Genomic DNA, 140,386 nt, shown 5'->3' with positions numbered 1-140,386 from the left:
TGGCCTGGCAGCCCCTCCCCTTGCTGGCCTGCAGGTGACCGCGGGAAGAGGCAGCGTTTGAAGATCCAGGGCTCGCCCAAGAGCTGGGGGCTGGGCCATTTCTCGCGTCTGACTCGGCCCGGGCCGGCGCCCCGTCTGTGTGTGCAGGCCTGCGCAGAGCACCCACGGCCCCCGGGCATCCGTGGAAGGGCGAATGCCGGGCCCGTCGTAGCGCTGAGCCTCGGCGTCCTCACCCCGTCTCGCCTGCCGGTGCTGGGCGGGAGGGGCCCATGCAGCGCGCTGCGGGGGCGGGGATCAGGCAGCGCCTGGGGAGGGAGCCGGGGGGTGACACGAGGCAGCCAGCGCTGTGACTCCCATGGGAAGGGTCAGCGCTGCGGGGGCGGGGATCAGGCAGCGCCTGGGAAGGGAGCCGGGGGGTGACACGAGGCAGCCAGCGCTGTGACTCCCATGGGAAGGGTCAGCGCTGCGGGGGCGGGGATCAGGCAGCGCCTGGGAAGGGAGCCGGGGGGTGACACGAGGCAGCCAGCGCTGTGACTCCCATGGGAAGGGTCAGCGCTGCGGGGGCGGGGATCAGGCAGCGCCTGGGGAGGGAGCCGGGGGGTGACACGAGGCAGCCAGCGCTGTGACTCCCATGGGAAGGGTCAGCGCTGCGGGGGCGGGGATCAGGCAGCGCCTGGGGAGGGAGCCGGGGGGTGACACGAGGCAGCCAGCGCTGTGACTCCCATGGGAAGGGTCAGCGCTGCGGGGGCGGGGATCAGGCAGCGCCTGGGGAGGGAGCCGGGGGGTGACACGAGGCAGCCAGCGCTGTGACTCCCATGGGAAGGGTCAGCGCTGCGGGGGCGGGGATCAGGCAGCGCCTGGGAAGGGAGCCGGGGGGTGACACGAGGCAGCCAGCGCTGTGACTCCCATGGGAAGGGTCAGCGCTGCGGGGGCGGGGATCAGGCAGCGCCTGGGAAGGGAGCCGGGGGGTGACACAAGGCAGCCAGCGCTGTGACTCCCATGGGAAGGGTCAGCGCTGCGGGCTGGTGCCGCCACGTGTGACCTGCTCCCTGGGCCACGACCAGCTTTGGGCCCCGAGCTGCTCTCAGGGGAAACAGCCCCTCTATGTGCCCCCCCCAGTGCTCAGAGCCAGGCCCAAGTGGGAGCGGGGGAGCTGTACTCTGCACAAACTGCCCCAGAAGGGTCTATCTGGTCGGGGAGCCCGGCGTGAGCCCCGGGGAGTCACAGAAACCGCTGGCAGGGCGATGCCTGTGCCTCCCTTCAAAAAACACATTCCCAGTCCCTGATACAGGCAGCTAGTGAAGGGGAAGCCGAGCTCCCAGCGTGCTCATTAGCAGCCTGACTGTAAATCCCCAGCGGTCTCCTGTTGTAGCCTGGGGGGGCCAGACAGCTGCTGGTTTGGAGCGAGTGTGCACCGGGTGCGGTGTCGTGTGTGTGCACATTAGGGCACAAAGGCAAGGCTTGCGATGCAGGTGGAGTTAATGCCTGGCACAAACACACAGCAAGGGAAAGTTCAGCCACTTACAGAGTACTCTCTGTTCCTTAACCCCTCAGTGTGCACCTTTCCATAATCAGTGTACATCACACCCTTAACTCTGCCCGGTACAGTCTGTACTCTCTGATCCTTAACCCCTCAGCGTGCACCTTGCCATAATCAGTGAACATCACACCCTTAACTCTGCCCGGTACAGTCTGTACTCTCTGATCCTTAACCCCTCAGCGTGCACCTTTCCATAATCAGTGAACATCACACCCTTAACTCTGCCCCGATACAGTCTGTACTCTCTGATCCTTAACCCCTCAGCGTGCACCTTTCCATAATCAGTGAACATCACACCCTTAACTCTGCCCGGTACAGTCTGTACTCTCTGTTCCTTAACCCATCAGCGTGCACCTTGCCATTATCAGTGTACATCAGACCCTTAACTCTGCCCGATACAGTCTGTACTCTCTGATCCTTAACCCATCAGTGTGCACCTTGCCATTATCAGTGAACATCACACCCTTAACTCTGCCCGATACAGTCTGTACTCTCTGATCCTTAACCCATCAGCGTGCACCTTTCCATTATCAGTGAACATCACACCCTTAACTCTGCCCGGTACAGTCTGTACTCTCTGATCCTTAACCCATCAGCGGGCACCTTGCCATTATCAGTGTACATCACACCCTTAACTCTGCCCGATACAGTCTGTACTCTCTGTTCCTTAACCCCTCAGTGTGCACCTTTCCATAATCAGTGAACATCACACCCTTAACTCTGCCCGGTACAGTCTGTACTCTCTGATCCTTAACCCCTCAGCGTGCACCTTGCCATAATCAGTGAACATCACACCCTTAACTCTGCCCGATACAGTCTGTACTCTCTGATCCTTAACCCCTCAGCGTGCACCTTTCCATAATCAGTGAACATCACACCCTTAACTCTGCCCCGATACAGTCTGTACTCTCTGATCCTTAACCCCTCAGCGTGCACCTTTCCATAATCAGTGAACATCACACCCTTAACTCTGCCCGGTACAGTCTGTACTCTCTGTTCCTTAACCCATCAGCGTGCACCTTGCCATTATCAGTGTACATCAGACCCTTAACTCTGCCCGATACAGTCTGTACTCTCTGATCCTTAACCCATCAGTGTGCACCTTGCCATTATCAGTGAACATCACACCCTTAACTCTGCCCGGTACAGTCTGTACTCTCTGATCCTTAACCCATCAGCGTGCACCTTGCCATTATCAGTGAACATCACACCCTTAACTCTGCCCGGTACAGTCTGTACTCTCTGATCCTTAACCCATCAGCGGGCACCTTGCCATTATCAGTGTACATCACACCCTTAACTCTGCCCGATACAGTCTGTACTCTCTGTTCCTTAACCCCTCAGTGTGCACCTTTCCATAATCAGTGAACATCACACCCTTAACTCTGCCCGGTACAGTCTGTACTCTCTGATCCTTAACCCCTCAGCGTGCACCTTGCCATAATCAGTGAACATCACACCCTTAACTCTGCCCGATACAGTCTGTACTCTCTGATCCTTAACCCCTCAGCGTGCACCTTTCCATAATCAGTGAACATCACACCCTTAACTCTGCCCCGATACAGTCTGTACTCTCTGATCCTTAACCCCTCAGCGTGCACCTTTCCATAATCAGTGAACATCACACCCTTAACTCTGCCCGGTACAGTCTGTACTCTCTGATCCTTAACCCATCAGCGTGCACCTTTCCATTATCAGTGAACATCACACCCTTAACTCTGCCCGGTACAGTCTGTACTCTCTGATCCTTAACCCCTCAGCGTGCACCTTTCCATTATCAGTGAACATCACACCCTTAACTCTGCCCGATACAGTATGTACTCTCTGTTCCTTAACCCATCAGTGTGCACCTTGCCATTATCAGTGAACATCAGACCCTTAACTCTGCCCGATACAGTCTGTACTCTCTGATCCTTAACCCATCAGTGTGCACCTTTCCATTATCAGTGAACATCACACCCTTAACTCTGCCCGATACAGTCTGTACTCTCTGATCCTTAACCCATCAGCGTGCACCTTGCCATTATCAGTGTACATCATACCCTTAACTCTGCCCGATACAGTCTGTACTCTCTGATCCTTAACCCATCAGCGTGCACCTTGCCATTATCAGTGTACATCAGACCCTTAACTCTGCCCGATACAGTCTGTACTCTCTTATCCTTAACCCATCAGCGGGCACCTTGCCATTATCAGTGTACATCAGACCCTTAACTCTGCCCGATACAGTCTGTACTCTCTGATCCTTAACCCATCAGCGTGCACCTTGCCATTATCAGTGTACATCACACCCTTAACTCTGCCCTGGCTCTTACTTCCCCTCCTCCCAATGCTCGCAGGTGTGTGGTGGGGTAGGTTTGTTTGGGAAAGTAGCTTGCTGCGGGGCTGGGCACAGTGTTTACAGCGGGCGCTGGAGGCCAGCGTGAGGGCAGGGTGCCAGGGTGCTGGAGGTGAAGCACCCTACGTCACAGTGGGGGTTGGGGCTTTGCTTCCCGAGGGTATTTAGAGCTACACTGAAGGTGGGACTTGGAGGAGGGGAGGGGTGAGCACGAAGGGGTGAGGCCACTTTCTATCAGCGGCTGCGCGTGGGCCAGTCTCGACGGGGGCGAGGCGTTGTCAGAACCGGGCGGAGCCAGGCCGAGGGCCAGACGTACCCTTGCCCCTTCCCCCAATCCCCTGCCCCTTCCCCTTCCCCCAACCGCCAATCGACACGGAACGTGCTGCCCGCCCCCGGCACTGCGGCGAGCCCAGGACAGGACCTTTCCGTTCCAACGTGACTGAGTAACGGTGAACCGCGGCCCCCCCGCCAGCCCCTCCCTCCGGTGTCCCCGTTTGGCCCTGGGGCAGCTCGGCCCGCTTTCTGCAACAGGGCCAGGTCGCGAGGAGCCAGGGCCCGCACTGGCAGGTGGCTTGTTCCACACACGCTGCGAGATCACACAAAACCGCCCCGGGAGAGCCAAGGGGCGCGCACTGAGGCCGTACGCGTCTCACGGGCCGCCTGCTCGTAGGCACAGCACACGAGCTCCGGCACGGCGTGTCCGAGTGTGCTCCCCACTGGGGGGATGCTGGCGGGCACAGCCTGGTGAGAACGGTCCCAGGCACCTCGGGCCTCGCACGTCAGTCTTGGCGTGGGGACGGAGCAGGCGCAGAGCCGGCCCTCGCTGGAACGCGCCGCAGGCGCAGAGCAATGGGGCGGAGGCCAAAGGCTGCTCACAGCCTCTCTGCCCTGCCAGTCAGGGCAGGACGCGTCTGTGCTGCGGGGTCTTGCAGGAGCCGACAGCGACTCCTCGGCTGCTGCAGGACTTTGTGCCAAGAAGCAAGAGGTCAAATCGGCAAACGTGCGTGTGTCTGTCTCTGAACCCCCTGTTGGTGGGGGCCTCAGGGCAGCACGCTGGCATGCGCCTGCTGCTGGGGGGCATTTGGGCAGGGCGGCAGACACAGCTGCTCTCCCAGCAGGCCTGGTGCCATTGTGCCCTGCACTGGCAAGAGGCCGTGCTGAGCATAGCGGGCAGCTGGCCCCAAGGTGCCCGGCTGTATGAAATTTGGTGGTGCCCAGAACGGGTCCAAGTCCCCCCCGCCCCCACCTTGCACACGGATACAGGTTTGCTTCAGCTGGACACGGTGAACGTCCAGCAGTTCTCCTGGATTGCGCACGGTGCAGGGGCGGGTTTCCTCGCGCTGCAGCCCGTCTCCTAGAAGAACCGTATGGAAATTTCCCTCCTCAGGGAAATAAATTATGCATATTAGCCGATGAAGTGAACGCAGTATGTTAATTAATTCCACAGCTCCACTGTTCCGTCCCATCGCACCCACCCACAGAGGCTGTGCCGGAACGAGCTCGCTCGCGGGAACGTTCCCTTGCAGCTTAGGAGCCAGTTGGACCAACCTGTGCCCGGCGGACCTGGCGCTGGCGTCTGCCATTTGCAAACAGCGACGGCCCGACCCGGCCCCAGCTCAGGGCGCGACACACAGTCTGTACAGCTGTTCCCAGAGGTGAACGCAACTCCCAGAGCAAACTCCTGCTCCATGTCCCTGGGGCCGGGTGAGCTCCGAGCCCTCCAGCCCTGTGCGGGCAGGAACCTCTGCCCTCGAAGCGCTGAGAGGCCAGCCCGCGCGGGGCAATTGGAAAGCAATGCTACCTGCCAACGGTGCCCAACACACTGGCTGCATCACAAGACAGCAAAGCCCCGAGCAGCCCAGAATAAGGCCTGGGGGCCCAGGAGCAGCTGGGGCAGGGTGGCAGGAGAAAGGGCAAGTTGCCTGGCTCCAGGCTGAAAGCAGCCGTGACCCCAGAGTCTGTGAAGCAAGGGGGCTGTGCCGTAGTGGGGGTACCTTGCTGGTTGCTATGCTGGGGCTGTGGGTGACCCCCACTGGCTGCTGTCTGGAGCACGGCCCAGCAGGACAGGGGATGAGCCACTAGGCCAGGGTCTCTCAACCTGTCCGACCAGCTACCCCCAGGGAGAGGAACAAAGGAAGGTGGATGCTGCCCTGGCTGGGGGGCAGGGCTGGGAGAGAGTTTTAGTTTCTGTCTGGCATCATGGAGGAAGCAGCCTAGGCAATGGGCTGGGATTTAGGGGCCCAATCTCCCCATCTCAAGGGGGGCTGAGGCATCCTAGGCCTGCCCTGGAACCAGATTCCATCTGTGCTGGGCTGTATCCGGGAGAAGCAATAAACCACCTCTGTTCTACTGGCTGGGGGAGTCTGTTCGTGCCATTCCGGGGGTGCAGGAGGCAGGAAAACCCCAAACACGTCATCACAGGTAGGGAGTCTGGAGCCAAATCCACATGACCTGGGCACACTGGAGGAATGGGCTGAAGTGCACAGCCTGGCATTCACCCAGGACACATGCAAAGTGCCCCATTCGGAAGGGTTCACACACAGAATGGGCAGTGACTGCCCAGGAAGGGGTCCTGTGGGAAACAGTCTGGGGGTCAGAGTGGACCACAGCAGCAAAAAAGCCAACCCGATTCTAGTGGGCGTTAGCAGGGGCATCGTGAGCGAGACAGGAGGCTCGTTCTTCTGCTTCACTCTGCGCTGGCTAGGCCTCACGTGGAGCGTGGTGGCCAGTTCTGGGCCCCACATGTCAGGAAGGGTGAGGAGAAACTGGGCAGAGGGGAACAAAAGTCCAGGGAGGAGCAGCAAGAACGACGCAAGGCCGAGAGAACAGGAGCCGTGAGGGCTGGGCGGACGGGGCTGAGAGGGGGCAGGAGAGCAGCTTGCAAGCAAGTTATCACGAGGGGGAGGGAGAAGAATTGTCGCCTTGGCCCCTGGGGGCAGGACAAGCAGCAAGGGGCTGAGACGGCAGCCAGGGAGGTTGAGGAAACACGTCCCGCCTGCCGGGGGTGAGACACTGGGATGAGCTGCCTGGGGGCTGTGGAATCCCCATCCCTGGAGCTATGGAAGAGCAGGTCGGGGACACGCCTGCCAGGGATGGGCTAGACCCCGGCTGGGCAAAATACGGCCCCGGAGCCGGCCCGCGGTTCTCCCTCGGGCACACACAGCGGCTCCGGTTTAAAGCCCAGTCCCTGGGGCTCTCTGCTCTGCAATCTCCCCGCCCCCAGCCCAATCCTGGGCCCCTATTGGCCAGAAACAACCAGCCAATAAGAACTGACCTCAGCCAATCTCCCAGCTCCAATTGGCTAGAAACAGCCAGCAAATCGGAGCTGAGAGATTGGCCTGGGAGACTGGGGCAGGTAGAGGGAGCAGCCGGTATTGTCCAGCAGGCTGGGGCTGCCGGCCAGGAGATGCTCAGATAAACCCCTCCTGCTCCCCGCCCCCTCCCCTCCCGGCCAGCGCCTGCCTCTGGCACCCCACCCCCTCCTGCACCCCGCCCCCTCCCGCACCCCGCCGCCTCCCCTCCCACACCCCGCCCCCTCCCCTCCCGGCCAGCGCCTGCCTCTGGCACCCCGCCCCCTCCCCTCCCGGCCAGCGCCTGCCTCTGGCACCCCACCCCCTCCCGCACCCCGCCCCCTCCCCTCCCGGCCAGCGCCTGCCTCTGGCACCCTACCCCCTCCTGCACCCCTGTGACGTAGTGGGGGTACTTGCTGGGCTGTGGTGACCTCTGCTGTCTGGAGCAAGACCCAGCAGGGAAAACCTCGCTAGGCAGAGGTAATGCCAAACTTGTCGATCCAGTGGCCAGACACCCCCCATGGAGAGGAACAAAGGAAGGTGAATGCTGCCCTGGACTGGGGGGCAGGGCTGCAAGGGAATTTAGTTGTTACTGTGGGAGAGCATGGAGAAGAGCCTAGGGAGAGGAGCTGGAGTTTAGGGGCCCAGTCTCCCCCCAACTCAAGGGGGCCTGAGGCATCCTAGCCCAGTTCTGTGACCAGACTACATCTGTGCTATGCTGTATCCTGGAGAGGCAATAAACTTCCTCTATTCCACCGGCTGGTGCAGTCTGTTTGTGCCATTTCGGGGTGCAGGAGACGGGGAACCCCCAACGCGCCGTCACAACCCCGCCCCCTCCCCTCCCGGCCAGCTCCTGCCTCTGGCACCCCGCCCCCTCCTGCACCCCTCCCCCTTCCCTCCTGCACCCGCCCCCTCCCACACCCTGCTGCCTCCCCTCCTGCACCCCGTCCCCTCCCCTCCTGCACCCCACCCCCTCCCCTCCTGCACCCCAACTTCCTCCCCCAGATCACCATCTGCATCCCCTGCCCCAGGGGACAGCTCCCTCCCAGACCCTGCTGGCCAGAATCCTCTCCTGCACCCACACCCCCTCCCAGACCCTGCACCCCTCCTGCCAGCCAGGATCCTCTCCTGCACCCACATCCCCTCCCAGACCCTGCACCCCTCCTGCCAGCCAGGATCCTCTCCTGCACCCACACCCCCTCCCAGACCCTGCACCCCTCCTGCCAGCCAGGATCCTCTCCTGCACCCACACCCCCTCCCAGACCCTGCACCCCTCCTGCCAGCCAGGATCCTCTCCTGCACCCACATCCCCTCCCAGACCCTGCACCCCAATCCCCTGACCCAGGTCACAACCCCTCCTCCACCCACCCTCTCTCTCCGACCTCACGCTGTCTCCTGCACCCCAGTCCCTTGCCCCGGGCGCCCTGCTACACCAGCCTCCATCCTAGGCCCCGCATCCCCGCCACAGGACAGTGCGGCCCTTGGCCACTTTCCAAAACCTTGGAATGGCCCCCCACCAAAAATTATTGCCCACCCCTGCTCTAGATGGTGCTGGGTCCTGCCGCGAGTGCAGGGAAGTGGCCTGGATCACCTCTCGAGGTCCCTGCCAATCCTGTGATTGTACGATTCTCTTTTTACGGAGGACACCTTAATTCTGGATTTTCTGGTTCCTGTTCAGGGCATATTAAGATCTCGAGCTTAGCTCAGCTAAATGCTGCAGCTTTTGCATTTACCATCTTAGAACTAAATGCAGCGACCTGCTGGCTTGGGAGCACTTCTGCTAAAATGTACAAAGACAGACGGAAACCGGGTGGCGTGCGCCGTTCCCTTCCTGACTGGTGCGAACAGACACAAGCCCTAATAGAATGGGATGGGCCGGCAGCTGGTTGGGTTTCCACTGCCTCAGTCCGCTGGCTGATTGCAGCTTGCCAGTCTGGCAGGCACATTTCAGACCCCAGGCTTGTGATTTCATTAAACAGCTCTGGAAAACTAGCGCCGCTAATTCGTCACCGTCTCCGGGCCTGGAGAGCTGGCCCAGCCACAGGTGATGGGCAAAGCCCTTCTCAGCTGGACTTTCCCGCCGGTGAGCTCTGCCGGACGGCGTGACCTGGAAGGGGGCCAAGGGCCGAGCAGCCAAGCAGTCACGAGCTGTCTGCTCCAGGCGGCCCGTGCTCCATGGTGCCAGCATCCAAGATGAAGAAATTGCTGCCGTTGGCTCAGGAGGTGCAGCACATTCTAGAGAAAGCAAACGTCTCCTCGCCGGCCTGGCTGAGCCACACAGGCTGGGCATCGGCCCTGTCAGCCCAGGGTCTGCGTGGAAAGCGGCCGGCGGCCCCGGACCGTTTCCATCCCGCCCCCGGCAATGCTTGGTCTCCGTCAGAGATGGGAGAGGGAGAGACGGGCACCAGCCCGGCCTGGTAGCCTGCGTCACCCACCCCAGTGTGGGGCCTTCACCTCGGGCCTGCCCTTTGAGGCGAGGGCAGCAGATGTCCCTGGGTCTGAGCAGTGGAGCCTGTTGCCAAGGAACTGAGGGCTGGAGCCTTGGCTACGGAGCGGCGTGTGCCTGGCCAGGCGTGTCGTGGGGACGGGGGAAAGGCTCGCCGAGCCGTGGCTACCCTGAGAGAGCCCCACTGCACCTCCCAGCCCGCTCGGGAGGCCCTTGAGTCCAGACCAGGGCATTCTCTGGGACGGGGCCCCAGCGCAGCCCAGCTACGTTGACCTTGAGGACACTCTGCAAGACCTACAGAGCCCCCCGCCTTCTCGCCCCGGCCTTCCTTGGGGGGCTGCGTGGCACAGGGCAGGGAGGGGCGCTATGGACTGGGCCAAGTGTTGTATGTGGTTTAGGGCCGGGGGCAGGGCGGCGGGGCTGAGGGGCCTGGCTGAAGGGCAGGGACAGGGCCGAGGGCAGGACGGGGGGGCTGAGGAGCAGGGCTGGGGGCAGGGCGGGGGGGCTGAGGGGCCTGGCTGAGGGGCAGGGCCGGGGGCAGGGCGGGGGGGCTGAGGGGCCTGGCTGAGGGGCAGGACCGGGGGGCTGAGGGGCCTGGCTGAGGGGCAGGGCCGGGGGGCTGAGGGGCCTGGCTGAGGGGCAGGGCCGGGGGCAGAGCGGGGGGGCTGAGGGGCAGGGCTGGGGGGCTGAGGGGCCTGGCTGAGGGGCAGGGCCGGGGGCAGGGCGGGGGGGCTGAGGGGCAGGGCTGGGGGCAGGGCGGGGGGGCTGAGGGGCCTGGCTGAGGGGCAGGGCCGGGGGCAGGGCGGGGGGGCTGAGGGGCCTGGCTGAGGGGCAGGGGCAGGGCCGGGGGTAGGATGGGGGGGCTGAGGGGCAGGGCCGGGGGCAGGGCCGGGGGCAGGGCGGGGGGGCTGAGGGGCAGGGCCGGGGGCGTTCTGCTGGGACATGTGGATTGCAGACGAGCAGAAATGCCTCTAGCTTCCCCGGGAGCGCGCGTAACTGGGTGGGGCCAGTGAGCAGGACTGGAAGCTGCTCCCTGGAATGCGGCTCGGAGGCCGGAGCCGTCGGCTCGGTGCCCATCGGCAGGGCCTCAGGCCGGGTGGAAGCCTGGCCCTGCCGGAACCGGCGTGAGGAGGATGGAGGGACCCAGAACCAACACTGCTGAGCCTGCTTGGCCACAGCGACGCTCCCTGCCCCGTGCTCCCAGGCCCCCGCAGCCGGCGGCCCAGGCAGCTCTTGGTGTCTAGGGACTGAGCTGAGTGCCCAGCTCGGCGCCCACTGCAGGGGGCTGGGCTGGCTGCTGCCAGTGGCAGACCAGAGCGCGCTGGGCCCTTGGAGAGGGAAGAGAGGGGAAGAGGCACTTGCCTGGGATGCACCGTGCTCACCTTGTGCCCTGCAGCGAGGGGGGGCTGTGGCCGGCCTGGGGGCTGCACCGGGGCTGTGGTCTGTTCACGGAGGAGGCCACCTCGGGCCCGGCCTGCGCTGCCGTGGTAGTGGAATGGAGCCCGAGGCAGGGTGAGAACCCTTTTGCACACAGGGTTTGTGCTGGCAGCACCACGGCTCCAAAGCAAAACCGGGACAGCGGCGCTCAGGAGCCACCCTGGGGTGTCCACAGCCGGGAGAGTAAAGGATCATGGAATTCCAGGGCCGGCAGAGCCCTCGGGAGTCACCGAGTCCAGCCCCCTGCCTAAATAGGGTTGCCAGGTGTCCGGTATTGACCCAGACAGTCTGGTATTTTCACTTCCTGTCTGGTAAAAAAAATCAGAAAATATCAGCCACCTAAAATGTCCAGTATTTTCTGATTTTTTCCCCCCTGCCAGGAGGTGAAAATACCAGACACCTGGCAACCCTACACCACGCGGCAACCAGGACCTCTCCCCCGGACCTCTCCCCTGAGCCCCCCAGATCTCCCGTTTACCTGGTTCCACAGAGAAGCTGTCCTCTGGCTTGATCAGAAAAACAAGATGGCCTCCTGCAAAAAGTTTCAAAGGCTATTTTTAAAGGGGCCATGCTGTTTAAGTTTTTTTATTTTTTATTTTTTTTGCTTAACTCTTGGGGGCTGTTTAGACTGCATCCCTTTTCCGTAAAAGGGATGCAAATTAGACACATTGCAATTGCAAATGAAGTGGGGATTTAAATCCCCCCCGCTTCATTTGCATAAACATGGCTGCCGCTTTTTTCCGGCTCGGAGCTTTGCCGGAAAAAAGCGCCAGTCTAGACGCGGATCTTTCGGAAAATAAAGCCTTTTCCGAAAGATCCCTTATTCCTTATTTTAAGAGGAACACCTCTAGCTATGGAGAGTCCACCCCCTCCCTGGGGAAATAGTTTTTCCTGACATGCACCCTAGATCTCCCCCACTGTAACTTGAGCCCATTGCTCCTTGTTCTGCCACCTGCCCCCACTGAGAACAGCCTCTCTCCAGCCTCTCTGGACCCCCCTTCAGGGCGTTGCAGGCTGCTATCAAATCCCCCCTCACTCTTCTCTTCTGCAGACTAAACAGACCCAAGTCCCTCGGCCGCTCCTCGCAGGTCATGCGCTCCAGCCCCCGAATCATTCTGGTTGCCCCCTGCTGGACCCTCCCCACCCTTTGTGTGATGGGGAGGGGCCCAGAACTGGACACCACACTCCAGAGAGCTGGAGCAGGGGAGCTGGGCGGGCCCCACTCAGAGCTGCTGTTCGCTGTCCCACAGCGAGCAGGCACGGGGGAGAGGGCAGCCGGCCGAGAGGGAATAGAACCGGCTGAGGCCAGGCAGGAGGAGGCGCCCTAGGTGTGGGCAGGGCCCAGTGCTGAGGCTCAGCGCAAGCGAGGAGCCAGATCTGCGGCATCCACACTCCCCTGGGGGACTAGCATCACCAGGGGGCTTGTCTCTCAGCACAGGGAATCCAGGAAGCCTGACCAGGGGCGTGGAGGGAATAGTGCAACATTCTTCCACCACTATCCCGCTGGCTGGGGGGCCCAGTGCCATGGCCCCGGGGAGCGCTCGTGCTGTGAACCTGTGCACCACTGAGTGTGATCGGCCACAATGGTCCCGCCGGGTGAATTTCAGAGCCCTGTGCATGAGTTCAAAATTCACACGGCCAAGAGCTTGTGCAAGTGCAAGGGCTCTGCTCGGCGCTGAGAGGGAGGTGACCCCTCCTCCGACCGACCCTGCTAAGCGCACAGAACTAAATTTGAATATTTATGAGCACAAAGCAAAACATGGAAAATATTCCCTGGAGATGAAGTCCCAGAGATCCCCGGAGAGAGAGGGGCTAACTGTGCCACACGATGCATTCTGTCTCGTCAGCGTCTCCGGGGGAGGTGTGGCCCCCGCAGTGACCCAGAACCCTCACGCGCTTTGTTCTCTGGCCCTTTCCACGGGACACGCACGAGCTGTTTCTCATTACTCGGCGTTGACGCCCTGCTGCGGGGGGCGTGCAGGGGCCCGAGGCCTGGTCCCTGCGAGCAGGCGGCTGGGTGGTGCGGGGGGCCAGAGGAGTCACTGGGCTCCCTTATGCAGGGGCGGTGGGTACCAGTGTTGGGGCGGCTCTGTGGCTTGTAGCCACTCAGGAACGGTGCTTCGGTGCGTGGCGGGAAGCCTGTTTTACACAGCAGGCCCTGCCTGGGACACAAGGCACAGGGAGAGAAACGCACTTACTGCAGGAGCCACCGTTTTGCACCAGCCCTGCATGCTACCAGCCAGGCGTCTGCTCCGTGGGCTGCAGAGACAGCGCACCCGGAGAACGGTCCCCCTGGGCCCGGCGCTTAAGAAGATAAGAACGGCCGTACTGGGTCAGACCAAAGGTCCATCTAGCCCAGTAGCCTGTCTGCCGACAGTGGCCAGCACCAGGTGCCCCAGAGAGGGGGGACCAAAGACAATGACCAAGCAATTTGTCTCCTGCCATCCCTCTCCAGTCTCTGTCAAACAGAGGCCAGGGACACCATTTCTATCCCCTGACTAATAGCCTTTTATGGACCTAACCTCCGTGAAATTATCTAGCTTCTCTTTAAACTCTGTTATAGTCCTAGCCTTCTCAGCCTCCTCTGGCAAGGAGTTCCACAGGTTGACTACACGCTGTGTGAAGAAGAACTTTCTTTTATTAGTTTTAAACCTGCTACCCATTAATTTCATTTGGTGTCCTCTAGTTCTTCTATTATGGGAACTAATAAATAACTTTTATCGGCCCTCTCCACACCACTCATGATTTTATAGACCTCTATCATATCCCCCCTCAGTCTCCTCTTTTCTAAACTGAGAAGTCCCAGTCGCTTTAACCTCTCCTCATATGGGACCCGTTCCAAACCCCTAATCATTTTAGTTGCCCTTTTCTGAACCCTTTCCAAGGCCAAAATATCTTTTTTGAGGTGAGGAGACCACATCTGTACACAGTATTCAAGATGTGGGCGTACCATAGTTTTATACAGGGGCAGTAAGATATTCTGGGTCTTATTTTCTATCCCTTTCCTAATAATTCCTAGCATCCTATTTGCCTTTTTGACCGCCCCTGCACACTGCGGGGAAGTTCTCAGAGAACTGTCCACGATAACTCCAAGATCTTTCCTGATTTGTCGTAGCCAAAGGAGCCCCCGTCATACTGTACGTATAGTTGGGGTTATTTTTCCCGATGTGCATTACTTTACACTTAGCCACATTCCATTGCATTTGCCATTGTGTTGCCCAACGCTCCGTTTGCTGAGTCACTGCTCCGCCTAGTTAACACAAAGGACTGCCTGCTCCCAGCATCTCCGCCGGCCACGCGTGGGCTGGCTCTGGCCTGCGCACGGTTCAACATCTGCCCGGCGGGATCCGGCCCCCTGTGTAACCGGGCCAATAGTCCGGGCTTGGCCTCTTGCCAGGACGAGCAGGGTCGGGCTCAGGGCCGCGGAAGCGGGGTGCGGCTCCTCTGCATGGCCCCGCCACCCGGAGCCAGCGGCCCGCTTACCCCGAGAGAGCTGGAGCAGGGCCCTGAGTTCAAAGGCCGAGCCCTCCCTCCCGTGGGCGGTTGTGGGCAGGGAAGGTCTCTGTGCCACCCTGGTGTCACGGGGCACGGGGCTCGTCCCACCAGGGCAAACCCGGGCTCAACAGGAAGCCTTGGCTCAGGTTCTTCCCTGCGCTCCAGCCCCGCGGCCGCCCTCCACGGGGAGCAACGGGCCCGGAGGCCTGGGGACGGGCAGGGGTGGCGGAGGGAGCAGGTGTCCAAAGGCCCAGGCGGCAGCTCGCTCCGCACTGCCCCACGGGTGCCTGGCCAGCCTCCCCGGGCCCAGCCAAACCTGCCCAGGCGCTGGAGACCGTGCGCCACGTGCCGGCCCGCGGTGGCCGAGAGCGAGCAGGCGCAGCGCCCCTGGGGTCCCAGGCGCAAACCCGGGCTGCTCGGAACGTCCCTGGCAAGGCTCCAAAGTCCCAGCTGAGCCGCGCGTGTCTCCCCCGGGCAGCCGAGCAGCACTGGGAGCAGCCACCTGCCTCCCCGGGAGCCGGGCGGGCGCCGGGCGCCACCGCGGAGGGGCCGTTTCTGGGGAGGTGCCTGGCGCTTCCCACGGCCTCTAACCACTGTCCCCGCGCACGTTCTGTCCCAAGGCTCCGTGCGGGACTACGGACCCCGCTTGGCCTTTGGGGACACGAATCTGCTCCGCGTCCGTGGTGCCGGGCCCCCAGAGGAGGACTGCTACCCGGCCTGGGAAGCTGCCCAGCCTGCCCCGAACCAGCCCGGCTCGGCCTAGCGCCTGGCGCCCGCTGCGCACAGCAGACAGCCCAGGCGGCGTAAACACAGTCCCTCTGAATTTGTGACCCCTGAGTCCGTTAGCAAGGAGGTAGCAAATTGAGAGATTTTTCTACCAAAAAACACAGTCCCTCTGAATTTGCAACCAGCCAGCAAAGGTAGCAATTCCTGAGCAGTTATACCGAATGTCATGTTTGTTTGACAGAAACTGTGACCGTCACAAAAACGGAGCGGTTTCACTTTTTGCCTATACACCTGCTGAGTGCGACGTGCCGCTGGCGGGAGGCTACGAGCGGCGCGCTGAGGCTGCAGGGGCAGCAGTGTCACCGGGAGGCGCTGCCAATGCCCGGGCAGGGCAGCGAAGGGAGGTCCGCGAGCCGAGAGTTTCACGCTTTCCCGGGAGCTGCGTCGCTCCTTCCTGCCGAAAGCTCCCGCTCCAGGCAGCGGCTCCGTGCGGTATTGCGGCCGCCCGCACGGCTCTCCGCAGAGAACCGCACGAGGCAGGCCCGGGCACCAGGGGCCCTTTCCGGGGCGGGGCAGCAGCCGCGGTCCTGAGGAGGCTTCGTGCAGAGGGAGCCGGGGCGCCTTGTGGTGAATACTGGGCGTGACTACGGCCCCAGAGTCTTGGTCACCAGCCGTTCGGCTCTGGCCAGACCTTGCAGGCCCGGGCCGTGGCGGTTCCAAGGCCGGCTGCCCTGTGCGCCCAGTCGGCGGGGAGCAGCGGCGAAGCCGGGGGCTGGCCAGCGAGCTCTGGGGCTGCGTCTCTGGCGCCACGAGGCAGCCCCAAGGCTGGCAGCTCAGATCCTCACCCTGCTCGGGGCCATGCGCGGGGGGTGCCTCCCGGGCCGGGCCGAGGAGCTGGCTGGGCCCGTGTGCCCAGGCTCCAGGAATATTCCGGGCCCAGGGACCTGGCTCCAGCGACGTCCCCGTGTGCCACCCCGAGCAGCCCCCCCCCCCCATTAACTCGTTAGGGTGAAACTCTCAGTCACAAAACGTCGTTCCAAGGGCCGGGCTACGGGGCAGCGCGCTCGCCTGAGACGGGAGCGGCTCCGGGTCCGCTGCGCTGGTCGGGACTTTCTCGGTGTCCGGCGAGAGGGGAGCCGCTTTCCAAACAGCAGACTCCGCGTCGGAGGGCTCTGGGTGCGCATAAGTATTCGGGCCTTGTGTGGTAAACACCCCCGCGCTAGTGGTGCCTAATGGGGCCTGTAATTGGTGTCTAAAGTTATTTAAAAATAAATTTACTAGGAAATAATTAGCAATGTTCTAGTTCGCTACGTCCTGCTGTTGATAAAAACGCGGCGGGTTCCTGGGCTGCGGCGCCGCGCACCGGGGTGACGCGCTTCCTCCCGGCTGCGCGTGGACCCAGAGCCGCAGTTTTCTCCTTTCTCGCGCTCCTGGCAGCCAGCCCGGCGCTGCTCGGGGCCCTGGGGGGAGCGGGGAGCGGGGAGCCTCGCCCTCGCCGCGGGCGCAGGGCCCGTGTCCTGGCTGGGAGCAACGCGCCTCTCCTTAGCGAGCCTGGGGATGCTCCGCGCACCCTGAGCCCGTTCCGCTCCCGGAGCTGCGACGGCCGCGCCAGCCAGTGGAGAGCACCGCTTGCCCGGCGGCTGTTGGCTGGGCCGCGGAGCCCGGCTGCTTCACACCGCTCCGCTGCCTCCGGCCGACACCCAGGCGCGGGGAGCCCTGCCCGACTTGCTGCCAGGCCTGGGCACCACTGGCCCTGAGCGCAGCGGGGGCGGGGCCTGGCCGGGGCCCCATGGGACGTCCCGCCTGCTTTTGCGTTGGGTCCCCAGGGCCCCGGGGAAGGGCTGGGAGCAGCAGAGCCGGGGCCGGCGTGGCCCCTCCCGCCAGACCGTCCCTTTGCGAGAGCCTGGCCCCTGCCTGGCGCTGGGCAGGGCGACGTGGGCTCGTCTGGTACCGGCTGGGGCGGCTGCTCTTCCAACCGGCAGGAGCTCGGCCCCGTGGCGGCGGGGATCAGAGGCAGGAGGCAGAGTCTCCCCGCCCTGCCAGCCCGGCCCCTCCAGCGCAGCTGAGACCCCACCAGCCCCGCTGAGACCCCCCCCAGCCCCGCTGAGACCCTCCCAGCCCCGCTGAGACCACCAGTCCCGCTGAGACCCCCCCAGCCCCGCTGAGACCACCAGTCCCGCTGAGACCCCCCAGCCCTGCTGAGACCCCCCCAGCCCCGCTGAGACCCCACCAGCCCCGCTGAGACCCCCCCAGCCCCGCTGAGACCACCAGTCCCGCTGAGACCCCCAGCCCTGCTGAGACCCCACGAGCCCTGCTGAGACCACCAGCCCCGCTGAGACCCCCAGCCCCGCTGAGACCCCCCCAGCCCCGCTGAGACCCCACCAGCCCGGCTGAGACCCCCAGCCCCGCTGAGACCCCACCAGCCCTGCTGAGACCCCACGAGCCCCGCTGAGACCCCACCAGCCCCGCTGAGACCCCCCCAGCCCCGCTGAGACTCCACCAGCCCCGCTGAGACCCCCAGCCCCGCTGAGACCCCACCAGCCCTGCTGAGACCCCACCAGCCCCGCTGAGACCCCCCCAGTCCCGCTGAGACCCCCAGCCCCGCTGAGACCCCACCAGCCCCGCTGAGACCCCCAGCCCTGCTGAGACCCCACCAGCCCCACTGAGACGCTGAGACCCCCAGCCCCACTGAGACTCCACCAGCCCCGCTGAGACCCCCAGCCCCGCTGAGAACCCCAGCCCCGCTGAGACCCCACCAGCCCCGCTGAGACCCCCAGCCCTGCTGAGACCCCACCAGCCCCGCTGAGACGCTGAGACCCCCAGCCCCACTGAGACTCCACCAGCCCCGCTGAGACCCCACCAGCCCCGCTGAGACGTTCCGCCGCGCCCCGGCACATCGTGCTGGCGGGGACTTGCCCCGGGAGTTGCTCTCGTGGTGACCGGTTCCGTCGGAATCCGTCCAGCCGCAGCCCTTGGCGTTGCCAAGTCCCCGCTGTCCCGGCCGGTCAGACTGGCTCGGCTCCGCCCTTCGCGTTCTCCTGGCGAACCCGGGCAGCGGAGCGGCTGGAGCCGGCCCTGCTCGGGCGCAGCCTAGAGCCGAAGCAGGGCGGCCCTGACCCACGCCGAGCACCTCGCTGCTTTTCTGGTCCTTCCCCCATTCCCCCGGCTCTCCTCCGAGCCCGTCCTGCCTCGCGGCACCGGGGCTCCAGGCCAGGTTCCAGCAGGGCCGCCCCTGGGCCAAGCCCAGAGGGAAAATCACCTTCCACTGCCCCGGATTGCTCTTTGTGCAGCCCCGACTCGCCTATGCCACCGCTTGGCCAGCAGCAACCCCGAGTGCTTGTCAGAGCCCCTGTTCTCCGGGACAGGATCCCTCCTTCTGGGTTCACACGTGCACGCTGCCGTGTCGCTGGGTTCACACGTGCACGCTGCCGTGTCGCTCGGTTCACACGTGCACGCTGCCGGGTCACTGGGTTCACACATGCACACTGCCGTGTCGCTGTGTTTACATGTGCACACTGCCGTGTCATTGGGTTCACACGGGCACACTGCTGTGTCGCTGGGTTCACACATGCACGCTACCGTGTCACTGGGTTCACACATGCACGCTGCCGTGTTGCTGGGTTCACACGTGCATGCTGCCGTGTCACTGGGTTCACACATGCACGCTGCCGTGTCGCTGGGTTCACACATGCATGCTGGCGTGTCACTGGGTTCACACATGCACGCTGCCGTGTTGCTGGGTTCACACGTGCATGCTGCCGTGTCGCTGGGTTCACACGTGCACGCTGCCGTGTCGCTGGGTTCACACATGCATGCTGGCGTGTCACTGGGTTCACACGTGCACGCTGCCGTGTCGCTCGGTTCACACGTGCACGCTGCCGGGTCACTGGGTTCACACGTGCACACTGCCGTGTCGCTGTGTTTACATGTGCACACTGCCGTGTCATTGGGTTCACACGGGCACACTGCTGTGTCGCTGGGTTCACACATGCACGCTACCGTGTCACTGGGTTCACACATGCACGCTGCCGTGTTGCTGGGTTCACACGTGCATGCTGCCGTGTCACTGGGTTCACATGTTCACACTGCTGTGTTGCTGGGTTCACATGTGCAGGCTGCCCTGTGGCCAGGTTCACACATGCACGGTGCTGTATCACCAGGTTCACACATGCACTCTGCTGTGTTGCCGGGTTCACACATTCATGGTGCCGTGTTGCTGGGTTCACATGTGCAGGCTGCCCTGTGGCCAGGTTCACACATGCACAGTGCTGTATCACCAGGTTCACACATGCACTCTGCTGTGTTGCTGGGCTCACACGTGCATGCTGCTGTGTTGCTGGACTCACACGTGCATGCTGCTGTGTTGCCGGGTTCACACGTGCATGCTGCTGTGTTGCTGGGCTCACACGTGCACACTGCTGTGTTGCCGGGTTCACACATTCATGCTGCCATGTCACCGGGTTCACACATGCCTGGTGCCGTGTCACCGGGTTGAGATGCAGATTGTCGGCTTGTACCCACTTACCAAGCAACCCCGATTACTCTGTATCGGCCTCCTGATGAATGGGGTTTGCAATTCACAGGCAGCTGTTGTTTGCAGGGATGGTCATAGGAGGGGCGAGCGAGGGGCCCAGTGTGGGGCCTTGGATGCGGTGCTGCTCCACCCCAGACACCCAAGCAGGGCCCAGAGCCCCCGACTGGCCCAGCAGGTTGTCTGCCTAGGAGCAGCCGCATGGATTGTTCTCTTCCTGCGCCCAGGTACTGTGGGATCTGCTTTGCGCTCACCGGCATGGGAAGCCAGGAGGGAAATACGTCTCCCCCAGCCTGCATGCCAAGTGGCGGACTGGGCCAGGCTCCCCCACGGTGTGGACCTGTCCCCGCTGTATCCGGCAGATTCAGCTACAACTACTCCAGAGAGAGGTCTTGGGGTCACTGTGGAGAGTTCTCTGCAAACAGCCACTCAGGCGCAGCGGCCCTCAGAAAAGCAAAGAGGATGCTGGGAGTCATTCCAAAAGGGATGGAGAATAAGATGAAGAATATCTCACTGCCTCTGTATAAATCCATGATACGCCCACGTCTTGAATCCTGCGGACACATGTGGCTGCCTCCTCTCAGAAAAGATCTCTTGGCATTGGAAAAGGGCAACAAAAAATGCTGAGGGGTTTGGAACGGGTCCCATGTGACCGGAGATTAAAAAGACGGGGACTTTTCAGCTTATAAAAGAAGTGAGTAAGGGGATATGACAGAGGTCTGTGACGGGCTGGACTAGGCCCCAATGCCCCCTACAGGAGGCCAGCGGTCTTGCCGCAACCCCATCCCAGCAGGAGGAGCGGAGAAGAGGTCCTCCAGGCACTATGGAGTGGCTGTCTCTGCGGCAGCCAATCAGGACCCAGCAGAGGGGTATAAAAGAAGCTGCAGGGCTGGGCTCTGCCAGTTCCCTTCAGGAGCTCCACCCAGGCAGGTCTAGACCCTGACTGGGGGGAATCAGCACTATGGCCAGCTCCCAGTGTGAGCTGAGCCTAGATCTGGTCTGAAGCTCAGCCACAAGCAGAGACTTGCTAGTACCATGGCCAGGGCTAGTCAGGCCCTGGTTTCAGGACTTTGAGGGCAACCAGGCACAGATCCTGCACAGTGCCGCTTGGCCGCAGCAGGGTGCTCACCAGCAGGTGGACCGGTTACAAGGTCTATAAAATCATGAGTGGTGTGGAAAAAGTGAATAAGGAAAAGTTATTTACTTCTTTCTGTTATATAAGAACTAGGGACCACCAAATGAAATTAATAGGTAGCAGGTGTTAAAAGGAAGTTTTCCTTTACACAATGCACAGCCAACCTGTGGAACTCCTTGCCAGAGGATGCTGTGAAGACTAGGTCTATGACAGGGTTCAAAAAAGAGCTAGCTAGATTCATGGAGGTTAGGTCCATCAATGGCTATTAGCCAGGATGGGTAGGAACGGTGTCCCCGGCCTCTGTCTAGAAATGGGTGACAGGGGAGGGATCACGTGAGGATTACGTGTTGTGATCCCCCCCTCTGGGGCCTCTGGCCTTGGCCACTGTGGGCCGACAGGACGCTGGGCTGGACGGCCGTTGGTCTGACCCGGCCTGGCTGTTCTGCTGTTATGTTGATTACTTGGTTAGTGCAGAGAATGCTCCTCAGCCTGGCCACTCCCGCTGCTTTGGGATGTACCTGGGCAGCGGCAGAGACAGGAGCAGCGGCGCCGAGAAACGCAGCTGCCACAACGTTTTCTTGGGGCGCGCTGTTGGGTCCCAGTTTTCCGAGGCGCGCGCTGTTCAGCACAGGCTGGTGCAGACAGGCGTGCCTGGGAGGCGGCGCCAGCACAGCAGTTTGGTTTCAGAAGGACGAATTCTCCATTCTCGTTTCTGAACCATTAAGTACCAGCTTTTCCATAACAATGAATCATCCAGTCGCTGTGTATAAAATTAAATATAATTTATGCTTTGCTAATGGAAATCAAATACAAAATCCAATCTCCTGGGTGGGGTGTGCTGACATTTCAATAGTAAAAAAAAAAAGTTATTACCCAGCTGCCTCCTAGCAGGTGCCCCTCTCGCGGGGGATGCGCCCGCCTCGGACACGAGCCCACTGCAGAGGCTTGTTGCGGCCAGGCGGGAGGCAGGGACATGGGAATGGCCATCGTGCCCAAGCCCACAAAGCCAGGTCGCCGGCTGTGCAAGGCCTCCCCTCCCAAACAGCAGCATGTGCGGGGCTATGAACGGCCCCCCAGCCCCGGCACGAGGGTCTCTCCTGGCTCTTTGCCTTGTCGGCAGGGCAGGCCACGAATGGTCTCCGGCAGCCTAGCCAGCAGCACAGCCCTTTGCTTGCCAGGGCAGTGACCCATGTCAAAATACACCTCTCCAAATGTGGCAAGACGACTGGGCCAGGGGACACCCGTGGGGCTGCCTGCCATGGGCACGGCCGGCCAGAGAGCTCTGGTAGCGGCCGCATGGGCCCTGCCTCCCCACACGCCGTTTGCCGCGTGAGCGCCTGGGCGGGACGGGGCTGCCGTGGCCAGGCTCTGCGGGGGAGCCGGGGCAGCGTCATGGGGCTGCTGTGGGAACAGAGCGGCAGGGCAGGGGGTGTATCTGGGAGCAGGGCAGGGGGTGTATCTGGGAGCAGGCAGGATTAAGCTACGTCTCCAGCCCCGCTATGGGTCAAAGGGCTTTACCCCCGGCAGAACAGCACGGTCAGTGCGCAGGCAGGCTCGGCGCCCGGGCACGGGCCTGGGGAAGGAGCAGGCGGGCGCGAAACCGGCCCAAGGACACATGTAGCGCGAGCCACTGGCGGCTGCCCCCCCCCCCCGATCCCCACCGGCACCGCAGGGAGGAGCACGACGCCCCGGCTCAGCAGGGTCTCACATGCGCAAGGACCAGTTTGGAGGCGGGATGGGGCCTCTGCTCTGGGAGGGGGGGGCCAACAGCAGCTTGGGTTCACCCTGCAATTGTCTGGACTGCTCAGGGGCTGCCCTCTGCAACCCGGAAGGGCTGGATCCTGCCAGCCGCTGAGGGCCCTCGGCTCCAATGTCTTCCCAGGGCTCACGGGCAAGCTTGTCTCTCCAGCCGGGACTCGGCCTCCAGCAGGAGTGAGGCCAAATCGAGTTCAGGGCTTGTGAGGCCTGCGAAATAGAAAGCGGCCGAGGGTGTCTGCGGAGCCGGGCCCCAGTGACGGGAGAGTTTACATCTGAAACCAGGAGTCGATGGGCTTTGAACGGCACAACAAGCCGGGGTTCATGCCACAGAAGCAATGACGCCCTAATGACATCCGAAACAACCGAACGCCCCCCCCCCCAGCGCCTGCACGCTGCGCTCTGGTTTGCTGGCGGGGAGCGCGCTTTATGTCAGCCGCTGGTTTCAAACCTAATCAGGCTAATACGCACTGACATTTACTTCGGCGGGAACCATGTGACGGTCCCCAAACCTGGCCCCGGCGAAATCTGACAAATGAATTTAGCTCCTTTTATACAATCCAGAGCAAGCGCTCCGCTTTCTTGGGTAATGAAGCACATGACAGGCCCTGAAACCCAACGCAGGTTCAGCTTGTTACATAGCTTAACGGTGTGTTAGTGACATTTCCTTTGGTTAGTCGGATCAACAAGGATTTCTTGCCACCTTAATCAAAACCGAGCCCTGGTCTTGCTCAGGAATACATAAGCTGCTTTCTTAAAGCACCATCTCAAAGGAGCACTGAGGCTTGATACAAAGAAAACTCTTCCCCCCCGCCTCCCGCCCATCCCTCCGCCCCAGCAGGCCGCACTGCTGCTCTTGGAAACACTAAATAAAAGGAAAAGAAAAGCAACCCAGACAGCAAGGAATCCGCCCCAGGAAGGCCAGGTTCCTGGCAGGCAGCACGGTGTTGTCCTTTGTGCGCACTGTCCCTGAATTCCTCTCCGGCGTGGGGCCAAACCCGCTGCCCCGCTCCCGGCGGCGCTTGGGCTCTGCCGAGGTTCTAGCAGTGGCAGGCGCTTGGCTCGCCTTGGCCAATTGGGCTGGCCAGAGCCCCCGGTCCGTTCCGGGGGGCGCCGGCTGGGGAATGACCTTTTCTCCTCTGCGGATTTCGAAGCAAAGGTGACGACGGTGTCGCGGGTTTGCAAACCAGCTCCCTTGCGTTTAGCAGCCGAGTCCCGATTTTCACAGGGGTGGGGCACCCGCCATCCCACCGACCAGCACCCGCAGTCCAGGGCGTTTGTGCTGCTCAGTATTTCTGACCATCAGGCCCGTGGCTGGGTTTGTGCAGCACCCTGGGCGCTGGGACACGGTTCTCCTAGCTAAAGAACTAAAAAGCCCCCTGCCACCTGCTGGGAGGGGGCACAGCCCTTCTGCGAGGAGGCCAAGTGCTCTGCTGGCTCCGCCTGGCTCCCTGGGGTGCCCGTGCGGGACAGGGGCTTGGAGCGCGCTCAGCTGAAGGGGCCTAGCAGGGATCCGAGGGAAAACCCGGGCTCTGGTCTCCCTGCCCACAGAGGAACCCGGCAGCCGCTCTGGTCAGACATGGGACTTCGGCCCCAAAGCGAGGAAAGACTCGGGCCCGGCACTTGGTAAGTGGGGGCTAGTGCAAGGGGTCACCAGTGTGCAAGTATCTGTGACTAGTGCGTGCGTGTGCGTGTCTGCGTGTGGGGGTCACCTGACTGCCCGGAAGGCAAAACTAAAGTAGTGCAGACGAGGGCGAATGTGTCAGCGTGCCTGGTGGCTGCATCCCTCAGGCGCTGCGGCTGCGGGCAGGGCTCTGAGCGTGACAGAACTAGGTGCTAGGGCCAGGTAGCCTCCCCAGCCATCCCTGCAATACAAGAGAGTGGGAGAGCTCGGAGCACCCCCATGCAACCGGCACTGGCGGGGACACGAAGGCGGCGGAGCTGGCAATGCCGTCCGCTCCACGGTGCCCGTCCCCCGCTCACAGGACCCAGGCCTTCGCCCTCTGCGCGTCTCTGGCAATGATTCGCCTGCAGCAAGCCGAGCTCGTCCCTGCCCTGGGCTTCACTCCTCCCTTTCCTCCTGCTCCCACTGGAAATCTTGGCCCGTCATTTGGTAAAACATGGCATTGAAGGGCTTGTAGAACTTGCGCAGTCTGTGGATAACGTCGGGGTCTATCTGGGGGTGAGTCCGGCCCTTGGACTTGCCCAGGCACCGGGGGGCACCGCTGTCCTCTGGCTTCTTCAGACACGGGAACCCCTTGGTTTTATTGAAATAAAAGTGCTTCTCGGTCACGACCCGCTTGAGGCCCAGGAAGTCCTGCACCTTGCCCATCTCCCCCGCGGGGTCAACGATCAGGCGCTCGCCGCTGACAAAGAGGATCTGGGAGAGGGGGAAGTACTGGAGCCAGCTCTCCAGGTGCAGCGCGTAGATCCCGATGCGGATGGCGCTCCAGGAGGCGTCGATCAGCCCCAGGGTGCGGTTCTTGAAGGCCAGCACTTCGAAGGTGGGGATCTCGGGCTTCTTGGAGAGCGTCTGCGTGTAGTCCGAGATGGCCCGGGTGACGGGGTCCCGCACCACCACGATCAGCTTGGTGTCCTTGGCCATGGAGTGGATGCGCTTCGGGGCCTCGTTGGTCACAAAGTAGCTGGGCGTCTTCTCCATCGTGATTTGCCCCTCCAGAGTCTTGGGCATCACGCTCCTGCGGGGAAGGAAGAGGAGAGAGGAAGAGGGTTAGTTCTGCAGCCGGAGCCCAGCCCCCAAGGGATCTCAGCCCTGTGGGCTCCCTGCCGGCCACGGGGACAGGCCACCCCTGGGCAAGCAGCCCTGGCTGCCCCGGGGCTCCTGGAGGGCTAGCGCCGAGGAGCGGCCTTAGGCGCTGGAGCCCGGGGAGGGTGAGCCCCGTGCGTGCGGAAGGCGGTCTCAGGGACACACTCAGCAGGCAATTTGCCACAGGCAGATGTAGACAAAAGTTAATTGACAATAAACCTGCACAATACCTGTCTCTACAGCACACCATCTGCTACCACTTGCTCAATTAAGTCTATTCACTTCAGAGCCTTGTACCAAAGTGGTGCATTCAGGATTACACAAGACCTTTTTGTTAGGATGACATGCTTTTAAATGTCTCCGCTAATAAAACTTAATACCGAATAAGATCCCTTGCTTCTAGTACAATAATTAAATTTATTTACTATCTTGCGTGTGAGGAAGAATGACTTTTCTTTTATCTCTAATTCACATGCGCTGTCAATAATTAATTGCTGCTGGGTTTTGAGCTTCCTGTGCAGCACTTTTATTAGCCAAAAGGAATTTGCCTCTGGATAGATTAACATGTAGTGAGCCTTTCCTGGGTCGCGTATTATCATAGTGTAAATGCAGCTGCGTCCTGATAGCTTTCAGAGCTACGAAGGTGGAGAAGAAAATGCCTGGCCCGTATGGCCAAGCCGCGGATGAAAGCCGCAAGCCAGAATGGTTTAAAGTATGGACCAGCCCTGAGCATCTTTTCTCCCTGAACGGCTGGGTAGCAGGCTGGCCTCCGGTTCGCACACAGGCTGCGCGCTCCCAGGAACAAGAACAGAACCTGGGTCTCCTCCCACCCGGTCCCTTGTGGCTCCTGGCTTGAGAACCATTATTCACCCGCAGGGACATTTACCCTCGGCTATGGAAAGGGCAGCGGCGCGGCGGCCTGCGTCCCCCCTTCTGCCTGGCTGCAGCCTTCTGCTTTGTGTCGTGATGTGCACCCGTGCAGCGCGTGAACCACCTCCCAGCCAAAAGGTGCCATTCGCCCCCTGATCTGGGCAGGAGTGTAAGGGGAGGAAGGCACGAGGCAGCCAGGAAGCAGGTTCCCAGGGCCCAGTGTTCCTCCCCGGGGCGGTGCCAAGCGCCAAAGCAAAGATCCTCATTTCAGCATTTGCAACAGGCACAAACATCTGTGTTCGGGGCTTAACATAAAACCCACGTGCTCCGCCGCTGGACCCTGACAGCCGGGCTCAGGGGAGTCGATGGCGACTGTGTGGCTTGAGGGGCAATTAGTGGGGAAGGGGCAGTCTTCCAGCAGGACCACGGCGCGACACGCACGGCACTGAGCGTCCCCTGGGAGGAGCTCCTGCATTGCACACGTCTCCTAGTAGCTCTGATGCAAGGTGAGGCAGCTCAACGCCCTGCAGCATCGGGCCCTTTCCATGGGAAGCTGATTTCTGTGCAAACATATGGTGAGAAAATAATGGGTCTAGGCTTGAAACGGTCCTTAGCAGCGCCGCGGGCTCCCAGCTGCCGCGATGCGGATGGCAAACAGCAGCGCACAAGCAGACACCCCCAGATGGGAGCCGTGAGCCGAGATGCGCTGTACTGTGCCGAGTGGTGGCGAGAGGGGAATAGACCTGAGAAATCTCGTTAGCTCCTCTTCCAGCCCGGCCTGTGGAAGGGAACAGGGAGAAAACAAGAGGGTTCCATACACAGTACTTCACAGCCCTCCAGCACTTCACACACATTTGTAGCGACGCGTAGCTTCTCCATTAAAATCTGCCAGGTGTCCCCCAAAGAGCTAGGGTTTCTAATGCCGTCTGAGAAGTAATGCTTCCACTCCATGGCCTTCCGCTGACATGGCCTCAGCTGGAGTCTTGTGTCCAGTTCTGGGCGCCACGTTCAGCACAGATGCGGACAAACTGGAGAAAGTTCAGAGAAGAGCAACAAAAGTGGTGAGTGGTCTAGAGAACATGCCCTGTGAGGGCAGACTGAAAGAACTGGAAAAGCGACGAAGAGTCCTGTGGCACCTTATAGACTAACTGAAGTGTAGGAGCATAAGCTTTCGTGGGCAAAGACCCACTTCGTCAGATGCATGCATCTGACGAAGTGGGTCTTTGCCCACGAAAGCTTATGCTCCTACACTTCAGTTAGTCTATAAGGTGCCACAGGACTCTTCGTCGCTTTTGCAGATTCAGACTAACACGGCTACCCCTCTGATGAAAGAACTGGGTTTGTTTAGTCCAGAGAAGAGAAGGCGGAGGGGACATTGTAACAGTTTTCAAGAAAATGTCGTGCCCATCTGTAAAAAGAGGAAGAAGGACGATCCAGGGAACTACAGACCAGTCGGCCTCACCTCAGTCCCTGGAAAAATCATGGAGGGATCCTCAAGGAATCCATTTTGAAGCACTTGGAAGAGGGGAAAATGATCAGGAATAGTCAGCATGGATTCACCAAAGGCAAGTCGCGACTGATCAGCCTGATTGCCTTCTATGATGAGGTAACTGGCTCAGTAGATATGGGGACGTCAGTGGATGTGATCTACCTTGACTTTAGCAAAGCTTTTGATACGTCTCCCACAATATTCTTGCCAGCAAGTGGAGGAAGTACGGATTGGATATATGGATTGTAAGGTGGATAGAAAGCTGGCTAGATTGTCGGGCACAACGGGCAGTGATTAACGGCTCGATGTTGGGTTGGCAGTCGGTTTCTAGCGGAGTGCCCCAAGGATCAGTTCTAAGGCTGGTTTTGTTCAACAGCTTTATTGATGGCCTCGATGAGGGGATGGATTGCACCCTCAGCAAGTTTGCCAATGATACTAAACTGGTGAGAGAGGTAAATACGTTGGAGGATAGGGAGAAGGTCTAGATTAACGAAAAAAATTGGAGGATTGGGCCAAAAGAAATCTGATGAGATTCTGAAGAATCCCAAGCATTGTTACAGGCTGAGGACTGACTGGCTAAGAAGCAGCTCAGCAGAAATGGACCTGGGGATGAGAAGCTGGATACGAGTCAACAGTGTCCCTTGTAGCCATGAGCAGAGAGCGAATGACGGACACGTTGCAGACCGACATGGGGAGACTCCAGCTCTGAGTGTGGCTGTGGCCACTGCCTGCCACAGAGACTGGGGTGGGACCTGCCCACGGTCCATGGAGTGCATGAGCCAAGCGATTGCCCCCAGCGTGCTAAGCTCACTGACCCCAATGTGATTCACGAGTGGGCCCCTGTGACGTAGTGGGGGGTACCTTGCTGGTTGCTATGCTAGGCAGTGGGTTGTGGGTGACCTCCGTTGGCTGCTGTCTGTAGCACGGCCCAGCAGGGCAGGGGATGAGTCATTATGCAAGGGGGCTTCGAACCAGTCCGACCAGTTATCTCCCAGGGAGCGGAACAATGGGAAGAAGGGGAGTGGAGCCCTGGCTGGGGGCAGGGCTGGAAGTGAGGGAGTTAGGTTTCTGGCTGGTATCATGGAGGAAGCAGCCTAGGGAAAGGGGCTGGGATTTAGGGGCCCAGGCTCCCCCATCTCAAGGGGGCTGAGGCATCCTAGGCCTGCCCTGGAACCAGATTCCATCTGTGCTGTGCTGTATCCTGAAGAAGCAATAAACTCCCTCTGTTCTACTGGCTGGTGGAGTCTGTCCATGCCATTACGGGGGTGCAGGAAATGGGAAAACCCCAACGCGCCGTCACAGCCCCCTGCAGCCCTGAGTGCCGTGCTGAGCAGGCGGGTAGTGCTGCCCCGCAAGCGGCGTGGAGAATGGTCACATATGATAGCGAACGAAGAGCGGGTGAGCAAGAACTTGTGTTTAGGAAAACTCTCTTTTCTTCTCCTCCACGCCTCTCCAGCGAGCAGGGGGCTCTGAGTGCACTCAGCCTCATTCCAGCGGGTTCGATCTCTGGAGCACTGCGTTAGCTGCATTGAATGATGGCCGAGAGACACACCGCAAAAGGGAGATTGCTGGCGGCTGCTTCCCCCTCAGATTCTGCCATGTCCCCCTCTCCTCGGCGCAGCTGTTGTACTCCATCTCCCCGCGATGCGGGCGGGATCCAGCCCTCTCCCCTGGTCTGAAGTGGCACCGTGCTTGTGTGCGTGTCTCCGACACAGCCCGGGGAGGCAGGGCCGGGGCGAACGTCCCACAGGCCCCAGGAGCCCAGGGGAAGGGAGGTCCCAGGCAAGATGTTCAAAGGGGAAGTGTGACGGCGCGTTGGGGGTTCCCCGTCTCCTGCACCCCGAAATGGCACAAACAGACTGCACCAGCCGGTGGAATAGAGGAAGTTTATTGCCTCTGCAGGATACAGCACAGCACAGATGTAGTCTGGCCACAGAGCTGGGCTAGGATGCCTCAGGCCCCCTTGAGATGGGGAGACTGGGCCCCTAAACTCCAGTCCCTTCTTCTAGGCCCTCCTCCATGCTCTCCCACAGTCTAACTAAATTCCCTTGCAGCCCTGCCCCCCAGTCAGGGCCGCATTCCACCTTCCTTTGTTCCTCTCCATGGGGGGTGTCTGGCCACTGGTTCAACAAGTTTGGCATTACCTCTGCCTAGCGAGGTTTTCCCTGCTGGGTCTTGCTCCAGACAGCAGGGGTCACCACAGCCCAGCAATTACCCCCACTACGTCACAGGAAGGGACACTAAGTGGACTGGGGCTGACGTCTTGGCACGCAGCGGATAACAAGGGACAGAGGGAGGCCAGGGCTGGCAGCCAGAGGAGCAGACTCCAGGGTTTGTGGCTGGGGAGGGTTTGGGAAGGAGCTGTAAGCAGGCAAAGAGGAAGCGAGCAGGGCGTGGGGCGAGAGGCAGGGCGCCAGGGTGCTCCAGAGGCGGTGGGGCAGAGTCAGGAGGAGTCTGGAGCAAAGCCCAGCTCCGCTCCAGGCCTTGTGCAGCATCGCCAGCCCCAAATGTTCACAAGTTGTGAGTCAGGCTCCTCAGAATCGTGAAATTGGCTTTCAAATCTTGAGATCATGTAAGAAAATCAATAGACTCCAGTTCTTTTTATCTGACGTCGGCTTGTTAAGCCTTTAGGGGCCATTGGGGGCGCCTTTCGAAACCTTCCCCACGGCCACACGGCAGGAACCGCCTTGTTCTGCAAGAGCAAAGGCTGAGATCAGCCCCCGGCCGCCGGGAGCTGGGCTTGAAGGGAACAATGATCGTAATGCCCCGCCTGTCTGCAGACCTGCTGACGCACACGGGCAAGGTCTCAGGCAGGGCCACTCTGCTCAAGCCGGCTTCCCTAGGAACCGAGAAGGGATTTCGGCCGGCCGCTTGACTACCGACATAGGCGTGAGGGCCCTGTCGCTGGCGCTGCCAAGCAGCCGCTGTTCTGTCCTTCGCAGCCGCCACTCTGCACCTGGCCTCCGGGACTGACATGGCCACGAGTCCACGGGAGCGGGGCCGGAGTGTGCTGCTCCTCGGGCGCAGGGCCGGGTGCCGGTGCCACGGCAGGAGCGCTCGTCGGGCAGGGAAGCCCTGCCTCTCTGGCAGCCCCGCCTGCGCTGGGTTGCTGGCGCTGGCTGCGCGCCGAGCAGAGCAATGCCTCTGCCAATCCGGGGGTGGGCGCTGGCTCACAGCGCTTCCCGGCAACAGGCTTTGTTCCTGTTCGGATGTGGCTGCGGGGGCCGTGGCGACTGTGCGGCACAGACGGGCTGCAGGCAGCCTGTCTCCTGGAGCCAGTGCCCCGGGCCTGCGGGCTTGGAACCAGTCTCCACTGCGTGCCGCGAAGGACATCCGGGCCCTGGGCAGTCCGCAGCGCAGGCCTCGCTCCCTGGCTGGAGAATCCGACCTGCCCCTCCCACGCCAGGCGTGCCCAGCTGGGTCCCTGTGTGTGCTGGTGTGGCGGCACGTCGGGGTCCCCTGCCTCCTGCACCCCCGTAGTGGCACGGACAGACTCCCCCAGCCGGTAGAACAGAGAGTTTATTGCTTCTCCAGGATACAGCACAGCACAGATGGAATCTGGTTCCAGGGCAGGCCTAGGATACCTCAGCCCCCTTGATATGGGGGAGCCTGGGGCCCTAAATCCCAGCCCCCTTGCTTAGGCTGCTTCCTCCATGATGCCAGACAGAAACTAAAAAACTCTCTCCCAGCCCTGCCCCCAGCCAGGGGCTGGCCTCCACCCTCCTCCCTTTGTCTCTCCCTGTGGGGCTGAGCCTGGGTGTCTGGTTAATCCACATTTGGGAGAGTCAGTGAGAATCTCCCATCCCAGCGCAGGGGGCCCCGGGTCACAGAGCAGACAGCCCCCCGCATGGCACAGCGCAGGGGGCTCTGGGTCACAGAGCAGACAGCCCCCCCCACGGCACAGCGCAGGGGGCTCTGGGTCACAGAGCAGACAGCCCCCCCCCACGGCACAGCGCAGGGGGCCCTGGGTCACAGAGCAGACAGCCCCCCCCCATGGCACAGCGCAGGGGGCCCTGGGTCACAGAGCAGACAGCCCCCCCCATGGCACAGCGCAGGGGGCCCCGGGTCACAGAGCAGACAGCCCCCCCCACGGCACAGCGCAGGGGGACCTGGGTCACAGAGCAGACAGCCCCCCCCACAGCACAGCGCAGGGGGCCCCAGGTCACAGAGCAGACAGCCCCCCCCCCGGCACAGCGCAGGGGGCCCCGGGTCACAGAGCAGACAGGCCCCCCCCCACGGCACAGCGCAGGGGGCCCCGGGTCACAGAGCAGACAGCCCCCCCCATGGCACAGCGCAGGGGCCCCGGGTCACAGAGCAGACAGCCCCCCCCATGGCACAGCGCAGGGGGCCCTGGGTCACAGAGCAGACAGCCCCCCCCACGGCACAGCGCAGGGGGCCCTGGATCACAGAGCAGACAGCCCCCCCCACGGCACAGCGCAGGGGGCTCTGGGTCACAGAGCAGACAGCCCCCCCCACGGCACAGCGCAGGGGGCTCTGGGTCACAGAGCAGACAGCCCCCCCCATGGCACAGCGCAGGGGGCCCTGGGTCACAGAGCAGACAGCCCCCCCCACGGCACAGCGCAGGGGGCCCTGGATCACAGAGCAGACAGCCCCCCCCATGGCACAGCGCAGGGGGCCCCGGGTCACAGAGCAGACAGCCCCCCCCCCCACGGCACAGCTCGCTCCTGTACGGCCTGGCACTTTCCAGCCCTTGTCTCCTGATTGGCTCCCGCCGGAGCGCTCCCCCTTTGTCCGTGGGCTGGGGACCAGGGCGTTCCTCCTTCCAGCGGGGTCCGTGGCCAGGCTGCAGATCGCAATGCACTGCCTGCCCGAGCAAGGCCCGTGGCCCCGGGCGGCTGGGAGAAACTCACTGTGGAGCAGGGGAAGGGCCCCACGTCCAGTGCCGTGCTCGGCCTTTCCCCCGGGCCTGGCCTGCCTGCCCCTGCCGCGGGGACGTGCTCTACCAGCGCGAGCGAGCTGTGCTTTGTAGGTCAGGGCACCACTCCCTGAGGTCACAAGGAGATTGGGGAAAACTATTCCCCTAGGCGGGTGGGCAGGGGCGGATATAGGGCAGGGCGAACGGGGCGGCCGCCCCGGGCCCCGCGCTTCAGAAAGCCCCGCACATGCTCCATGGCAACGGGGGGCCCCGTGAAATTATGCTGCCCGGGGCCCCGCAAAGCGGTCATCTGCCCCTGCGGGTGGGAAGCGCTGGGCTGGTTCCTGAGGGAGGGGGGAGTCTCCATCCCTAGAGGTGTTTATGTCCCGGCTTGACCAAGCCCTGGCCGGGATGTCTGAGCTGGATTGGTCCTGCCTTGGGCAGGGGCTGGACCGGATGGCTCCTGAGGTCTCTGCCGGCCCTGGGATTCTCCGATAAGCCACCTGCTCTGGCGGAGCGGGCGCCTGGCTGCCGGACACAAGAGCCCAGGGTGCACCGGGGTGGGTGGCGCAGCTCATCTGAGGGCACAAGGGGGCGGTGGATGCGGCTCCAGCCGGGGGCCGGGCTGCAGTCCAGAAACGGCTGTGGCAGCAGGAAAGTCTCTGCCGCGCCCCTGCCTCGCCACGCGCCGCTCCCGGGCTGCAGGGCGGTGCCGGGCTGCATGTGGTGCAGGGGAGCGGCCCACTCGCCTGCACTCGGAATTGCCTCCTGCTGCAGCTCCCACGGCGCCTGGGCAGCCCAGCCGCTCAGCACTGGGGCTCAAGGGACCCTCTGAGCAGCTGGCCAGTCCTGCGGGTCAGAGAGCCAAAGCCAGGAGCCGCAGCTGTGCACCCTTGGCCTGGCCAGCCACGTTCAGAGGCCTCAGCCCTGGAGCAGGCGTGGCCAGAGGCCACATCTCTATGAAAACACCTCTGCTTGAAAAATGCTGCTTTGCCCACAGGAAATGCTGGGCCCGACGTTCATCTCCGCTCTGCAGTCTGGACTCGGAGCTCGTTTCCTCCGGGTTCTGCTTTCCAGCGGCAGACACCTGCGGGAGCGGCCCTGGCCGGAGCCTTCCCACACCACTGCCTGGAGCTGCACAGCTGGCCGGGCTTTGAGCTCGGGCTGGGACGGCTGAGTCACCCACGTCCCAGGCCAGACTCCCCAGGGCCTAGCCCAGGCCACCCAGGCCAAAATATTACACATTCTAGGTGCTGATCAGGCGGGGGTGCAGAACACCCAGCGCTCAGCTCCCTACGTAGCCCGGCCCTTGCGTTGCAAATTTGGGCCTCAAATTCCGTTGGCAAAATGGGAGGAAGCCTTCCCCAGCACCTCCCAGGGCTGGAGGAGGATGGCCAAGCACATGGGTAATTAACATATTTTTTAGTAATAGTAGGAGTTCAGAACATTAGGCCCTGTCTACACGGGCATGTTTTGTCAAGGGGGCAGGGACTGTGTGGGGTGTGGGCAAGGGCTGCATGGGGCAGGGACTGTGTGGGGCAGGGAAGACAGTCCCACCCCCCAGAAGAGGCACAGCCATGCACAGCGGATCAGCTGAGACAGCAGGGGCCTGCCCGCAACCAAGCAGCAGCAGCAGCACATAAGTGTCCTCCGGGCCTGGGAGCTGGGCTGGAACGCCGGGCGACAGCAAAGAGCCGCTGATCCTGGGGATTCAATTACCCGGCCACCGGCGCGGCAGTGACACTTGTTTACAATTTCCCAGACACGGGAGGCTCTTTCCTGTGCAAGTCTCCGAGCAAACGGCAGGCTCGGGTGGGTGGAAGTGGCTGGCTGATGCTAATCGGAGGCAGCGCTGGCGACAGCAGGTGCTGGCAGCGGGGTGCTGGGCCGGGAGACGGGCGGACGGCACAACGGAACAGCACAAAGCCAGGGACCCGGCGAGCTCCTGGCCTGGCCAAGCCTGTGGCTGCGGGCGGGGGCACCAGGAAGCAGGTGAGCAGACGGCTCCCTGCTCCCGTGGGTGCCCAGCGCCTCGGCAGCTGGCTGGAGGACACTGGCGCTGCCCAGCCCTGGAGCCGGAGGCGACCGTTGTTCTTGTGTGGGTCACGTGGGCAGTCTTACGGGCCGCCATTTTCCAGGGGCCACGACAGAGCCGGCCCGACCTCCCGAATCCTCCCCCCAGGTTTCCCTGGTTACTCCCCGACCTTTTTCTTGACAAATAATTGTCCCGTATTTTTTTGAAACCATCGGGCAACGCTATGGGCGAGCCGGCAGTCGCCCGGGGCCACCACTGGGTTAGGACCGGCCCTGTGCGTGGGACCCCTGGGGAGCAGCCGGCTGCCGGCTGTGCTGGCTGGCGATGCAGCCCCAGGCGAGACAAAGCAGACTGCGGCTGGGCGGCTGCGCTACCTGCCCACGCCCGGCTGGGAGCTCTCCCGCCCACCTGGACCTGGGCTGACTCGTTTCACGCAGGCTCCCGAGCAGCGTCCAGCGCTACCGGCTCCCAGCCAGGCCAGCCCTGCTGACGCAGTGGGAGTCACGCGGCCGCCCGCCCTCTCCACACGCTGCTGCCACCAGCCACATGCAGGCCCGGGGCTGGCGGTGGAGAGTCCCAGTGGCCGAGTTTCATGTGCAAACTGCTGGGCCAGTCCCCCGGGGTCTCACCCCAGGTGACGCCGCACAGGCTGTGGGCTCCCCGGTGCCAAGCTGCGCATCACCCCGAGGTGGGCAGGGCCGCGGGCAGCCTCTCCTGGGGGACAGCAGCTTTCATAAGGAGCTGGGGGGCAGGGTCTCTGACCATGGGTGGCTGCCTGGGAATGGCCTGGCCTGACCCCTTCCTGCCCACTCCCAAGACGAGCCTGCGGGCGCGCTCCACGGGCAGCCGCGCTGGGCCCCCAAGCAAGGTGGGGCGGCCTCTGGGACCAGGGCTGGGAGGGCGGGGCTGGGGCGAGGCAGCCCTTAGTACTGCGCGGCGCCCGTCGCTCGCTCCACTCAAAGGGCCGAGGCTCTGGCGGCAGCAGTGGCCGGACCCTTTGGTATCGCTGGGCCCTGGGGCAATCGCCCCATTGCCCCCCCCCCTCATTGGCAGGCCAGTCAATGGGGGCCCTGCACCAGTTTAATCCCTCCCCCCAGTGGCCATGCCAAACCGTGTTCTCCCTCCAGCTGCACAGAGCTGGGATAGGCGCTGACAGCTTTATTACTCATAAGCCTTTTCCCATAGCGCCCAGCAACGTTCCATTGAATTTTTTCCATCCCTGTGCAGAATAAATGTTGCCCTGGGCACCGAGGCAGGCACGGATGTGCACCACCTCTGGAGACATGCTGCCAGCGGGGGGCACTGTGGACGAACCAGCTGGGTGGCTTTTGTCTCCCTCCAGGGCCGCCCAAGCGCTGAGCTTACAGGGAACGCTGTGCCCAGCCCTCCAACTATGCGTCTAGGCACTGCCCCAAGCCTCCTGCAGCCCCTCCCCCGTTCCCTGAGCGCCCGGCAGGGCTGGGCTCCGGAACACAGGGGCTTGCTGCTGCCTGGGCGGGCCCTGGCGCCCATGACTGTGGAGGTGCCTCTGATCTATGCCCCTGAGGCTGATGGGATGAAAATGAACCCAAATGCAGTAGGAAATAGGGCCTCCCTGGCCCGCCCTTCCTGCAGACAGCATCTGCCAGCTGGGACCTCGGCTGCAGGATCTGCCAGAGGCTTGGCGCCCTCTGAGACGGACGCTGGGTCTCTGGCCAGGCGCCCTGGTGACAAGGCCCAGGGGGCACCCGCATGGATGCCCCCTGCCCCTCCCCAGCCAGGCAAGGGGCGTGCCGGTGCCCAGTGCACTCAGTGCGGCTCCAGCAGAGCGGGAGAAATCAACTGCTGTGCAAACACCTGTCTGCGCTCGCCGGCCCGATGGGGATGCGCCTGCCGGGAGCTCGCTCCATTGGCAGATGTTCAAATCCAAAGCAAACAAACGGGGGATTCACGGCAGAGCCACTGACAAGCTCTTAATTGCAGGAGCCCTTCAGGTGAGCCAGTCGCAAGAGCCAGGGGGCGAGGAATTAAAATCGAGAGCTAATTGCCGGGGAGCCCCTCTTGCTGCAGGGCTGGGCACCTGGAGCCTCGTGCAAAGCAAGCCTGGCATGTGGGGCGCCAGAGGCACGGGGATTTCGCTCTGCTTCCCGCTGAGCTCCTGCACACAGCTCTGACAGCTTGCCCGCAATGGGCCCCGCTTGCAGGCGAGCCAGGGTGGAGGGAAACGCCTGGCTCGGAAGGACACAGCAACCAAAGGCTCCCGTCAGTCCATGGGGAGGGCTGGCGCCTGTAAGCTCCACTGATGGAGTGGAGGGAGAGGGGGGGCTGCTCAGGGATTTCTGCCCCTCTCCAAGACCTACTGAGCTGTGCAGGAGCCGCGGGGCAGAGAGCGTCATTCCTGCAGAGAGCCAGGCCTGGCAGGGCAGCTCCTGTGGGATGATACTCCAGACCTAGCCACTGGAGGGGAGAGCTGCCTGGAGGCAGGCCGGTGGGTTTCTACCCCAGGGCAGCCAGTGGCTGTCAGTGTGCTGCGTGCAGTAACGTTCTCGTGTCCGCACCCAGCCCGTCCAGAGCAGCTGGGCAGGGAATCCAAGGCAGCACCTCCAGGACGAAGGGCTCGCGGGGCCACGAGTGGGCTGCACATCGGTTCTCCCCCCTTTCTGAGTCTGACGGATTCCCTGCAGGGGCAAAGCCCGCTCTAGCCAGCCTCACGGCACGTTTGGTTTCATGGCAGCGCTCGTTACCACCTGCCGGGCCGTGTCCAGCACTCTGCCAGGAGAGCTCTGCCGGGCTGTGTCCAGCACTCTGCCGGGAGCGCTCTGCCGGGCCGTGTCCAGCACTCTGCCGGGAGCGCTCTGCCGGGCCGTGTCCAGCACTCTGCCAGGAGAGCTCTGCCGGGCCGTGTCCAGCACTCTGCCGGGAGCGCTCTGCCGGGCCGTGTCCAGGAGCACTCTGCCAGGAGCGCTCTGCCGGGCCGTGTCCAGCACTCTGCCAGGAGAGCTCTGCCGCGCCGTGTCCAGCACTCTGCCAGGAGCGCTCTGCCGGGCCGTGTCCAGCACTCTGTCGGGAGTGCTCTGCCGGGCCGTGTCCAGGAGCACTCTGCCGGGAGAGCTCTGCCGCGCCGTGTCCAGCACTCTGCCAGGAGAGCTCTGCCGGGCCGTGTCCAGCACTCTGCCGGGAGCGCTCTGCCGGGCCGTGTCCAGGAGCACTCTGCCAGGAGAGCTCTGCCGGGCCGTGTCCAGCACTCTGCCGGGAGCGCTCTGCCGCGCCGTGTCCAGGAGCACTCTGCCAGGAGAGCTCTGCCGGGCCGTGTCCAGCACTCTGCCGGGAGCGCTCTGCCGTGCCGTGTCCAGCACTCTGCCAGGAGAGCTCTGCCGGGCCGTGTCCAGCACTCTGCCGGGAGCGCTCTGCCGGGCCGTGTCCAGCACTCTGCCAGGAGCGCTCTGCCAGGAGCGCTCTGCTGGGAGCGCTCTGCCGTGCCGTGCTGAGGAGCACTCTGCCAGGAGCGCTCTGCCGTGCCGAGGAGCTCTCTGCCGGGAGCACTCTGCCATGCTGTGCCGTGCCGAGGAGCACTCTGCCGTGCCGTGCCGTGCCATGCCGTGCCAAGGAGCTCTCTGCCGGGAGCACTCTGCCATGCCGTGCCATGCCGAGGAGCTCTCTGCCGTGCTGTGCCGTGCTGAGGAGCTCTCTGCCGGGAGCACTCTGCCATGCCGTGCCATGCCGTGCCGAGGAGCACTCTGCCGTGCCGTGCTGTGCTGTGCCGTGCCGAGGAGCTCTCTGCCGGGAGCACTCTGCCATGCCATGCTGTGCTGAGGAGCACTCTGTCAGCAGTGCTCTGCCATGCCTGCCGAGGAGCACTCTGCCGTGAGCGCTCTGCCGTGCTGTGCCGAGGAGCTCTCTGCTGGGAGCACTCTGCCATGCCGTGCCATGCCGAGGAGCACTCTGCCGTGCCGTGCTGTGCCGTGCTGAGGAGCTCTCTGCCGGGAGCACTCTGCCGTGCCGTGCCGTGCCGTGCCGAGGAGCTCTCTGCCGTGCTGTGCCGTGCTGAGGAGCTCTCTGCCGGGAGCACTCTGCCATGCCGTGCCGTGCTGAGGAGCACTCTGTCGGGAGTGCTCTGCCATGCCGTGCCGAGGAGCACTCTGCCGTGCCGTGCCGTGCCGTGCTGTGCCGTGCCGAGGAGCACTCTGCCGTGCCGTGCCATGCCGTGCCGAGGAGCACTCTGCCGTGCTGTGCCGTGCCGTGCTGTGCCGTGCCGAGGAGCACTCTGCCGTGCCGTGCCGTGCCGTGCCGTGCCGAGGAGCACTCTGCCGTGCTGTGCCGTGCCGTGCTGTGCCGAGGAGCACTCTGCCGTGCCGTGCCGTGCTGTGCCGTGCCAAGGAGCACTCTGCCGTGCCATGCTGTGCCGTGCCGAGGAGCACTCTGCCGTGCTGTGCCGTGCCGAGGAGCACTCTGCCGGGAGTGAAACCACCTGCTGCTAGTTGACGCCTGCCAGCTGCTGGGAGTTGATTTGAACATTGGCTCTGCCAGCACAGCCTCTCCAGTGCTCAGCAGGTTCCCTTCCCGCCCTCCCCCCCCTTTCCAGCAGCAGGATTGTGACGAGGTCGGGCCTGGGCCCAGCGTTTCTTGGAAGCCGAGCGCTCGGGCAGCCGCCCAGGAGAGATTCAGGTGCCGCCCAGCTGGTTAGTCTCACGCTCATCGGTGCCGGTGTCAGACTGAAGCGTTCACTGCCGGCCCGAGGCTGGGGCCAGGGACTGCCCGGCACTCCTGGCAGAGCTGTATTATTTGGGCACTGGCGCGGCTCTTGGCATTCCCCTCCCTTTGTATTCATCCCGCAGCACAGCCGCACGGACGCTGCAGCAAACCACAGCCTGCTCTGCATCCCGCCTTGGCCCTCCGCTCCAGGCCCCACACGCCAGCGGAGACTCGCTGGGCTCGGTCTGACCAGCGCTGCTAATTCGGCAGCTGTCTCTGCTGCGCAGGGCCTGCCGGTAACCGCGTCTCCCCTTCTCGCGCCGGCTCTAAACCCGCACTGAGGGCTGCGCCTCACTTACTGTTCTTAGCTGCTGGTTCAAACAAGCTCTTAATTTTCAAAGGACACATTTTATACATTTGCGAATTTACATGTTGCCAAACCCCTCTTGTGGCTTATTTAAATCCAGATTATCCTGTTTATTTCTTCAGTCACAGCTGTCATGTCTATCTGTGGAGGCAGCTTGTTCATTATGTCGTAGGGTGCCTGCAATCCCACTCCAAAGGCGCCTTTGTGAACTGGATTTTTATGCCTCCGCCATAAAGAGAAAAGTTTGTACAGCGACTCCCACGGCTCAGGATCACAGAGGCAGGACCTTAATATGCACAAGACAAAAAGCTGCAGCATTCAGCTGCCTTGACTGTGTCTCCTGTGAAGGGAGACAGTCGCTCCCCGTCTCTCGAATGTGGTGCAAACATCTGTTTCTGTCTTTCCACCAGACAAACACAGAGTCATTTTCCCGTTGTATTATTAACACGTTCTGGTATAATTGCTTGGGCTCTCGACTGTGACGGTGGTAATTCAGTCAGCCATGGAATTTTCAAGGGGAATACAGCGCTGCCGTTGAAGAATGCAATATGCATTTAAAATAAAATCTACTGTTGTAAGCCCCCAAGTCAAATCTCTTGTTGAATTTGTTCAAACATAAATTTATAGCTGAATTTCCATAGATTGAATGTTTTATAATCGTTTTGGTCCGTGAATCTATATTCAAGACTGAGTGCATTAGCTTAGAAATACTGTGCTTAATGCTCAAAATAATTTTAATCTCTCCAAAGTCCAATCCTTTGCACATCACTAAAGCACAGAATCCAATCCGGTCTAATCAGGGACACAAAACCTGCAGCTGCTGCTGCCTAATAGATGCATATTAGTCTAATTCAGATGGCTCGCACATATGCTTTAAAAAACATTAAACACAAGTGATAAAGAGCTTTGGAAGGAAACTTTGTGGTTACTCATCTGTTTTCCTTTGCATGTGGCTTGGACTTGGGCTAAACTGAACATATGGCCCCAGGAAGACTCGTTTGGGAACAGTTCACAGTGGCGGGGCCCTGCTCGTGGTGGCGAAGGTGAGCAGGAGAAATGGACACACGTTACAGCTGCGCTGCTGCGGGCTGACCTTACGCCTGGGAAACCTCTCCCCTCCTAGGAAGGCTGCTCCGGCTGTACGCGCTGGGCCAGCTGGGCTGTGGGGGGGGGGGGCTGTCTGCTCTGTGACCAGGGCCCCCTGGGCTGGGAGGGGAGATTCTCACGGACTCTCCCACATGCGGATTAACCCAGACACCCAGGCTCAGTCCCACAGGGAGAGACAAAGGGAGGGGGGCGGAGACCAGCACCTGGCTGGGGGGCAGGGCTGGGAGAGTTTTTAGTTTCGGTCTGGAATCATGGGGGAAGCAGCCTAAGCAAGGGGGCTGGGATTTAGGGGCCCAGTCTCCCCCATCTCAAGGGGGGCTGAGGCATCCTAGGCCTGCCCTGGAACCAGATTCCATCTGTGCTGGGCTGTATCCTGGAGAAGCAATAAACTCTCTGTTCTACTGGCTGGCGGAGTCTCCGTGCCATTCCGGGGGTGCAGGAGTTGGGGGAACCCCGACGAGCTGCCACACCAGCAAAGCCCTCTCTGCCCCTGGCCAGTGGCCCTCCAGACAGCAGCTCCCATGCATGAGGCATGTGTAGGAACCACAGCTCGCACAGGCCTGCCGCTGCCACGTGCGCAGAGCGGCCCGGATGCACGTCTTCCTTGCTGGCCATAGCACTCACGGGCTAAGCAGCACTGTGGACAGACGATGGAGGGAGCTGGGCTCGGGCGCCTCTCCGACATCTACCCTGGTGCCTGCGTGAGGAAGTGAAATCCCTTGTCACACCCTCCCAGGCCAGCCATGGCTGCTCTCAGGGCACTGTCCGTGGTTTGCTCCCTGGGCGCTGGCCCAAAGCCCCACAGACACAAAACTCCTGGGGCTCCTGCCCAGCCTGTCTCTGGCTCAGCCTCCTGCCCCCTCCTGGGCTCAACGGCTCGGACCAGGGGCTTGTGCACTGGGGACCAGTCCCACCCGCAGCTCTGGCCGCCAGCCCCAGGCCCTGCCGGTCTGCGCCTTGCTGGGCTCGTTTTCCCTGGGCCGCTTCCTACCTCTCTTCTCCAGTCCCTGCTGGGCCTTCCAGCCCTCCACACCCAGTTCAGTCAGGGTCTGCCAGGCCTGCCATCCTCACTCCGCCTGGCCCCTACCCTGGAGCTTCTTCCCCCCTGCAGTCTCACTGCCGTCGTCCCTCTGCCCCCGCCTCGGGAACGGCCCGATTCCCCTGTGTGGGGCTAAGTCTGGGAGCAGGGCGCTCAGCCCCGGGCCAGGACCCTGCCTGGGGACGGAGCCAGAGCAGCACCACGGAACGGCGATTGCAGCAAAGCCACAGCGTGGAGGCCAAGAGCCTTCCCGGGAACTGACGCACATGCCACGGGCCTGGGGAGCACCCCGGAGTCTGTCCCGCAGGGCCCCAGAGCCCCGCGGGGGGCCGGGCACGCTTGTTCAAGGTGCAAGTTCTGCAGCCCCGAGCTGGAGAGCGACAGGGCAGAGCGCCTTTGGGCAGGGCCGCTTGGCACCGAGACCCTGCACCGGCTCCGCTTCCCACGCAGCAGCCAGCGCCAGCCTGGGCCAGCTCTGCCCGTCCTGCCCGGGCGGAGGGCGAGGCGAGTGCGCTGGGCACAGGCCCCTCCGGCTGGCCCGTGCTCGCCCGGCGCCCGCGAGGCTGGAGGAGGTAGCAGGTCGAAGGGCGGGTTGATCCATTTCCCTGGCCCCGCCGGCGCTGGCGAGGTGCCCCAGCACGGGGGCAGATAGACGCCAGCAAAGCTCTGCGCCCCCCGGCGCCAGCCCCCAGAGTGCGGTGCCCCCCCGCCAGGCCGGCCCCTCCACAGCAGCCTGGGCGAGAGCGGGCCTTGTCGCCATAGCAACCGAGGGGCTAGCAGCCCTTCCCGACTGGAAACCGATGGGATCGGAGCGCCGCGGTATCGCGTTGCCATGGCAACCGCAATGCTGACTTGGAAATGGTGTCGCCAGGCGGGTTCGCGGGGAGGGGGACATGCAGAGCCGGTCTGGGGCAGACACCCACGGCTGGCCCCCCCCCCCCCTAGGGTCTCCGCTCCTGCCAAGCCCCTCGCCTCGGACCTGGCCCCGCGGCGCGGACGGGGGTGCCGGGTACTTTGCATTTCAGAGGCGGTAGCGCTACCTCCCCAGGACAGGGCAGGGTGCCCTCACCGGCCGCCAGGCGGGCTCCTTCCTCCGGCCCCTGCCCCATGAGCAGCACAGCGATGGGCTCAACCGGGGCAGGGAACGTGCAGCCCTCCATGTGCTGGGAACGCTCTGCCCTCGGTGGGCAGCCAAGCGACGGGCTCTCCGGCGGGGCAGGGAACGTGCAGCCCTCCATGTGCTGGGAACGCTCTGCCCTCGGTGGGCAGCCAAGCGACAGGCTCTCCGGCGGGGCAGGGAACGTGCAGCCCTCCATGTGCTGGGAACGCTCTGCCCTCGGTGGGCAGCCAAGCGACGGGCTCTCCGGCGGGGCAGGGAACGTGCAGCTCTCCATGTGCTGGGAACGCTCTGCCCTCGGTGGGCAGCCAAGCGACGGGCTCTCCGGCGGGGCAGCGCTACAAGTACCTGCAGTTACTCGGGTCTTCCCAGGACTCACCTTATTGCTCCTGTCGGATCCCGCTAGCACCACGTCACTGCCACGTTTCCTGCATGATTCGGTCTCTTGTCCCTGGGAGTGGATCTGTCTGTAACCAGATCCTGCCCCACAGCTGGCAGCCCTGCCCGGCTCTCCCCGCTCTGTGCGGGCCTGCACCGTGCCAGGAAGCCCAAGGTCCATAGCATCTCTCGCAGGATGGGGAGGCTCGGGGGATGTGCAGCATGACAGCTCGTGGGACCGTGCCCTGGAGGCAGCATTCGGGGCCCAGAAGGGCCAGGGGCGTCTGCGCTTTGTCACGGGCATACAAGAAGTCTCGTCTCTGAGTGGGCCGAGGCAGAACGGGCGTTGCGTGCTTGAGGGATGGCGTGGCTCACGGGGCCACGTACATGGAGCCACCAGACACACACGGAGTGCCGAGACCTGGCAGACAACAGCAGGCTACTGATCCCCACAGAAGGGGGCTGCCCCCTGACTCATCTCACACCCAGTTTGCCCGCTTCCCAGTGCAACACGGCCCCACGCAACCACCCTTGAACGGGAACCGTCACGTCACCATTTCAGCCCCTGGAGACCCATGTGGGGCTGCAGGAGGAAGGACACCAGGCAGCTGGGTGCTGATGGAGCCTCACAAACAGCCACGCTGGACAGCAGCCCATCCAGCCGGCTTAGTGAACGTGTCCTGGGATTGCCGTTCTGTTCCCAGCACACACACAACCCACGAGCCACGGCCGGCGTGTCTCCTTCCCGCTTGCACACGCTGGTTTGACACTGGGGCTGCTGCCGACACACGGCAGTAACTCCTGATGGGCGCCAGCAGGGACCCAATGAACCCAGCACTGTGCTAACACACAGCCCTGCTCCCGCTCCAGGGCGCTCCTCCTGCGGTCAGGCCCAATCCGGGCAGTAGAGAATATCCCACGGGCAGGGTGCGGGGCCATGCACAAGCCTGAGCTGGGGCAGAAATCTGGCCAAGGCCGGCGTGGCTCTTGGTGTCGTGGGCTCAGGACAGATGACTCTCCTTTGGTTGGGAAGCCCAGGGGTTTCACACTGCAGCCTGTCACAGCGTGCGTGAGGTCGGTCCAGTTCCCCTGCGCCGGAGCCCAGCTGGCCAGTTCCGAGGGCAGGGCAGCCCCTGGGGCGCTAAGAGCTGAGGGTGAGAGGCCATGACAAGGAGCCAGAGCTGACTGGTTTGGCCAGGAGGGCGGGGAGCACTGAGAGAGCTGGGGGCTGTTGGATTGTCCCAGAAGAAAGCGGGTGGTTCCTGGGAGAGGCTGGCTGTCAGCCGGAGAGGGCAGCAGGACTTCTCCAGGGCAGGTCGCTTGAGCAAGAGGGCCGGGGAAGGGAGGGCTGCAGGTCCCTGTGGGGACGAGGAGGGGGCACACCCTTTGAACGGGCTGGGGTCGTGCCCTGGTACCACGCCTGGCTGACTGGGGCCAGAGAAGTGGGGGCAAGAGGTGCTGGTTTGTCAGGAGTGGGGGCCCTGCTGAGGCTGGAGAAGCAGCTGCCTCTGCAGGGAAGATGGATGCTGCAGGCGCTGTTAGATCTCTGGGCGTCCGGGCCGCCCGGTGAGCGTCATTGCCAGTAAACACACCGGCTGCCGACGGGCCCAGCCACGTTCGGGGAGCTTGCTCTGCTCGTGGAAGAAAGCCTGGCCGGTCTCTGGACGCTGTCGCAGGAGGCTTCACCGGGGCAGCTTCCCGGCCCTCGCCTGCTGGGAAGAAGACAAACGTTTGTGTTGCCCTCGACGTGTTCTGTGGATGCGGGTGAAATATCAGGGGCAGGAGCAATGGGGGGCCTGGACTCTGCCCAGCAGGTTGGTCCACTCTGCTGCCAGCACGAAATCGATTGCAGGGCAGCTGGTGGGAAATATCAACATAGCGCGAGTTCCCGGGGACCATCTGGCTGGCGCATGATAGGTGGGTAAGAATGCTCTAATCACGGAGCAGCAGCGTAAGCTGATCCATTAAGGCCTTTTAGCAGATGCAGAGCTGGGGCCCCTATTAATCCCGCAGCGCTTTGTGAGCAGACACCACAAGGTTAAATCCATTCACTGCGATTAAAAACAACCCTCGTGTCAGCGCCCGCCCCACAGGCCCCTGCTCCCGCCAGGGCTGAGCGTCACGCCGACCTCCCTCCCGTCGGCTCGCTCCTCCGGAGGATCCCCCAGGCCGGGGCTGTGCACTGGCCCAAAATCCTGCACCCGCACGGCTGCACCGTTCAAAGCACACGCGGCAAGTTCCAGGCACGGCCACGCTGCCCCGGCCCCCCAAGGGGTCGTGCACGAAGTCCCGGGCTCCTTCGGCCGCCCACGCCGGACAGGCAGAGGAGGCAGAGTCCCTACTCCACACGCCCCGTTGGGCTTTTCCTCCAGAATGAGGGATCTGTGAGCGTGGTGGGCGTGGTCCCCTCTCCTCGGGCTGTGCTGCTCCGTTCTTGGGCCCCAGCAGAGGAGCCTGGCCCCAGGGTGGAGCCTGTAACGCGTGTTGGGTGGAACCCCACCCTTAGGCTTGGGCTGCCCGGGGTTCCCTTGGTCACGTGTGTGTCAGTGGGGAGGGGCTGAGGTCAGAGCCGCAGCTCGCCAGCCTGCAGCACACGCCTGCCCCTTTGGCGCGTCCCATTCCCACGGAAGGGAGCACCGAGAGCCCGTGGGCTGGGGGCTGCAAGGATCTCTAGATGGACCGAGCCAACACGCAGCCATTGGCTGACACTGGACGGCAGGAGCCTTGCTGGAATTTCCAACCCCGTGCGTCGGCGTGGAGCATACACCTGAAACCCGCACGCACCACAGCCCGCCAGGCCCCCACGCTGGCTCCGGGGTCGACTTCCCGGCGGGTCCGCTCAGCCCAAAGGGCCCTCGCTTCGTCATGGCCTGGCTTGTCCTCCAGCGCCGCCGCTGGAGAGCGATTCCCCATGCGCCCGCGGTGCCGCCCGGGAGGGTCTCAGCTGGCCTGTGACGGAGGAATCCACGCTGCCCTTACGGGAACATGCCTAGTGCCCACCGAGGGAGGGCAGGAGCCACCGGCCTGCGGCCCTGCAGTCTGCCCCAGCCAGGCCAGGGGGAGGAGGGAACATCTGTGCTCAGGGGCTAAGAGTTTTTAAGCTGTTTTTATTCTTTTGTTAAAACTGTAAGAAGCTTTGTAACCCCCCTCCCCTCGCTCTTATGCCGCTGGGCCCCTCAGCAATAGCTTTCCTCAGCCTGGAGGCTTAGCAGGTCCTTCTCTTTCCTTTCGCCTTTGTGTCCGTGGCCATCCAGGCCAACACCAGCTAAGCAGCTGAATGCGCTCGCCATTTGGCTGCTTTCGCTCCGGCAGCCCTCTCGGTACGAGCCTCCGGCCTCCGGCTGCCCTCAAAGGCGGCTCCTGCACCCCGGGAAGGCATGCATTCCAAGCCCACGCCTGCCACGCCGTCCTCCACGTTGGCCAGAATGGGCAAACCCGGCCGGCCAAAGCGAGGCCCCTCAATCCCGGGGCTGCTTAGAGACTCTCCACGAGCTTTGGAGGGGGCAGCCCACTTCCTGAGATGAGCTGGAGTGGAATGACAGAATCCAAGAGATCTAGAACAGCTAAACAGTTACCTGTCAACTGTAGGACCCATCAGAACAGCCAGGCTGGGCCAGACCACAGGCCCATCCAGCCCAGTGTCCTGTCGGCCCACAGCGGCCAAGGCCAGGTGCCCCAGAGGGAGGGAACACAACAGGGAATCCTCACGTGATCCCGCCCCTGTCGCCCATTCCCAGCCTCTGGCAAACAGATGTAGGGACACCGTTCCTTCCCATCCTGGCTAATGAGCACTGATGGACCTAGCCTCCAGGAATTTCTCTAGTTCTTTTTTGAACCCTGTTAAAGAACTGGTCTTCACCACATCCTCTGGCGAGGAGTTCCACAGGCTGACTGAGTGTTGCATGAAGAAAACCTTCCTTTAGTTTGTTTTTAACCTGCTACCTATTCATATCATTTGGTGGGCCCTAGTTCTTGTGTTATGGGAATAAATAACTTTTCCTGATTCACTTTCTCCCCACCAGTCAAGATTTTATAGACCTCTGTCATAAGCCCTATTAGTCTTCTCATTTCTAAGCTGAAAAGTCCCAGTCTTTTTAATCTCTCTTCATATGACCCGTGTTAATGAGGCTAATTAAGTAGGCTGGCTGTCCCCCATTCATAGCTTTTGATGTGAAAATATGAACGTCAAAGACAGCAGAATTTGGCTTTGTAGTGTGTTAACCAGTTAATATCTTTATTCAAGCCCAGGGTGACAGTGTCAAATTTCTAAACAACCTCCAGTTCCCAGTCTCGTGCTGTAATAGGGTAGCGACGTTCCTTGTAGAAGAATGGCTACTTTGAAATCCATGGCTGAGTGCCCAGGGTGGTTAAATTGTAAGCAAGCAGGGGGCCCTGCTGGGTGTTTGACAGCTTCCGGCGTCCATGCTGGGAGGATCGGAGGGACTGTGGAGGCTCCATCAGGGAAGGACGCCACATCAAACCTCTGACACCCAGAGCTGGCTTGAGCCCACTGTGCCATCTACCGGCGTGGGAGAGACAAGCAGGGATGTGCACTAAGTGGTTCTGCACACCTGTTCTCTGCCACGCGGGTATCTGCCTCGCGGACAGCTCAGCAACATCTGCCGGAGCCTGCCGCTGAACAGGACTCGCTCCCAGTGTCAACTGATCCAGCTGAAGACACGGGAGACACCTGGCCCCAACCACTCTCACCGGCAGCATGGCTCCATTCCTGTCCCCTCCCCCCTGCCTGGGAGGAGCTGTTCCCGAGGAGGGAGCTCGTGAAAATGGAGTGTTAAAAATGTAATAATGTGGCTCTCCATTGCAAGTTCAGTTTCATCTTCTGGGAAATTTACTCCCAGCAAAAAAGATCTGAAAATAATGGCTCTCTAAATGAAGCCACCCCTGCTGTATCATGCTAAAAGCTTTTAGGAGAAAACCAGTAAATAAATTCCACTGTTCAGATGTATTTGGATGTTATCCTAACGCAGCATGATGAGTAATAGGAGAGCCATCACCAACTAAAAGGATTGGAGCTATTCTGGAAGGACGCTGCAAGGAGTAATGGCTGCAGAAGAGGCTGAGTACCAGAAATGATTGCAGGCAGCCCGGCACAGAGCTCTAACGACGATGATGAGCCATGCTGAATGGAGAGAGACTCTGCTCTATACGCACGGAGCTGCTGGGGGAAAGGGCCAGTTAGTGCTGCCAGGCAGAGTTTCTGGCTTCCACCGAGGCGTACAGATAACAACACAGTTGTCTCCGGGCTCTCTAAGCCAGACATGCCTGTGGAGGGTGTGACGGCGCGTTGGGGTCCCCCGTCTCCTGCACCCCCGTAGTGGCACGAACAGACTCCCCCAGCCAGTCGAACAGAGGGAGTTTATTGCTTCTCCAGGATACAGCACAGCACAGATGTCATCTGGTTACAGGAACTGGGGCTAGGAGGCCTCAGTGCCCCCCCTTGAGATGCGGGGTGGCTGGGCCCTACAATCCCAGCCCTCTCCGCAGCTCCTTCTGCCCGGCTTCCCAGACAGAAACTAACCCACTCTCTCCCAGCCCTGCCCCCCAGCCAGGGGCGGCATCCACCTCCCTTTGTTCCTCTCCCTGGGGGGTAGCTGGACAGACAGGTTTGGAGCCCCCTTTGCATAATGACTTACCCCCTACCCTGCTGGGTCTTGCTACAGACAGCAGAGGTCGCCCACAGCCCCAGCAAGGTACCCACACTACGTCACAGAGGGGCAGTGGGAGTGGGGCTGTGGTGGAAAGAAAGGCAGCCCCAGAGCACTACAGCAGAAAGGCTACGCCGGGGAAAGCCTGAGTCTTGCCACGTGCCACCCAAGGAGCCCCGAGATCGGTACCAGCCCCCTTTGGAGCAGGGCTGGGCATTGCTGAGTGCCGGGAGGTGCTGGTGCGCATGCCCGTGTCTGTTAACCGCGGGCACGGCCGGGTAGCCTCACACCGCCCCGGCTGCCCGTCCTGCGCAGTCTGTTAACCGCGGGCACGGCCGGGTAGCCTCACACCGCCCCGGCTGCCCGTCCTGCGCAGTCTGTTAACCGCGGGCACGGCCGGGTAGCCTCACACCGCCCCGGCTGCCCGTCCTGCGCAGTCTGTTAACCGCGGGCACGGCCGGGTAGCCTCACACCGCCCCGGCTGCCCGTCCTGCGCAGTCTGTTAACCGCGGGCACGGCCGGGTAGCCTCACACCGCCCCGGCTGCCCGTCCTGAGCAGTCTGTTAACCGCGGGCACGGCCGGGTAGCCTCACACCGCCCCGGCTGCCCGTCCTGCGCAGTCTGTTAACCGCGGGCACGGCCGGGTAGCCTCACACCGCCCCGGCTGCCCGTCCTGCGCAGTCTGTTAACCGCGGGCACGGCCGGGTAGCCTCACACCGCCCCGGCTGCCCGTCCTGCGCAGTCTGTTAACCGCGGGCACGGCCGGGTAGCCTCACACCGCCCCGGCTGCCCGTCCTGCGCAGTCTGTTAACCGCGGGCACGGCCGGGTAGCCTCCCACCGCCCCGGCTGCCCATCCTCAGCAGTCTGTTAACCGCGGGCACGGCCGGGTGGCCTCACACCGCCCCGGCTGCCCGTCCTGCGCAGTCTGTTAACCGCGGGCACGGCCGGGTAGCCTCACACCGCCCCGGCTGCCCGTCCTGCGCAGTCTGTTAACCGCGGGCACGGCCGGGTAGCCTCACACCGCCCCGGCTGCCCGTCCTGCGCAGTCTGTTAACCGCGGGCACGGCCGGGTAGCCTCACACCGCCCCGGCTGCCCGTCCTGCGCAGTCTGTTAACCGCGGGCACGGCCGGGTAGCCTCACACCGCCCCGGCTGCCCGTCCTGCGCAGTCTGTTAACCGCGGGCACGGCCGGGTAGCCTCACACCGCCCCGGCTGCCCGTCCTGCGCAGTCTGTTAACCGCGGGCACGGCCGGGTAGCCTCATGCAGCTATTACAGGTAAGAGGGGCTGGTCTCTGGTGACGGAGCAGGCTCCCCAGGCTGGCCAGGCCACCCCTCTCTCCGTGCAGTGACGCTAGGTCTCCTGGCCAGGGCACACTGGGCCAGGGCTCTGCCCGAGTCCCCGGGGTGAGGCTCTGGGCCCCGGTGCCATCAGGTGGCTGGGAACGGAAGGGACCGCACTCTGCACAGGAGGCCTCCCTTTCCAGCCAGAAATGCTGCTCCGGGGACGTGCAGCAAAACGGCTGCTTCCCGCCCGGAGCTGCAGTCGGCTTTGCTCAGCGGCGCTGGGTCGGGCCAGGTCCATGCCTGCGGCCTGGGGGAAGCAAAGCCAGCCAGGCAGTCGCAAAGGGCACAGCTACTTGTTATTTGCTCATGCTGGCTATTTTGGGGTTTAAGCTCATTCATTATGTATGCAAGAATGGTAATATGCCAACATCTGAATGTCTTTTGGGCGTACAATATTCTTATTATTCAAAAGGTTGTTTTTCCCTCCATAATTGAATGGTTTACCTTATTATTACTTTATGCTAATACCCCAGCATTTCCATTTTTCTATAGGATGCTTAATTGTAACGGCGGCGCAATCAGAATCAGAGATGCCGTCTGTAATTGGCTGCATCGTAATAACAGCTAACATTACGGGAACAAAGTACCAACATAAATGGAGCCGGGGAGAAAACAAGCACAGAAAAGAGCCAGCGAGCTGTTTGCATCAGGCCAGAAAGCTCTGCTCACAGTAACCTCTCTGCCGGAGCCGTGACAGTCTGAGCATTAACACAGACAGAGTGCTATTTATATCAGTTTGTACACTTAATCAGGTTTTTTGCAGTTTTCAGCGAGATGTGAACTATATCCCTGTCCAAGGCGTTTGGTTCAAATCAGCTGAGACAGAGAATAATCAAGATTTATGATTCTCATTCTGACTCGGATCACACAGCCAGTGCAATTGGTACAACTCAGCTTCCTCTCGCACAGCCTGAGTGACGTGCACTTCACTTTCCCTCGCACGGGAGATTTAACGTCCATCTTAAAAACTGTCAGGCCGTGTCTGCAGGCCCAGATAAGAGTGGCCGAGCGCCCGCGACTGCTGCACACTGGCGCACGCTGGCGCTCCCTGCTGCCAGAGGTGGCAGACACGAGGAGATCCGCGGGCTCCCACTCGAACGGCAGAAGCGGTTTCATCGGGCCCCACCTCTCAGGGCTGCTCCAAGGGGCCAAGAGAATGAAAAGCTCCGACCTTGCCTCCAAACAGCGTTGTTCCTGGGCTCTGCTGGCTCCAGACACGCCCCAAAGGCGTTCTGGGGTCGAGTGCGGCCCACGTGGGCTGGGGCAGGGCTCCGGGGCCGCACCCAGCTCCGACCTGTCGGCGCTTCACCAGGCAGCTCCGTCGCCGGGGCGGCCAGCAGGCAGGGAGCTGAGCTCAAGCCAGAGGTGGCGCCTGCAGGGCCTGCCCCGTGTCCGAGCGACACCGCTGGGTTCACATGGATCTTTCCCGCGCCCCTCCTCCCCGGACGCAGGGCTCCCTTGGAGAGCAAGCACCCGACCAGACAGGGCAGGCCAGGCAGCATCTCTCCGGGAGCAGGAGCCTACGATCCAAAGGGAAAAGTGGAGGATTTCTCCAGCCCAGGCCAAAGCCCAGCTTCCAAACCCCACCAGCGCCTGCTCCAAGCCAGTGCCCCCACCCCTCTGCACCGTGTCGCCTGGCCAGCCAGCGAGGGCTCTCCAGCGGCCCCGCCGGGCAGTGGCTAGTTCCGCCCGGCCCCACAGGGTCCAGCCCCGCAGAGGCAGGAGACGAGGGGCTTGTGGACGTGCTGTGGGCCTTGAGCTGGGGCAGCTCTTGAGGGCAGGTGCTCTGCATGGGGCGAGATCGCTGTCTGCGCCACAGGCTGCTCTCACAGCACGGGGGGGCCTGTCCGACGTAGGGGGGTGCTGGCTGCTCTGTGACGGCTGGCAGAGCGTGGCCTGGTGGGCACCACGTCTCTCTGGCGGGCTCCAGCCCTGCATCCGGTCTGAGGGCCTGAGACGCTCCCAGGGGGGTCTGGCTGCTCCCCGCTGGGACAGGATCCAGGCCCCCGGATGGGTCATTCCCTTCCAGCCGGGCAATCAGCTGGGCCTTGGTTGCTTTCCCCACGGGAAGGCCCCTCTCTCTGCACAACCCACCAGCTCTGCCCTCAGGAGTCGGGTGGGGGCCATCTCCCCGCCGATCCCCGGGGTGCAGACTCACGGAGCGAGCGCTGCAGGATCCCACTTGTGACACCCCTGTGACGGCGAGTCGGGGTTCCCCCAAATCCTGCAGCCCCGTAGCAGCAAGAACAGGCTCCGCCGGCCAGTAGAACGGGGGGGTTTATTGCTTCTCCAGGACACAGCGCAGCACAGGCTACAGGAGTCAGGGCCAGGATGCCTCAGCCCCCTTGAGATGGGTCCCTGGGCCCCTGGCTTCCAGCCCCCTCCTTAGTCTGTCTCCTTCATGGTTCCAGCCCAAGACTTCTCACTCCCAGACCCTGCCCCCAAACCAGGTGTCCATCTCCGCCTCCCTCCCTTTGGGTATGTCTACACTACCCTCCTAGTTCGAACTAGGAGGGTAATGTATGCATACCGCACTTGCTAATGAAGCCCGGGATTTGAATTTCCCGGGCTTCATTAGCATAAGCGGGGAGCCGCCATTTTTAAATCCCCGCTGCTTCGAACCCCGTGTAGCGCGGCTACACGGGGCTCGAACTAGGTAGTTCGGACTAGGGTGCCTATTCCGAACTACCGGTACACCTCGTTTCACGAGGAGTACCGGTAGTTCGGAATAGGACCCTAGTCCGAACTACCTAGTTCGAGCCCCGTGTAGCCGCGCTACACGGGGTTCGAAGCAGCGGGGATTTAAAAATGGCGGCTCCCCGCTTATGCTAATGAAGCCCGGGAAATTCAAATCCCGGGCTTCATTAGCAAGTGCGGTATGCATACATTACCCCGCTAGTTCGAACTAGCGGGGTAGTGTAGACATACCCTTTGTCTCCCCCTGGGGAAAGAGCCTTGTTACCTGCCCAGGCTGGTCCTAGTGTCTGGGTTAATACACGTGGGGGAGTCAGTGGGAATCACACATCCCAGCGCAGGGGGACCGGGGTTACAGAGCGGACAGCCCCCCCCCCCCCCCCACGGCACCGCTGGTTAACAGGAAAGACCCTTAGCAGGAAACTCAGGCGGCCTTGCCCCTGGCACTAGCTGTCTGCAGGCATCCCAGACACCCCGCTGCCTTCCTCTCGCTGGTGCCCAGGAGCAGCCACGGCTGTGAGGAAGCAGGCTTGTGCTGAGGAGTCTCCCTTGCCTGGCAGAGCTGGCTTGGGCCCCAGGGCCCCTCTGTGCCATAGCTGGGATGGGAAGGGTTCTGCCAGCCTGTCTCCTGCATAGCCCAAGGGCAGCGGAGCAGACCCTCGCTCAGCGCGGCCTCCGTTCTGGGACACGGCTGTAGCCCAAGAGGTGCCCGAGGGAACGGGCCGGACAACAGCCCATGCCACACCATGACTCCCCAAGGGCCAGCAGTGACCCGCGGTCAGAGCTTGGCAGGAGTCCAAAGAGCCGTCTCGTGAATTGCCTCCGAACCCCCCTTCTCCATCCGCACCTCCTGAGAATGGGGCAGGGGACTGCAATGGGATCTCTCGGGGCAGAGCGATGAGCAGCCCGGTGGAAGTTCCGTCTGCACCGCCGCTGGGGTAGATCGGGGCAAATGGCTGGCGATTGCCCTCCAGGTGGCCAGCCGAAAGCGCCCAGGAGGAGGGGGCTAGACGCAGCTGACTGGCAGCATCTGAAATCTGAGCGGCTTGGCTTTGTCAGCGTGAGCCCGTGTGGTGCTTGCGCTCTGCTGGGTTCGGTTTGCTGCCTTCCGCGGCGCACGCACGGCGCTGTCAGAGCGGCCGCGTGTTAAACTCACAAGCTCAGCATGAAAGTCGAGTCTGCGAGACACCCGAGTGATTCCATGCCAGTCAATAAAGCAAACAGGGCCTGGTTCAGGCAAACAGAGTTACTCGCGCTGGAGGGCCCGCGGCAGCCCGGCACACTCAGATTAGCGTAAATGCTAAACACAAAGCAATTAACACGCTCTGCGCCTGCTTATCTCATGTCACTTAGTGCTCAAATAAAGCCTAATACTAAACACACATATTGATTTGGCCATTAAATCCGGCATCACTCATAATACAACTCATTATATTATTGAGCACAAATAAAGTCACCGTGCGTTTCCGCCCGCGGCCGTGGTGCCTGCACATGGCACCGCGTCACCTGCCGGTCGCCGTCTGAGCACCGAGCAAAGAGGCTGCTTTTGCCGAGTGACTCGGCTGAGGGGCTGCACGTGGGGCGAGGCGGCTGCTCCCCCGTCAGGCCTGCGTGGGCTCCCTTACCCCCAACAAAGTGAAACCCGTGCAGGGCGGCCCAGCATGGTGCTTGGAAACCCAGGGAGGGAGGGAACCCAGGGTTGTTACACATCCGGTCACCCGTGGCCCTACAGCACCTGGGACGTGGACGGTGCCCTGCCTGGTCTGGGAGCAGCCTGAGGTCACATGGTTAGTGCCACCCCCTCCCCCGTGGCTGTTTTAAAGCTGGTCACACACATAGACACACGCACAGGAATCGCCATTGGACCAGGGGCCGTCTAGCCTGGTGCCCAGTGTGACAGAGGCTGGCCCCACCTGCCTGCTGGGGACGATGCAAGATGCCCCCAGCCAGCGGGAGCAGGGCAGCCTGACCACCTGGGGCAGTTCTCAGCTCCAGCTGCCATCGGGCCTGGCGTGACGTGCCTGCTCTCATGCTGAACGGAGCCAGGCAGCCTTGGGTCTGAGTCCAGTGGCGAAAAGCAGGCAGGGGTTGTGGGGGGAAGAGAGAGAGAGATGGTCTTGGCCTGGCCTGACTGGACAGCCAGGGTGTCCCCTGCGAGCGGGTTCTGTGTGCAGGGGCTGCTCTGTCCCTGATGTCAGTGATATACAACCTTGAGTGAGCCTAGCCCATGGTGGGATCTGGGCATTGGCGGACTCCCTGTCCCACAAACCTGACAGTCCTAGAATCCTAGAACTGGACGGGACCTCGAGAGACATCGAGTCCAGTCTCCCGCCCTCCCGGCAGGACCAAGCTCCGTCTACACCATCCCTGACAGGTGCGTATCCAACCTGCTCTTCAATATCTCCAGAGATGGGGATTCCACAACCCCCATTGGCAATTGATTCCAGGGTTTAACCACCCTGACAGGCAGGAAGTTTTCCCTAATGTCCAACCTAAACCCCCCCTTGCTGCAGTTTAAGCCCATTGCTTCTTGTCCTGTCCTCAGAGGCCAAGGAGAACAATTTTTCTCCCTCCTCCTTGTGACACCCTTTTAGATACTTCAAAACCGCTCTCATGTCCCCCCTCAGTCTTCTCTTTTCTTAAAAGCCCAATTCTTCCAGCCTTCCCTCATGGCTCATGTTCTCTAGACCTTTCATCATTCTTGTTGCTCTTCTCTGGACCCTCTCCAATTTGCCCACATCTTTTTGAAATGTGGTGCCCAGAACTGGACACAATACTCCTGCTGAGGCCTAATCAGCGCCGAGCAGAGCGGAAGAATGACTCCTCGCGTCTTGCTCACAACACTCCTGTTCATGCAGCCCAGAATCACGTGTCTCACTGTTGACTCATATTTAGGTTGTTGTCCACCATAACCCCTAGGTCCCTTTCTGCAGGACTCCTTCCTAGAGAGTCGCTTCCCATTCCGTGTGTGTGAAACGAATTGTTCTTTCCTAAGTGGAGCACTTTGCATTTGTCCTTATTGAACTTCATCCTGTTTACCTCAGACCATTTCTCCAGTTTATCCACATCAGTTTGAATTCTGACCCATCCTCCAGAGCAGTCGCAACCCCTCCCAGCTTGGGATCATCTGCAAACTTAATAAGTGTACTCTCTATGCCGATATCTAAATCGCTGATGAAGATATTGAACAGAACCGGCTCCAGAACCCCACTGGTTATGCCCTTCCAGCAGGATTGTGAACTGTTCATAGCTACTCCGAGAATGGTTCTCCAGCCGGTTATGCACCCACCTTATAGGAGCCTCATCTAAGTTGTATTGGCCTAGTTTATTGATAAGATCATGTGAGACCGTATCAAACGCCTTACTAAAGTCTAGGTATCCCACATCACTGCTTCTCCCTTCTCAATAAGACTGGTTATCCTATCAAAGAAAGCTCTCCGATTGGTTTGGCATGAGTTGTTCTTTACAAATCCATGCTGGCTGTTCCCCGTCACCCAGATATTATCTTCCAGGTGTTTGCAGATGATTTCCTTAATGACTTGCTCCATTATCTACCCTGGCGCAGAAGTGAAGCTGCCTGCTCTGTCGTTCCCTGGGTTGTTGTTATTTCCCTCGGAGCCCAGGGCTGCTTCAGCTGCCACACGTGGCTCCCAGCTCCATGGCCAGGGGGCTCAGTGACCTGCAGTGGGAGAGGGAGAGTGACACTTGCTTCCCTTGGCTTCAGGAAAGGGCTGTTCACTTCCTGAACACTGAGGCAGGCGCGGCCTGGCTTGGCAGCAGCAGGAGGCTGAAGTGACCTGTACGGTTTCCAGAGGCAGCCCAGGTGGAAGGTGGCACACGTGTCCCAGACACAACGATGGAAGAGGGCCAGAGACATGGCTACAAGGCCTGCCGAGGGAGTGAGGCCCCCCTAGCAAACGGCACGGCTGCGGGTGGGGGGAAGGGGGCATTAAAACGTCTGGGGGGAGCCGTGTTCGTCTGTCACTCTAAAACCAGCGAGCCCTGTGGCACTAGAGACGGACAAATACACCCTAGTGCCACCAGCATCCCTGGGGGAGTGGAAATAGCCGGACTCAGCCACTGTGCAGCGGCTCCCGGGAGAGAAATGGAGCGCGCCGTCCCAGCTGCACACGGACCAGGCCCTGTCCCCAGAGCTGGCACCCAGCGCCGAGGCCGCAGAGGGGCTCCCAGCCTGCATGGCGAGGACAGGGCAGGGGGGCTGTGAGCAGTGCAAGAGCCTGCTGACCGTTGTGGGACGCACCCTGAGGGTGACTGCTGAGGCTGCTCGGGGCCGCGGGCCCTGCTGGGCTGGGAAAGGCAGAGGCTACCAGGGCAGGCCCCAATTCTTGGCACACCACGCAGGTGTCCGCTCCTTTGCGGGTTCACTCCCCACCGCGCCCAAGCAGTGGGGGCGCAGTGACTGCCACGGGACTGGGGGCCCATGGGCCTGTTCAAGCAGTTGCAGGGGGCAGCTTGTCCCAGCCGTCCCCAAAGGGGGTGCGCCGGCCGCGGGGAGCCGGCGGAGCCAGGGGCTGTGCGTTTGGGCCTGTCCATTCTGAGCCCTTCTCCTCTGCCCAGTCCCCGGGATCAGTGCGTGACATGTGGGAACACGCAGGCCCATTGCTGCCTTCACCCGCGGGCCCCAAGCCCCGGGCAGGGTCTCCCGGCAGGGCGCAGCCCCGGGCAAAGGGGGCGCTCAGGCCTGGGGCGTGCGGGTGCGGGTGTCGGTGAGAGGAGGGCACCGTGCACCGCCGAGCAGAGCAGGGTGCCTGGCCAAGCCAGCCAATCCCGTCCCGCCTTCTCGCCTGCAGCCGGCCAGGCTCCGAGCTCAGGGCCCCACCCCGCGGGACACCAGAGGGGGCTGCATTTCCGTAGGGAGGGGAGTGCTCCATTGTGCACTGCGGGGGGGGTGCTTGCGAGGTGGTAGTGCTCCATTGTGCACCGCGGGGGGGTGTTTGGGAGGTGGGAGTGCTCCATTGTGCACCGCGGGGGGGTGTTTGGGAGGTGGGAGTGCTCCATTGTGCACCGCAGGGGGGTGTTTGGGAGGTGGGAGTGCTCCATTGTGTACCGCGGGGGGGGTGTTTGGGAGGTGGGAGTGCTCCATTCTGTACCGCGGGGGGGTGTTTGGGAGGTGGGAGTGCTCCATTGTATACCGCGGGGGGGTGTTTGGGAGGTGGGAGTGCTCCATTGTGCACCGCGGGGGGGTGTTTGGGAGGTGGGAGTGCTCCATTGTGCACCGCGGGGGGGTGTTTGGGAGGTGGGAGTGCTCCATTGTGTACCGCGGGGGGGTGTTTGGGAGGTGGGAGTGCTCCATTCTGTACCGCGGGGGGGTGTTTGGGAGGTGGGAGTGCTCCATTGTATACCGCGGGGGGGTGTTTGCGAGGTGGGAGTGCTCCATTGTGTACTGCGGGGGGTGTTTGTGAGGCGGGAGTGCTCCATTGTGCACCGCGGGGGGGTGTTTGGGAGGTGGGAGTGCTCCATTGTGTACTGCGGGGGGTGTTTGCGAGGTGGGAGTGCTCCATTGTGTACCGCGGGGGGGTGTTTGGGAGGCGGGAGTGCTCCATTGTGTACCGCGGGGGGTGTTTGCGAGGTGGGAGTTCTCCATTGTGTACCGCGGGGGGGTGTTTGTGAGGCGGGATTGCTCCATTGTGTATCACAGGGGGTGACTGGGAGGCGGGAGTGCTCCATTGTGTACTGCGGGGGTGTTTGTGAGGTGGGAGTGCTCCATTGTGTACCGCGGGGGGGTGTTTGTGAGGCGGGAGTGCTCCATTGTGTATCACAGGGGGTGACTGGGAGGCGGGAGTGCTCCATTGTGTACCGCGGGGGGTGTTTGGGAGGCGGGAGTGCTCCATTGTGTACCGCGGGGGGTGTTTGCGAGGTGGGAGTGCTCCATTGTGTACTGCGGGGGGGTGTTTGGGGGGCTTTGGGAATGGAGCACGAAATGGGCGCCACACCTGTCGGTCATTTTCCCTTCGGTTCCAGCCAGTGTGATCAAGGGAACAATGTGCCACCTGCGACCCCTTGAGCCCTGCCTCCTCCCCCACCAGCACCCGCAGTTAATGGCGCTGACGCCCTTGCCTGAGACACAGGGCGAGGGTGGATTAACTCTGTTGACATCAGTAGCTCAGTAACGACCCTGGTTCATCTTTTCCATCTGCGTGTGGAATAATTTTGATGAGTGCCAAGGCATGTGCGAATGCGCACCACCACTGGACTCACCAGCTGAGCAGCGGGCACTCTGCCCATCAGCCGGGCGGCCTTGGAATCTCTCCCGAGCGGCTGCAAACTCCCGGCTTGCAGGGAACACTGCTAATGACACCTCCGGCTTTGCCTTTGGACAGTGCTTTGACCACAACAGCACCAAGAACTAAACCGAGGGAGCGGGTTACTCATCAAATATAACACAGGGGACCAATATAAAAGTTCACGTTCCTAATATTTCCCTTTGAGTTGCCACCTTTTGCATTAATTGAAGCAAGAAATGTTCCACTTAGTTAAAACCTCCACTTAGCACTCTGCTCCTAACACACCTGCCGCCGAGTCACCGGCTTTCAACGAGGGAGATCAATGTTATCGATAGCGTGGTGGCATCGGGAGAGCCCGGGGGGCTTTAATGAGCAGTGGAAGCACTGGCTCCTTGCTTACTCCCACTGATCGCAGGCCAGTGATTCATTAGGCCACACAGAGGATGCTCTGGCTGCCTTTATGGCTGAGCCTGCAGTGGCAAAGGCGTTGGCTCCTTGGTGAACAGCGCAGGTGCTAATCTGCAACGGGTCAGAAAAAGGACACGAGCAGCACTGCTCCGTCAGCAGGGAGCCTGCCTTTCCCGGAGAGGCTGCAGTGTCTGGCCGTGCCAGCAGCCGGGCCAGGCCTGGGCAGGAAATGGTTTTCCTCCCCAGTGGGGCTTCTGAAGAGTTACCAGAGACAGGGTGACAAGTCAAAGTCCTGACAAGTTTCACGGCCCCAAACTCCCTCCCTGCAGCCACTAGATCGGGTCTGCTCTTGCAAGCTGATTTCATTTGGACACGTTACGTTCTTTTTTACATATTCAAATCTATAAACTGAAATTTTGAAACAAAAATCACTTCCCCCCCTTCGCCCCTCCCCAAAAATGGAAACTTTTTGTTTGAAATGTCTCAAAATAGGAAATTACAATTTATCTTTTTTTCCCGATTTTGTTTGGAATGGAAAATTTGTCAAAACCAGCCCTTTCCTACTCACAGGCTATGGTCCAACTTCGCCACATTTTACATTTGCCGATGAAAAAACGGTTTGAAAAGTTCCTGCCCAGCTGTTCTTACTGCCATGGGTTCAGCGCCGGGCTGGTAGGAATGTGCCCGGGCAGCCCCGCCTGCCTGGCTGTGTCAAACGCTCTGTGCACGGAGAGGCGGCTTGCAAAGTGCCTGCCTGTTCCGGCAGAGAACATGCAGTTTACATGGCTAATTACAAGAGCTAATTCTGCACTGGGGCCAGGTGTCTTTTCTACAGACAAGGTTAATAGAATATGAAAGGTGCAGCTGCCACTGCAACATGGGCACATGGAAGCCAGTCTAGGAACATCAACAGACATCAGCTGGGAGCAATGCAAAACTGGTTTGCTACAGCTGTGTGTGGGCACCAATAAAAATAAATTTCTCCTCGTGTTCAATATTCTGCCCCTCAGCTCCTCGCTGTAGGTGGAATCTCTTTAAAACGATCTTTTGGCTAAAACGCTGCAGTATTTTTGACATTTAGTAGCCTGCATCAAGCCAAAAAAAAGGGCAGTAAATGCAGAGGTGAACTAATTGGCTCCAACACACCCAACATACGGGCGTTCATGAATAAATAATGGAGTGCCAATTTGCTGATGACTGAGGCAGGCCTTTTAAAGGCGCTTTCTGATCAGAGTTGTACAGGCACCGGTGTTTCATGTGAATGAAATGTAATTACGAAGCTCCAAGTGCAATCTGGTCGGACGACCACAAGCAGCTGCAAGTCGACTCCCCCGGCCGGCGGGTAATAGAGGACGTGGAACGCCGCCGCCTCTCGGGGAGGGTGTCCTTCGAGGTGCTTGGCTTGCTGCGGAGGGAGATGGAGCTGCTTGGCGGTGTATTCTTCTCAATCAAAATTACCACTTTAACAAGCAGCCAAATAGCGGCAGCGATGCGCATCTCCCCCTGCTGCCCTGCTCCCTGGGGTGCTTGGCGCAGCGAGAGGCAGAGCCGGCTGCCACTGGCCATGCCCACCTGGGCCGAGCTGGGGCTCTGGTGGAATCCAGGCACAGCTTGTGACCTCAGGCCGTGAAAACGCGCCCAGGCCCTGGGCAGGTTGCTGGATTCCTCAGGCCGCGTAAGAAAAGGGGCCGTGTTCTGAGCAGACGCGGCTGCTGGGGAGGTGGACCGAGCCATCGAGTTCCTATTTGAATTTCAAATGGGACGTGATTCCAATCTGGCTCCAGACGCGGGCGAAGCGGGGACAGTCAGTGCTGCCCGGAGCCGGCAAGCGCCAGAATTTTCTGACAAACTCAATTAACTTGGAGGCGCTCCAAGCCGGGGCCTCCTGCGCGGGCCTGGCTGAGAGCAGAGGCTGCAGTCCAGTTCCTGGCGGTGAATTTCCTGTCGCGGGGGTAATATATCTGTGGCCACAAATGGAAGATCAATATTTATTTAACACACACACTGCCCTGTAAAGGGCCGTAATTGTAAATTAATCATCATTAACTGGCAGTAATTGAACACGCTTAAAGGCAGCGTCACCACTTTTCCCTGCAGCAAAATAAATAAACAAAGATGCACAAACCACCAGCAGCTGGCAAGCGCTCCCCAGGCTCCTGCTGCAGGAGCGGGGGGAGGGGGACCCCTCGCCGAGCCTGGGTCCAGGCGCTGGCAGGTGAGAGAGGCTCCCGCGGGGGGATTGCCTGGGATCAGCCTCTCCCCACGGCAGCCAGGGCCTGGAATCCCAGGGCTGCTGCTCACAGCCTTGCCGGGCGAGGGCTCGCACGAGAGGCCCTGTCGTGGGCTTTGGCTGGAAAATGTGTCACAAGCAAGCGCACGTCCCTGGCCCAGTGCTTCAGCCCCGGCCAGCAGCAAGACTTCCGCCCAGCCCCGTCTGCTTGGATCACAGCGCCCCCTCGCAGGCGCGCCCTCTCCAAAGGCACAGGAGTCTTTGGCCCTGCTGCTGCTGCTGCGGGGACACGGGCGCCCTGCTGCTGCTGCTGCTGCGGGGACACGGGCGCCCTGCTGCTGCTGTGGGGACACGGGCGCCCTGCTGCTGCTGCTGCTGCTGTGGGGACATGGGTTCCGGGGGCAGGGACCCGGCGTAGGTGCTGCAGCAATACAAATGCAGGCCATTCCCAGGGAGTATGAGGGCCACCCTGTACCCCCGATGGGGCTGTATAAGCCGTGCAACACACAATTCCCCTGCCGACATGAGCCGTCCCACCCCGGGGCCCCCAACGCGCCTCCTTCAGGCCCTGGCCCCTGTGTGCAGCTGGGCCAGCTGTCATGAGGGGGCTACGTGCCATGAGGGTTCCTCGGTTCGTTTGGCAGCGCCCTGCTGGTGGGCCGGTGCTGGGCCGTGGCTCGGGCAGACGCAGGTCACTGGCTGCAGCGAGGGAGTTCCCAGCACAGGAGTTTTCTCCCCACTGACCAGCAACTTTCAACCAGCATTAGCAAATATTCAGGCCAAAGGACTTCAGGCCCCGGGACACGCTGGAATCAGAGACATGTGCCCAGTGGGAACGAGAACACCAGGGGTCACGGGGTGGGAGGGTCACTGGGCCCTGCCCCCCACGCCAGCTAGACTCCCTACATCCTCAGCCAGCCGAGACCAACGCACCCCCAGTAGCCGGCCCCAGCCCTGCAGGCAGCCCCCCGCCCTTTGTCCAGCTTCCCGGCAAAGGGGGTCACCTGGTCGCATCTCCCGCCAGGCTCAGGTTACGGGAGTCTGGGCCACTGTGCACGCGCTGGGCTGGGCACCTCCCCCAGTGAGTCACACCCAGAACGGCCATCCCCAGCCGGGCCCCAGTGCAGGCCCCCCCAGCAGGAATCACACACAACATGACAAGCGAACAGCAAGACCACAACCCCGCCTGCGTCACACCCGGTGTCCCACGTGGCCAATCACAACTCTGCTGTCAAAGGCCCCGAGAACTGCTGACAAACAGGCTGCTGGCCAGGACCTTGCCCCAGGAAATGCTCCGCAAGTGACTGCAAGTGAACAGCGCTAAGGCAAATCCCTTTCTGCCTTTCAGACAGCTCTCCGATGGGTTCTTCACCAGCCCCCAGAGCTCCCAGTGCTCCCCGCCAGCCCTCGGAGCTCCCCGTGCTCCCCGCCAGCCCTCGGAGCGCCCCGTGCTCCCCGCCAGCTCTCGGAGCGCCCCGTGCTCCCCGCCAGCCCTCTGAGTGCCCCGTGCACCCCGCCAGCCCTCGGAGCGCCCCGTGCTCCCCGCCAGCCCTCGGAGCGCCCCGTGCTCCCCGCCAGCCCTTGGAGCTCCCCATGCTCCCCGCCAGCCCTCTGAGTGCCCCGTGCACCCCGCCAGCCCTCGGAGCGCCCCGTGCTCCCCGCCAGCCCTCGGAGCTCCCCGTGCTCCCCGCCAGCCCTCGGAGCGCCCCGTGCTCCCCGCCAGCCCTCGGAGTGCCCCATGCACCCCGCCAGCCCTCGGAGCTCCCCATGCTCCCCGCCAGCCCTCGGAGCGCCCCGTGCTCCCCGCCAGCCCTCAGAGCGCCCTGTGCTCCCTGCCAGCCCTCGGAGCTCCCAGTGCTCCCCGCCAGCCCTCGGAGCGCCCCGTGCTCCCTGCCAGCCCTCGGAGCTCCCCGTGCTCCCCGCCAGCCCTCGGAGCTCCCAGTGCTCCCCGCCAGCCCTCGGAGCGCCCTGTGCTCCCTGCCAGCCCTCGGAGCGCCCTGTGCTCCCTGCCAGCCCTCGGAGCGCCCTGTGCTCCCCGCCAGCCCTCGGAGCTCCCAGTGCTCCCCGCCAGCCCTGGGAGTGCCCTGTGCTCCCTGCCAGCCCTCGGAGCACCCTGTGCTCCCCACCAGCCCATGCCACTCTGGGTCCTCAGGGCAGTGCCTCCATGGTGGATGAGACCATCGCGCCACTGGTGGAACATTTACAGCTTGGCTTGGTTGCCCAGGAAGGGCACAGGAGGGGCGTTATGGCTCTGCTAAGAAACCCGGCCGTAACCGCATGGGAGTGAATTCTGCCTGCGCATATTGAGCAGCCGGTGTTGGGGAGCGGGACCTGGGCTCGTTTGCTGAGGAGAGCTCAGTGCATCCAGAAATTCAGGCTTCCTGCTTCCATCTGCTTCCTGGGGCTTGCCAACGTCACCTGGAGAACTGCCTTTGTGCACAGACCGGCCTCTGCATAGCTCCTTCCTGAGAGCCAGCTCCCGCCTGGGCCATGCGAGGCCCAGCCTCTGGGACGCAGGGTCTTGAGCACGCTGCGCGGGGAGAGGCGGCTCTGAGCGGCACCACGTTGCCAGGACATGCACCCATAGCTGAGACGAGCTGAAACACCAATAGCTCCCCCTCTGTAAAGAGACGAAAACTGGCGTTTCCCCTCAGCCCCCGGGCGGGAGCTTGCCCATCTCTGATGAGCTAAGTGGCCTGGTGGGGTCAGTCTGGTTGCAGCTACATGCACGGAAGAGCAGCCGAGGGGGACAGGCCCACGGATCCGGCAGAGCTCTGCCCTGAGTCCATGGGCACTGAGTCTCCGAACCCGGTCAGTTGTCTCGGGCTCACTGGGTTCTGGCTGTGCAGGCGGCGCTCAGGAGCTAGGGTCTGGGATCCTCTCCCCTTGTAGGGTCCTGACCCAGGCTCCAGACCAGGCCCAATGCCTGCGCTGCACTGGAGCCCATGAACCGGGCCAGCCGCAGCCCTGCCCAGGTCGATCCTTGGCACCCAGATGTGCACCGCTGCACAGAGCCGGCAATGGGGCACTGTCCATGGTGCTGGTGCCCTCCAGTCCATCTGGGCTCTCTGGAGGGAAGAGAATGTGGCCAAGGGCTGTCTCGGGGGGGGGCGGGGAGGGAGCAGGCCTGACACGCTCCACCCGTCTGATTTGCAAGGGCTTGCCTGACGCCGGGGGCTGTCCAGGAGCCATGGTGAGCCGCAGCAGAGCTCCTTGCAGCCAGGGCTGAGAGCTGCCGAGGAAGTCAAGGCGCGATGCTGCCCCACCACGTGCAGTCCTGCTGGCAGCCCGGCCCTGACGGGGCCAGGACCACGCTCCACCGGGACCACACTGCTGACTACGTAGCACTGGCCCGTCTGGACGTATCCTTCGCCTACTCGGCTAGTGTAACCAGCCACTCAGAACACCCGGCTCCATCTCGCCCAGTGCCGGCCTCTGACAGCGGCCAGCCCCAGGTGCCTGTGGCAGAGTAACACAATCATGTGCCAGCTAAAGGGTAACGGGGATGCGCCGAGCAGTGGCAGGCCTGTCCGTCTGACACTGATCCTGCGCAGGGCAAGGGAGAGGCTGGCACCGCACTCGGCTCATACAGAACGAAAGGAGGACAGTGTAATTAATGCCAAGCTGCATGAGTTCCTGGAGGAGATTCTGTCAAACTGACCTGATAGCTGCCTAACGAGTTGGTGAGTTTGGCTGGGAAAGGCAGGAGTGATACAGACATCGAGAGGGCATCTACTCTAGTAGTGCCCCACAGGGTCATGTACAGGGCAGGTGGGACCCGTGTGATGGTGCGTTGGGGGTCCCCCGTCTCCTGCACCCCCGAAATGGCACGAACAGACTCCACCAGCCAGTAGAATAGAGATGGTTTATTGCTTCTCCAGCATACAGCACAGCACAGATGTCATCAGGTTACAGGACAGGCCTAGGATGCCTCAGCCCCCCTTGAGATGGGAGGGGGTCTCGGCTTCTAAACCCCCCAGCCTGTTGCTGAGGCTGCTTCCTCCATGCTCCCAGACAGAAACTAACTAACTCTCCTCCAGCCCTGCCCCCCAGCCAGGGCAGCATTCACCTTCCTTTGTTTCTCTCCATGGGGGATAGCTGGTCGGACTGGTTGAGACCTTCTTTGCATAATGACTTATGGCCTGTCCTTCTGGGCCGCGGTACCCACGGCAGCCAGTGGGGGTTACCCTAGAGCCAGCAGCATAGAAACCAGCCAGGTACCCCCACTACGTCACAACCCGTCCGACGGATTACAAGCTGGCCACTGATAGGTCTCCCAGTGTCATTTTAAATGGGGAAACCTCATGGAGTGTGTGTCTGGGGGGTCCGGCAGGGATCAGTTCTTGGCCTGACGCGATTTAACAGGCTAATCAATGACCTGGAAGACAACCCAAAATCATCCTGGGGAGTGGTACATGAAGAGCCAGGCCACTGATGCGGTGAATTGGGTAGCTGGGCTCAAGCCAGCAGTGAGCACTGTAACCCGGCTAATGGAATGTGCACGCCGAGGACCGAAGCCTGCGGCCATGCTCACGCCATCCTGGGCAGGGTTTGGGGGGCGGCTAACATGCGGGACAGGAGCTCCCAATGCAACACTGGCCAAATGGCTCATGAGACCCCGGGGCGCACGGACAAGACCCTTGAGGGGAGCCGCGCGGCTCCTTTACCTCTGCATGGGGCACTGGTGCAACGGCGGCTGGGGTCCTGTGGCCAGATCCGGGGCCCATGTCCCCGAAGAACGCTGACCAGTAGGCGGGTTCAGAGACAAGCTGCCTGGCAGGGGCTCCAGCTTAACAAATGGCAGGTGAAGTAGTGACGTGGTCCCAGCCCGCGGGGAGCCACGTGGGGAGCAAGGATTTAATAGCGAGCTCTTCGGCGCAGCAGACACGGGTCACAGGAGTCGGGGGCAGAAAGCTGAAGTTAACAGAACCAGACTGGCCATGTGAGGCGGGGGTGGGGGTGGGGAGGGTGATGAGGCGGGGGAGCATTGTACCTGGGCTGGGCCGGACGCTCCAGCCCTGCCAGCTCCTGCACCAGCAGTGGGTGTTCGTCTAGAAGCTTTGCCCTGGGAATTATTTTGGGGACATTCTCTGGCCTGTCGTGCTGGCTCTCAGATTAGATACAGAGCCGTCAATAGGCCACAGCCAGAGCCCCACACGGCTCTGAACGGCCCCTGACACCTTTGTGTGTCCTTAGTGTCATTATTGTTGTGGATTTCTTATTGTTTCTCTGGAGTCTGGACCGTGACTAGGCCCGAACCAAGAAACTTGGGCTACGTCTAGACTGGCATGATTTTCCAGAAGTGCTGTTAACGGAAAAGTTTTCCATTAAAAGCATTTTCGGAAAAGTGCGTCTAGATTGGCAGGACACTTTTCCGCAAAAGCACTTTTTGCGAAAAAGCGTCCGTGCCAATCTAGATGCGCTTTTCCGCAAAAAAGCCCCAATCACCATTTTCGCGATCGGGGCTTTTTTGTGGAAAACAAATCTCAGCTGTCTACACTGGCCCTTTTGCGCAAAAGTTTTTTGGAAAAAGACTTTTGCCTGAACGGGAGCAGCATAGTATTTCCGCAAAAGCAGTGACAATCTTACATGAGATCGTCAGTGTTTTTGAGGAAATTCAAGCGGCCAGTGTAGACAGCTGGCAAGTTTTTCCAGATAAAGTGGCCAGTTTAGACACAGCCTTGGAGCTTGACAGAAAATGGATTCCCCCAGTCTGGAGGATCACAGTGGTCCTGCCCGACCTCGGAGCCCATGAACGGACTGTTCCAACCCCAGCTAGTCTCACTGGCCATGAGAATGCCCTGTGTGACTTTGCCATGCCGTGGGCAGTGAGTTCCACAGGCCAACCGTGGCTGCGTCACACCCTTTGTTTGACCAGGTACAGGCACTCCCTGTTGAGATCATCAGGCATAAAAACGGCCAGGCCGGGTCAGACCCAAGGCCGTCCAGCCCAGGGGCCTGTCGCCCACAGTGGCCGAGGCCTGGCGCCCAGAGGGAGTGAACCGAACAGGGAATCAGCTCGTGCTCCACCCCGCCCCCTTTTCCAGCGTTCCTGCCTTGCTGAGCGGGGTGAGTCGCAGTCCCGGAGCTACATCCCTGTGCTCATCGCAGGGCCACGCAGCAAGCAATGCCACGCTCTAGACCGGAGCCGCCCAGAGGGCTCCCCCACCCTTGCCATCTCTGGCGGGTGATTAGGCTCAAGGGAGATCCCTCAGAAAACACCTGCCCTGGGTCATGCACCAGCCCTAGGCGTTGAAAGGCCCCTGGAGAGGGTCGCCAACTCCTGCGGGACCCCTCTGTGACAGACCGGGCCTTGTCTGGGCACAGCTGAGGGCGTCCGCTCAGGGCGAATTGCTCAAATTCGGGGCTTCTTACAGCCCCCCGACTGGTGACCTCTCCAAACAGGCTACAAACCAGTCCCACAGAGCGCTTCAGCTGCCTGCCTGAAGCCTCCTGAGCAAAACCCCTCCGACATCCCAGCAATATCCGTGCCACCGGGGGGAGGGGTCCTAGCACCCAATCCCACCTACCCCAAACAAGTTCTGTCCGGTTCCAAGAAACCAGCCACAGATCCCTGGTCAATTTACCCTCTGGACCTTACCCACAAATCACGCTGGGCCAATCCTTTAGAATCTAACAACTAAAGGTTTATTATCACAAGAAAGAAAAGCCTGAGAGTGAGGTTGTTAAAGGATAGTACGTTACATGCACCGAATCTCCCAGTTCTCGCTGCAGGCTCTAGCAGAGATGTTACAGCTGCTGGCTTAAGAGTCCTTGTTGCACATCCTACGATCAGGATGGGTTCACAGGTCTTTCCAGCTCTTCGATCCCTGCAGTGCTGCCTCTGGGATGAAGTGCTGAACTGAGAACCAAGATGGCGTTGACCACATGGCCTCTTTATCCCTCCTTCCTGGTCTTTTCTTGGCTGCAACAGGTCACCTGGTCCTCAGCCTCTCTCTGCTGGCAGCTCTTAGGTGTCCGCCCTCATGCTTTAGGTGTGTCCTTGGCCCATTGAGAGCCATTGTCCCACAGGGCCTCACTAATTAGCATGTCCATAGGCCGGGCTCTGCCCAATGCTCAACCACATGCAGAGAAATATTCAGGATCCACACAGACTACAGATTCCAACCTACACACACAGACATTATACAACCACATAGGGTCTGTTCGAACTAGCAGGGGTAATGTAGTCATCCGCAATTGCAAATGAAGCCCGGGATTTGAATTTCCCAGGTTTCATTTGCATAAAGCCGGCCAGCGCCATTTTTAAATGCTGGCTAGTTCGAACCCCGTGCCACGCGGCTACACGCGGCACGGACTAGCTAGTTTGGATTAGGAAGCCTACATACATAGGATTATCAGATAATAAGCTTCTATTCAGCACCCCACATGGCCCCCTTCTATACCATTGTTGGGGCCAGCACCCCCACCTATGGGTGCACCAGTGATCTGGCTGCTCCCCTTAAGATCCAGTAATGTGACACCCTTCCCCGCCTGTGCCTGCCCCATGCTCACTCCCAGGCTGTGTGGGGCCCGTGCCAGTGCATGCTGGGAGCAGAGCAGAAGACATCCCTGCTGCTTTGCTGGGGACGCGAGGACAGCTCAGCCCAGTCCCCGCAGCCTGGTTAGGGATGGGTCTCAGCGCTCTGCAAGCCGGCGGCATTACAAGGCAGAGAGCAGGCGGCGGGATTAGGGACACATCAGGGGCTCTGCGCGCTGCCTGCTTTACTCCGGGGCAGCGTCCCATGACGGGGAAGCAGATCACCGCTAAGCTGTATGAGATTTATTGTTGTTCGTGTCGCTCGCTGCGCCAGGGATTACGCTCCCCGGGGGCTGAGCGCTGCCTGTGGCACAGCACTCTGAGCTGGAGGCCCGGCTGGCAGGCGGGCGGGATGCCTGGCCATGTGCACCACAGGGCCCGGGACACAGACCGGCTGGTTAGTGCCTGGGACCACTTGGAGCTACCCCCCATCGATGAGCTGGTGCATTCCCACATTTCGTGCCACCCTCCCAGCTCGCTCCTGCAGGGCCCAGCGCTGGGAGGGCCCAGGGACACGCTGGCCAAACGGAGCTCTCGGCCGTGTGCCACCCGCATTTCACGCTGGTTCCCCCGGCGTCCTAGACTGCCATGACCACGCCAGGAGTCCTACCACACAGCCTTTGGCTGCCGGGGCAAAGCACCCAGCCGGGGGGGGGCGATCCCACCCATCTGCACTGTGCTGGCACAGCGGCTGAAAGAGGCTCGGGGTCCCATTCTGATTTACAGGGACCCAGACGAGCCAAGGTGCAGACAAGCGATGGGCAGTGGACACACTGACCCAGCCAAGGGAGCTGCTGGGGCTGGTGAGAGCTGCTGCTGACAGCGGAAGCAGGGAGGCATTAGTGGGGTGCTCTAGCACTAAGACGGCTGGTTTCATTAGCGGGGACTGGAGGGAGCGCAGCTGAGCTTCCGGCACCGGCGCCAGCCGCAGCAAATGCAAATTCCCTTTTTCTAAGGACGACTGTGCTGTGAAAAGTGACTTTGTTATGAAAATTCACCATTGTTCCATGCCCCTTTGTTTCGCACAGAGTCAGGGAGTAATTTATGCGCGAGGACGGAGCGGAGCAGGCTGTGCTGCTACCCTTCTTGGCTCCTCTTTCCCTGGTGGAGGGTGTGATGGGTTCACCCTCTTCTTGGGAGAGCCCCCTTGGCCCAAGAGCATGTGCTTATATGCCCTGGCTACCTCCTCCAGCTCCAGCTCCGGGACAGGGGGGTGTCCCAGAGCTCCTGTCTCTGCATTGCCATGGGACCAGGTGTGGGGGATCCCAAGTCCGCCCACTACTCTGGGTCCCTGCTAGGGACTCTGTAAATAGCCACAGTTGGTTATGTCCTACAGTGAACCCTCGTTTATCGTGGTAGATAGGTTCCAAACCCGACCGCGATAGCTGAAAATCCGCGAAGTAGGGACACCATATTTACGTACTGTAAATAGAAACCGATAGGTCCCCCCACCCCCTACAAAGTTTCCCCTGTGATTAGCCTATACTGTATTGTAATTCCATATCATTCTTTAATGCTGCACAAAAGCCATCTGTAATGACGAATGATATGAAAGTATAAAGACAATAGGCAAGCACGATATGATACGGATATAAAAAAAGTCCGCGAAGTCGTGAATCCGCGATGGTCGAACCGCGAAGTAGCGAGGGCTCACTGTATTCCTTAACGTTCTGCTGCTAGTCTCGCTGGGCCACTTCCCCATGCCCCGCCATCCCTGCCCGTATCTCAGGGCTTTGGCACAAGTCCCAGCACCACCCTACCCAGGGTCCTGCCGCTCTTCCCACCAGCCAAGCCCTGCTCTTCAGCAGCCCACCCTGGGCCTCAGTCCTGCCTGCAATAACCTCTCCCCCAAAGGATCAGTGCCCACAAAACAGATATCAGACAGGATCACAAAGGAAAAACAGTTTCTTGCCATTTCAACCAGAAAGGACACTGTCTCAACGACTTAACTACCTGCATTCTGCTCCAAAGAACTTTTACATCTGCACTTGAAAGGGAATCCTCTGAACTGTCATTCATGCTAAAATTCGACACTCTCCGGGGGGGGGGGGAGGGGGGGGTTGAACAAAGACCCCAACTACCTTACCCATTACAAAGATAGCTTCCCCAATTATCACCTCTAATACCATTAGCTCACAGACATCTACCTTTCCCCACCTCTGATATCATTAACTCACAGACACTTACCTTCCTTCCCCCTCCCCCCCACATCCCCCTTCTGTTTTGAAATGTGATTTGTCCTTTTCATATTTGTTCATTTTTTAAATTGTATCCTTTGGTATATATGGTTGTGACTATTTTCTTCCACTATTTGATCTGAGGAAGTGGGCCTGGCCCACGAAAGCTCATCACCTAATAAACCATCTTGTTAGTCTTTAAAGTGCTACATTGTCCTGCATTTTGCTTCAGCTACACCAGACTAACACAGCTACATTTCTATTACTACTCTCCCCCATGAGCTGTCCATGGTCCTGCTGCGCTCTCAGCCAGTCGCCCAGCCGGCACTCCTTGAGCTCCAAGGAGGAACTGCCCGGCTCTGGCCCAGATTTCTTCATACTGGGCAATCAGGGCCCTGATTGGCTGCCTCTCACACTGACACTCCAGGATGCTTGCAGGACTCCTCCCCTGCTCCCTTCCTGGGGTTGGGGGCAGCAGGGCCTAGTCAGCCCCATCCCAGCTGGGTTTCCAGTTCTAGGAAGGATGGGTGCTCTGGAGCCATCATCTGCCTTGCTTGTTCCTCTGAGAAGGCCTTTTCCTGTCCTCCCTGGTCCTGCCTAGGGCTCGCTGGGCTAGTACTGAGGTGGCTCATTAAATGCCTGCTTTTCAAAGGGGCCATGCCCTGGGAGCTGGAAGCTGCCCTGGCTCCCCGGCTTGTGTTTCCAGCTCAGTGCTGGGCCAGTCAGCCCCTTTCGCTGCTGTGGGTGGAACAGCACTGGTCTGCAGTCAGAACACTGACCCCACGATGCTGCCTTCAAACACTGGTGCTGCTGACCTATGGCATCCCCCAATCCATCTGTCTCTGACCCCCTAGGGCAAGCCAGCCTAGACCAGACCCTGTGGCCAATGTCTGTGGAGGGGCTGACAGGAGTGGACAGGGAGAAGACAGGGAAGAACCAAGGTTCTTTCAAGGAAATTCAAGGTCAGGATGGTGCAAGTTCAAGACTTGGTAGGGGGAGGGCTCCTTGCCCTTCTTACGGCTGTTCCTTCTGTCCCATTGGCTTGCAAATCACACCTGCTCTGCACAGCCCCCCTGGGGAGATCAGAGCCACTCCCACCTACCCTGCTCCTGAATTGAGTCCATCAGCAGGTGGGGCCTTGTAATTACCTTTCATCTCAGGTCATTGTCATGGCAGGATGCAAACAGCTGCCCCACCAGTTTGTTGGCCGGGAGGTTTGCTGACATGAAATCTTGCCATCGGGTTATCTGTGTCCTTGTTTTGAGGAGCTTAAAATATATCAGAACCCACATGAAACTAAATCCCCGACTTCCTCTGCCATCCAGAAAGTCTAATCTTGGCTGATTTGCATTTTCATCTGCATATTAATGCTGGGCTTAGAAGCCGCACGAGAACATTTCCGGCCCATTGTTCCAAAGATAAAAAACTTCCTCTGTGAAACGTAAACATGGAAAAAAGCTTCCTAATTTGGTCGTGTCTCCCAGCACAAGCTTCCTCGGCACCCGTGCACCGGGGATGTTCATCACCCCGAGTGACAGAGCACTGGGGCACAGCTACTCCTGGCTCAGGCCATGCCCCTTTGGCCTGGGGCTGCTGTTGTGTTCCCAGAGGGGGTATTTGGTGCAAGGGTGAGCTCCCCACGCTAGCTCTCCCTGTCTACACTGGTGGGATCTTGCACAAGAAAATCTCGTGCAAGAGGTCCTGCGCAAGAGCTTTTGCACAAGAACATGTCCACATGCCCATGGCAGTGAGGACGCTCTCTTGCACAAGAAAGCTCTACTGGCCATTTTAGCTATAGGGGTTTCTTGCGCAAGAAACCCCTGTTGCCTGTCCACACTGCCCTCCTGCACAACAGAGCTTACACCTGTTAGAAAAGAGAGTAGCTCTTGTGCAAGAAGCCCTGTCTTCCGATGCTGTACTGTAAATCTTCTTGCACAAGAGCAGGCGGGCAGCGTGGGCGCTCTGCAGAACGGCCGTTCTTGTGCAAGAACCCGCCAGCGTAGACAGCCCAAAGTGCCGACACCTCGTTGCTGCAGGGCCGTGGGAGAAATCGGTCAGAGCAAAGGGCCCGGCTAGGAGAGGCTCAAAAGACTAAATCTGGGAATTGGGTCTCTATGTGGGTGGGCTGCAGACTTAGGAGGAGCCCCGAGTCCTGCTGCCCATGCTAGTCCTGCACCCCTAGTCAGGGCACCCCCGCAGCTAGCCTAGCCACTGCCCCAGTGCAGACCGCTGTGCGCGTGGGCGTGGGCATGAGCACGAGCTGGGGGCAATAGAAACATGCGGCATCCGAAGGCTGAAACGCCACCCGCCCTGCTGCCGAAAGCCCTGGGGGGCCGCGCCACTGGGCTCCACTCTGCTGCCTTTTAACATTTGCAGTCACTTCCCCCCGGTGGGGAGATGACTAAGCTCTTTGCTTCTGGTGCCGTGGGGGTGAGGGCTTCCGGCTGCCAGCCTGAGGTGGGCACCAGATGGCCCATTGAACGGGAGCCATGCCTGAGCGCTGGCGGAGCTGCTGCGGATCAGCTCCCACTGGCAATGCCGCCAGCCTGGCATGCAGCACCGGCCGGCTCAGTCCTGGAGCCCGTTGCACGCGCAAGGTGGGGGCTGACCACACACTCACGGCCTTTGCCCTTGCACGTCTGCAGCCGCACTGCTTTGCTGGAACCCCGCGCTCCCGTTCCTGCATCTCCTGTGCCCCAGCCTGCCAAGCGCCAGCCAGAACAGCCAAGGTGGCTTCCAGCTCCCTTGGCAAACAGCAGCCAGGGTCTGCCCCATGGCCCAGGGCTCTGGCATGAGAGAATGTGCATGGCCCAGCATCCCCAAGGGGCCCGCAGAGAACCTCCAGGGACCAAACGGATAAAGGGCAGCAAACGCCCTGAAGCTGGATGCAGAGAAAATTCCTCTGGCCCTTCATCCCCCCAACAGGACTCAGCAGAATTTAATTCCGAGCAACAAGCTGGCTCCATTCGAACCCTGGCAGGGGGTCCCAGCTTGCAGTGTGCCTGCCGGGCCCACGTCCTGTCCTGGGTCCCAGCTGCTGCAGGCGGCCAAGGCAAGAGGCCCGGAAGCTTCTTGTCACTGGCAAGCATTGCACGGGGAGGGGCGTGTTGTAAAGCAGAGGCCTCCATCTTTCCAGACTCGGTGCCCCTAGCAGGAGTCAGGTCTGTCTTGTGAACCCCAACTACCACCGCACTTAAAAACGACTTACAAAACCAGACAAATGCAGACGGGTCACGGCGCACTGCTCCTGCAAAGCCACGGCTTCTCACCGGTACCATGTCGTCACGATCGAAATCCACGGGAATACCAGTGCTGCACTTACAGGGTATGTCTACACTACTACCCTAGTTCGAACTAGAGTGGTTAATGTAGGCAATCAAAGTTGCAAATGAAGCCCGGGATTTAAATATCCTGGGCTTCATTTGCATCTTGCCTGGCGCCGCCATTTTTAAATCCCCGGTAGTTCGAACTCCGTGCCCACGGCTACACGCGGCACGGAGTAGGTAGTTCGTGGAACGAGGTGTAACGCTAGTTCGAATTACCCTAATTCGAACTACCTACTCCATGCCACGTGTAGCCGTGGGCATGGAGTCTGAACTACCGGGGATTTAAAAATGGCGGCGCCCAGCAAGATGCAAATGAAGCCCGGGATATTTAAATCCCGGGCTTCATTTGCAACTTCGATTGACTACATTAACCACCCTAGTTCAAACTAGGGTGGTAGTGTAGACATACCCACACTGAGGTGCATACTGCACAGGGCAGTATAGACATGCCATGGTCCGTATGAACCTTGTTCTGACTTTGCTAGTGCTTTTATTTCCTCACTCAATGCACAGTCAACCTGTGGAACTCCTTGCCAGAGGAGGTTGTGCAGACCAGCACTTTAACAGGGCTCAAAAAAGAGCTAGATACGTTACTGGGGGACAAGTCCATCAATGGCCATTAGCCAGGCTGGGCAGGGATGGGTCCCTGGTCTTTGTGCCAGAGGCTGGGAATGGGCGACGGGGAGACATCACGTGAGGATTCTCTGTGCTGTACCCTCCCTCCGGGGCACCTGCCATTGGCTGCAGTGGGCCGACAGGACCCTGGGCTGGATGGACCTTTGGTCTGACCCCGTCTGGCCGTTCCGATGTTCTCATGCTTTTTCTGTAGCCAATATGTGGCTCAGTTGGGCACCCCCTGGAGACACTCCACGGAGCCAGGCATGCACCCACGCCTCTTGTGAACTAAAGGCAGAAGCCTAAGGATTTGGGGTGCCCAACCTAAGCCACTTCCAATGGGCCTGAGCTACCGAAAATGCTCCAGAGCGGCTCCAGGAGAGTGTCTGTGTGCCGCTGGACGCTGGGCTCGCGGGCCATCGGGACCGGATGGCCAGGAGTCAGGGAGCACAGCCAACCCTTCCTCCCTGACTCTCTGCTGTCGCCAGGCCCTGAGCCGTGGCGGTGATGGGAGCACGTCGCGTCAGGGCGGGGCGCAGAGAGACGCTGGTCAGGGCAATGACCGGGTGCTCGCTGGAGCAGCGAGTCCTGGCTCTCACCGGGCGAGACGACTCTAAGAGGCGGCTCCAGCGGCAGCGCTCCGGGCTAGCGACCCTCAGGGGTCACATGCGCCAACCACTGTGAGCAGAGGGTCTGGTTCACACCCCGCCCCCGCACCCCTTGGCAGGAAGCGGAGCAATGTGTCCAGGGAGCAAAGCAGCTGGGGCCACCCTGCTCCACCTACTAGGGTTGCCAGATGGTTTCAAAAAAATACCGGGCAAAAATTTGATACAAACAATTTAGCAACCAAAAAAAAAAAAAAAAAAAAACCCCCGCATCAGGGGGAAAGGGGAGGGGGAATCAGGAGGCCGGGCTGAAATGCAATCACGGCCCCTTTAATTGCTGTGTCCCAAGCAGGCTTCCGTCGGGCATCGGGAAAAGCAGAAAAACGTACTTAATTAGAACATACCTGACATCTATTTGTCCGTTATTTTCTCAACTTGTTTACTGGACACAAAGTCAAAACACCGGCCTGTCCAGCTCAATACTGGACCCCTGGCATCCGCACCACCCACCCTGCTGCTGCCTCTGAGTGGGGGGCGGCCCCCTGCTGCCAACGCCAGCTCCTCTAGTCTCCTGGGCCACCTCGGCTGGGGGAAGAGGGGTGTCCAAGCCCTTCCCGTGGCTGGTGGCCCTTTGGGTGCCCCGACCAGTCCCCTCTGGTGACCGTGATGTAAATCAATTGTCCGTGTGTGTGGGGGCGGAGACACAGAGCAACGCGGACGATGCCGATTAACTTCAAAGGGGCCCCCCAAAGGGGAAGGAGAGTCAATGGGAATGAAAAGGAAGAGCTGCAAGAGGGGAAAGTCGGCAAACTGCATGGGACTTGTTAAAAACGCCATCACGGAGGGGAGAAGGAAATGTATCGCCCCCCCCCCCCACGGTACAGACAGCAGCAATGCCGCCATGGCTAAGCCCAGACTAGACGGGGCCGGGAGACAAGAGGACAGTGTTTAAAACCCCAGCGAGGAAACCCCAATAAAGGGTCGATTCTGGGACGTGTGACGTGCCCTTGGGCAGGCCAGAGACACGTCGGAGAGAACGAGCAAAAGACACAGCCCAGCAGCCAAAGTGCTTTGAGAACCCAAGTGCCAGAGAATGGTTGGTCCCTGGGGCGAGAGAGATGCTAAGGGAGCTCTCAAGGAAGACAAGGTCCTTGGGGAGAAACGAAGGAAATTCTTTTGCTGGGTCTTCACAGCTGAGGCCATGACGCGGAGCGGCTCTCCTTGGTCCTTGGGGTGACAAGCCTGGGGCACTGTCCCAGGCCGGGTGCCGTTGAGGAGGGGTAGACCAAACCGATAAGTTATCAGCTGCTTTTCCAGAAAAACTTGCCAGCTGTCTACACTGGCCCCTTGAATTTCCACAAAAGCACCGACTTCCGACTGTAAGAAACCAGTGCTTCTTGCGGAAATACCATACTGCTCCCTTTGGGCCAGTGCAGACAGCTCAGATTTGTTTTACGCAAAAAAGCCCCGATCGCTGTGACGACGCGTTGGGGTCCCCCGACTCCTGCACCCTCAAAATGGCACGAACAGACTCCCCCAGCCAGTAGAACAGGGGAGTTTATTGCTTCTCCAGGATACAGCCCAGCACAGATGGAATCTGGTTCCAGGGCAGGCCTAGGATGCCTCGGCCCCCCTTTGAGATGGGGGAGCCTGGGCCCCTAAATCCCAGCCTGTGGCTTAGGCTGTCTCCTCCATGATCCCCCCAACCGAGACTAACTCACTCTCTTCCAGCCCTGCCCCCAGCCAGGGCAGCATCCACCTTCCTTTGTTCCTCTCCTGGGGGTAGCTGGTCAGACAGGTTGAGAGACCCTTTGCATAATGACCCCTCCCTGTCCTTCTGGGCTGTGGTACCCACGGCAGCCAGTGGGGTTACCACAGAGCCAGCATAGACAGCAGCCCGATACCCCCACTACGTCACAATCGCGAAAATGGCGATCGGGGCTTTTTGCGCAAAAGCGCGTCTAGATCGGCACGGACGCTTTCCGCAAAAAGTGCTTTTGCAGAGAAGCGTCCTGCCAATCGAGACGCTCTGTTCCGAAAATGCTTTTAACAGAAAACTTTTCCGTTAAAAGCATTTCTGGAAAATCCTGCCAGTCTAGACGCAGCCTTAGTGTGCGGCAGCACTCAGAAAAGTGATCCGAATGTTGGGGATCCTTAGGAAAGGGAGAGGGAATGAGTCAGTAAATACCAGAAAGCAATGGCAGCAGTTCTGGTCACCCCATCTCCAAAAAGATAATTACAATGGGAACAAGTACGGCGAAGGGCACTAAAAATCATGAGGCATGTGGAGTCTCCTGCATAGATGAGAGATTAAAAAGACTGTAACAGAAATGACTAGGAAGGAATATGATAGAAGTGTATAAATCATGACTGGTGTGGAAAAAGGAATCATCCAATAAAATTAATAGGCAGCAGATTTAAACAAATAAAAGGAAATAGCTCTTCACACAGCGCACAGTCAACTTGTGGAACTCCTTGCCAGAGGGTGTTGGGAAGACCAGGACTTTAACAGGATTCAAAAAAAACCCTAGATAAGTTCCTGGAGGTCAGGTCCATCAATGGCGATTCGCCAGGCTGGGCAGGGCGGGGGGCCCTGGCCTCTGTCTGTCAGAGGCTGGGAATGGGCGACAGAGGAGGGATCACGTGACGATTCCCTGCTCTGTTGCCTCCCTCTGGGACACCCAGCATTGGCCACTGTGGGCAGCCAGGACCCTGGGCTGTCTGGACCGTTGGTCCGACCTGGCCTGGCCACTGTGATGATGCTTCACCTGCAACACACAAAAAGCAGCGACCAGCTCCGGCGGCGCCTCAGAAGAGCGCTGCACTGCCCCGGCTCTCCCTCCGTCCCTGCGCAGGGCAGCTCATGTGGGAGTCTGCGTCCCGGGGGACACTGCGCATGTGGGAGCCTGCGGCCCGGGGCTCAGAGCCATCCCCTCACAGGCCGACTCGGGGCGGCCGACGGCCCCGCACTTGGGGGCACTGTGGCAGCCGCCATGGATGCTTTGCCATGGACGTTCCCAGGGTGCCATAGGACCTGGCATGGGGCAGCACCAGGTACCACCCCACCCCCCTTCAGCCACGAAGCAATCCTGGGCCCGGGCCAGCCTGCCGGAGGCTGGCCAGACCGTGGGGAAGGCAGCGAAGCGGGGCTGGAGAGCTGGGTCACACCCCTGGCACTGCCACAGACCCCCAGTGCTCTGCAGCTCCCTTCTCCCACCAGGCACTGGGCCCCCGTCGCCCACACGGCCTGCAGGCTGCATCTTCTCCCAGCGTCGGCGCGGCCCCAACGCCGTGGGCCCAGGCTGGCTGGTCCCCCAGAGAGCTCTGCACCAGCCATGGCGCTAGGAGACAGACGACCCCCCGGCCCCCTGCAGCCCCCAAATATCAGAGCGGTTTAGAGCCAGGGCCTGCGCCGTGCAGCACGCGGGCCTGGGGAAACCAGCGCAGCTTCGAGAAAGCTTCACAGCCCGGCGGCGCAGGAGACAGGGCTCCGGGCTCCGGGCTCCAGCCCCTCTGATGGAGAAACAAGAGCGGGCACGTGCGCCTGCCACCGTGGCTGCAGCAAACACGTTTCCCCTCCGTGGCGGCCCCGGCCCCCTCCTCCCTGGCGAGTCTCAGCAGCCAGGCTGCGTGCCCGGCCTTCGAGCTAAGCAGTGCGGGGGAGGAGGCGCTGAGCGGCACCCCTGCACGGCACCTCTCGCCCGGCTCCCCACTGGCTTCTGAGTAACCCCGGGGCCGGCGACACGCCCCCTCCCCGGACTGGAGCAGGCAGACGGGGCTTCTCGAGGGCGAGGCTGCTTGGGGCCATCCGGGGCAGCCGGACGCGTCTCCAGGTGCCAGCGCTGGCTCGGTGTGCCCGCCCCTGGCCCAGGGTTCTGGGCCCTTGAAATCACAGCCACAGCAGGGCCCCCCAGCGGCATGGCTCTCTGCAGTGGGGCAAGGCCCCCGGCAGCATGGCTCTCTGCAGTGGGGCAAGGCCCCCGGCAGCATGGCTCTCTGCAGTGGGGCAAGGCCCCCGGCAGCATGGCTCTCTGCAGTGGGGCAAGGCCCCCGGCAGCATGGCTCTCTGCAGTGGGGCAAGGCCCCCGGCAGCATGGCTCTCTGCAGTGGGGCAAGGCCCCCGGCAGCATGGCTCTCTGCAGTGGGGCAAGGCCCCTGGCAGCATGGCTCTCTGCAGTGGGGCAAGGCCCCTGGCAGCATGGCTCTCTGCAGTGGGGCAAGGCCCCTGGCAGCATGGCTCTCTGCAGTGGGGCAAGGCCCCTGGCAGCATGGCTCTCTGCAGTGGGGCAAGGCCCCTGGCAGCATGGCTCTCTGCAGTGGGGCAAGGCCCCTGGCAGCATGGCTCTCTGCAGTGGGGCAAGGCCCCTGGCAGCATGGCTCTCTGCAGTGGGGCAAGGCCCCCGGCAGCACGGCTCTCTGCAGTGGGGCAAGGCCCCCGGCAGCATGGCTCTCTGCAGTGGGGCAAGGCCCCCGGCAGCATGGCTCTCTGCAGTGGGGCAAGGCCCCCGGCAGCATGGCTCTCTGCAGTGGGGCAAGGCCCCCGGCAGCATGGCTCTCTGCAGTGGGGCAAGGCCCCCGGCAGCATGGCTCTCTGCAGTGGGGCAAGGCCCCCGGCAGCATGGCTCTCTGCAGTGGGGCAAGGCCCCCGGCAGCATGGCTCTCTGCAGTGGGGCAAGGCCCCCGGCAGCATGGCTCTCTGCAGTGGGGCAAGGCCCCCGGCAGCATGGCTCTCTGCAGTGGGGCAAGGCCCCCGGCAGCATGGCTCTCTGCAGTGGGGCAAGGCCCCCGGCAGCATGGCTCTCTGCAGTGGGGCAAGGCCCCCGGCAGCATGGCTCTCTGCAGTGGGGCAAGGCCCCCGGCAGCATGGCTCTCTGCAGTGGGGCAAGGCCCCTGGCAGCATGGCTCTCTGCAGTGGGGCAAGGCCCCTGGCAGCATGGCTCTCTGCAGTGGGGCAAGGCCCCCGGCAGCATGGCTCTCTGCAGTGGGGCAAGGCCCCCGGCAGCATGGCTCTCTGCAGTGGGGCAAGGCCCCTGGCCTCCTGGCTCTGGAGACAAGAGGGCAGAAATCTGCCCCTCCAGTGACTCCCTGCTCCATTCTGGATCAGCCCATGTGGACATGGGGAAGCTGGCTCCAAACCAATGTGAGGTGAGAGCATGTGGGAAGAGGGGCATTATAGGGGGCAGGCTTCGGGCCACGTTCCCTGTGAGCTGGGCGCTAGTCGGGTGCTCAGGAGAGATTCCAGTGCCACCCAGCTGATTAGCAGAGCATCCACAGCCAGGTTGGTGTTTCTCCTGGTGGTTCACACTCCCACATGACACCATGCACAGAACAAAATTTATTCCACACACGACTGGAAAAGATTAGAAGGAATATTGGCCCTGTGGTGGGGTCTTTCATGCCCAAACTGGACCTTGCTACGCAGCCAGCTGTATTTTTCTCCTGCCTTTCCACTGTGTAACATGCTCACAACAATTATTGTGTAACGCGATTAACAAGATGGGCTCCACCTAAACCAAAATGGAACCAGACTGCTGGCACTTCACATTAAGAGGTTTTTAAACTAAGGGCTGGGGGAAAGCCGACGGGTGTGGAGGAGCACATGGATCGGACAGAGATATCCATTAGGGGAGAGTCTATTAATAAAGATTCTCTGTTCTGTTCAGGAGGAGAGGGTGGAAGATGATAAAGTATAGGTGAGATCATACGCGAAACAATCAAATGAAAGTGTTTAACACATCAGGAAATGGCAGACAAATATTGACAAAATTTTTAAGTGCTTATACACAAATGCTAGAAGTCTAAATAATAAGATGGGTGAAGTGGAGTGTCTTGTATTAAAGGAGGCTATTGATATAACAGGCATCATGGAAGCTCGGTGGAACGAGGACAATCAATGGGACACGCTCAGAGCAGGGTACAAAATATATCGGAAGGACAGAGCAGGTCGAGCTGGTGGGGGAGGGGTGCTCTACGTGAAAGAAAATGTAGAATCAAATGAAGTAAAAATCTCAAATGAACCAAAATGTTCCACAGAATCTCTATGGATAGTAATTCCATGCTCCAATAATAAGAATATAGCTGTAGGGATGTATTATCAACCACCTGACTAGGACAGTGCTAGTGACTATAAAAGGCTGAAGGAGATTAGAGAGGCTATCAAAATAAAAAACTTGATAATAGTGGAGGATTTCAACTATCCCCATATTGACTGGGGACACGTCACCTCAGGGCGGGAGGCAGAGAGAAAATTTCTTGATACCTTCAATGACTGCTTCTTGGAGCAGCTGGTTCTGGAACTCACAAGGGAGAGGCTATTCTTGATTTAGTCCTAAGTGGAGCACAGGATCTGGTCCAAGAGGAATATATAGCTGCACCACTTGGAAATAGTTACCATGATGTAATAAAATTTAACATCCCTGTGGTGGGAAAAACCCCTCAGCAGCCCAACACTGGCATTTAATTTCAGAAAGGGGAACTACACAAAAACGAGGAGGTTAGTTAAACAGAAATTAAAAGATACAGTGACAAACGTAAAATCCTTGCAAGCTGCATAGAAACTTTTCAGACACCATAATAGAGGCCCAACTTAAATGTATACCCCAAATTAAAAAACACAGTAAGAGAACCAAAAAAGCGCCACCATGGCTTAACAACCAAGTAAAAGAAGCAGTGAGAGATAAAAAAAAACATCTTTTAAAAAGTGGAAGCCAAATCCTAGTGAGGAAAATAGAAAGGACCATAAAATTTGTCAAATTAAGTATCAAAATATAATAAGAAAAGCCAAAAAGGACTTTGAAGAACAGCCAGCCAGAAACTCAGAAAGTAACAGCAAAATGTTTTTTAAGTGCATCAGAAGCAGGAAGCCGGCTAACCAACCAGTGGGGCCCTTGGACGATCGAGATGCTAAAGGAGCACTCAAAGATGATAAAGTCGTAGTGGAGAAGCTAAATGAATTCTTTGTTTCAGTCTTCATGGCTGAGGATATTGGGGAGATTCCTAAGACTGAGCCATTCTTTTTAGGAGACAAATCTGAGGAATTGTCCCAGATTGAGGTGTCATTAGAGGAGGGTTTGGAACAAACTGATCAACTTAACAGTAACAAGTCACCGGGACCAGATGGCATCTACCCAAGAGTTCTGAAAGGACTCACAGGTGAAATTCCAGAATTATTACCCGTGGTTTGTAACCAATCCCTTAAATGAGCTTCTGTACCCAATGATTAGAAGGTAGCTAATGTGAAACCAATATTTAAAAGGGCTCTAGAGGTGATCCTGGCATTTACAGACCAGTAAGTCTAACTTCAGTACCGGGCAAATTAGTTGAAACTATAGTAAAGAATAAAATTGTCAGACATGGGGATGAACATAATTTGTTGGGGGAAAGTCAACATGGTTTCTGCAAAGGGAAATCCTGCCTCACTAATCTGCTAGAGTTCTCTGAGGGGGTCAACAAACATGTGGACAAGGGGACAATGGATATAGTATATTCAGATTTCCAGAAAGCCTCTGACAAGGTCCCTCACCAAAGGCTCTTTAGTAAAGTGAGTTGTCATGGGCTAAGAGGTTAAAAGACAGGAAACAAAGGGTAGGAATAAATGGTCAGTTTTCGAGTGAGAGAAGTAACTAGTGGGGTCCCCCAAAGGTCTGACCTGGGACCCATCCTATTCAACTTATTTATAAATGATCTAGAGAAAGGGGTAAACAGTGAGGTGGCAACATTTGCAGATGATACCAAACTGCTCCAGATAGTTAAGACCAAAGCAGACTGTGAAGAGCTTCAAAAAGATCCCACAAAAAACTAAATGATTGGGCAACAAAATGGCAAATGAAATGTAATGTGGATAAATGTAAAGTAATGCACATTGGAAAAATAACCCCAAACTAGACATACAATTTAGCTACAACTACTCAGGAGAGAGATCTTGGAGTCATCATGGATAGTTCTCTGAAAACATCCGCTCAATGTGCAGCAGCAGTCAAAAAAGCAAATAGAATGTTAGGAGTCATTAAAAAAGGGATAGAGAATAAGACAGAAAATATCTTATTGCCTCTATATAGAACCATGGGATGCCCACATCTTGAATACTGCGTACAGATGTGGTTGCCTCATCTAAAAAAAAATATCCCTGGCATTGGAAGAGGTTCAGAAAAGGGCCACACAAATTATTAGGGTTTTGAAACGGGAACCATATGAAGAGGGATTTAAAAAGACTTGGACTTTTCAGTTTAGAAAAGACAAGACTAAGGGGGATATGATAGAGGTCTATAAAATCATGACTGGGGTGGAAAAAGCGAATAAGGAAAAGTTATTTACTTATTCCCACAATATAAGAACTAGGGGTCACCAAATGAAATGAATAGGCAGCAGATGTAAAACAAACAAAAGGGAGTTTTTCTTCACTCAGTGCACAACCTGTGGAACTCCTTGCCAGAGGACGTGGTGAAGGCTAGAACTTTAACAGGGTTCAAAAAAGAGCTAGTTAGATTCCTGGAGGTTAGGTCCATCAATAGCTATTAGCCAGGATGGGTAGGAATGGTGTCCCTGGCCTCTGTCTAGAGATGGGTGACAGGGGAGGGATCACGTGTGGATTCCCTGTTGTGTTCCCTCCCTCTGGGGCACCTGCCATTGGCTGCAGTGGGCCGACAGGACACTGGGCTGGATGGACCTTTGGTCTGACCCAGCCTGGCTATTGTTATGTTCTAACCCTGCGGCAGAGCGCAGCCCTCTGTACTGCAAAGCCCCAACCAAGAGGGGCTGAAGGAAAGAGCGCCCTCCCTTCGGGACACTTGTGAAGGGGCAAATGAACATGCAGCTCAGGTCACAGCTTGCTCCAAGCTGTTACTCTGGTCTGTGCTGTGTGACTGACGCGCCCCTCGCTGCTGGGCCAGAACCCACTCTCTCCCGCTCAGACACAGCTGCTGCAAGCGGCCAGGTCCCTGTGCTGCTTCTCTGGAGCAGGACACGTGTCTGGCGGGGAGCCGGGCTGCAAAGCATGCAGGCCAGAGCGTCTCAACCACGCCCGCATCAAGCAGCATCCCCAGAAAACATACTCCCTGTAATCCCGCTAACGCGTCTCCAGGAGGGCCGGCCTCTCCTCAAGAACACTTCCCATTAAAGAAATCAATTTTGCATTCGACGGCTCTGCCTGTGGTGCATACTGAAGTGGGATTTGACAATGATGGAGAACAGATTGGTGTTAAATACTGCCGATAATGCCGCGCAGCTCAAGGTCAGAGCTCGCTAGCCGAGGCGCTGAGCAGTGCTGTGCGCGCCCATCAATTATCGGGGGTTACGAGGTTTGTACAATACACTCCCCAGCCAAGCTCCCAGCCAGACGTGCCTTGTTCTCCAGGGTTCCCAGGGCTGGGCCCTTCCTGGGCGGGTTGCCGTGAGCGTCTGTAAAGAGCAGGGCTGCCAGGCAGCAGAAGGGAGCCCTTCCCAGAGACACACCACGGCCTGTGGCTGCCAGCCTGGGAAGGCCCCGCCTGCACTTGGGCGCAGATTTCCCACGCGCCGTGCCGGAGTTGAGCGCCTGCGCCCAGACTCGGGCAGGGCGGCCGTGTGTCCGGCCTCTTCCCTTCAGCTCCACACCAGCTGCAGGTTTCACACGCGCTGGCTTAGGGGGGCGTTTCAAACAGCCGTTCTCTCCGGTTTCCCAGAAGTCTATGGCAAAGCCCTCACTTTGAACTCAGGCCCAGCTCCGGGGTGGGACAAGAGCGCTCTTAACGAAACCGCCCTTCGCGGGCGCCCCTCCTCCTCTCCGAAGAGGCAGCCCTGTGAGGACCTGCTGGGCATCTTTTGGCAGGTGACATGCCAGCCCCAAACGCTCCCACCCCAGTGGGCTCTGGGGGGTGCCGGCCCCAAACGCTCCCACCCCGGTGGGCTCTGGGGGGTGCCAGCCCCAAACGCTCCCACCCCGGTGGGCTCTGGGGGGTGCCAGCCACAAACGCTCTGCAGGGTGCCAGCCCCAAACGCTCCCACCCCGGTGGGCTCTGGGGGGTGCCGGCCCCAAACGCTCTGCAGGGTGCCAGCCCCAAATGCTCCCACCCCGGTGGGCTCTGGGGGGTTCCATCCCCAAACGCCCTGGGGGAGTGCCAGCCACACGCCCAGGTGACACAGGGCGGGAGCCGTCGGGTGCAATATCGTACGTCTGCTCCCCAGGTGCCGGGACAATGGAAGGTGCAGAAGGTAAATGCCCAGGAGCTGGCGTTTGGCCTCTTGCTGGTCCTGCGGGACTGTCTGCATCCCTCCAGACTGTGCAGCATGGGACTCACCCACCGATTGGGGGGCACACGCCGGTGGCTTCCCCCTTCACTCCGCACACCCAGAGCTCCACCGGTTCTGTGCTCGGGCACGTACAGGTTCGCTCGCGGCTCCAGTGGGGGCCAGGGACCGGCTGGCGGGAGAGCAATCTGCTCTTCTAGGGCAGGGGCTGGGCTCGGACACAGAGCTGGGAGATGCAGTGCATGGAGCAGGAGGCCAGGGCCAGAAATCAATCAACAACATCTCAACCCACCAGGGATCTGGAGAGATCAGAAACATGGGCAGGGACAACATGAACTTTCACTTGACAAGTGAAAATTTAAGGGAAATGAAGTAAAAAAAGAAAAGAAGCAGAAGCCGGGTGAGAGTGACCCAGGAATCGGACGTGGCTGAAAGGAGCCAGGGCAGCGGGCGGATAATAAATCAGACACGAGTTTGTAATCAGATGCGGCTGCAAGACAGATCCCTGCCTTTTTGTGTTGCATATGCAAATCCTGCATGCCCAGCGCAGGGAGGTCTGGCTGCAGGTGACCCCTCTGCAGGGCTGAATCGAGCTGCACACTGGGCTGGGCAGAGAAGAGCCGCAAGCAATGGCGGGGGCTGGCGGGAGGGTCCCAAGGGGTCCGTCTCTCTGGCTGGGTGGAGCCTGGCCTCTCAAGGGCCCGTTTGCAACAGCACCGCACAGCCAGACGCTCCTGGTCCTACCCCCGGGAGCCGTGCAGCTCCGGGGATTTCACATGCACTCGGGAGAGCTCGGGAGAAGGCAGGCAGGGTGGCTGCAAGGGAAGACTGGGCAGGCACGTGGGGGAAGGGAGCAGGGCGAGGGGCAAGCTATCGGCATAGGAAATAAAGCACCCTGCCCCCATTCCCCTGCCCCTGCACACACAGCACCGAGATGACAGCAGCACCATCATTCCTGCCTCTTCACCGCGGCCTCGGCCATCCGTGGTCCAGCCAGGGAGAAGCAAAGCAGGTGGAGATGGGCAGCAGAGATGCGTGGAGTGGGGGTGGGGAAGGCAGAACCTCCAGGGCGGGAGGGGGGCTAAGGAGCTTTGCTCGAGCAGACACATTTCGGAGCTGGAAGTGGAGCCCAGTGTCTAAGAGGCAAGACTGACGGTTCTCTCCTCCTGCGCAGCGGCACATCTGTCCCGGGCAGACACCAAATGTCCTACCCCCCAAGCAGAGCCACTCCTGCACCAAAGGACCCCGGGCCCCAGCGCAGGCTGGGCGGGCAGGGAGACGCTGGAAGGACCATAGATCACAAGGCAGATGTTCCACGGGACAGCAGCCCTGTGCGGTGCTCGGCCATCCCTGAGCGCGTGGTGCCGAAGTGGAGACTGAGCGCGCGTGCCCGGCTGCCTAGCTGTAGCCACTCGTGGGCTCCCACCCGGAGAACCCGGGCTGCGGCCACAAGGCCACCCGATGCTTCTGGAGTCGGGGGGATCCCGCCAAACACGCAGCAATTCGGCTCTTTCCCATCTTACTGCCAACGCAACAGGCCAGGCTGGGAAGAGAACGAGCGCTGATTTAAAGCCGTCGCCTCCTGTCCGCAGCGCCACGTGCTTCTGACCGTCTCCCTCCACGATCCACAGCTCCGTACTCAATGTGCACATCCCTGCGGCCCCTCCCCGGGCACGGGCCTTCTCATCGCGGGGCACATGAACGCTGGCTGTGCGTCAGCTGGGCACGGGGCCCCGCGGGGAAAGGGCGACCCAGCCCGGACCCCGCCGCACTGACTCGGCATGGGACCGGTTTGCTCCGTGGCTGCCGTTGGGGAGTTTTTCAGCTGACAAAACGTCCGCTGTCCTTCCAGTCCCTCCTCCGCGATGCACAGAGCGAGGTGCCTCCCAGCCCATGCTGGGGAGAGGGAATGGCCATGAGCTGATGCCTCCGGCTGAGCACGACTCGAGGGAATAACGGGCAGCCCTCGCAAACCTGCGCTGGTTACAGCCTCAGCGAAGCAAGGTTCCCGAGGGCTGGGGACTCATTCGGCTGCCGTTCCCTGCTGCCCTCGGAAAGCCGCGCGTCGCGCCATTGACCCTGTCAGGCACAAGCAGAGGGGCGGGTCCAATGCTCAGCGCGCCGGATAAACGACTGCCACGCGCGCCGTGTGTGGAGTGGTGAGAGCACGTGGCTCGGTGGCCTTGACCCGCCGTCAGCGCCACGTGCTCGGTGGGCCCTGCTACAAAGAGAGGCCCCCGCCGACGCTGCCGGGCAGCGCTCACTGGCATCTGCTCCGGGACGTGGGCGGCTTTCTGGAGCCATCAGCACCTGGCGGGATCCCTGCGCGCAGAAGCCGCGATGCCGAGGTCTGGTTGGCTCCTTTCCTGGTGCGGCCCATAGGGGGCAGTGACGGCGCCTGGCTCACCTGGAGGGGGATGCAGCCTCCCTCGCATTCGCCAAGAGCCACGTTTTACCACGCCAAGGAAATGCTGCTTCAGTTTGATTTGTGTGGAAGAGCGACACCTGGTGGCTGGGGAGGTTCATTACACGAGGGAATTGTCGGAGCACCCCAAGGCGCTCTCCAGCCTGAGTCATTATTCGGCGGGGGCGGGGGATACCGGCTCCGTGCTGATGCAGGCTTAGCCGTGTTCAAGAGGCTCCTCGGGCCCTGGCTCAGAGCACGGCACACCCACACGCAAGGCACGGCCAGGCGCTGAGCTGGGCACGGGACTAGCTGCAGGACTTTGGCCCTGCGAGTCACAGTCAGACGTTGGTGGCTCAGTCTGAAGGGAGGGGCACAGACAGTCTGGGGGCATCCAACTGGCAGAGCCCTGGCACCCACGTGGCCTGAATTTCAGGTGCACCCACAACGTCTCTTAACGTGGCCGTGGGCTGCGGTGGCACTGCCTCTCTGGAAAGCAGGCCCTGGCTCCCACAGCAGCTGTGCTGTCTGCCCAGCAAGGCCGCTGAAAATCGACTTCTGGCCACGCGGCCCTGTGCCCGATGCCTGGAGACAAGACCAGGTCAGCTGGGCGGTGCTTGGCAGTGGTATGGGGGAAGGAGCCTGCTACATGAGGGGCAAAGCTTCCCATGGCGGTTGGAGCCATGCTGAGGGAGTCCTGCCTACTCCATGTTAATTCCCAGCCTGTCGGCACCACGGGCTTCCTCCCAGAGTCGGTCCCAGGGGCTGCCTGGGCCACAGCGCGCAGCAGTTCCAGAATGCACAGGGTCCCCGTGACCTCGGGCTGGTCATCACGCCCTCGGGCAGCTGCAAGCCTGGTCTGAAGGCCTTTGTCTCCCTGCCCTGGCCAGGGCGCTCTGCTGCAGATGGCCCCCGGCCAACATAGAGCGCTGGGGTAGCTAAAAGGCCCATTATTGATCCTGCTGCTGGAGCTGCGTGTGCTGGGCAGCTCTAATGGTTTCACTCTGCCCCCTGCAGCAGCTCTTGCTGGCCCAGCAGGGCTGCATCTCCGCGGTCTGCACCCCTGCCCCAGCCAGGCCTGTGCCGTCCTGCGTCACTGCCCGCCGGAGGATGGTCGCAGAAGCCTGCCGAGATCCCCTGGCTCGGGCCAGGTGGGCCGGCTCGCTGTGCACGCTGGCTGGCTGGGCTCTGCTCGCGGCAGGAGGCATGGAAATCCCGGAGCACCGAGGGCTTGGCGGAGGTCTAGCTGCCAGCACGTGGCTGCGAGCAGGGCGCTCAGGGCTACAGATGTGCAAAGCCACTTCGTGGGCATGGGAACAGCCCCGCCGAATGCACTGGGAGTGAGCACAGGGCGTGCTGAGTAGCAGCGTGGCTCTTTCCGTGGGCCACGTGGCATCTGTGCTGCCACTGCCACGGCAGGAGCAGCCGGGGCACTTGCGGGATTCCTCTGAGCACCTCCCTGGGGTCTCCGAACTTCAGGTCAGGCCACGGTCCCGCCGGAAGTGGAAGGAGCCTGGTTCCCACGGCAAGAGCACCGCTAAGGGCGGGGGGGGGGGGGGCGAGCACCTAGGCACTGTCTCGCCAGGTGCCTGCCACACGCCAAAGCCGGCACGCTTCCCGCAGACTCCCTGGGTCGGCCGACCAGCCTCCCGCCTCACCAACAGCCTTTGCATATTCATGAGCCTTATCAGGCCCCTCACAAACTGCTCGGTGAATGGAAGCGATTCAAAGGAGCGGCTCCAAACAAAGACCCACTTGGAGGCCAGCCGGGAGTCAGAATCGAGTTTCTATGAGGCTCAGCCCCCCGGAGCCCCTCTCCCCTCACCCCCTGCGGCATTCCAGCTCCGTGCTGGGAGCCAGGGCAGGCGCCCGTGGGGCCCCAGCAGGCAAAGCAAGGCCAGGGCGGGGCCCACGCACCCCACACTGGCAGTGGGGCAGGGGAACCAGGAGGCCAGCTTGGGGCTGGTGGGTACGTAGGCACCAAGCGTGGCTGCCAGGGACAGCGGTGCCGCGTACTCAGGTGCGTACGAGCCCGGGTGGACTCTCCGACACGTTCTCTGCCTGATGGAGGGAGAGAGGTTGGCCGGGGGGGGGGGGGCTTTGAGTGCCTGGCTTTGCCATCTGCTCGCCCGCCAGCTGGGATCCTCGCGCGCCCCTCGTGTGCCGGGCAGCTTTCCTCCGGGTTTGGACTCGACCCTTTGATTGAGGAGCCCCATTACCATTTGAAAACCCTCCCGGCCATTGTGCGGATCCTTGTCTGACTCCACAAAGCCTGCTCCTGCTTTTCTCTCCGGCCGGCTGGATGCCTGCAGTGCTGTGCCGCTTGCTGCGTGCCAGGAGACTGGCTGCCAACCCGCAGTCTGTCAGCCGGGGCCAGGCCAGCCCAGAGCAGGCGTGTGGCCGCATGGCACTGGGCCTGGCGGCAAGGCGGCGGTGGCCTCAATGTTCCTCCCGCTTTTATTGTCAAATTCCTTCCGTGGCCTTTGTCGGGCACCTGCTTCCCCGGCACGTAAGTGCCACCAACCTGCACGCCCGCCACAGGCCCGTCCACGGCGGCACTGAGCTCTGGAGGACGAGCCTGCTACAGCACGTCCCAGTCCCAGCCCGTCTCGGGCTCCCGAGCTCTCGCTGGCCAGGCTCTTGCACCCGGCACCAGGGACGAGGAATAAACCCACCAGGCCAGCTGGTGGCAGGAGCCTTTTCCCCACGTGAGCCCCACATGCCAGCTGGAGCCCTGAGCTGCGGGCGTCACGCGGACCCCTGTACGGCCTCTGAGGCAGTGGGAGCAGGGACCCTGCAGTGGTGCCCGCACTTCCGGGCAGAGGCATCCCCCTCCGCAGACGCTGTCTCTGGCTGCGCAGCCAGACAGCCTGCCAGCGCCCGGCCCCCAGAGCCTGCAGCGTCCCTGCGGAGGCAGGTGAGCTGACAGTAAACACGCCGCCGAGGATGTGAATTTACAGCCCGCGCCGCGGGAGCAGCAGGTGTTTGCGGGAGGCAGCGCCAGCCGCCGCATGGCAGGGCACCTGTTGAGACACGTGGAGCAGGCGATGCTGCGGCTCCCAGGGGACGGGTTTAACGCTGCCCAGCCCGGCGGCTCAGCGCTAGGACTGCGACTCCTGGCAAGCAAAGCAGACGGAGGAACAGCCCCAAGGTTCAGCCTGGCAGAGCGATGGAGCCACCTCTGGCTTCCCCCGCGTCTCTGAGCTGCTCCCACCGACTCTACCTGGGCACCACTGTCGGGGACACCACGAACTGAAGATCCTCTCCGACCAGGCTAATAGCAAGCCCCTCCTGTGCCAAGGGAAAGCGCGGCCCCGTCGTTCTGGCCGCGGGACCGTCCAGAGATGTGGGCAGAATGACGCCCTCAGAACTCCCGCAATGAACTCTCCTCCCTGCCCCCGCACGGTGCATGAATCACCAGGCACGGCCACGCCCCGGGCACCTCTTCAGGGATGCAGCGGCTGACACGCTCCACGCGGCCGGGGAGGCCTCGCGGGACCTGCTGGCCATGCCCAGCCCTTTCCCAGCCTGCGCAGAGAAGGGGGAACAGATGGCAAATGAAGGGGGCTGGGTTTCCGACCGGTGAGCGTTTTATGATCATGCGGCCCCCTCCCACCCCCAAAATCTGAAAGCTGCAGCCTGGCAGGCCTTCCACGGCAATCGGGGAGCAGCCAGTAAGCAGCACGGACCTCCCCCTTCCCACGTGGCTGGGCGGACAGCGGCCCACGCCATGGCAGGATCCCCACCCCTTCATGGGACTCGTTGGGGGCCAGTGGGCGTGGGCCAGACCCCCAGCCATGCTCAGCACCCCATCCCCTGGGGCTCGTGGAGAATCAGTGCCCCTGAAATTCGGGGCGCCAGAGCCCCAGGTGCCAAGCGTGAGTGTCCCAATGGTGGCAGGGCCCTGCTGCGGTGTGCCGTGAATCTCTGAGCACCAGTGCTACTGTGCTCCCAGCAAGCTGCTCTCCTGTGCAGCTAGAGGCCTCATGGCAGGTCCCCAGTCTCCTGCCTGCACCTGTCTGCAGGCCCTGGTGCCCGCTGTGCCTGGCACGCGGCTGCGCTCTGCTCACTGGGATTGCTGCACTGGCGCCCCGCGACTGGCAGCAGAACAGGCCTGTTTGCCCGGGCAGGGGGTGGAGCTCTGCTCCTGTCCATCAGAACCGGCCTCGGCACATCACACATCCCCTGCTGGCCAGTAGGAACCAAGGTGACAGCTGGCGGGACAGGCGGTTACAAGGTGACAGCTGGAGGGACAGGTTCCAGCAGCGGGACAGGCAGTTACAAGGTGACAGCTGGCGGGACAGGTTCCAGCGGCGGGACAGGCGGTACCAAGGTGACAGCTGGCGGGACAGGCGGTTACAAGGTGACAGCTGGAGGGACAGGTTCCAGCAGCGGGACAGGCGGTTACAAGGTGACAGCTGGAGGGACAGGTTCCAGTGGCGGGACAGGCGGTACCAAGGTGACAGCTGGCGGGACAGGTTCCAGCCCCGGGCTGCCTGGCCCCAGTGCAGGCTGGGGGATGCAGAGGCATTCCCTGTGCCTGCTGTGGGAGCAATGGATCACGGCAGTTCCACCCTTTCTCCCGAATGCCTGCGCCCCGCACACCTGGAGCAGGGCTGTCGTGAAACCCTGGCAAGCCGCAGCCTGAGCACAGTGGTCGCTGTTTGCTGTGGCAGGTTTCCCAGGCACTGGATCCCCCTCGTCCACATGTTTGTTGACCCCCTCAAAGAACTCTAGCAGAGTAGTGAGGCAGGATTTCCCTTTACAGAAGCCACGTTGACTTTCCCCAACAAATTATGTTCATCTACGTGTCTGACAATTTTATTCTTCACTATAGTTTCAACTAATCTGCCCAGTCCTGATGTCAGACTCACTGGTCTTACTGGTCTGTAATTGCCGGGATCACCCTTTTTGAATATCGTCCAGTCAGTGGGTACAGAAGCCGATTGAAAGGGCAGGTTACAAACCAGTCATAGTTCCGCAGTTTCCCACTGGAGTTCTGGGGCGAATGCGTCTGGTCCTTGTTCCTGTTCAGTTTCAGTGTGTTCCAAAACCTCCTCTGCCTTCACCTTTGCCCCACAGAACCTCCCTCCCAGCGCCTTCACCCCCCCCCCCCGCACCCCAGTCCCCCAACGCCATCCCAGAACCTGCACCCAGACCCTGCCAGAGCTTTGGGCAGGTGTGGGGGGAGTCTGCTGGGGAGGGGTGTGGGCTCCAGGCATTCTGGGCACCAGCAACATTTCTACAGGCCTGCCGCCCCTGCTCAGGGGGATGTTGCTACCTGGACTGAGGCTCCTAAGAGTTAAGACGTTTCTAAATGCTGCTGGGCCAGCAGAGCCTCTGCGTGTTCCCCGTCCGACACCGCAAAGTGCAAGGCTCTGGCAGTGGCAGGGCTCCCCAGCGCAAGGGTAAAGTTTCTGCAGCGTATAAAATGCTGCTCTGGAAAAATCCATTTGCTGTTGGATTCTGGAACTTGGCCCTGGACCAAGAGCTCTGGCCCGGCGTAAGCTCCAGAAGTGCAGAGAGGAAGCGTCCCCAGGGGACCTGTCCTGGGCTGAGGCTAGGCGCACGCGGCAGGAGAGAGCTCTTCCGGGTTACTCTCCCGCCAGCGCTGGAGAACACGCGGACGCCGGGCAAACGGACTGCGAACGCTGGCATTTCCCGCGTGCCCCACGGCGCCGCCCTGGAGCCCCTGCTGGGCTAGATTAAAAGGCTGGAACGTTTGGTTTAGTGTCGAAGATGAAGCCTCTCTCCCCGCCTGCCCCTTGTGCCGGCGCAAAGGAGCACAGCCCCCGAACAAAGGCTGCACGCGCTGGGTCAGAGCTCAGGATGCGGGAGGCTGGAGTCCGGCTGGGGAAGGGGACGCAGGAGAGGGCTGCACGTCCGACTGACCCGCAGCCGGGGCAGGTCACTCAGGTCTACGTGGGTGCCCCGCCAGGCAGCTTTCCCATGGGTGGAAAAGGCAGGAGCAAAAGGCCCCATGTGAGTGGGCTGCAAATAATCACGGAGAAGCCGGGGCAGCTGCTCAGAGGTTTGGGACCCCCTGAGAAGCCGCATCCAGTGGGGCTGAGCACGCACAGAGCGCCGGCGCTGGGGAGCGCTGTGAGCAGGGCGCAGAAACCAGCCAGCTGCAAAGGCCTGGAGCCGGACCCTTCTGCCCCGAGAGGCAGGGCCCTGGGGCAGGTTTGCCACCTACCAGCATGAGCGTGCCGAGTTGAAAGGCTAATTAGCCCAGCAGAAAGCAGCACAATGCAGCAGCTTCCAGAGCCCGCTTCCGCTAACAAAGGGGTTTTCAAATCTGTTAGCAAGAGCAAATGTGAAAGCACAAATTGGATCGCTCTGAAATGATTGCGGGGAATTGGAGCCAGGAGAAGGCGACGGCAGATTGTTAAACAGCCCGTCAAGCGCCTGTCATCTTCACCCTGTGCGGAGGCTGCAGCAAGAGGAGCCAGGAATCCGACCCTGCGTGCAGAGAAGACGCGAGCGGGTGACAGCGGCCTGGCTTGTGGAAAGAGGAGGCGCAGAGCAGGTGGCCGGTGCTGCTCCATCGGGGGAGCCAAGAGAATGGAGCAGAGCAATTTGTCCTGGCCTCGCTCACCCGGGGCCTGCGCTGCCAAATTCAGAGCCGGCTCTTCCCCCCAAAGCCCAGAGGGCGTGATGCATTGCAAGTGGGTCTGCAGCCAGCTGTCCCTGGGCAGGGCCTGGGTCCTGGTGTCTGAGATCCCAGCCGATATCAGAGTCCCGGGCAGCGGAGCCAGCTGCAGCGGAGAGCGAGATGCAGTGAGTGACACGGAGGTCCTGGAGCCCGAGGCAGGGCTGCATCTGGCCCTGGCCCTGGCCTTTCCCCAGCAGGTGTTGGTGCAATAGGGATATTCGCTCCACCCCTGGATCAGACACCCCCATCCACCTGCCCAGCATCGGCCAGCATCAAGCTGGGATAATGGCGAGCCGCCCGGCGCCGAGATAACGGAGAACCACCCAGCGCTGGGATAATGCCGAGTCGCTGGGTGCCAGGATAACGGTGAACCACCCGGTGCTGGGAAAATGGTGAGCTGCCTGGTGCCGGGATAAAGGTGAGCCGCCCGGTGCTGGGATAACGGTGAGCTGCTCGGAGCCGGGATAACGGTGAGCTGCCCGGTGCCGGGATAACAGTGAGCTACCCGGCACTGGGATAATGGTGAGCTGCCGCCCAGTGCTGGGATAACGGTGAGCCATCCGGTGCCAAGATAACAGTGAGCCGCCCGGTGCTGGGATAATGGTGAGCTGCCGCCCGGTGCTGGGATAACGGTGAGCCATCCGGTGCCAAGATAACGGTGAGCCGCCCGGTGCTGGGATAACAGTGAGCTGCCCAGCACTGGGATAACGGTGAGCCGCCCGGTGCCAGGATAATGGTGAGCTGCCCGGAACTGGGATAACGGTGAGCTGCCGCCCGGTGCCAGGATAACGGTGAGCCGCCCGGTGCCAGGATAATGGTGAGCTGCCCGGAACTGGGATAACGGTGAGCTGCCCAGTGCCAGGATAACGGTGAGCCGCCCGGCACCGGGATAACGGTGAGCCGCCCGGTGCTGGGATAATGGTGAGCCGCCCGGCACCGGGATAACGGTGAGCCGCCCGGTGCTGGGATAATGGTGAGCCGCCCGGCACCGGGATAACGGTGAGCTCCCCAGAACAGGGATAACGGTGAGCCGCCCGGCACCGGGATAACGGTGAGCCGCTCGGCACCGGGATAACGGTGAGCCGCCCGGCACCGGGATAACGGTGAGCCGCTCGGCACCGGGATAACGGTGAGCTGCCCAGTGCCAGGATAACGGTGAGCTCCCCAGAACAGGGATAACAGTGAGCCGCCCGGCACCGGGATAACGGTGAGCCGCCCGGTGCCAGGATAACGGTGAGCCGCCCGGTGCCAGGATAACGGTGAGCCGCCCGGCACCAGGATAACGGTGAGCCGCCCGGCACCAGGATAACGGTGAGCCGCCCGGTGCCAGGATAACGGTGAGCTCCCCAGAACAGGGATAACGGTGAGCCGCCCGGCACCGGGATAACGGTGAGCTCCCCAGAACAGGGATAACGGTGAGCCGCCCAGTGCCAGGATAACGGTGAGCTCCCCAGAACAGGGATAACGGTGAGCCGCCTGGCACCGGGATAACGGTGAGCCGCCCGGTGTCAGGATAACAGTGAGCCATCCGGCGCTCTTCTGGGAAGACACTTGTGGTGGCAGCTGCTGGCTTGTGCCTCGCAAGTGAAGCGGTGCTTTTGTGCGGAGCATCTTCCTGGAGCGCTTGCAGGGCAGCCGCTGGGTGGAGGCTGAGCCGAGGTGCCCCGCAGCATGCTATGCGGGCGGCATTGGTCTGGAGGCCAGGCCCAGGATATTTCATTCTCTCTAGCTGGGCAGAACTTGGCTCAGCTCACTCCAGCTGTTTGCATCGACTCCCCGCCCCGCCCTGCCCCCAAGGAGCTGTGGAAGCCACCGCTGCCACCTCCAGCTGGCTGGTGAGAGACCCAACGGGAGCCAGGCACGGACGGGAAGCAACGCTGGTGAGCAACGTTGGTGAGCAATGCCGGGAGCCCCTTCCTGGTTCGCCTGCCAGTCCGGCGCCACCCCCGCTTGGCCCAGGCAGGTCCCTGGGGCGCTGGGTACGTGGCCATGGGCCCTGAGCTCAGTGCCGTGCCCAGCAAGTGTCAGGTTGCAGGATCTGTGCTCGCTGCTCGCTGGAGCGGGGGTTGAGCTGGGGGCTGCAGGTACCAGGTTCGAACCCGGGGCTGGGCAGACCCTCAGCCTGCCTGGGAAGAATCAGCTGCAACAGGTGGAGCAGACACTCCCAGGCTCCTGGCCTGTCAGTCCAATGCACCTGGGAAGCCATGCGCCCGGAGCGGAGCCCAGCCCGTGGGGAGCAGCGTGCAGTGCAGGGGCTGTATCCAAAGGGCAGCGCAGGCTGGGCCTGTGGCTGAGGACAGAGCTGGCCAGGTGGGGCCTTGGGGCAGAGGTGCCGGCGCAGGGAGCCGCGGGGGTTGAGGCGATTCCAGGGGCGCTGTGTGGGGGGCACCTCGGCTGCTCACTCGCCGCAGGCCATTGGGCATCTCTGAGCGCGTGGGCTCCGGCAATGGACAGGCCAGAGCCGCTTGGTGCTCCCTGCAGCACCTGCTCTGCGAGCTCTCCTGGGAAGCACGTTTGGAAAGGCCGGGAGAAGGCCCCGCCAGGCAGCGCCTCTATTCATATTTCTGTGTCCCAATTCCCTGGTGCGCCGACGAGCCAGGAACCCTGGAGCCCGCGGGCAGGACAAACGCGTCGTCTGCCTCTCTGGGGGCTGGGCCTGACAGAGCAGCAGGCAGCTCCCTGCTCCCCCTGGGTTCTTTGGGGAGACTCCGGGCTCAGCTGCAGGGGCAGGACGCACCGTCTGCTTGGCACAGGCCCAGCCAGCGGGCAGCCTGCGACCTGCGTGTCTGGGGCAAGCTGGCACGGCTCAGGCAGTGGCGGGTGTGGGGGAGCCGGGGCCAGTGTCCCCTGGAAGGGAGGCTTCTAAGGCAGATTCAATTTCAAACACGACTTAGCCCCCCACCCCCCCGGGGTGACGTGCTTCCCAAGCATCAATCAACAGCCACTCCTGTCACTGGTTGCAGAGAGGTGAAGTGACTTGCCCAACGCCGAGCCACCAGGCAGTGGCAGAGCCCCCCGCTCGGGGCCCTATGCTGACGACGGTGCCCGGTTGTGGCCGCGCGTTGGGGTTCCCCACCTCCTGCACCCCCGTAGTGGCACAGACAGACTCCCCCAGCCAGTAGAACAGAGGGAGTTTATTGCTCCTCCAGGATACAGCACAGATGGAATCTGGTTCCAGGGCAGGCCTGGGATTCCTCAGCCCCCTTGAGATGGGGGAGCCTGGGCCCCTAAATCCCAGCCCCCTTGCTTAGGCTGCTTCCTCCATGATTCCAGCCAGAAACTAAAAAACTCTCTTCCAGCCCTGCCCCCAGCCAGGTGCTGGTCTCCACCCCTCCCTTTGTCTCTCCCTGGGAGGCTGAGCCTGGGTGTCTGGTTAATCCACATTTGGGAGAGTCAGTGAGAATCCCCCCTCCCAGCGCAGGGGGCCCCGGATCACAGAGCAGACAGCCCCCCCCCATGGCACAGCGCAGGGGGCCCCGGGTCACAGAGCAGACAGCCCCCCCCACGGCACAGCGCAGGGGGCCCTGGATCACAGAGCAGACAGCCCCCCCCACGGCACAGCGCAGGGGGCCCTGGGTCACAGAGCAGACAGCCCCCCCCACGGCACAGCGCAGGGGGCCCTGGATCACAGAGCAGACAGCCCCCCCCACGGCACAGTGCAGGGGGCCCCGGGTCACAGAGCAGACAGCCCCCCCCATGGCACAGCGCAGGGGGCCCTGGGTCACAGAGCAGACAGCCCCCCCCCCACAGCACAGCGCAGGGGGCCCTGGGTCACAGAGCAGACAGCCCCCCCCATGGCACAGCGCAGGGGGCCCCGGGTCACAGAGCAGACAGCCCCCCCCACGGCACAGCGCAGGGGGCCCTGGGTCACAGAGCAGACAGCCCCCCCACACGGCACAGCGCAGGGGGCCCTGGGTCACAGAGCAGACAGCCCCCCCCACGGCACAGCGCAGGGGGCCCCGGGTCACAGAGCAGACAGCCCCCCCCACGGCACAGCGCAGGGGGCCCCGGGTCACAGAGCAGACAGCCCCCCCCACGGCACAGTGCAGGGGGCCCCGGGTCACAGAGCAGACAGCCCCCCCCACGGCACAGCGCAGGGGGCCCTGGGTCACAGAGCAGACAGCCCCCCCCACGGCACAGCGCAGGGGGCCCCGGGTCACAGAGCAGACAGCCCCCCCCACGGCACAGTGCAGGGGGCCCCGGGTCACAGAGCAGACAGCCCCCCCCACGGCACAGCGCAAGGGGCCCCGGGTCACAGAGCAGACAGCCCCCCCCACAGCACAGCGCAGGGGGCCCTGGGTCACAGAGCAGACAGCCCCCCCCACAGCACAGCGCAGGGGGCCCCGGGTCACAGAGCAGACAGCCCCCCCCACAGCACAGCGCAGGGGGCCCCGGGTCACAGAGCAGACAGCCCCCCCCACGGCACAGCGCAGGGGGCCCTGGGTCACAGAGCAGACAGCCCCCCCCACAGCACAGCGCAGGGGGCCCTGGGTCACAGAGCAGACAGCCCCCCCCACAGCACAGCGCAGGGGGCCCCGGGTCACAGAGCAGACAGCCCCCCCCACGGCACAGCGCAGGGGGCCCTGGATCACAGAGCAGACAGCCCCCCCCACAGCACAGCGCAGGGGGCCCTGGGTCACAGAGCAGACAGCCCCCCCCACAGCACAGCGCAGGGGGCCCCGGGTCACAGAGCAGACAGCCCCCCCCACAGCACAGCGCAGGGGGCCCCGGGTCACAGAGCAGACAGCCCCCCCACACGGCACAGTGCAGGGGGCCCCGGGTCACAGAGCAGACAGCCCCCCCCACAGCACAGCGCAGGGGGCCCTGGGTCACAGAGCAGACAGCCCCCCCCATGGCACAGCGCAGGGGGCCCCGGGTCACAGAGCAGACAGCCCCCCCCCACGGCACAGCGCAAGGGGCCCCGGGTCACAGAGCAGACAGCCCCCCCCACGGCACAGCGCAAGGGGCCCCGGGTCACAGAGCAGACAGCCCCCCCCATGGCACAGCGCAGGGGGCCCCGGGTCACAGAGCAGACAGCCCCCCCCCCCACGGCACAGCGCAAGGGGCCCCGGGTCACAGAGCAGACAGCCCCCCCCCCCCACGGCACAGCGCAAGGGGCCCCGGGTCACAGAGCAGACAGCCCCCCCCACAGCACAGCGCAGGGGGCCCCGGGTCACAGAGCAGACAGCCCCCCCCCCCACAGCACAGTGCAGGGGGCCCTGGGTCACAGAGCAGACAGCCCCCCCCCCCACAGCACAGTGCAGGGGGCCCTGGGTCACAGAGCAGACAGCCCCCCCCACAGCACAGCGCAGGGGGCCCCGGGTCACAGAGCAGACAGCCCCCCCCCCCCACGGCACAGCGCAAGGGGCCCCGGGTCACAGAGCAGACAGCCCCCCCCACGGCACAGCGCAGGGGGCCCTGGGTCACAGAGCAGACAGCCCCCCCCCCCACAGCACAGCGCAGGGGGCCCTGGGTCACAGAGCAGACAGCCCCCCCCACGGCACAGCGCAGGGGGCCCCGGGTCACAGAGCAGACAGCCCCCCCCACAGCACAGCGCAGGGGGCCCTGGGTCACAGAGCAGACAGCCCCCCCCACGGCACAGCGCAGGGGGCCCTGGGTCACAGAGCAGACAGCCCCCCCCCACGGCACAGCGCAGGGGGCCCTGGGTCACAGAGCAGACAGCCCCCCCACACGGCACAGCGCAGGGGGCCCCGGGTCACAGAGCAGACAGCCCCCCCCACGGCACAGCGCAGGGGGCCCCGGGTCACAGAGCAGACAGCCCCCCCCACGGCACAGCGCAGGGGGCCCCGGGTCACAGAGCAGACAGCCCCCCCCACGGCACAGCGCAGGGGGCCCTGGGTCACAGAGCAGACAGCCCCCCCCACGGCACAGCGCAGGGGGCCCTGGGTCACAGAGCAGACAGCCCCCCCCACAGCACAGCGCAGGGGGCCCTGGGTCACAGAGCAGACAGCCCCCCCCACGGCACAGCGCAGGGGGCCCCGGGTCACAGAGCAGACAGCCCCCCCCACAGCACAGCGCAGGGGGCCCCGGGTCACAGAGCAGACAGCCCCCCCCCCCACAGCACAGTGCAGGGGGCCCTGGGTCACAGAGCAGACAGCCCCCCCCCCCACAGCACAGCGCAGGGGGCCCTGGATCACAGAGCAGACAGCCCCCCCCATGGCACAGCGCAGGGGGCCCTGGGTCACAGAGCAGACAGCCCCCCCCACAGCACAGCGCAGGGGGCCCTGGGTCACAGAGCAGACAGCCCCCCCCATGGCACAGCGCAGGGGGCCCTGGGTCACAGAGCAGACAGCCCCCCCCATGGCACAGCGCAGGGGGCCCTGGGTCACAGAGCAGACAGCCCCCCCCACAGCACAGCGCAGGGGGCCCCGGGTCACAGAGCAGACAGCCCCCCCCACAGCACACCGGCCCCCCGGCGACATGCGCCCAAGCGCCCGCCACTCCCCAAAGCACAGTTCAGGCAGAAAATCAAATAAAGCCCTTTGCTGAGGGACAGTAGCCAGGAGGCCGGCCCAGGTCGCAGCCTCTGAGGCCTTTCCACCGGCACAAAGATCCGCCCTTGGCCCGGCTTGGCCCTGCGTCCCAGCAGAGAGCCCGGGCCAAGCCAGGCTCTTGCCCCAGGGCCGCCAGACTGAGGGACGCCCCCGCGGAGTCTGAGGCCTGGGCTTTGGCCCCAAACACTCAGCTCATGCATCCCACGTCCCGGCCGAAGGGCAGGGAATGAGCCCCCGCCCCCCACCTCCCATCCCCTCGCCCTGGGACCCAGCGGGGACATGGAGCAGGGAGCCGGACACGGGTCAGCAGCGTGTGGACACTGGTCTGCCGGTGCTGGCTGAGCAGGCAGGAGCTCCCGCTCCGGGGGAACGGGGCCGGTGCAGCGTCTCTCCGGAGCCCTCCTTGGACTCAGCCGGAACAGCTCCGCTCTGTTCTCCGGGGCAGCGAGGGGACAGGCAGCTCTGGGCCCCGCTCCGGCTCTCCGTGCAGGGCGAGGGGACGCCCCAGGCCCAGGGGGATGGGCGCCGCGCTGGAGCGGGCTCGGCCTGCCTAGGGGACGGACTAGACAGTCGCTTCTGCCCTGCTTCTCAGCCCCCTGCACCCTGCTGCTGCCCTGGCCCGCAGGCGGGCTCTGCTGCTCCGCGCCGCGGCCTCAAAGCTCAGCGCCCCACTCCGCCGGAGCTGGCACGGCGTCTGGACTCCCGCCATGCCCTGCAGGGTCCCAGGACGGACGGGTTGCGGTGTCTGTTGCTCACTGCCTCGGCTCCTGGTCCCTCCCATCCGCCCTGGTGGCTTCCGCCCCGCCCCCCATGAATCGCACCCCACCCTGCCCCCGCCTCGCCCACAGCTGCAGGTTCCCTGTGTCCCCCCCGCCCCCACATGGATGGAGGGGGCAGACCAGAAACACTCTGGCTGGGCAGATTTCCCCAGGCGACAGGGCTGGGCGCCGGAAGGATGTGTCCGTGCGGCGAGCGTTGGCAACACGGCACTTCCGCCTCGCCAGCCGAGGGGCCCGAGAGGAGGAGGAGCTGCCCCCTCCTGTCCCTTGGGATCCTGCTTCAGGGAGCCGCTTGGACGGAACCCCCTCGGAACGCGCCAGAGGGCCCCGTGGCAGGAGCAGGCAGTCACCGCCATCCGCCTCTTGGAGCCGGCGGAGAAACTTCCAGGGACCCTCCTCCGCCAAACCCTGCGCTGCCATGGAAACCACAGTGCTCCATGAAATCTAGCTCCTGCCACTGCTATTTTGAAAGGAAAAAGGGGGAAAATAGGGCCCTGACAACGTTGAAACATCCCACTAGGCCACGGGTGGAACAAACGTCCCCATTCTCGTTCTGAAATGACTTTTCATTTCGAATGTTTTTATTTTGTCTAATGTACGATAATAAGGCTCGGCGTGATTAGATGCTTATTAGTGTATGTTGGCAAATGTCAATTTCACCTCACACACACAAACCAAGAAAACTTTTCCATCCAACGTAATTGAAATGTACAGACAGCCAAGGAGGGAAACACTGCTCGAGAACGTAGCAGGGTTTGATTTCAGGAGAGTTACTTTGCATATTTTAAAAGATGATGCTGACAATTTGCATTTTAAGAGTTACGAAGCTCTCACTTTCTGAATGCCAGTGTCTAGCACCATTCGCCAGCCCTTGTCCGATCTCCCCTGGATTTACAACTCTCAAAATGCAAATCAATACAATATTGGAAAATGTTCGAACCCCAGAATTTTGCGAAACTCAGAAAATATAAAATGATAAAAACTAAAAAAGCTTAAATACAAACGTCCCCGTTATCCACTGAAATATTACAAATCTAACTGACAGCCCTACATGAAAACTAAACATTTTCATCGACCTCCAGTGAATTGATTTCAGACTCTCCTTTCGCAGAGAATTTCAGAATTCTCCATTTTTGCTCCAGTTCAGAATGAGCCCCCTTTGCCCGTCGAGGCCCGGGAACGCCCCATCCTCCGCACAACACTGATCACGGCGACCGCGCCGGTCGCCGTCTGGGGCGCTAGCTGAGACTTTTTTGCCCCCGTCACTAATTTGTGTGACGGGCTTTATCGCTGCAGGTGGCTGGGCAAGAAACGACCGGCCCAGAGCACCTCCCCCGCAGTCACATGGCAGCACTTCGCCACTCAGACTCTGGCCTCGTGTGAGCCAGAGAAATCGTTGTCCCCTCTGATTGCACGTTAAACGCCCGGTCCCTGGACTGTCACCAACTGGTGATTCCGCTGGGCAGGCAGAGGACCCTTTGCATCAGGAGGTTGCGCATGGCCCTCGCGCTGCGGGCCTGCCCTGGGTCTGGCGAGCCGATGGGCAGGCCAGCACGTTTATAACAGCAGCAGGCAGCCTGCGGCCCGTCGGACTTCTCCGGGCAACCCGGGAGACGCTTTGTTCCAGTTGCCCGTGGGCAGGGCTGCCCGAGTCCACCGGCGTCTGCCGGGTCGTGTTTTCCCTCCCGGTGTTACTGACGCGGCACGGGTAAAGCCAGGTCTGCACGGCGTGGTGCGGGCTGATCCCTCTGCAGCCAATCCCAGCGCGGCTACGGGCCAACGCCCCCACGCTCTAGGGACGCCCCGTCGTCTCCGACGCTCTGGCCGCTCACAGCCCAGTCTCGCTAGCAGGACGTTTCAGATCGGGGAGCCCATTCCACACCCGGGGTGGGGCCCCGTGCGCCCGGCTGCAAAACGAGGCCGAAAGCTGCCCCGGGGACTCGGCCTCCACTTCTGCAGGGCCACTTGGGCTTGCCCACCCCCTCGCTGCGGTCCCTGGAGACAGCGACGCTGCCTCTCCCGCATGGCGCCGTCCTGCCCGCAATGCTCGCTGCTCCCGGCAGGGCGGACAGCAGGAATGGCTGGTATGGAAAGGCCCCAGGGGAGGCAGGGGTTAAAACCCCAGGTAACTGGCTGGGGGCCACAGCTGGGCTGGATGTGCCGGGCCCAGTGCAGACAGGGTCCCCAGTTAGCCTTTCACCTCCCTTGTGGAGCGCTTCCCTCCTGTGGACGCTTCAGACGCACGGAGGGCAGCCGCCCGGCCTGGCCAGGTTCGTATTCACTGGGCGTTCGGCCCCTGGGAGCCAGCCCAGGACGGATGCTCCTTGCGCCACAGGAAAGAGACCCGTCCCCGCGCCGATCGATAGCAGGCTCAACATTCAGATCGATCCTGCAGACAATCTCCCATTCGGGTAATCAGCTGCACCTTCCCCCAACCACTGCCGGAGACGGAGCGCTATTGTTCGCGCACAGAGGAGTGCACTAAGAACAAGAAGGGTCAGGCTTACCACAGCAACACCCCGGGCGCGAAGCCCCGGGAATCCAGAGCACGGCCTGCGCCGTTCCCAGGGAAGAAAAGGCTTGCACGCTGGTTGTTCGTGTTTACGAATCCCACCCGGAGAAGCTCACTAATTACATTTTAGAACATAACAGAAGGGAACTCGAGACAAAACCAGCCTTTTCCTTTCACGCCCACTCCTCTCTCCCTCTCTTTCTGTGATAAAGAAGCAATCTTTTAAGCATCCAGCCCCCTCCCCCCCGCCGGTGCTGCTGGTACAAACACAGGATAACCTTGAATTAGATGGAGCAGGCCTGCCTTTCATTATTTATTAGCAAGATCAATTAGAATATTCTGTTTGCAGAAGAATACACTCCACCCGGCACTCCAAGCACTGCCAGCTAAATAGATGCTTATTTAAAAATCAATCAGAAAGTCAAGGTTCCCTTTTCAAACCCTTCCTGCAGATTTCTGAGCGAGGCCGGCGTGTGGCCACCTGCTGAGCACAACAGCGCCACGGAGACAGACCCATTGTGAAGCGCCTCGCACGGCAGCTGGCTGGAAAAGCCAAACAATGGCTGCACGCCCCAGGGCCCCCGGGACGGGCGGTTTTGCACGAGGGCTCTGCACTGGCTCCCCACTGCCACGCCGGGGGCACGTTCCAAACCCCGCCGGCCACACGGAGGCGCAAGGGGCGAATGCTGGCGAATCCGTCGTCAGCTCCGCTTGCTGCCCAGCAGAGCCGGCAAGCGCCCGGCCCACGGGGTGACTCTCCGCCTGCCCACGAGAGCCAGCAGCCCTTGGCTTGACAGGCCCTCGAAAGCCTTTCGCACTCGGCCAGGAGGCCTGCTGGGGCCCGTCCCCCCGTCCCAGACACCGACGTTCCAGGCTGACATGTCGCGGGGAGCTGTGGACGCCAGAGGCACGTCTATGGAGACGCAGTCCCTACCCGTGGGGGTGCACCGGGCCGTGCCGGCCCCCAGGCACTGTCAGCCGGAGACCCCGCTGTCCGAATGCGCACAGACACACACACAGCCCAGCCCCCCGCCTGCTTGGTCATCACGGAGCGCCACCCTCCCCGGGGCCAGCAACCCTTCCAGAAGGGAGCCCCTCTCCATCACGCCCCTCCCTAGGGCCCCACAAGTCCCGCTCTCTTCAGAGGCTGCCTCCGCCCTCCTCCAGGAGCTGGACAAGCGAGAGGCCAGCCCAGCCTCCGTGGCTCGTGGCTGCATGGCAGGAGGCACGTTGGACCCGTCGCCCAGCCAGACGCGGCTCACCAGGCTCGCGGCTGCAATGTGCCATGTGCTGGGGAGGGCCCCACCCCCCACCCCCGCAAAGCGGGACGAGAACCTCGGTTGGAGCCATCGCTGTAACCCAAGGCCCCCGCCCCGGGCCCCCGCTGGGGTTTTCAGCCTCGACTCCCGAGCGATTCCTTGTGCTACTGCTCCCAAGCCAAAGCCTGCACAGGATTCCTGCAGCCAGGCTGCCCTGGCGCCCAGCGAACCCAGCGCCCGAGAGCCCTGCGGTCCCGCGTCGCTGGTGCACACCTGGCCCTGTACTCCGCCCTGGGTTTTCACTAGCACAAGAGGCATCACTAGCTAGCCAGGGCCAAGTCACTCCAGGCCCCATTCTACCTTCTACCCGCAGCTCCGGGTGAATCCACCCCGGGGAGATTTCAGGCCCTCCCCCCAGGGGTCTCACGCCTGCCACGGTGGCTGCCCGAAGCCTCGCTGCCGTTCACCCATCGCATGGTGAGACAGGGCGCTGGCCCTTTAAGGGCAAACCCGAGAGCCAGGCCCCAGGGAGGCGGCTCTGCCCAGCTGGGGGCTCCCCGACGGCTGCTCTGCACAGAGAGCAGGAGGGACCTGGCTGCCAGGGAGGCAGGAGGCTTCCTGGAGGCAGGCAGGGCTGGGGAGGCTCTGGCCAGCCAAGCCCCCAGGCTGCAGGGCCTGAAGCAAGGCCCGAGGCTACTGGGGCTGCAGAGAGGCAGCCGTGGTGGGCAGGGGCAGCGGGCCCCCCCCCTTTGCCAGTGAGGAGTGGCTGTTACAGACGGCAGTGTGCCCCAGGCAGGGGCTAGATGGAGACTGGCCGAGGGTCCCTGAGGCAAGGGGGGTCCAGGGGAACTGAGTGTTCCCTGGGGGGAGAACAGGATGCCCTGGGGAAGGGAGGACCCTGGAGTGCAAGCAGAAGGGGGTCTGACACTGGTGTGGGCCCTGCCAGGGGCCGTGTCCGCCTGAGGACGCTGTGGTCAAAGAACACGGGGAGACACCAGCCAGAGGGAGTGTGACGGCGCGTTGGGGGTCCCCCGTCTCCTGCACCCCAAAATGGCACAAACAGACTGCACCAGCCGGTGGAATAGAGGAAGTTTATTGCCTCTCCAGGATACAGCACAGCACAGATGGAATCTGGTCACAGAGCTGGGCTAGGATGCCTCAGGCCCCCTTGAGATGGGGGAGACTGGGCCCCTAAACTCCAGCCCCTTTCCCTAGGCTGTCTCCTCCATGCTCCCAGACAGCAACTAACTCACTCTCTTCCCGCCCTGCCCCCCAGCCAGGGCAGCATCCACCTTCCTTTGTTCCTCTCCATGGGGGGTGTCTGGCCATACTGGTTTGCATAGTGACTCATCCTGTTTTGCTGGGTCGTGGTACCCACGGCAGCCAGTGGGGGTTACCCCAGAGCCAGCAGCATAGAAACCAGCCAGGTACCCCCACTACGTCACAGGGAGGCGTCCCGCGAGCCAAACCAGCTAATTCCCAGAGCCACCTGCTGGGGGCGCCATGGGGGCAAGTCGGCCCCGACACGGTGATTTCGATTTTTCGAACCGTTCAGCAGTTGCTCTAACCCCCCGAGTACGTGCTCAGCCATCTCTGCGCTGCCAGCTTCCGAGTTTTCCGTCTCGCCTAAGCGATTTCTTTTTCGCCTTTCATTTTTAAACCTTATCTCCGGGTAAAGCAGATATTTGATGGGATCAAAAGGTGACCTTTAAGGAGGTTATTAGAGCCTCAGATAATATCCCTGCACATTCATGCACACTCAACATTAAACAGAGAGACGCTCTGATCTCTGGCTCGTCACTGGAGAAGTGATTTCACAAAGATCAGCACCTGGAGTCCACATGGCAGGGTGGGAAAGGAATCCTCCCGGCCAAGAGATTGGCACTGGCTTTACTAAAGCTTCTTCAAAAAGTGCCCCTTATCCTGTGCTGCCTGCGGCTCCTCTGCCGGGCTCCCTGCCCACACGCCAGGGACAGATTTCTGGGTCCGCATGCGCCCCGCCCTTGCAAGGCCACTCAGAGGAGCATCGCCGGCCTCGGGGCGCTTCCCAGAGGCCAGGAACAGTTCTCAGAGCTCTGGAAGCACCTTCCTGGAGAGCGTTTGGACACACGGCGCCGGGGAGCAGAGGGGACCAGGCTAGGGCAGGGAGCAGGGAGCGACAGGGCCGGCGGGGGCGGCTGCGACACGCAGGGGGTGCTGTGCCATTCACTGCTGTGTTGTTGAAACGAGTCAGGGCGATGCAGCACTTTACAGACTAACAAGATGGTTTATTAGGTGATGAGCTTTCGTGGGCCAGACCCGCTTGCTCAGCTCTCCCCACAGCTCTCCCTGCATGAGGGGGGAGGCCAGGCATGACTCACTGGGAACTGTGTCAGTGTCTCCCCTCCTGGGGACCAGGTGACAAGAGACACACCTGGGTCTGGGAGCAGGACAATGCAGGCGGCGGAGCTGCCTGGGGGCTGAGGGGCCTGTTGCTGGGAGGGGGCAGGTGGGGGGGGGGGCGAGTTAGTCTGTTACAACCGATGGTCGGGTAGCACTTCATAGGCTAACGAAACGTGTCGACAGGATCAGGGGCTTTCGTGGGCACGGCCCGCTGCTGCCGATGACGGAGTTATGAGTTCAGGGTGTGCAGGCCCAAAATAAATGGGAGAGGGGAAAAAGAAGTGGGGTGGGAGACGGAGAGCAGAGGGAATCAGTAAGTATCTGAAGACTGGGTAGTTAAAAGGAAGCAGATAAGAATCAGTCAATAGACAGGAGCCTTCCTGACCTGGGAGTTTGCACTTCAACAGCTGGCAAGCTAGTCTTGGCAGGGCTGGGAGGAGTGAGGGCGTTTGAGACCAAGGAAGGGGGGGTCAGGGCCCGTGAGCCCCCCCCCCCCAGGAATAAGGCTGCCAGCCCTGGCTCTGGTGTTAACACTGACGCTACACTAGGCCGTGTCTCTGGCAAGCAATAACCCTTCCACTCTACTGGTCGGCCGAGAGTCCCCTCTGGCTGCGGACGGGGGTGCAGGGTCCCGTCACAGGCTGCTCTCCGCCACCAGAGACAGGCGAAGGGGCAAGGCGAGTGCTGGGGGGGCAGGAGGAGAGCTGTGGCGTTCTGCGCAGGACCGGGACCTGCAGAGCCGGGTTGCGGGCGAGGCAGCAGCTAGGAGCATCCTCGCAGGAGCCGCTCCCCGTCCCATGCTACCCTTTGCTCTCGGAGGCTCCCTCCTTCCCCAGACAGCGTAGGGATCGGCCGGGCCCGGGAGACGGGGCTCGGGCAGGGTCTCGCGCCCTGGGACAGCCGGGGGCTGAGACCCAGCAAGGAGACGCGCTCTCAGCATGGAGATGGCTTTCGAGCGGGGTATGAGGTGCCCCCCAGCCTCTGTGGCTGGGCCGGGCTAGGAATCTGGGGGGTCTTGTTGAATGTGATTCCCCTCTGCTCCCCGGGTTGTACTGTGGGCCCTGGACTGGGGGGGGTAAGATCACCCAGAGGGTGGCTAAGAGACCATGGCCTTCAGGGCGGGGGTGAAGACTAAGGCGCTTCTGAGGGCCCCCCCTGCATGACAGAGGCGCCTCTCCCACCACGTGTCCCCCGGGCCTGCAGCCGGTGAGCCTGGGGAGACGCCAAGGGACCCAGGAGGGCCCCTAGTTGGGCACAGGGGGGCTGGTGCGGGGTGAGAACGGCAGCCGAGGAAGAGACGGAGGAGCCCACAGCTCAGCTGATGGAGCCGGGACAGGATGGGGCAGGGGATGGATCGCGAGGAGCAGAGCTGTGTCAAATGGGGGGGCTGGCGTGGCTGAGTGGGGAGCAGCCCTCTCTGCTCTGGCTTTGAGCCGTCGCCTGGTGTCCGGCCTGTCTGTGGAGGCGCTGGAGAGCCCCCCCAGGCGATGGCCAGGCTCCTCTGGCCCACGGTGTCCCATTGCTGCCTGGCACCGGCCCACGGCACGCAGGGCTGGTCACTGTCGGAGCCGGGACCCTGGTCTGGCCAGTCGGCTTCCTCCTACGTGGCCTCGTTGCCACACCCAGCGGCACCTGCCTCTCCGGTCAGTGACCGAGCCAGTGGCCTGGCTGCAGGACCTGGACATGGCTGCTGCCCCGGCCAGCAGGGCCCTCTGCTCCTAGCCTGGAGCCAGCCCTGAGCTCCCTCCCCGGTCCGTGCGCCGGGCGTCGCAGGCTGCGGGGCAGGTTGGTAGAGTGGTGCTCTCACGCTTCGCTCACAACTAGTGCTGCCGATCCCAGAGCCCAAAGCTAGTGACGAGACGTGCAAGGGAGGTGGGCGGGGCTTTACATCACCCATGGGGCTCACATGCCCAGCCCAGTGCACGCCAGCAGCTGCGGACAGCCAATCCCGGGCTGCTCCCAGCTCCATGGCTGGAAGGGCTCTCGGCAGAGTGCCCACAGGCGATTTCCACTGTGAGAGGCAATGCCCCGTGGCAGGGCAAAGCTGGGACCAGGGCCTGCGCCGCTCCTCTTGCACGCAGCTTCCCAAAGTCGGGGGCAGGAGCTTAACGGTCCCGGGTAGGTCTTCCCGGGCGTTGGATGCACCAGCTGTGCTCCCAGGAGACGGCTGTGTGCGGCGCACAGGTACGCCGGGGGGGCCTTTCCATGCCATTAGCAAGGGGGCACGCAATCGGCCTTGGAGCGCTGCTCCACTCAGACCTCCCAAAGGCAGCAGGGCAGGGTTAAGATGTCTCGTGCCTCTTTCTCTACCTCTGCCGCATTTGTTTATAGACTGAATTTCCCAGAAGCCGAGCCCTTCTGCCCGTGGATTGGCTGCAGCACCCTGCTATTATAGATTGCAAGTTCCTTAAAGGTCAGATAACACAGCACAATTGAATCATATTAGTGAGCCCAGCATCTCTCAACTTGGTATTTTACTAAGAAATCCCATAAAGCAGATTGCTTGTTGCAGGGAAACATACATTGTAGAACCAAGTCAGCGTAATTGTCTCCAGAAACAAACAATCCATCTGTACGGAAAACTCCTTGTAATGGTGGGTCGTGGGCACAGCTGCTTTGCAGGCCTGGCTTTGGGGGAGGATGGAGTGCAGATATTCTGAGGAGGTATTTTACAGGCTAGGTACAGTACCTAAAAGCCTCGCAGAAGACCTAGCAAGGAAATAAACAACTTCCAAGCGTATTGTTGGGAGACAAATATTCAATACTTCATTTAATGTATGGTTTGCAGTTAGCGGTTAAGCTGAGACAATGCACGGGGAGCCATGCTTCACACAGCTATTAAGGAAATGCAGAATTGATTGTAAGAATGATTGAAGATTTCTAAAGAGCACAATTCCCAAGCCAGTGATGCCCAATGCTTTTTTTATTTGTCCGTAATCTACTCAGACAAATCCTTTTATCACGTTTATTTCCCTTCCACATTACAGCTCATGTGATTAATTACTTAACTTTCCATCCCGCTTATCCTGCCGCACTCTCTCATTTGTCATCCGTTTAAACTGGGGTTTCATTTTAAATAGACATATTTTCCTTTTAAGCGTCTTTGCTTTATGTTGTTATTAACAGGAACTTTCAATATGTCACATCGGCCGGAGCCTGCAGCAAAGAGCTTCACCACGGCCTGCAGGACAGTTCTGGCCTTGATTCCACCCTTAGTTTTGAAGAGAGTGGTTTAATTAGTGACTTCACTTTCCATGAGAGCACAGGTCAGGCCTTTCCCAGGTGTGATGCACAAGGCCTGGGTGCAGGAACTGCCCAGAGTTCTTTCTCCAAGTTAATTCCACCGAGGTCAAAGCAGCTCTTCTGAGCATCCTGGGCTGGAAATTCTCAGCCGAGTTTGGATGTAACCTCATTAATGAAAAAGGAACAGGAACCAGGGCTGCTGCTTAAACATTTATTAGTCACAGAAAGAAGAGGACAAGCCATTAAAAAAACAATTAATAAACAATGGCATCCTCTTTCCTCCACCATCAGTACAACCCTGTGCTGTTAACAACCTGGACGGGAGATGAGGAACATTCTGCAAATTCCCTCCCTGTCGCTGCACAGTCTAATCGTTAGTTCCTACACAATACCATTGTGTTCCAGCCAAACAGCAGTGAAATACACATGAAAAAGCAATTAGATTTAAATCTTGTTTCCTCTTGCTACCTTGCCTTTCCCTTTTCTTTACTTAGATTCTCTTCAGTGTTGTAACTAATATGATTTCTGTTTAACACAGTGTGAAATAAGAATGATTTATGGGTCTGTTAACATTATTCAGCTACCTGACGACATTTCAAACCCCTAAAAGTGCAGACTGCTAACAACATTCTGGTGTCCTGTATAATTATTTATATACCCTGCCCACGTAATCAGTATTATTCTGGCTCTTACAAAGCTTAATTTCTTTCTTTACATTTGCGCTCCCATGCCCTGGAAGTCAAATTACACGGCTCCTCGATACAGTCCTGGTTCCCCAGTGAATATTTCAAACAGTGGACGTTTTCAAATATCATTTCAATGAGCCGCTGTGTTGGATTTAAATTGACGTTTCAGTACCAAGGAACTCACGCTTCATCTTAAAGACCGGCCAGCTCCGAGGCCCTGCGTTCCTGCCCCGCCGGGTAACAGGAGGTGCTGGGTGTCCAGGAGCCTTCTCAGAACTGACTCCAGGTAGCCCCGCTTTAAGGGTATATGGTAAACGTTTTCAGGCGCATCTGAGGCCATGTCCACACTGGGAACTAACTAGGTATGAAATAACACGTCCCGGAATAACAAAATGGAAAGGGCGTGTCCCCTCTACGGGGGAGCCTCCAAAGTAGCCCGAGGCGGCTCCGTTACTGTGGGCGCGCTGCCTCGCCGGAGAGCCCGGGAAGCACTGGGGAGCAATTCCTTCAAATTGCTCAGGGGAGTCGTTCTTTCGAAATAGCAGCAGTGGAGCATCCACACGGCCGCCACCTCGAAATCAGCCTTGTTCCCGAGGAAAGCAGGAGTGCAGATTTCAGTGTAACCAGCCCCTCCCTTCGAAATGACGGGCATGGTAGTGTGGACGCTGCTTATTATTTCGAAATACGGGGGGTTATTGTGAAACAACTCCCTAGTGTAGACCAGGGCTAAGTGATTTAGGGGCCAAAAGCAATCTTCTAGCCGCTGGGACATGCCATTGGCCCCATGCAAGGCTCCTGTGTTTTGACACAAGCCACCATCTGAGTCTGGGCTTTTCATTAATTCTCAGTGCTGCCTCCATGCACCTTGCACCCTCTTGCGCTTGGCTCCTCTTGGACAGCATCTCCCCTCCGCAAACCAGGGCAGCCCGGCAGGGCCCCCGCTCCCTCTTCCAGATGTGAACGCGGAGCAAGGAGACTCACTGTCACGAGGCAGAGGGGCTGGCTGGCTCGTCCACACACAGGAAGGACAAGCCGGGACCCGAACGTTTCTGGGCCAGGAAACAGCAACCCATCTAGCTGGGCAGTTGGCTGGCCTGAGCCGGGCAGGCGGGGGACCCAGCCTCTCCCTTGGCACAGACGTTCGATTTTAACGGCCCCAGGGCAGCCCAGAGTCTCCGCTCCACTAAGCAGCTCTGCACTTTGCTGGCAGCACGAAGCCCTGGAGCCGAGTACCCGCCGTGGCGGTCCCCACGCAGAGAGGAATCCACAGGCAGTGCTAATGCCAGGAGAGCAGCGCCTGTGCCGTTCGTGCCCCAGGAGCACATGCCAAGGGAACCCCGGGGGTGCCCACCTGCCTGAACACCCCATGGTGCCCCGGGCAGCAGGAGGCTCCGCGGAGCCGCCTGGAGGCTGCTCTGTTTTACACCAGGGATCAGGGTTGGAGGGGCTGCCACCTTTGCCCCTTCTGCGCGGCCTGACGCTGAGGGCAACGCGGGCTGGGCTGGGGAAGCTGCCCCCGAGGGATCGCCAGCCACTCGCAGCTTTGCCCACGCGGCCCATTGCATGAACCTCCATTCCAATGGCAACCAAATCCTGGTTAAAACCCGAGTCCTCGCGAGGGTAACATTCTGGTCACGCACTAGAGCGCTGGCGAGTCCAGCAATGCCAGGCCGACGGTCCCACCCTCCGGGTAGCGCAGAAGGGTCTGCAGGCTCTGCCCGACATTTAAAAACAGAGTCATCAATGTGCAGCAGCGAGCGAGTGTCTTCCAATGCTCTCCCCCAGAGATACGTGCAGCACAACCCCCGCACGCCTGTACGACGACCTGGGCGTAGCAGGGCGGCCACCCCGCTCCAGGGAGGCTAGGACCACGGACAATCAGCAAAGGGCTAGAGACAGCCAATCAGGGCCTGGCTAAGCCCTATGAGGAAGGCTGCTGGAGAGGAGGCGCTCACACACTCTTGCTCCAGTTGCGGAGCAGGAGGGACCTGGCTGCCAAGGTTGCTACAGAGCAGGGCTGAGGATGTCTGGCCTGATCCAGCTCCCAGGCTGCAGGCCTGATAAAGGGGCTTGAGGTACTGGGGCTTCGGGAGAGCAGCCAGGCCAGGAGAAGGCAGCAGGTTCCCACCCTCGCCACAGATGAGTGGCCCTTTCCCTTGGCAGTTTGCCCCTGGGTAGGGGCAGTGGGTCACTGAGGCAAGGTGGGGACCGCAGCATGTGGGAGCACTGTGATAGGGCAGTACTATGCGGCGGGGGGCACTGTGATAGGGCAGTACCATGCGGCGGGGGGGTGCTGTGATAGGGCAGTACCATGCGGCGGGGGGCACTGTGATAGGGCAGTACCATGCGGCGGGGAGGTGCTGTGATAGGGCAGTACCATGCGGCGGGGGGTGCTGTGATAGGGCAGTACCATGCGGCGGGGGGCACTGTGATAGGGCAGTACCATGAGGCGGGGCAACTGAGGGTGAGACAGTGGCTAACCAGTGGGGCCCCCACGCCGGAAGAGCTAATTCCCAGATAGACCAGCAGATGGCGCCATGGCGGTGAGTCCTGAACCGCTACACTGGGACACACCCCCTAGCCCCACAGCCCCGTCAGGGTTGTACTCCGAGGTCTTTGCCCCTGCAGAAAGCAAAGGAACAAGGAAACCAACATGAATATGTCTGAGGAGCTATTGGGCTGGCACCATGTGCAGCCTCCGTTTGGAAGCCCCAGGGTTGCTCTTGCAGGGATTAAAAAGAAAAGAAGAAAGGGAGTCGTCAGAGTAGTAAAGTTCCACACGGAGAAGCTTCTCTTGGCAGCGGTTAGAAGTTTGCAGGGGAAGGCTCCCTGCTTGCTCCCCAACCCAGACGGGATGGATGCAGCATCCAGACACCTGCCTGGGAGAGCTGTTTATACAGCACGTGGCTGCAGGTTTCCTACCAAAGAGTTTCTTATGGCAGCAATCATAGAATCATAGAATAATAGGACTGGAAGGGACCTCGAGAGGTCATCGAGTCCAGCTCCCCGCCCTCAAGGCAGGACCAAGCTCCGTCTACACCATCCCTGACAGATGTCTATCTAACCTGTTCTTAAATATCTCCAGAGAGGGAGATTCCACCACCTCCCTTGGCAATTTATTCCAATATTTGACCACCCTGACAGTTAGGAACTTTTTCCTAATGTCCAGCCTAAACCTCCCCTGCTGCACTTTAAGCCCATTACTCCTTGTCCTGTCCTCAGAAACCAAGAGGAACAAATTTTCTCCTTCCTCCTTGTGACACCCTTTTAGATATTTGAAAACCGCTATCATGTCCCCCCTTAATCTTCTTTTTTCCAAACTAAACAAGCCCAGTTCATGAAGCCTGGCTTCATAGGTCATGTTCTCTAGACCTTTAATCATTCTTGTCGCTCTTCTCTGTACCCTTTCCAATTTCTCCACATCTTTCTTGAAATGTGGCGCCCAGAACTGGACACAGTACTCCAGCTGAGGCCTAACTAGTGCAGAGTAGAGCGGCAGAATGACTTCACGAGTTTTTTACAACACACCTGTTGATACAACCTAGAATCATATTTGCTTTTTTTGCAACAGCATCACACTGTTGACTCATATTCAACTTGTGGTCCACTATGACCCCTAGATCCCTTTCTGCCATGCTCCTTCCTAGACAGTCGCTTCCCATCTTGTATGTATGGAACTGACTGTTCCTTCCTAAGTGGAGCACTTTGCATTTCTCTTTATTAAACCTCATCCTGTTTACCTCTGACCATTTCTCTAACTTGCTAAGGTCATTTTGAATTATGTCCCTATCCTCCAAAGAAGTTGCAACCCCACCCAGTTTGGTATCATCTGCAAACTTAATAAGCGTACTCTCTATCCCAATATCTACATCATTGATGAAGATATTGAATAGTACGGGTCCCAAAACAGACCCTTGCGGAACTCCACTTGTTATCCCTTTCCAGCAGGATTTAGAACCATTAACAACAACTCTCTGACTACGGTTATCCAGCCAATTATGCACCCACCTTATCGTGGCCCTATCTAAGTTATATTTGCCTAGTTTATCAATAAGAATATCATGCGAGACCGTATCAAATGCCTTACTAAAGTCTAGGTATATGACATCCACCACTTCTCCCTTATCCACAAGGCTCATTATCCTATCAAATTTGGTCCTGAACCTGCACCGAGTTTATGGCGAACTCTGGGTATGTCTACCCTAGGGAGGTTAATGAGGGCGACCGAAATTGCAAATGAAGCGCAGTATTTAAATATCCCGTGCTTCATTAGCATGTTCCCGGAAGGTCGCCATTTTGGAAATTGACTAGCCCGGAGTAACTGCCCACGTCTACACGCGGTAGTGAAACGGGAGTTCAAAGTAAAGCCCTTAATTCGAATTAGCTGGTAAACCTCATTGCAGGAGGAATAACAGCTAATTCAAGTTAGGGCTTTACTTCCAACTCCCGTTTCACTGCCATGTGTAGACGTGGGCAGTTACTCCGGGCTAGTCAATTTCCAAAACAGCGACCGCCTGGGAACATGCTAATGAAGCGCGGAATATTCAAATCCTGTGCTTCATTTGCAATTTTGGGTCGCCCTCATTAGCCTCCCTTGTTCGAACTAGGGGGCTAGTGTAGACATACCCTCAGTGCTCTAAGGGTGAAGATCATTCCTCTCCACAAGGCCAGCACCAGGCCTGCCCATCTTTAAGCAGGCAAACTCATTGGCCTCTGAGCACAATGGGAATTTCATATTTTGCACCACGATGGGTTCTGAAGCGCTCAACGCTGGCTCGCGCGAACACACATGTGTGCAGAGCCGCCTTTTAAAGCACTGATCTGATTAAATAAAGTCGGGGAAGGGCCTAGAACCCGTCCACGCTCTGTTCCATTGACAAAGTTCTGAGCGTGCTTCGGAGCTATGCCACGTGGTGTTCATCCACCCTGACGTGACAAACATGCACCGTGGCAAGGCTCTGTCACTGGCAAAACATCTTCTCGCTAGTGCAAAATGCACAAAGTGCAACCGAATTTTTTTCAAAGTCTCTAACCCCCCACCCCTTCGCAGATGCTCAGCATGGGCCATTGTGGCCCAACACGAAATGTTTTCAGAAAGTTCTGGGCATGTAGAAAAAAACAGTTTCTAGTGAAATCCCTTGATGTGACTTTAACTCTGGCAAGTGACGCTTACCATAAGGGTTGTGACAACCTAGCAATACTTTTCCTCAGCCTCTGAAAACCCAGGCTAGCTCTGAGCATTAAATCCAGCCTATTCCCACTCTTATCGCTAATTGTGACAATATTTGTATTATACACTTTCAGACCAAATAGATTCCAATTTCATGGTGGACTAAATTGCAGAAATGCCTCTTTTAATCTTTTTCATTCCAAAGCAGTTATACATCGTTAATATTTTCTAATGGAGTGAACAGTTACTCAGATCTGACAATATCGCTGTAATTTAGGACCAATAAAAGTCAAACTATCATCAGTATGATAAGCTTGCAGCTTTGGTTGCAAAGTTCAATCAGTTAACCTAGGACAGCAATAGCTTCCCTTCAGTGAGTAATGATGCAGAATAATATTTAGCGCGAGATAAACCCTTTTTGCATAGAAAATTGTATTAGGATTTGCTGGCTCTTAGCAATTCTCAGCTAGCTACGTTCCTTTAGCAATGCAGCTCTTGCTTCAGGCATTTTTCCATGGTGCTTTGATTTTTCTCCCCAGGTTTCTAGAGGATTTGGAGTTTCGTAAGGAACCTTCCTTGTTCTTGATGCAGGCATGTGTAGTGCATCTACAGGGACAGGTCAACCCCCCCGCCCTGGCCAGCTTGCCACATGATGTGACGGCTGACGTGAGTGTGCAGAGAGGATGGGAGGAGAAGCACAAGCAGCAGCTGCTGTACTGGACCCTCCCTGTCGGTCCCATGCGCACTTAGCTGGGCAGAGGCCAGGCACCGCCCGTCCGCCTCTTGGCTGGGATGCAAACTGCAGGTGCAGAACCTGGGTCTGGTGGCCCTTGGCAGCGGGGACCCTGCAGTCTAGGTGCCTGCTCCCTGCAACTGGTGCCAGCTCCCTTTGGCCTCCCTGGGAGCTGCCGCATGCTCCCATAGCTCCAGGGAAGCCCTGGGCCTGCCGCTCGCCCCTGCAGGGACTGTGTGACAGTGTGAACAAGTAACACACCACAAACACACACTGCACACACACACACACACACCACGCACACCACACACACACACACACACACACCACACACACACCGCACACTACACACACACACCGCATACACACCACACACACACCACACACACTACCTACACACACCGCACACTACACACACACACCGCGCACTACACACACCGCACACTACACACACACACCACACACCACACACACACACTATACACACACACTGCACACTACACACACACACACAAACACACACTACACACACACACACACACTGCACACACACACACACTGCACACACACCGCACACTACACACACACACCACAAACACACACTACACACACACCACACACACACCACACACACAAACACACACCGCACACTACACACTATACACACACACTGCACACTACACACACACACACACACACACACCGCACACTACACACACACACCGCACACTACACACACAAACACACACCGCACACTACACACTATACACACACACTGCACACTACACACACACACACACACCGCACACTACACACACACACCGCACACACCGCACACACCGCACACTACACACACACACACCGCACACACCGCACACCACACACTACACACACACACCGCACACTACACACACACACCGCACACACCGCACACACCGCACACTACACACACACACACCGCACACACCGCACACCACACACTACACACACACACCGCACACTACACACACACACATACACCGCACACTACACACTACACACACACCGCACACTACACACACACACATACACTGCACACTACACACTACACACACACCGCACACTACACACACAAACACACACCGCACACTGCACACTACACACACACCGCACACTACACACCTGCATGCAGGACCTGTCTCCGCGCCGCCCCTGCCCCTGCCCTTGAGCCATTGGATCCATGTCTTTCCAGGGGGTCCAGAGGATTCCTCCGGCCCAGCCAGAGCTGCGTCCAGCCCTGCTCGGCTTTCTCAGAAATGGCGTCTGTGCCGTTGGGGGGGGGGGGGGGGGGTCTGTCTGCTCTGGGACCTGGGCCCCCTGCGCTGGGAGGGGAGATTCTCACGGACTCTCCCAAATGTGGATTAACCCAGACACCCCGGCTCAGCCCCACAGGGAGAGACAAAGGGAGGGGCAGAGACCAGCACCTGGCTGGGGGGCAGGGCTGGGAGAGAGTTTTTAGTTTCTGTCTGGCATCATGGAGGAAGCAGCCTAGGGAAAGGGGCTGGAATTTAGGGGCCCAGTCTCCCCATCTCAAGGGGGCTGAGGCATCCCAGGCCTGCCCTGGAACCAGATTCCATCTGTGCTGTATCCTGGAGAAGCAATAAACTCCCCTGTTCGACTGGCTGGGGGAGTCTGTCCGTGCCACTACGGGGGTGCAGGAGGCGGGGGACCCCAATGTGTTGTCACAGCGACCAAGAAAACCAGCCCCCCCCCCCCCGTCAGGTGACTCTGCTTGGACACTTCAAGCCCTGTGCCAGGTGATCTGTTGCCTGGCTACCAGCTCACCTGGTGAAGGGGGGTCGGGGTGGCAGCAAGCGCGTTGCCTTGTGTTTGACGCATTGCTGGCCTCTGGCTGGGCACCAAAATGGCTCCCCCGCCTCCCCGGAGCCCAGGCAAAAGGGGCAGTGTAGGCACAAGACGGAGCTTGTCGTTTGATACTGACCCACAGAGCTACACTGGCCTGCCAGAGCCTCTTCCCCCTCACTTAGCCGGGGTGCGCCCCCCCATCCCATGCTCTGAAAGCTCCGGGGGGCTCCCCAATGGCCTCCTGCGCCCCACCTCGAACAGCCGACGCGCCGGCAGAGTTGCCAGAGCCGCTCCCTGCAGCACCCAAGCCGGCACCCCCGGCTCCGCGCCTGAAGCCAAGTGGTGCTTCTGGGTGCAGGGGAGGAAGGCGCAGGCGTGGCCAGGGGCGTTCGTTCCGTGTCGGGTACCACGCAATAGAGGGGAGGGCGACAGGAGCGCGGCTCTCCCCTGGCCCTTTGCCATGTCGCTAGCAGCGGTCGGTAGCCACTGGGCACCATCCTCCCTTCAGTCCTGCACTGCTGCCTCCCCTTATTCAGACCAGCCCACCCCACGGCGCTCACACAGCACGGCCACCCTCCGCGCGGCACACCGCCCTCACGGCCAGCGGCTGGGCACGCCCAGGCCGTCTTCACTTCTGTGCTCTGCCGCCCGTACGTGAAACGCCGGCCCGTTCTTCACCGGCCGCGTGCTGCCGCGCCTCTGTCCCAGTGGCTTGTGCCTCGCCCGCCGCGGCGGCGCAGGGCTGGAGACGAGGGTAGCAGGGATGGGAGGTAGTTGCAATACACAGCTAGGAAATTAGCCGGAAGGGTAGCGTGCTGACTGCGTGCAAAAGGGAGCAGGATCAACGCCAGGCTCTTCAGGGGGAAGAGCCAAATGGGGACAAACTGCGGGCCAATGAGCGATCCCCCCCCAGAAATGACTGTAGGATTCACCGTTTGTAATTGGAGTTTCATGAGTCAGCATTTCGGGTGGCAATACTGAAAAGCGGTTTGGGGTAGGGTTAGAGCTGAACGCAGTTTCCCACTAGGAGCTTGTCCCGCGAATTGTTCTGAGCGCACCAGCTCCTCTGTCATTCCCGGCGCGGCTCACTCTGCTCCTTGAGGGGCTCCCTGTGGATAGCTGCCATGGGACCTCACTGCACCTGGCCGTTGTGAGCGAGTGCAGCCTGCGCACCGCACTGTGTGAGCCCACAATTTGGTTTCAGCAAATGCTTTTGTACACGCGTCTGAAAATCCCTTTCCTAGAACCTGCTGCTTGAGGAATAACACGACTGCTCGTGAAGCAGCATCGCATGGCTGAAGGGATGTGGCTTAAACTGTGGGAGACACTGATGTAAAGCCAGGTGTGTTGCTCGTCCATCTCTGTGTGGGAGGGTGTGTGGAGTCGTCAGTTCCGTCTCTGGGCATAGCACTGCTCTGCACTGAGCAGGCCTCAGCCTGAGTACTGCCTCCGGCTCCGGGCCCCGCGTCAGGAAAGACGTGGAGAAGTCGGAGAGCGTCCAGAGAAGAACAAGAGAGTGAAGTTCTAGAAAACGTGAGCAGTGAGGGACGACTGAAAGAACTGGGCTTAGTCTGGAAAAGAGAAGACTGAGAAGGGACACGATAACTATTTCCAAGTCCCTAAAAGGTTGTTACAAGGAAGAAAGAGAAAAAAAATTCTCCTTAACCTCTTAGGACGTTTTTCCTAATGTCCAACCTAAACCTCCCTTGCTGCAGTTATAGCCCCTTGCTCCTTGTCCTTTCCCGCCTGGCAGGGGGGTCAAACACTGCAATAAATTGCCTAGGGAGGTCGTGGCATCTCCATCCCTGGAGATATTGAAGAGCAGGTTGGGCAGACACCTGTCAGGGATGGGCACGATGCTGGATCCTGCCGTGAGGGACTCAATGACCTCTCGAGGGCCCTTCCCATTCTGATTCTATGAGCTCAAAGTCTTTATTCATCAATAAGAGAAAGGGCCAAATTCTGCTCCAAGGATGCAACTAAAAGCAAATTTTGGCTTGAGATGTTCCAACAATTTTCGAAATGAACAGCAGCCCCGGCAGTTAGTGCTCTTGTCCCAAGCCCTGTGCTGCTTCAGCTGAATGCTCCTAAATCTCTTTGCTGTTTCTTCTTTCCCGTGGCATGATTCAATTCGGAGCTGGCCAACTCCAGCGTAGGCCGCGGCACACCTAGCAGGACATTTCTAGAGGAGAACTTTGCTTTACAAACCCCTCTGGATATAACAGCCACCCCAGGCATTTTGGACCTGTTCATGCTGCAAGATAAATTCTTTAAAGTTTCTGCACTTCGCAGGAGAGTTTGTCAAGGTAAATACCATCATTTACATAGAATGTGACTAGCGATTGTAATAATAAAGCAATAAAGAGCAAGTTTATGATGCTTAGATGTACAATCTGACAGGGAAAAACAGCAAATCTTGCAACATTTACTAAACTGGGGTGGAGACTTCGGGGGAGAAAATTGAAGCTTTGCAAAAATAGATTTTTTGGGAAGTCTGGGTTTCTTTCCAAGCCTTCACTCTGCTCTTCGAGTCGTCTGTTGGTGTTGCAAAGGCAACTGCAGAGCAGAGACCTGCATGAGAATAGCACATCCCCCGGAGTGGCAGGCGGGCTGGGAGTCTCCGTGCAACTATCAGCCAGTTTTGCCTGACCGTGCCGCCCTCACGCTGCCCATGGGAAGCAGCTGGAGCGTTTACTGACCCCGACGCTTCCGGCAGCTGGGGAAGGGGGAAATGGACCTGCAGGATTTGTGCCACAGCCAGAGCCGCACTGGAGGAATCCCAACAAGGAAATCCAACCACCCGTGCTCCCCCCCACGCCAGGGACTCCCCTGACTGGGGTGGCTGCAGCACCAGAGGGCTGACACGGCCTTAGAAAACCCCAGAGCTTAGTTCTCTAAGGGCACCTCTAGCCGGCAGGCTTTTCGGAAGAAGCTTTTCCGGACGAGATCTTCCAAAAACACGTCTTCCGAAAGAGCGGCCACACTGCCAAAGCACATTGCAACAGCCACGTGCTTTTTCGACAGACAGCGTCCATTCAGTGCGGACGCTCTCTCGCATGTCAGCTGTGATTGCTATGGGCGGAGTGGCCACCGGGGGACCTGTGCTTTGTCCTCTTTCCTCTTCTTCCCAAAGAGCTCCCTTTTCCCCGTCCACACGTGCCTTTCTCTGAAAGAGCTCTTTCGGAAAAGGCGTTTTTCTTCAGAGAATGAGTTTTACCAATGTCAGAAAACCCTGTGTTCTTCTTTCCAAAGAACGCAATAGCAGTGTGGACATAAGCGAAGTTTTTTCGGAAAAACAGCCATTTTTCTGAAAAAACCCAACCGTGCAGTCTAAGGGATACAACGTCTTTCTGGCCACATCAAAAGCTCAGGGACAGCCTATAATGTTGGCCGGCTGGGATTTTCTCAATATGCCAGCCAATGATTTATACTGACACAGTGCCAAGCAAATCCCTTCAGAGAAATCAATCGACCAGATCTCTGCCCCAAAGAGCCTGCAAAGTCGGCAGCTGGGCTTCCCACGCGGGAATGAGCCCATTGAATGCAGCCGGGCAGGTAAAGGGCGGCAGAACCCTGTGCAGAATCGGGGTTGAAAAGCTTAACCCTGCAAATGCTTATTCACGTGAACGAGCCCCACTGGGAAGAGGGGCCTCGCTCGCTTCCGGGGACCAGCTCCCCTGCGTGCGAAGGCCTTGCGGGCGTGAGGCCTGGGCCAGGGAAGGCCGAGTGCCCGTAGTGCCCACCGAAGCCAAAGGGCAGGCCCCAGTGCCAACAAGCATCACTCCCCCTTGGCGGAAGCCGTTCAGATAGCCTGGGATTTACAATCAAACTTTGTAAAAGGTCTGAAAGGCAATTTAAGCCGATTCGAATGCTGAAGAATACTCAGAATGAAATGGATTGCTAGCTATTTATATGCCACACTGAAATTATAATCTCCACACTTAATGCTTTGCAAAGTTTGATAGTGTGTGTTCCTTACTTGAACTCGGTGCTAAATTCTCAGCCATTCATTCACACTCTTACCCTTCTCAATTCATTGAAACCACTTCAAGCAAAAAATGCTGGAAAGAAATTACCTCAGCGTGTTACACCGCGAGCAGCGAGAAATGTCCCACATGGGCCTTGCCGGCCCCAAAAGCAATAAAATTTCTGCTGAAGTGCATGATATAATAACTCAGGGAAAAGAAATCCCCATGACAACAGGAGGAAAAAGAGCTCCATGAAAAGCCGAGGATTCAAACTGCTCTCAATAGAAGGTGTCACCAATCTGCGGAGGAATGTTCACTTTGAATCCAAAGCCATCGCTTTTAACTTTCTTTGTAAACGCGTCGTTCCCCCTTCTGCCAAGCGCCGGGTTTACCAAGCTGAACGTGCACGATCAGGGTCAAACTCGCCATTTAACCCGAAGTGGAACCGGCCGATCCTTCGCGGTGCGTGTGCCAAGAGGGCTCGGGCCCGTTTCTGGGCTTCCGTTGCGTGACCTCCCGTGGTGCTGCCTGGCTGGGGTGACACGGCAGCCACGCGAAGCTCGCCCTGCAAACTCAGGTCACTCCGTGAGGCGTGCGAGAAGCGAAGTGCTGTGGAATTTCCGCTGCAGGTTACCCAGCTGGATGCTCCGAAGCTTGTTCCCACGTTCGCACTGGTAGATGGAAGTGGCTCCGCGCCGACGCAGGCTCCAAAGGGCGGTCGAAGACGCACAAAGACCAACCCCTGAAGGCCACTCTATCTCCCAGCTTGTCAGGCCGGCATGGCCGTTCTGAGAACAGTCACAAGCCCAAGGGAACGGACGTCAGCGTGGCAGAGCCGGCTGCGGGGGCTTGCAGGCCTCAGCGCAGTGGGCAGCCAGACCCGCCGCTGCTCGTGCTTCTGGGGGGAGTTTGCTGACCTGGGGGATGAGAATGGGCAGGGGCTCAGCTGGCCCACAAAGGGCAAATGCTCAGCAGGGCCGAGTGGGAGCTGCTCCTGTTCGGCCTGTGCCTGCAGAGGGCCCAGGCATGACCACGGCCCTGCAAGCCCGCGCACAGCAGCCAGCGGGAGCAGAGCATTCTGACGTTGCCACAAGGGTGTGAACAGAGTCTACACACAGGGGAAGCACCAGGCTACATCACCCTCTCTGAGGGCCGGGCCTAGAGCCCCACACCCCTGCCCCTTCCCGCCCTAGAGCACAGGGCCTGGGGGCAGAGCCTGGACCGACAGTGGGGGCCGGAGGGCTGAGGAGGTGGGGGCGCGAGGGTCACCTCAGGAGGGTGTTCCCACAGTGCCCGCCCCGGCAACAGGCAAACCCCCGTTGGCCACGCAGGGCTGAGCTGGGCGTGGGCAGCCGGCCTGGGGGTGCTGCAGGCCAGGATCTTCTCTGGGCGATAAGACACTGCGGCAAAGCCTGGCTCTACCTGGCATAGAAAGGCTGAGAGAAACCAGGGGCCACCTAGAAACGCAGCTCTCCGGGTGGAAGGGCCAGAATGGCCGAGTGCCTCTGGGCCAGGCCTGTCCGTGTCCAGGCAGAGTCGCCTGGTAGCTCTTGGCAGCAGATCCTGTCTCCAGCTGGAGAAGCTAACGCTCCTGAGAAGGACCCGTTCTCCGCCCACTCCCATCTCTCAGCAGGGCAAGAGCGGAGAATTCCATACCCCTTTCCCCGGGCACAGTCTGACCCTCGGCACGCCCCGAGAGCAGGAACGTCCAAGCAGGGTGTGTACACGTGGGGGGTCATTCGTGCTGTTGGGTCGCTGGGGATGCACCTCCGCGGTCACAGGCCACACACGCAGAGAGGCACAGGGCCCCGGCCTCCCGCTCACGCCGACTGGCAGCAACAGAACCGCCCCAAATGGCACCAGAGCCTGCCAGTCGCCACCCACACACGCCCGAGTGCCAGGGCCATGGGGACGTTGCTTAGAGACTCTCAGGCCCAGCTATGAGCTTCTTGGACCAGCTGGCTCGGGAGCTGATATTTCCTGAAGCAGCTTTTGTATTTTTCAGGGCAGAGCCCCAATTCATTGGTGCTGTTAGTGACTAGTGTGGCTGTAGCCTCCAGGGGCTTTTGCGAGCTGGGAACTTTACGAGCTGGGAAGGAGCCAGGCTCTGCCCCAAGGGTCTGACAGCCTAGCTAGGCAAGACCGAGACGGAATGCGCCTTTCGCTTTACCCTGCACGTAGCCCATTGGTCCGTGCAAAAGTTAACCCGAAGAACGGCAGCCTAAGAGTGGCTGAGCTGAGGCGGCAGGTTATTCAGAAGACAGTGGCACTGAGCACTTCCCTACAAGGAGCAAGGTCTCCAGTCTGCCTGAAGAGTCCAGGTTGCTCATCTCCGCACACTCCGGCATTTCCTCTTCACGGGCCCAAAGGAATGTTCTGAGACTTTGCCAGTAAAGCTGCTTGTGCATCAGTTCAAAATGTCTCCGTTTCCACTTGTATGAGACTCACCTTTTTTTTTTTTTTTTTTTTTTGATCTTCTAACAAATTAATTCCTGAAGTTTGAGATCTGAAAATGCACGGATTTATAGATTATCTGAAAATCTACAACAGGATGCATGCCCGGGTTATTAATGTGAAAATATCGGCTTTAACATGGCTCGCCACAAAGCTGCATTTACATTCTGAGGCTTGTCGTATTCTGTCGCCAGTGGTGCATTTGTTATCAAATGGAGGCTACAGACACTAAACTTCCCTCTAAAAATGTTTCCAGCCTTAAGGACTATCCATGCACACACACATGCACACACTCACACCCCCCACTATACATGCACACACACATGCACACACTCACACCCCCCACTATCCATCCACACACACATGCACACACTCACACCCCCCACTATCCGTGCACACACACATGCACACACTCACACCCCCCACTATCCATGCACACACACATGCACACACTCACACCCCCCACTATCCATGCACACACACATGCACACACATGCACACACTCACACCCCCCACTATCCATGCACACACACATGCACACACTCACACCCCCCACTATCCGTGCACACACACATGCACACACTCACACACCCCACTATCCATGCACACACACATACACACACTCATACACCCCACTATCCATGCACACACACATGCACACACCCACACCCCCCACTATCCATGCACCCAGCCAGGGAGTTACAAGGACATCTACGCTGATTAACTATTTCACTGCTGATCACATAAGCGCAACCTCTTGCCAATGTGCTTATCGTTCCCAGACAGATTTCCTTGCCTCGTTAGTGCCCAGCCTCGCTACCCAAACCTACTTCCACGGGGCACGTCCGAAGAGGCAGGTACGCGCTGCAGCTGCGGCATGTGAAAACCAACACAACCGTTTCATTTCCTGCTGTGTCTATGCAACCTCCTAAGGAACCGCACAGGGCCAGTGTGCTCCCTGGATCAGCCAGCCGGAATTTCGTTGAGTAAATCATAAGAACATAAGAGCAGCCAGGCTGGGTCAGACCAAAGGCCCATCCAGCCCGGTGTCCTGTCGGCCAACAGTGGCCAGTGCCTGGTGCCCAGAGGGAGTGAACTGAACAGGGAACCATCCAGTGATCCCTCCCCTGTCACCCATTCCCAGACAAAAAGAGGCTAGGGACACCAGCCCTGCCCATTTTGACTAATAAATATTGATGGACCTCTCCTCCATGAATTTATCTAGTTTTTTCTTGAACTATGGTACAGTCCTGGTGTTCACAACCTCCTCTGGCAAGGAGTTCCACAGGTTGACTGTGCGCTGCGTGAAGAAAAATGTCCTTTTGTTTGTTTTAAACCTGCTGCCTATTCATTTCATTGGATGACCCCTAGTTCTTATGCTTCAGGGGGGAGCCGAGTTAGTCTGTACAGGTAAACTGAACAAACAACAAATAGCCTGGCACTACTTTGTTTCGTTAGTCTATAAAGTGCTACCAGACTATTTGTTGTTTTTTCAGTTTACCTAGTTCTTATATTATGGGAACAAGTAAGTAACTTTTCCTTATTCACTTTCTCCACACGCCTCATGATTTTGTAGACCTCTATCATATCCCCCCTTAGTATCCTCTTTTCTACGCTGAAAAGTCCCCGTCTCTTTAATCTCTCCTCATATGGGACCCGTTCCAAACCCCTCAGCATTTCTGTTCCCCTTTTCTGAACCTTTTCCAATGCCAAGAGATCTTTTCTGAGAGGAGGCAGCCACATGTGTCCGCAGGATTCAAGACGTGGGCGTATCATGGATTTATACAGTGACAATAAGATATTCTCTGTCTTATTCACTATCCCTTTTGGAATGACTCCCAGCATCCTGTTTGCTTTTGTGACGGCCGCTGCGCGCAGAGTGGATGTTTTCAGAGAACTCTCCCCAATGACCCTCTCGACTGGTAACACCTGGATCCATCCCGACAATTTGTGCGCATAGTCGGGATTATTAACCCTCCCGCTTCTCAGTGTCAATGAAGCTTCAGGTTTCCGAGGCCTCGCCACAGAAGCCGCGTCCTGCCTGCCCTGGAGCCAGCAGGGTTTTGCCAAAGGTGACAAACTTTTCAATGACGCAAGTTCTGGCATCCAAACCTGCAGGATGGCAGGTGAGTCCCAGGTTCGGGAATCACTGCGGGTCCATCCTCGCCACAGATTAAGCCAGGCTGTTCGGTGGAACTGGCCTTCTCCGGGCTCTCACCCACCCCTCAGCCTGATGGTGTGTCCCCTCCCCCCCGCTCGCTGGCCTCTTGTGGGTCCGGGGTACGGCATGAGCATGGCTCTCCGTTGGGCGAGCAACCTGGCCACTTTGCAGCGAGGGCTCAGGCTGTGCCACTCACAGGCTGGCAGCCCTCCGATGCCTTGCCACAGTGCCCCGGGGCCCCGAAGCACAGACGAGTTCCCCCACTATTCTCCAGGAAAGACTCCCGGAGCATCGCAGCCCCAGGAGCTCCAGTACTACCATGGATGAGCATAGCCACTGTGTGACGCCCTCAGCCCAGTCTGGGCTGCAGCGTGGGGGCTCCCACCCGGGCGAGATCCATCTCCACGCTCAGACCCGAGGGCCAGCCACCCGCGTTAACGCTGCACCGAGGACTTTCCCCGGCGCTGACCGTGGGAGAGTCTTGGACTATGAAAGCGCGGAGCAATGACGACAGCCCCGGCAATGCCTGCTGGAGCTTAGAGGGAGATGCCGTGATGTAGAAGGGGAAGAGGGACCACGTGGCATCGGTTAATTTCCATTTTGACAGACATGGAGAGCTCCAGGCCTCCCAGAGATTCACTGTGGAGCAAATCATGTGGGCACAGGACAGGGACTCAGTCAATTCGCTTTCTCGTGCAGGACAAGACCTGCCGGTAAGCGCCCATGTCTCCGGTAAAAGAACGAGGTGAAACGCAGAACATGCCAAAGACACGTGTGCCAGAAAGAGAGATCGCCGGCTTGTGACGAGAGGCTACAAGGCAATAGCGCTTCCCACAAACCCCTTCCTAGCGCTTTGAAGAGCGTTCGAAACCCAGTCTAGGAGGAGGAGACCCAGGAATTCAGCACCAGCGAACTCACACAGAAGGCTGTAAATGCAACGGAGGGGACCATTCGCCGCTGAGCGCTTCCTTCAAACAACCAAGGCTGAAGGGTTAGAATTGCAAATGAGGATTCCAGGAGAGATTCTGACACCTTAATCCCGGACAATCCCATGCAGCCTTAACTCCACCTTAAACATAAGACATCAGCACAGACAGGAAGATTTCAGAGGTGTAATTTCTACTTAAACTGTAACCCTGGCTTTGAAACGATCACACTCAGCACAGCTCACCCGCCCGCAGCTTTTCCTCAACACAACAGAAATGCAGCAGAGACTAGGGAGAGCTGGGTACCTGATTCCCTAAAGACACTGCATTTTGCACTAACTTCAGCTTCTGGGTCATCGTCAGACACAGCCTCTGTAGCGTGTACGACAGCAGTCTGCTCTCAAGGAGACAAAGGCATGACCAACTGCACCAAGCTCGGGATCCAAAAGCAACAGTGAAGTTATGACCCCATTTTACAGATTAGGAAGTAGAGGCACGGAGAAGTTAAAAAGGGAGGGGTTCCACACCACATTAGCAGAGTTTGGAGTACAGGCTGAACCTCTCTAGTCCTGCGCCCTCTGATCTGGATACATCCGTGGTCCAACGTGATCCGAGTTAGCTGGCTGCCTGCTTAGCATGGGTGTGGCCGAATTTCCCGTGGTCCCATAGAGTTTGTTTACAGACGCCAGGCTTGGCCCCCCATGTTCTGGGCTGTTCTTTAGCTCTAATGTGCCCCGAAACGTCTTCCCACGTCCCAGCAAGCAAGGGGAGTACCGGTGCTGCTGGGTGCTATTGGCCTCCCATGGGTTGGCCCCGGTCGGGTCTCTGGGGAGCCGGACTAGAGAGGTTCAACATGCAGAACAGGAAGTTCCTGTTTCCCAGGACAGGACAGGAATCACCAACCCACTTTCAATAATGAATGTTGCCGGGGAGGCCGGTCAAGTGGTCCCGTTTCCCACCCCCGGCACTAGAAAATCACAGTGGGATGGTGCCAGCAGTTGAACAAGGCCAGCGGCGCGGCGTTCCGCGGCGTGGGAGTCTCCCGTGCAGCAGCCGGCTGGAAGGCAGGAATACGAGTCATTTGGTACGGTTAGAAACCAGGCACGTGTGTGAACATGAACATCGGCTGCATTTCCTCTAGCGAGGACGCACCTGCAAAGCCTCCCAGCCTCCACGCTGCAGGACAGAAGCGAAGCGTCAGCCAGGGGCCAGGCAAAGCCCCTTGCGGTGTCACAAACGGGATTTACGGCTCGGGAGGCCCGAGGGAAGCTGACTGCCTGTGTCTCCCCAGGTTCCAGCTGGGGCCTCAGGCCCCTTGGCAGAGAGATCTGCTCAGGGCCTGCGCTGCAGCTGCCCTGGAGTAACCAGTAGATTTCACTGCCCACAGCTCTCCAGTCCAGCACCAGCAGCCGTGTGCGGAGCACAGCCACACAGCCGCTACAATGGCACCCACCTCCAGCCAGCGCTCTGCCGCTGCCTGCTCCCCGCACTCCCTGGCCCTCTGCTCACAGCTTCCCTGCACAGATGAAAACACAGCTGCTGCCGCATTCAATGCTTGATCTTCTTCTGCCTGCTTTGAACAAAGCCAGACCTCTTGCCGGCACCCTGCTCCTTCCTTTCTTCCACCAAGTTTCTAAACTTATCTTTGCAGCAGGCTCTCCGGTGTGAAAATTCAGCCGAACGCGACGCTGGCTGCCTGAAATACAGCGTGCCCAAAGTACAGTCACCAGAGCCAGGCCGCCTCCTCCTCCCTGTCCAGATGTATCACACACAGCCTTTGGCCAGCACACAAACATGCTCTGGTACAAGTACCCTCTCTCTGATTGCTCCTCTCCACTTCACTGGCGCCCCTCTGAGAATCGCTGGGCAGCATCGCAGAGCCAAGCGGATGCCACAGCAGATCAGGGGTTTGCACACGTCCCTTCCAGCATTTCCAAGCAAACCTGCCCGCCGACGATCACCTCTAAGGTAGCGTTGGCACAAAAACCTCCCACTTCATCTGTGTAAAAAGCGGCTAGTTCAGAGAGTAGGTACCCGCTCGCCCCTGGCCCTGAACGTGTCCAGCACCCTTTTGACGGGCCTACCGAGGAGTGCAAAGAGCCAGGGCCTCGGGATTATTTCCTATTCTGGCGGGTGCTGCCAGGAAGTAACCCCCCCCCCCCCAATTGTCAAGGTGCATCCATGCTCTGTCCTTTCATGTTTTGCCATGAATATTTTAAATCAGGGGAGATCAGATTCATATGCTGACCCACCCACCCAAACCCGACCACTCCAACCCTTGGGAAGGAGTCTCCATTGAAAGTTTCCAACGTGTTCTATCAATGGCAGCCGAGAGCGATCCATACACAGCTCAGTCTAGTCAATTCAAAAACTTCTAGCAGATGGAATGTGTTGCATACAAGAAATAAATCTCCATTTGGGAGGGAAATTCAGGTGCCTGCCTTGTGCAGAAGGAATCCTTGTTTATTTATTGTCGCTTTAAAGCTGGAGCTCTCACCTGGGCTTGCAGGCTGGTTTATTTCTGTAATTATTAACCACCGAACAGGCTAGATCTGTGTATCCTAGTGCAGCTAACGGGAACAATCTGTTCACATCTTCTGTGTACTGGGAACTGCAGAAAATGGGCATGTTCCTCTATTTCTGGCATCTCCGCCAGAGCCCTGTGTGTTAAGCGCTAGAATAGCCAGTGTATTCATTCGACCTTTATTTTACCAGCATTTCAATCTGCTTTTGCACATTTTGCTTACTCGAGGCCCCAGCGCATCTAGTCCCTGGCACCGGCATCCCGTAAGCCTGGCTGCGGCGCCCCCCTCCCAAACACACGGCTTTCCTAGGGCTAAGCAAGGCCAAAGGGGGGGCGCTGGCTGGGATGCAGACACTGGAGACAGACCTGGCTCGGGCAGGCTGCCAGGTGGGAGATGGGCACCTGGCCCCGCTGGCAATCCACAAGCAATGGGCTCGCGTGGGGCGAGAGTTAGATTGGAAACACCCCGAACATCCCGAGCCCTACGGGACAGAGCCCCGAGCAATACAGCCCCTCTCCTGCCCGCACACGAGGAGCAGCGCCCCGAGGGGCCGGGCCGGGGCTGCCTCCCGGAGCTGCGCTCAGGCTCCCAGGCACGGCCCGGGGCGCGGGCAGGGCATTCCTGCGGGTGCCGGGGGCCGCTGCCCTAGCGGGCCGCGCGTGCAGCCAGGCAGGGTCCCGGGCTGAGGCTGGCGCTGTCTCTGCCCCTGGGGGCGCTGGGACCAACCCGCCCGGGGGTCTCCCCCCAGCCCGACAAGAGCGCCCGGGCCCAGCCCTTCCAGCCGGGCGCGCTCCCTCCCGCTGGCGCCCGGCCCTTCCCCGCGCCGCGCTCACCGGTACCACTCCAGCCCCTTGTCGTAGTGCCGGTCGAAGAAGTGGGGCTCGACCCCCACGGCGCGCACGTCGGGGTGCGCCCGGATGGCCTCCAGCAGCGCCCGGGTGCCCCCCTTCTTGACGCCCACGATGAGGGCTTGCGGCAGCCGCTTCTCGCCGTAGTCCGGAGTGGTGCTGCCCGCCCGGCTCAGCTCCTCGTCCGTGGTGCTGGACTCCTGCGGCTCCCTCTCGAAGGCGCCGCTCTGCGCCGCGATCGCCTCGCCGGGGGCCAGCGCGGTGCGCAGCCAGGCGGCCGCCACCCCCGCGCGGCTGGCGTTGCTGGTCCGAGTGGGGGGCGCGGCGGTGGCCGGGGCGCGGGGCGCCGGGGAGCTGCGCAGGGCGCCGGGCGCCGGGGAGCCGCGCAGGCCGGCGGGGGAGCGCAGGGCGCCGGGCGCCGGGGAGCCGCGCAGGCCGGCGGGGGAGCGCAGGGCGCCGGGCGCCGGGGAGCCGCGCAGGCCGGCGGGGGAGCGCAGGGCGCGCGGGCCGGCGCCCCCCATCAGGCTGTAGCACAGGTAGGTGAGGCAGAGCGAGAGGCTGCACATGCAAAGCAGCTTCCGAGCGGGGGGGCCCTTAGAGCCGCGCCCGCCCTGCGCCCCGGGCTGGGCGGGGGGGGCCATGGCTGCTCCCCGCTCCTAGCCCCGGGCACCGGGCGCACATGGTGTCAGCCGCCGCCCGGCAGCCCCGCTTGCATGGGGCGCCGCTGCCCTCCCGCCCCGCAGCCGCCGGGGGGGAGCCCCGCATGGCACAGTCAGCGCGGAACCCCGCCGCCCCCGCGGTGCCGCCGCCTGTGGCCGGCCGGGCGCATGGGACCGGCTCCGTGGCGCGGCGCGGCCGGCGATGCTGCGCTCTGGCTCCGCCGCCGCCGCGCACTGTTGCCGCCCGAGTTCCCGCTGCTAAACTTTGTGCCGAGTGGGAGGCGGAGAGCGCGCTCCCGGCGTGGGGAGAGCCCGCCCCCGGCCGGCTGGAGCGGCGGCAGAGCGCACCCGACCCGGGAGAGCCGCCCGCTGGGCCGAGGGAGGGGACGCGCAGGAAAGACCCCTCCCCCGAACGGCTCCCCCCGCCAACCTCGGCCGCCCTTGCCCCGCCCCAGTGGCTCCCCCATCCCTGCTGCCGCTCCCGTTCCTCGCCCGCCAGCGGCTCAGCCCTGCGCCCCTGCAGCGCTTGGCCTTACTGCCCCTGCACCGCAGCGCTTCTGCCCCTGCCCCTGCCCCCGTCCCCAGCCCCTGCAGCGCTTGGCCTTACTGCCCCTGCACCGCAGCGCTTCGCCTCCTGCTCCCCCTGCCCCCGCCCCCAGCCCCTGCAGCGCTTGGCCTTACTGGCCCTGCACCGCCGCGCTTCGCCCCTGCTGCCCCAGACCCTGCCCCCGCAGCGCTTGGCCTTACTGGCCCTGCACCGCCGCGCTTCGCCTCCTGCTCCCCCTGCCCCAGCCCCTGCCCCCAGCCCCCGCCCCCGCCCCCAGCCCCTGCAGCGCTTGGCCTTACTGCCCCTGCACCGCAGCGCTTCGCCTCCTGCTCCCCCAGCCCCTGCCCCTGCTGCCCCCAGCCCCTGCAGCCACACCCACTCCTCTGCTCCTTAGCTTACTTGTGCCTGCCCCCTGCTCCCCCTGCCCCGAGTCAGCCTGCACCTCCCCCCCCCCCAGCCCTTGGCACTCCAAGCAGGGGCCACTGTGACCCCGAGCCATAAGGAGCCCCCCTTTCATGAGAGCAGATAGGGCCCTGCCCAGAGAGTGGGGATTCCCTCTGCTAGGAAAAGCCCAAAGACGGGCCTACAGTATGTGACCCCTACAGGAGAGTCTGCCCCCCCCCCCCCCGTAGAGCCCCTCCCACCCAAGAGCTCCACTCAGCATGACGGAGGAGGCACCGTACTCCCAGAGGCAGGCCTGGCTCGCTCCACGGGGCTCAAGGCACCGTACTCCCAGAGGCAGGCCTGGCTCGCCCCATGGGGCTCAAGGCACCGTACTCCCAGAGGCAGGCCTGGCTCGCCCCATGGGGCTCAAGGCACCGTACTCCCAGAGGCAGGGCTGGCTCGCTCCATGGGGCTCAAGGCACCGTACTCCCAGAGGCAGGGCTGGCTCGCTCCATGGGGCTCAAGGCACCGTACTCCCAGAGGCAGGGCTGGCTCGCTCCACGGGGCTCAAGGCACCGTACTCCCAGAGGCAGGGCTGGCTCGCTCCACGGGGCTCAAGGCACCGTACTCCCAGAGGCAGGGCTGGCTCGCTCCATGGGGCTCAAGGCACCGTACTCCCAGAGGCAGGCCTGGCTCGCCCCATGGGGCTCAAGGCACCGTACTCCCAGAGGCAGGGCTGGCTCGCCCCATGGGGCTCAAGGCACCGTACTCCCAGAGGCAGGCCTGGCTCGCTCCATGGGGCTCAAGGCACCGTACTCCCAGAGGCAGGCCTGGCTCGCTCCATGGGGCTCAAGGCACCGTACTCCCAGAGGCAGGCCTGGCTCGCTCCATGGGGCTCAAGGCACCGTTCTCCCAGAGGCAGGCCTGGATCGCTCCATGGGGCTCAAGGCACCGTACTCCCAGAGGCAGGCCTGGCTCGCTCCATGGGGCTCAAGGCACCGTACTCCCAGAGGCAGGCCTGGCTCGCTCCATGGGGCTCAAGGCACCGTACTCCCAGAGGCAGGCCTGGCTCGCTCCATGGGGCTCAAGGCACCGTACTCCCAAAGGCAGGCCTGGCTCGCCCCATGGGGCTCAAGGCACCGTACTCCCAGAGGCAGGGCTGGCTCGCTCCACGGGGCTCAAGGCACCGTACTCCCAGAGGCAGGGCTGGCTCGCCCCATGGGGCTCAAGGCACCGTACTCCCAGAGGCAGGGCTGGCTCGCTCCACGGGGCTCAAGGCACCGTACTCCCAGAGGCAGGGCTGGCTCGCTCCATGGGGCTCAAGGCACCGTACTCCCAGAGGCAGGCCTGGCTCGCTCCACGGGGCTCAAGGCTCCGTACTCCCAGAGGCAGGGCTGGCTCGCTCCACGGGGCTCAAGGCACCGTACTCCCAGAGGCAGGCCTGGCTCGCTCCACGGGGCTCAAGGCACCGTACTCCCAGAGGCAGGCCTGGCTCGCTCCATGGGGCTCAAGGCACCGTACTCCCAGAGGCAGGCCTGGCTCGCTCCATGGGGCTCAAGGCACCGTACTCCCAGAGGCAGGCCTGGCTCGCTCCATGGGGCTCAAGGCACCGTACTCCCAGAGGGAGGGCTGGCTCGCCCCATGGGGCTCAAGGCACCGTACTCCCAGAGGCAGGCCTGGCTCGCCCCATGGGGCTCAAGGCACCGTACTCCCAGAGGCAGGCCTGGCTCGCTCCATGGGGCTCAAGGCACCGTACTCCCAGAGGCAGGGCTGGCTCGCCCCATGGGGCTCAAGGCACCGTACTCCCAGAGGCAGGCCTGGCTCGCCCCATGGGGCTCAAGGCACCGTACTCCCAGAGGCAGGCCTGGCTCGCTCCATGGGGCTCAAGGCACCGTACTCCCAGAGGCCGGGCTGGCTCGCTCCATGGGGCTGAAGGCACCGTACTCCCAGAGGCAGGCCTGGCTCACTCCATGGGGCTCAAGGCACCGTACTCCCAGAGGCAGGGCTGGATCGCTCCATGGGGCTCAAGGCACCGTACTCCCAGAGGCAGGGCTGGCTCGCCCCATGGGGCTCAAGGCACCGTACTCCCAGAGGCAGGCCTGGCTCGCTCCATGGGGCTCAAGGCACCGTACTCCCAGAGGCAGGCCTGGCTCGCTCCATGGGGCTCAAGGCACCGTACTCCCAGAGGCAGGCCTGGCTCGCTCCATGGGGCTCAAGGCACCGTACTCCCAGAGGCAGGCCTGGCTCGCCCCATGGGGCTCAAGGCACCGTACTCCCAGAGGCAGGCCTGGCTCGCCCCATGGGGCTCAAGGCACCGTACTCCCAGAGGCAGGCCTGGCTCGCCCCATGGGGCTGAAGGCACCGTACTCCCAGAGGCAGGCCTGGCTCGCCCCATGGGGCTGAAGGCACCGTACTCCCAGAGGCAGGCCTGGCTCGCTCCATGGGGCTCAAGGCACCGTACTCCCAGAGGCAGGGCTGGCTCGCTCCATGGGGCTCAAGGCACCGTACTCCCAGAGGCCGGGCTGGCTCGCTCCATGGGGCTCAAGGCACCGTACTCCCAGAGGCAGGCCTGGCTCGCCCCATGGGGCTCAAGGCACCGTACTCCCAGAGGCAGGGCTGGCTCGCTCCATGGGGCTCAAGGCACCGTACTCCCAGAGGCAGGCCTGGCTCGCTCCATGGGGCTCAAGGCTCCGTTCTCCCAGAGGCAGGCCTGGCTCGCCCCTTCCCCCCTCTCCCCCTCCCCCCCCAGTAACCGCTCTTGTCTGGGGCCAGGGCGGGGCTGCAGGGCTTAGCCAGGCAGCTCGGGGTGTGGGGGGAGGGGTGGATATGGGCGTGTGACGCTCCCCCTTGCCCTGGAGTCGGTGAGCACCTCGGGGTGGGCAGAGGATTGGGTGGAGGCAGGGCAGGTGCACAGAAGGGGCCCTCCCACCCAGCCTGCAGTCCCGGAGCATCGATCCCCCTGGGCCCAGGCTGGCGGCTGGCCCGTGGCGCCGTGGGGTCTCCTTGCTGTGTGGCCCGACCAGAGAGCGAGGGACAATGGAACTCGAGCGCCTCTCGGCATCACTGCCGGGACTCAGCAGGGACCAGACAGTGAATGGGGGGGGGGGGGCGAGTTTCAGAGGCCTGGGCCTAGGGGACACCTCTGACGTCCCCCTGCAAGCTCCCCCAGCTCCCGTGTGAGACCAGGGAGGCCTGTGTGGGGCTGCCCATTCAGGGACCAGCCCTCTGGGTTGGGGGCAGCCACCGTGCCCCTACGAATCCCGGAACCTCAGCTTCCCCCGGGGGAGAGCACACCCGAAGGCAGGAGCCCCTCCTCGGCACATGCTCTGCGGCCAGCCACGCAGGCTCCTCCGCCTGACAAATGGGCGTCAGCCCCTCGGGGGGCTCGGCTCCCGGCCCTCTGCTGCTCAGAGGCAGGGCAGTGTGTCTGTGCGGGGGCGGGGGGGGCTGATCGCACACGCACCCAGCAGGGCAGGTGCTCTGGAGACGCTGTGCGTGTCGCTGCTGGGCTGAGCCCAGGGCAGAGCCCCGTCTGGAGAGGGGAAGCCCCTGTGGCTGGGCGCTGCCAGGCACCGTGACAAATGAATGGAACAGGAGGAAGAGCCTGGACTCTCCCCAGTGTGAACAAAGCTCAATGCTGCTCTCAGCTGGACATGTGCTCCTCTGCGCCGCTTCGGCTCCCAGAGAGATGAGTCCTTCCAGCGGCGTTTGGACGGCTTGGGGCCCGGTGGCCTGTCAATCATTCCCTGCAACGAGTGGATTCCTTTCCCCGCGTTCCCGTCCTGGGAACGGGGTAACCGGCCTGCCTGGAGTCAGGCCGAGTCTCCGTCACTCAGCCTCGGGCTCCACGCCGGAGCCAGCTCTCGGCTGAGCAGGGCCGGGCTGGGGGCACGCCCACGAGAGCCCAGAGCCGGCAAGCCACGGAGGCTGTGCGGGTGACCGGAGGCGAGGGGCCACGTGTGCTCCACTGGGCCAGTGGGACCCGAGGGTGGCATCTGGATTCAAAGGCAAGGGCCCTGAAAGCTGCGTGGGTGGGGCAGGGCTGAGTTCAGCCCAGTGCAGCTGGAGGGAGGCCTGTGAGGGCCAGAAGTGGGGAGCAGACTGGCTGTAGCCTCTCCAGCCATCCTTAACCTAAATCCCAAGCAGCTGCTGCAGTGTGAGCGTAAGCAAATCAATAGAGCCACTGCTGGCTCCAGATTGCTGGGGCGCGGGGAGCGTACAGCCTGCTGCTCCCTGCCCGCTCCCCTTCCCTGGAGCATGACGGCCCCAGGCCTGCCTCAGGCGCGCCGCGGTGCCCAGCGACCCCCATGCTGCCCCCAATGCCATGCTGGAGGAGTTGCCTCAGAACAGAGCTTGGCCAGTCTTGCAGCTTTGCACACCTGCTTCTGCGCTGGCTTGTCTTTGATTTCAGCCTGGAGGAGCCACTGGGAATCTAGTGGAGTCAATAATAGAAAGACGGGCCGATTCTGCCGGCCTCCTGCCTGAGCCCCGGAGCCAGCAGACACCGCGCCTCTGCCTTTGCGCTGATGCCCTGCTGGCCAGATGCGGTTTGCCTGGCAGCGCCGTTTTCACGGGCCAGGGGAAGATTTGCCCTGGAACCGAGGGAAGCTCCCAGGATAAAACAAGAGGGGCCAGAAAAACGTCAGTTATGTATCCTGAAGCGGAGCCCCCGTGCAAGCCAGGGCATTTCCCGAAACGCTGCAGCCTGAGATCCCGGGGGCTCCCCTCCGGGCGGGGCTGCACAGCACCAAGCAGAGACGGCACAGCCAGCCTGTCAGGGCCGGCGACGGGCGGGTGCCCAGGCTCGCTGTGGAGGGTTTCATCCCTTGTGACAGAAGCAGCATTTCTGGGGGGGGGGGGCCAAGCACATCCCTGAGCGGAGGGGAGTGGGAGCCGGTGTCTGGCTGCGCCGGTGGGAGCTGACCGAGTGGGACACTTTCCATGACAGTTTCTGCTGCTGACGGCTCCTACGTTTCCATCGTGTTCCAGGCACCTTCATTAGCCCGGAACTCGCCCCCAGGCTGTCAGAGTCCAGCAGGTGCTGTTGGCTCCGCACAGGAGTCACCTGGGCAGATCAGACCCAGGATCCGCCCTCTCCTGCCAGGGGCCACGGCCGGCTGCTTTGGAGGCAGGTGCAAGGACCCCACAGCGAGAGTTATGGCACGTCCCTCCCAGAGGCGGCTTCTTTCAAGCCCCTGCTATTCAGTGGCTGCCCTGGGATATGAAGATTTAAGTCACTTCTAATT

At 60.7% G+C, this 140,386-nt stretch overlaps 1 protein-coding gene across 1 annotated transcript; it reads right to left on the bottom strand.

Annotated features, from left to right (window-relative positions):
* Positions 1–21,406: 21,406 nt before the first annotated feature.
* HS3ST4 (heparan sulfate-glucosamine 3-sulfotransferase 4) lies at positions 21,407–134,573 on the bottom strand. Its single transcript, XM_075899950.2, has 2 exons — positions 133,536–134,573; positions 21,407–25,392 (listed from the first exon to the last, which is right to left on the bottom strand). The coding sequence occupies exons 1-2, from the start codon at positions 134,189–134,191 to the stop codon at positions 24,756–24,758; spliced, it is 1,293 nt and encodes a 430-aa protein (XP_075756065.2). The 5' UTR covers positions 134,192–134,573; the 3' UTR covers positions 21,407–24,755.
* Positions 134,574–140,386: the final 5,813 nt, after the last annotated feature.

Source organism: Pelodiscus sinensis, chromosome 15, assembly GCF_052426305.1.
Source record: "Pelodiscus sinensis isolate ZL-2025 chromosome 15, ASM5242630v1, whole genome shotgun sequence".
Classification (NCBI taxonomy): Eukaryota; Metazoa; Chordata; order Testudines; family Trionychidae; genus Pelodiscus; species Pelodiscus sinensis.
The sequence above is the reverse complement of the archived record's forward strand: the minus strand, read 5'-3'. Positions and strand labels throughout refer to the sequence as shown.

Bases quoted from the DNA above. Each gene is read 5' to 3' on its own strand.
- HS3ST4 (XM_075899950.2), bottom strand. From the start codon at position 134,191: ATGGCCCCCCCCGCCCAGCCCGGGGCGCAGGGCGGGCGCGGCTCTAAG. The intron at 25,393-133,535 runs GTGAGCGCGGCG...CCTTCCCCGCAG, and splicing joins AAGGGGCTGGAGTGGTACCG to GAGCGTGATGCCCAAGACTC.